The 130489-nt window shown below is 34.7% G+C and overlaps 3 protein-coding genes across 3 annotated transcripts; 2 read left to right on the top strand and 1 right to left on the bottom strand.

Moving 5' to 3' along the window:
* Window positions 1–12308: 12308 nt before the first annotated feature.
* On the bottom strand, window positions 12309–50090 carry LOC132551145 (sodium/hydrogen exchanger 7-like). The gene is given in 21 exon segments (XM_060215257.1): window positions 12309–13226; window positions 19762–19893; window positions 20295–20403; window positions 23075–23163; window positions 29538–29597; window positions 36341–36415; window positions 37218–37269; window positions 37929–38082; window positions 39025–39136; window positions 39521–39634; window positions 40636–40724; window positions 41145–41268; window positions 41676–41775; window positions 43124–43143; window positions 44603–44617; window positions 44657–44766; window positions 45935–46029; window positions 46605–46681; window positions 47646–47723; window positions 48319–48542; window positions 49878–50090. Coding segments are annotated over 21 exon segments (2103 nt in total). The 5' UTR covers window positions 50047–50090; the 3' UTR covers window positions 12309–13121.
* A 2285-nt stretch (window positions 50091–52375) lies between these two features.
* Window positions 52376–69609, top strand: LOC132551143 (elongation factor G, mitochondrial-like). Its single transcript, XM_060215254.1, has 19 exons — window positions 52376–52484; window positions 53306–53353; window positions 53664–53786; window positions 54713–55050; window positions 55735–55851; window positions 56448–56521; window positions 56898–56974; window positions 57442–57602; window positions 58074–58149; window positions 59114–59251; window positions 59343–59444; window positions 60193–60387; window positions 60850–60932; window positions 61981–62050; window positions 62944–63036; window positions 63297–63372; window positions 65046–65114; window positions 66417–66577; window positions 67487–69609. The coding sequence occupies exons 1-19, from the start codon at window positions 52410–52412 to the stop codon at window positions 67670–67672; spliced, it is 2262 nt and encodes a 753-aa protein (XP_060071237.1). The 5' UTR covers window positions 52376–52409; the 3' UTR covers window positions 67673–69609.
* Window positions 69610–76081: 6472 nt separating this feature from the next.
* LOC132551136 (protein unc-93 homolog A-like) lies at window positions 76082–126775 on the top strand. Its single transcript, XM_060215246.1, has 6 exons — window positions 76082–76426; window positions 76658–77462; window positions 100994–101127; window positions 114769–114882; window positions 126098–126113; window positions 126543–126775. The coding sequence occupies exons 1-6, from the start codon at window positions 76082–76084 to the stop codon at window positions 126773–126775; spliced, it is 1647 nt and encodes a 548-aa protein (XP_060071229.1).
* Window positions 126776–130489: the final 3714 nt, after the last annotated feature.

Here is a 130489-nt window from a genome sequence, read left to right as displayed (position 1 = left end):
CATTTGTGACACGGCATATATCACTATAACGGAGTTTGTCAGTACAGGTCGTCGAGACATGACAGAGGGAAAGGAACTTACGGTGAGTACAAAGAAAAAAGTAGAATATTAGTTGTAAATTTTCTTTAATACTTTGTAATTTCTTGACAATAACATCTTATTTTCTCGGTCAAAATGACTTATATTATCGTTAAAGAATCATTCACATGCTGAGGTGAAGTATGCCGCATAGTGAACGCCATTTTTTAAAAAATCAATAGCCTCACCTGTTTTGATGAAAACTATTTTGATGTCATGAGAGAGAGGGATGTATATTGTTAGTATGCGATATAGATTTTAAATGTTCAACAGATCTTGACCTTTTATTGACCACAATTTCTGTACATCATCGACATGTCAAAGCAATGCACATCGCTAGGGGTTAGTTGTACAGGTGTGAAGTTTCACCATTTCTTACAAATCTGTGAAATATTGTCTTATTTTCTTTAAAAAGTGGTATATCTCCACGAGGAAATGTGGTCGAATTGAGAAAGCAGGTGCGCACTGGGTCACGATATACGTTAGTTTCGGTGAAATTGACGAAACAGATTTATGTTAATTTTGAAAGCAAGGGACATAACTCCGCATGAAAAATGTTGGGAAGAAAAAAGGACACCCAGATGCGAAAACTTCGTGATATAGTCATGGTACCGTGTATGTTGGGATATCCCGAAAGTAGCGTTGAAATGAGAGCTGAGTGTCTGGGATTGAGTTCTTCTCACTAAACAAGGTCCAAAATTTGATAAAATTCTGGAGATATAAAAACATGGAGAACAGAAACCAAATTTTTCGTGAGTGAAGACGGTTGAACAAGCTATACTCCTTACTAAGGTGCGCTATCACGATCGGTTCATTGGAACCCGGATGTAAATTCGATTGGTTAAGCAAGTCCCCCTATTAAGTCTTGTCCGCTCAGTATATTTATATGTTCTGGTAAAGGGCATTATTGAGCCCTCTGGGGCCATTTATCTGAAGTATTCGTCATGCAATTGTTCCAGGAGGTCAGTGTAGAAGTGTAGAATATACAATCTTCTGTTCTCCCTAGTCAAAAGGTGCCTATATTTTAAGGAAATTACCATGCCAGGTATACAATGCTTAACTCTACCTTGTTAGATACTCGTCCGCAGAAAGGCCGAAATAGTGGGCGCAAAATGATAACTTGTTAATTCAGTATATATATATATAGATAGATAAATAATTTTGTGCATTTTGTAATAGTACACAATTCTGTTGAACGGTCTTTCCGTCTACCTGTAATAGTGGACGTAAAGGCCGTTACATGAACAAATAAATGTATAAATCTGCGCATGTTTACAAAAATATGTTGTGTATATTTACAAGAATATTTTCTCTACTTTAAAGTCAATGTGACAAGACTATTTACTGATTTATAGATCAATTCTCTGTAGAGGTCCAAGTTACACGAACTGTAGGCAAAAGTAGCCCTAAATACGTCATCGTGTTATAGATATGGCCTCAAGTGGATGACTCTCTTCAATACATTATATATATATAGAATAAGTTAGGATTTTTTTGGTTTATGCCTATACCCCTAATGTTTTTTGTTTTGTTTTCTGCTTCATAATGTCATAAAAAGAAAAAACAAACAAACAAACAAAAAACAAACTAAAAAAAACAAAACAAAACGAAAATAAAAACACACACAAAAAATAAAACATCTCATCACTTTATATTTCCATTCTACTATCATTTCCCCCTGTAACTATATGTTAACCAGATGGGAGTATATCTAACAGGCGCCATTCTATTTATCTTCCACCCGGATGGGATTCATATCCACTGTATATCCCATCTGGTAACAGTTTATTGTTTATATGTATCACAGCACTAAGCCAGTTTATACCAAAATGTGAGATATTTTCTTAAGTTTTGATCCTCTCATCATCATAGTTTACACTTTTCATCAGAACAGCATTCTAAATCAGAATCCTGTGATTTATAGATTACATTTACAGTGCTCCTATTCGCACTGACCAATCAGAACAAACAACACAAAAACAGTTCGTCAAACCTGATGTGAACAGAAACTCTGTTGCTTGCTTAAAACGTTGTAAAAAAAATAAATAAATAAAAAATGACAAACTCGGATTTTCATAACGATCTATATATGTTATCATTGGTCAATACAAATAAATGTTCATTTATATTTTGCAGGCACCAACCGGAAGCAGCAATGTTCAGGTTGGCGGTACAATGTCTCTTAATTCCAAAAATAGTGTTGGCATAAGCCAAACTACAAATAACACCTTCGAGAGTCCCGACAAACCACTCACATTCCACGAAAAAGTCCGTTTCATCTCTCTCCTCGTTTTCCTTAACGCCTCGTTTATTGCTGCGGTGATCCTGGCGGCTGTCTACAACATGTGATGTCACTTCCGGTTATTGATAAATGTCGTCATATACTTCTCTTAGCAGAAACATGTACATTGCAACATTTAAACAGAAAGTTATCATGCAAACTTATTCTATGCTTAGTGATGTTTCAGTCTTCTTTAAAAAAGATGGTGACACGGGTTCAAAGTTCAGCACGCTTCACCGATGTTGGTCAGACTACAGTTGACCTTAATGGCGAAAACACAGACAACGGTCAGTATATAACCTGATATTCGTCATATATTTCACAAATACTTTTTTCAACTTTCGGATTATTTTTGAAATCAACAGAGAAGATGATAGGAATAGAAAAAGTCATTGTGATGGAGGTCGGGAATGTAAAACAAGACCGCAACATTTGATCATTGAATATCCGGGACTTCATGTGTTGATGACGTCACAGTCTGATCCATTGTTATTCAGAGACAATGCACGTCTGAATTCTCGGTGATTTGAATAAACCGCCCTAATACATACATAGTATTCATGTTGTATCTAATGGAAATGAACTGAAGTATAAATACATAAATTGTATTATCTATTCAAATTGCAAAACTTTTCCATTTTAGTTAAAGTATTTAGATATCAAAAAACATAATTACATCGAATTGAGAGGGAATGCGATCCTTGTATTTGTTTTAATGTTACTTGCGAGGGTGCCTGGTTTAGCGAACACGTACATATAAAGACTAAATTTGTCAGCATTCAGTTGGCTTCCTTCCATGAGATATGTTGATCAAATTACACATACCTGTAAAAGACCACATTGTCTCGGATAAGTCGATTGTTACAGTTGTAGGGTCAAGGTTACCGATGCTATCTTTGACGGAATTGAACGAATTCGTACTCACAACTGTCAATCCTATTAGTTCATATCTTAAAGTAGTATTTAGAAAAGACTTAATACAATTGTGAAAACTTGTGTTTCAATCCAATTGGATATATTTAATGAAATATGATAAAAAATCATTTTAAGTCAAACGTACAGCGAAAAAATAAAAACTTAAACCACATTATGTAGTTTTGACTTTTACGCTCTTTTTAGGAGAGCATATAGTCGCCGCTTTGTTCGTCCGTCCGTTCGTCCTTCATAATTTTATCCGGAGCATTTGACAAAAACTATAAGTGGTACCAACATGAAACAGCATAGGTAGATAGATCTTGATCAGGAAAAGTGCAGTGAGACAGTGAGAGTAACTCTCTTTTGCGTAATTTAGTTAGAGTTATTGCCCTTTGTTATTTTTCATACCTTTCAATTTTGTCCTGAATATAATACGAAAACTATAAGAGGTACATATCAACATGAAACTTCTAGTGTTTATTCGGGAAACATCCATCAGTTCTACTGGGTCTTTAGTTGTGTATGGATGGTAACTTCCAATAAAACGTCTTTTTAAACAGCGTTCTTTCTGCGTCCTTTCATTATTAAACACAAGAGAGAGAAAAATGACGTTTATGTTTCTTCCTAAAAGGCAAATAAGATGTCAACCCGTGTGGTTGTGCTCGTCTGGATGTAGTAACCAAAATACGCCCTAAGCTTAAACCGTCAAGAACTCATATTTCTGTAGTTTACTTGAAACGGAAGTAAACAGAGCGTGACGTTATATACATTTACCTGTCCTGTACCTGTACAGGTAAACAAATTTATACCTCATCAAGGTAAAAAGCTGTCAACTACCCGTCGGTCTTAAAATGGCGACAACCAAACCAGAGGTAAGTGATTGAAATGAACATCTATTTAGAATACTGCGTGCATTTCTAATCTGTCCAAATAGATCGAGGAGCGAAGTTGTATTTAACAGTAATGTATACACCACACATACAAAACTGAGGGTTAGTAGTGTAAAGATATTCATGATCACGGCTAAGTATTGAGTCATAACTTCAAAACCATAATACATAGCACATTATATGTACTTGTAGCAGTGCTGACTTACATTGTAAATGTGTTACGGTAAACCAAGCCATGCATGTCATTTATGATTTGTATCAGTCTTTTAAGGTAGATGTATAAGAAAATGGACGTATAATACAGATATATATTATACGTCCCTGTGTTTTATTATCGTACTAAACATCCTTGCATAAATACGTGGAATACATCGTTAAATTTTAACGTAAAGACTAGATATGATATGCACTATGTGTTTATATCAATTCTGTTTTAATGGAAAAAGGTAGATGTAGTTGTTGGCACAGTTCTCAAAAGTCAGTTCCGGTTTATACGCCATCCTCTATCAGGTCGCTAGCGTTCGTTATACTTAAGTATTGTCAACTTATCTGACAGCACGGAAACGCCTGAAGCTTGTTCGGTATCAACTGGTTATTATATAAACTGTACCGAGGTCCGTGACAAAACACGCTGTAAACTTGCATAGTTAAACTTAAAATACATTCCCGTTTTACAGTCAATAAAAAACAGAATATCTACATATTTCACAAACGTGCATGTAAATCTGTTGGTATTGATGTTTCGCCATAGAACGAGTGGAGATCCTTATAAGATTAGTTAACAAATGAAACCACACAGGTAGAATCTTAAACAGAATCCAAAAGAAGGATACAGTTTGAATAAAAACGAATGCAACTGATTTGTACCCGTCTTCATAAAACAACACATTTCTTTTGTTAATTTCCGCTACAATTAAATTTTTATTAAACTTCCTTTCTGAAAAAAAAAAAAAAAATTTTTCATCTAAATATTTGCTGTAATCAAATCAGGTCTTGATCTGCATATTAGCATTTGTTGTCCTACCAAATTACAGTCTAAATCTTGGTCTCTCATCATCAGTAGAAACAGAATTACTGTCAGAAATGATGGACAAATAAAACACCACATGTCCTGGTCATTTCCGGCAGAGCATTCAAATTTGAAATAAAAAGCTTGTCTACTGATCAGAAATAGGAATATCTATGTGAAATCTGGCTTCATGACTCCTAAATAACACACCATATATAGGATTATGCAGATGATGCTGTGCAGTTGCTTTAGAATAGGGACATTGGTCAATTACAGAACAATTTTTTTTCTAGATTCAGACGCAGGTGGTGTTTACAGTGTCCAGAGACAGTGTCAGAGACTCCGTAGCCGTGGATAATGACCAGACTGCAGGCGTGTTCGGTTCCAACGTTAAAAAGCTGCACGACATTGAACCACTGACCACAAAGGAGAAGTTCAAGGCCGTTTTTCTCGTGGCTTTCCCAGTCGTCTTCTTCTTAATAGCCATCATTCTCACAGCAATTTATACTCCTTAGACAGTCATCTACCATCAACAATCAATGTCTTCCTTGTTATATACACCAAATAAACTGCTGACAGCATCATGATTTCTACATCTGCTCTAACAATGACGTCATCGCTAAGTGACATCATACAGGGCCAAACTTCGTTTCTGTTGGTGAAAAGTGGAATCTGTAGTCAAGCTGTGGAACAAATCATATGAAATCCATTATTTCTCTCACAAGAAGACAATATCAGTTGAATTTCTGAAGGAAGAGTGAAATGCAGAGAATGGCTGTGAACTGATTGTGCGCCAAAATCTTGGGTCATGTCATTTGATTTATAATGTTTTAACTCAATAACTCATCTCCAAACATTAAAAAAAATATATATGTTGTTTTTAAATAATAAAAAAGAAAATTCTTTTTCGTTTTTTTATCAGTTTATTAGCATTTCAGTATTTTCAACAAATGCATATGTAATACACGGCTATGCTGGTGAACATTCACATAATTCTATAAGTGATAGGAAAAAGACAGGCAAGAAATAAATAAGAGAGACTGGGAAGCCTAGTACGGGTAGGGAGTATTGAAGTGTTGGATGCATGCAAGATATAGTTGTAATGTTGCTGGGTTTTACAATGACAACTGACGGCAGTGTAAAGGCCTATAGGAAGTGTGACGTGTTTAGATCTCAACATAATCACTAAATTCATTGACATTTTTATTTTGTGCATAAGATCTAGATCTTAAAGGAGAGTGTGAAATAAATATTTGTAAAATTATCATGTATACCAGGAGTATAGCAGATTACAAACATTTATTTGTCAATATTATCAACCAATATCTACCTAACTGTTTCATTTGATATTGGTTGTTAGATTCCCACACTTTCGGCCCCTAGCATCAGTGAAGAATTCAAGACTTTCAAAAATATCCAGTATAGACAGTATAGTAATTAACACGTGAGTGCTCAATTTCATGACCTTTTACACTATCTTTGCTGTGATTCATTTAAACATCTCATTAAATTAGTATCTCTTCCCCTGAAATGAATCTTAAAAAAAACAACAACAAAAAAATACAAACATTTTATATATAAAGAAAAGTCCATTTAATGACATTACAGATAATAGTACTACAAAAACCCTCATTCTAATAAAACTATTAATAAATAAAATCTATAAAACTCCTTGTTACATAATTAAATCTATCATGACCTTCCAGAGTTACTTCCCTTTGTTTTCCTTGAACTTATGGTAAGTAGTAATATGCTTGGCAACCAAGAGTGTTTTGTCTAAGTTTAAACCTACCTTGTCAGCCCAGAAGACAAAAGAAATTACGATGGCACACAATATTATAAAACCCTGATCAAATATCCGTCAGAAGTGATTTCTATTCATAAATTAACTCCACAAACATTTCTCACTTCATCCAAATTATTACAGTTTCCATTTAAGTGATGTGCAGACTGATAGAAGTACAAAAAAAAGTTGTCAAAACTGGTGATAATAACATTTTAAATTAGTGCTCTGTTTTCAGAAACCAAACAATTAGTCTTGACTAATTAATGTGGAAGAAACAAATCTTTCAATTTGATCATAAAATAACTAAATTCATGTTATACTGCAAAGCCTTATTTGGACACATCCAAAATAAGATATAAATAAGATAAAATACCCGTCAAGATGCAAAAATTTGATTTAAGATTTATTTTTGATGAAATTTTGTCATCTACCTTCACTGCACAGCAAATACAAACAAAAGAGATAGATAAATGGTATACTATTATATTGAATATGTGTTGTCTGTCGGTAATATTGAGGTTGTCACTAGATATCATAATTAGGTTTTATACAACCTTGTAATTCATTTTCATGATTATAACCAACAGGTTCATAATATTAACATGGTGATTATCATGATAGACTTCTGACACCAAATCAACAACAAATAAGCATTTATTTAAGATTTTCTTTTTAAATGTTTGTTCTCGAAGGCATAAACAAATAGATTTACAAAAAAACAATAAACAAATTATTCAGTGACATACTCTCACAGTTTGTATTACAACTTAGAAAAAAAAATTAATAATATTTTTAAAATGTCTGGCATGAATGATTAATAATATATTTACAAAGAACTTATCCCTGTGATCTTCAGATCGATATTGAACCCCGAGTGCCACATTCTGGCTTCAGATGAGACCTGGGATAAAAGAAGGTAATACGTTCAAAAGCCTGTAAAATTAACAAAATTTAGTAGAGACTTCCAATATCTTCTAAATTTCATTTAAAAAGAAAAAAAAATTTCATTTTCCCAATTTCTGATAAAATAATTTAATAAGAAGGTCAACAGTACTCTCAGTTGAAATTAAAATTATTGAACTATAAAAAACACACAGATTTTACAACTAATATTCTTCTTTCTCTGAGACAGACACATGTTTTGTGATAGTTACTTACTATGTAGTCTAAAATCACTACAAATAGACCTTGATTGTACTGCTGATATTTTAAAAACAATTCAGAATTTAATCTTTCCTTTGTAACTACCTGCGTATAATGCGCACCCCCTTTTAGACACGACAGTTTTAGTTTGAAAAAGTGTGCACTATACGCGAAAATTTACTGTACATGTAAAGTTCTAGAGTTACATCTTTCGTGGTTTTCCAATATCTATATACTGGGTTTACTTGTGAATCTTCTGTTTAACCACACTGCTCCTAACTTTCACATGATGTTTTTCATCTGATCAATTAAAACGAGAGAAAAAAAAATAAAAAAAGGAATATGAGAAGGTTTTATTAAGAAATACCTGCATATACATACTACATTTATTTATCTCACAATGCTCCATGTTACTAATAAGCCAAATATCCATGCAACAAAAGTGCTAATGTTGGTTTTTTCATTGTCCTGCAATAAGCCCATCCATTACATACTGGGCTTATTTGATAACATATTACATTGAACTGGTATAAGTGTGTTGACATATACTTGTGATGGAACTTAAAAAAATATGAAATAACAGTTTATTTATTGTTGATACATAATAATACATAAGCAAAATTTCTCTTGTACATATATTTCCAGGAAGAAAAATATTGTTAAATCATATTTCATACACAAGTTCTTGTACCCCACGATTACTGACCTCAAAAAATTTGTGATTTATTCTACAAAGCTGAAAATAACTTACTTGAGACTTAAAGATCTGTACAGATACAAAATCGCAACAAGTTGGAATGAGAATGGGTGAGTCTCCAGCGGGAGAGATGATCGGCATGCTGTGTCATAAAAATCTTGTTTTTAAGTAGTAGTTCATCTTAAGGTACTGCTTTTTGATGGAGGGGAGACCTGAAGCACAACCCTTACACAATCTCCAAGGAATGTGAAAAATATATCACAAGTTCAACATGAAACACAAGATTGCTTACAGAATTTAAAGTGATCCATAGTTGATTATTTTAATCAGGTATTCCTGACTAAAACTTGGGATAATTTTAAATAGTTTTGATTAACTTCAATGACATGATCCATCAAAAAACATCCATTTACACATAGTATAACATAATTATGTAGATCTTGTGACCTAAAATTATCCCCCCCAAAAAATAAATAAATAAAAACTTGATTTCATTAAAGTCTAGATAATTTGATATTTTCTACTAAATATTTTATTTAGTACAGAATTTATGTTCTACTTATAGAAGTACACGTACAGTACTCAAGTAAAAAAAAATCCCTTCTTTATCAGTTGGAATAAATTATTCATATCAAATCTAGATCAAGTTGTTTTAAAAAAACATCCAAAATTTCTAACATCAATTAAAATGTTTTTAACAGTTTGATCTTCTCACTACAATCAACTTTCTTTATTTGGCACATTCTCATTCATGCAAATACTGAAAAATTGAGCCGGCAAAAAAAAAAAAAAAAAAAACGGAATATTTCAATATATGGCTTTAATATTACAACCATCACATAACAATAGATATTATGCATGAGTGATCTGATTACCACAGATATAGTAAATAAACAACCCAATAAATAAATAAACAATATGGCTTGTTTAGAAATAGGTAGGTTCGATTAAAACCATATCATGGTGAATGTAGAGCGGGTTTTAATCAGATTGTATCGACTAAGGATCAAAATTACAGAAACAGTACTGTTGTGTCAATATTACCTTCAACTATTAATGTATCATATGATTGCTATTTACCTAATATATGTCCATTTTGTGCTTGTCAGGATTTGATAATGATAATCCCAGAAAATGATAAAAAATTAGTTTCCGGTTCACTTATGAATTACGAAATCATAAAAAATATGTCTGTTTAGCTTTGACAACGACTCTCTCAAAGCAAAAATTCTTCACTCGTTTCATAAAAAACATACAAAATGGAAACTCGCGAAGCATCCCATATTAGAAAGCCATTATTGATGACATCATGTTGTTATACCATGAAGGCAACCATGAAATCCTAGTGAGGTAGCAAAACAAATTGTTAAGCGTCTAAAAATTTGTTATGAAAGCACTAATGCTTTTCTAACCAGAAGTATTTCCAGTTTTATCATTTCTCTGTATATTAAATCCCATCTAAATTGTGTATATTTATTTAATCTTGAGATAAAAATATTCTACAATTATACCTTAATTCAGATGTATATCAAATTTGTAGAAGTATTACATTTTCTAATTCAACAAGTTCACAAAAATTGCTGGCAGTGTGTTGTTTTATAACTGAAATAAAATAAAAAAGGAAAAATTAGAAGAATTGATTTGTCTAATATGGACCAAATGAATTACAAATGGCCAACTCTATCTATAAAGGAAAAGAAAACCCTTTTGTGTCCAATACATCATATCACTTTCATAATGCTATAGACCATATATATTCACCCCAGTCACTTCTCACACTGAAAAACAAATACACAGATTGAGTGTACTTTAACTACAATGTAGATAAAAGTGATTTGATCCCTCCAACATATGTAGCACTTGAAAATAAATGTATATATATCAGGCAGCTTTTAACAAAAGAGACTGCACATGTAAATATACTGTTAACAAACGATAAACAATTCACACGTATTCTTACAAAGAAATACTCACAAAACAAATTAATCGTAAATCATTTCATATTTAACTGATACACTTGTTTTCACTAGTTGCACACAAAGTAAGCAAATTGTACTTTCAAAAAAAAATGAAAACAAAAATTATGATTTAAAACCTTGAGTGTTGAGAACAGGGTCATTATTAAGTTTGGCTGAGGAGGATTTAAGTAGGAATTACCTCCCTTGAAAAGACGTATCATACAAACAGCTAGTAGATACAGATATATATACAAACACACATGTGACCTCCTTTTTATATAACATGGTTCCTATAACTAATCAAAATCAAAGTTTTGAACAGTTTGTGTGATTTGGAATTGCAAATGAATAGATAGTATATATATTTGATGGGTGGAGGGGGAGTGGTCTGGCTCAAGAAGCTGTAGAAATATCAACAATGTCAGATAAATATCAATTTGCTTCTGGATGTAGTATAACACAACACATACCTGTATCCCTATTCATTTGTATAGTCATTCTATCTTTTACATTATCCATGGTACAAAATATCAAGAAAATCCAAAAATTTCAATAACATTAGATATCCAGTGATTTTCACCTACATTTTGATAGATTTTTCAGCCAATACTTCCAATATTTTCATGCTAGAGGATGACAGCAAAGATACAAAAAATATTGTAACATCACTTATTTTCCAATTCAAAGACGTACAAAAGAAAAAAAATACATAAATACGTAAAGGATGTGGTCAATCATGACAAACTTAGGATCTTCAGTTTAATATCTATATTACTTATGTTTACTGATTTCACCCGAACATTTGAGCTTCTTCCTTTAAGTTTCTACTATTCTTCAATCACCCTGTATACCTTCTATACCTGGAGGTATCCAAGCGAGGGATTACCGAACCTACAATACCTTCACAAGAAAAATGATGTTCGCTCTACACCTCTAATTACGTTAATAATTTCAAATTAAGCAGCTGTGAAACTGTGACCAGCCAGGCTGTTATCCATCTCATCTGGCATATTTTTAATTGATATTTTTTATCAAGATATTTAAATAAAAATCAATTCATTGGAAAAATACTAGCAGTGATTTTAGTATTGATCTTTCGTAATACAACATTTAGAGAAATTATATGAAGAATGATTTTTCAAACCGAGGTGCTCGCTCACTAGGCCTAAATTCTTATTGAATATTCATGAATATTCATTAGTTTAAAGACATTTTGTAGCTTTTTTTTATTCTTGGCACTTAAGTTTTGAATTATATATTACATGAAATTCAGAAACTATAGATAAGGCAAATTGAGACAAACTCAAACAGATTAGCTGTATGTAATATACGTATTGTAAATAAAAACTTTGGGGTGGAAATTGCTTAATAAAAGAATGCTTTGACCTGGATATTTGAGTTCATGCTATAAGGAAATTTAAAGTTTACAATATACTATAATGATAGAATATATATACAAATCAGCTGAAAAGCTGAAAGTTTTCATTTCTCATCATCGTTGAAGTGCAAAAAAAAAAAAAAAAAATCAATAACATAGTTAGATTTGGTCTTTATAAATAGTGAAAGGTACCTGTTAAGAAATGACGATATTGTGTTATGACAAATAAAACAACTTAAATATCTAAAGATTTCTAATGAAACAAAGAGATAAATTTGTTCTACATGAGATTATATACATTCAATCACACTTTCAACACCTGTTTAGTCTTCATTACAACAGGCAGAAGCTCTTCAATCATCAGTTACACAATTAGTAAACAAACAAGCTCACTTTCTCATCATCACATTTGATTTAGCCACAGGGATTTACTCCCCGAGTCTTTCATTCAAATCCTGCCTTGGTAACAGATGAGTTCAAAGGTCATTGACATGTGCCTTGGGTGTTGTTCATCCTGTGTTCTTTCGATAGAATGGTTCTCTGGGATTGATAGATCACATGACACACATAACCTGCAGATTCAAGTGTTGCACATAAGTGTCCACATAACTTGAATGAAAATACACTTTGACTTTTCACCTATGACCTTTGCATTTTTAGGTCATGCTTTTTAGTTAAACCCACTTCTTGGTCAAATTCAACACATCTATGACAAATCTATCACTTCAACCATTCTATATACATATATATTTAGCTTCACAGTGTCTTTTAAATAACTTTCATGGTCACCTTGAAAGGTCAAAGGGTCACACTTTGTAACCTCAATTTCATGGTCACAATCATAAGTCAAAAGGTCACAATCAGAGGTTAAAGGGTCATATATATTATGAACCCTGATTCAAAATTTTACATCTCTCTTTTCACAGATTGATGCAAAAAATAAAGGCTAGGCTGAATGGCATGCTCTTGATCTTGAAGGTCAAAGTTCAGACTCTGTGCCCCTGTGGTCCTGGCAGGTTGACTCTCATGTTTAGATGATCCTCCCTTTGTCCCATACCTAGGTCACCGGATGTACAGTCTTCCTTGTAACCCTGAAGTACAGAAATAACTTCATATACAATTACCTAACATAAAGATAATCTTCATTCCATGGCCAAACTTTTCAACAAAGGAATACTTTATTGATTAAAAAGAATTATCTCTTATCTAATTTTCAAATATGTATGTATATTTACTGGTATCTATACATATTTTTGTAAACAAGAATTTTACTTAAAGAAAAAGTTCAACGTTTACAAGTTTTTGATACATTTCAGATACCCCAGTCAGAGATACCCATTATGAAAGATTGTAGTAAATATATGAAAAACAGGAAAACATATATTTATTCAAGAAAAGACTGAATTAAAATGCAGTTGACTAAAAGAATTCTAGACTATCGTGTTAAATGACAGTTTCCTTGACAATACTACATTTTGTGACGGTTAAATTTTCATGGTTTAATGAAAAGCTTGAAGCAAACTAGATACATCTTTCACACAAATCACAAAAGTGATTAAATGGTGTTCTCTATGAATTTGAAATTTTCTGGATTTTTCATTTATGTATCTATTTATCTTTAATGTTGCTAAATCCTTTTAAAAAAAAACTGAAAGTAAAACCCATAGACAATGACAACCATAAATGTAGTTTTGATATCTTTCCTGCAGAAAGCTTACAGCACCTACACAGAATTAGGCTACATTTATTAAATATGCAACACTGATAACTTTAAGATCTGTTTTTCAGAATGAAAAATAAACGCAAGAAACTGGATTTACAAAAATCCATAAACTTTGAAGGCTAATGTCTCAATACTTAGTACTCTTAGTCACAGGCTGGAATTTAAAATAAACATTAATTTGTGTTCGGAAAACAAATTTATAAAATGGAAAAAAAAAAAAAAAAAAAAAAAACTATAACTCAAATATCAAAAGATTTTAAAAGCTAGAAAATATAAAAAATATAATAAACAGCAGTTTTTGTAACCATGGGAACAAACTTTGAAACATGATGTCATTGGCTTAAAGACAAATATATGATACTGGTAACAGCATTAGTAGTAGCGGGAACAAATATTAACTGAGTAAAATTGTTTGGAATACTTAAGCAGAATGGGTAAAAATACTCTTCATTTCAACATTACCATAAAATTTCAGACCAATGGACAAGGGATGGAATTTCAGAAGTATTTTTCACAATAGCTGCCATTTTGGATTTCGGATTGACCCAAAAGTAACATTTGGTTAGATCCATCTCAGGATCATTTCAGGCAAGTTTCAGCTCTATTCCACTGGTGGAACTGGAGAGGAAGTTTAAAATATGTGGTATTGTTCAAGGAAACCATGATTATTAAAATTTGTTACAAAATTGCTTCCATGGCTGCAAAAGTGTATTTGACGAGGTAGAAAAAAAGAAACATTTTATTGACTTCTCTTCCCAGACATTCCTACCAATTTTCAGCTCAATGGCAACAGAAGGGCTTATGAAGAAGTTTAAAATGTCGTTTTCATGAAGGTGGCCATGACCATAATATATTTAGGACTGACAAATAATAACAATGTTTCGTCAAGGCCATCTCAGGATCATTTCAGGCAAGTTTAAGCTCAGTCGCACAGAACAGGAGAAGAAGTTTAAAATACTATAGGCCATCCAGACCCTATGGATGGATGACCTAATATGTTTATGCATGATGCACACCAACAGACGAAACACCATAGCTAAAATAATACCCATGATGCACCACATCAGCGGTTAGATATCAGATTTGCAAGTCTGGGATAAGTCTGGACAAAGATTTCTATGAATCACCTTGTAATGAGCCCATGTCTGGTAATAAGCCCACGTCTGATAATAAGCCCACCTATAAATAAACTGCTATTAATTAGAATCACTAACAAAAAGACATTGTCCTGTAATAAGTCCACCCCAAACTTTGATTCAAATTTAGGTGTAGCCTGTTAGGGCTTATTGCCAGTTAGTGCATAATTATTTCTAAAACTGCTAAAATCAGGCAAATGTTCTCTTCTTCTAGTTTTTATCATGGTGATCTGTTTATTAGACATAACCCTAACTCTATCCACAGTAAGCATGAAAATCCATGTTAGTAATTGACAGTATAGGTTATTAATATCAATGCCTCTGTGTACTGTGTTTTGTCACTCAATAAGCCCAGGAGGTCAAACTATTTGTAAGGGCTACCAGCAGTGGGCTTATTACATGGATCAAAGAAATAGCATTGGTTCATAATTTTACTTATCAATATTTCACTGGTTTTCCGTAACGTAAGCGGGCTTATTACAGGCAGGTAAACACAGAAACCAACAAACATGAAGAATGGAAAAAGGAAGAAAAGGAAATATTTGATTAACTAAATCACAAACAAAACAAGAGGCCCACAGGACCTGTACTTCTCACCTGGCTTTTTTGACTGAAATTGCTTCCTCTATACTAAAGGAAAAGTAATTCTATTTATTTATTATTTCTATTTCCCCATTAGGCACCACCCTTCTGCCCCTTCAGAGTCAGCCAAACCATTTATTCAATATTCTCCTTCACCTAAACATATTTCTGATGAAATTGAGACTCCTATGAAAGAAGAAGAACAATTTACTATATTTCTCCTATTGGGCTCTGCCCTACCTGCCCCTGGGGGCTGAGATCCACCATTTATACAAAATTTATTTGCTTTCATTCTCGGATGCTTCAGACCAAATTGGGACCAAATCAATAGATTTCTACAGAGGATGAAGGATTTTAAAAACATTTGCTCTATATCACCTATTAGGTCCTGTCCCTCTGGTCCAAATGGGGGTGTGGGGTGTCAGACCCACTGTTCATAAAAAAAAAAAAAAAAAAAAATTCAATCTCTTTCTCAAATTTTGGTCAAAATTTGTTCAGTGGTTCATGATTAGTAGCGTTTTGTGAAAAAGTTAATGACAGACGATGGACACCATGTTATGCCATAAACTCACGTCGCCCTTAAGGTCAGGTGAGCAAACGAACAAGCACTAACAGAAACAAACTAAAAGCAACCAATACATGTTACTGGTCAGTTTTAATAACCAAACAAATCAACCAATCACCAACAAACAAAACAGAAGTCACTGGCTAATCGGGTTGAATGTGAAGTCCCAGCCACCTTTTTTTTACCTCCTGTCTTGTGTGAGGGCGTACGTACTATCTCAGCCCTCAGTTTCAATAGCAACGTGTAATTCCAGACTCTACAGATACAACAGTGTAAAACTTAAGTCAGTTATAAGTATGGCTATATGTAAATGTCACTGTGAGTAATTCTTAACATTATTAACAAAATTACATGTCTCTTTCTAGTCTGCTTTCCTAAATTCCTATCTACAAAATCTATTAACGTTATATACACTGGCATTTCACTTGACAATTTAATCCTACAATAAGGAGCCAGTAGATGATTCTTGACTAATTGCATGGAATATCATTGCTTTGCTACACTTCTATAAAATCATGGGTGGGCTTATTACCTGGCACTGGTAAAATTGATATGGAAAGTCATTTCCAGCTATGTTCCTGATAAATTTTTCATTCAGTACTAGATCTGTGTGGGTACATACATCTAGCGGTATATTCTGACATAGTAACACAGCTGTTTGCATGCCCAGTCTTAGACTTTGTGTAGGTTTAGGAAACTCAAATTCCAAAGTGAACTGCTTTATATATTTGGTAAGTACTTAAATAGAAATTAAAACCAAATTCCAGTCTGTAAATATTGATTGCATCCAAAATAAAAATTAATGTATAAGTTAAACAAGGATGAGGGTCTTAGAATAAAGGCACTCAACTGAATAAAAAAGACTTCTTTTAAATTCTGAAAAGTAATTTCTCTTAATACATCGTTTATTACCTTTCTCATAATTATGATTTTGTTCATTTCAAAAAAAGTTTCTATCTGTCAGTATTTTTAGCCTCTGCAGACTGTTTCACAAGACATACACTGCAGTTAAAATTAGATTCAACCGAAAATTATACTATTACCTGATAAGTTCTGAATGTATTTTATATCATCTCTCTAATATTAATAGGCAAAATGTATTAATCAATTTTATTAGGTTTACCAATCTTAAGCACAGAGATGTAATTAACAAGCACACAGTTATATAAGATTTCATTTTGATAAAATTATATCAAAAAAGAAATGAAATTGGAAATCAACCATGAGAACACAAAAATCACAATCATAGAACTGTCACATAGTCACAAATTTTGTTTGATACCAGAACAAGGGACACTGTCATTGAGAACATGATACTAATAGTGACAATGGTGATAATATCTCAATAAGAGATAAGTTAAAACTTCCTGTAACATCAAATGGTAAAATTAACTAATAATGTAAAATTATCTGTGATTTGAAACAAAAATTATTTAATAAAACAATTTCCGAGTCTCATTTTTAATGGGCAGATTAATGAATTAAGAGTTTCCATTTGCTTAAAGGATTTGATGATTTAGAAAGATTTTCATATTAACATATCGACCGCTGACTGTATACAGGGAAACTTTAGCCCATTTTGTCTCTATATCAAATGAATATGAAAATAAAATTTTTGCATCAAAATTAAAGCTGAAATATAAGGCTTTATGTCTTTTAGAATGACTTGATGAACAGTGCTATGCCAGAGAATTAAAGTCCCAGAGAAAACTTCACACATGATACAGTAGCCAGCCAACTAAAATGAAGTAATGTTTTGTGCCATGTTATTGGATGGTAACACAAAATTACAGTTTCAATTATGACTGTTGTTTGATGTTGAGGATAAAGATGAAAATCTTATGACATCTGATATGTAATGTTAAAATCAAAGTCATTCCATTAACTGTGGTTAGTTATAGAAGCCTTCTTAAGCAGCAGATGTCAATCACAGAAAGCTGACACAAGTCAATATATTCTTGCAAGCAGGGCTAAGGTATACACAGACAATCCAAGTCAATAGGTGACCTTTCAACCCAGAAATCTCAACATCTGTCCATAAAATTCAATTAGCTTAGAACAAATACAATAGGACTGTCTGTAGAACTTACATATTAGGACTAGCTGTTGGGTATACATACTAGGACTGACTGTAGGGCATACACAATAGGACTGACTATTGGACATACACAATAGGACTGTCTGTAAGGCATACACAATATGACTGACTGTAGGAGATGCACAATAGGACTGTCTGCAGGGCATGTACAGTAGGACTGTCTGTAGGATGTACATACTAGGACTGTCTGTAAGGCATACACAGTAGGACTGACTGTAGGGCATACACAATAGGACTGACTGTAGGACATACACAATAGGACTGACTGTAGGACATGTACAGTAGGACTGTCTGTAGGATGTACATACTAGGACTGACTGTAGGACATGCACAGTAGGACTGTCTGTAGGGCATACACAATAGGACTGACTGTAGGACATACACAATAGGACTGACTGTAGGACATACACAATAGGTCTGACTGTAAGACATACACAATAGGTCTGTCTGAAGGATATAAACAGTCGGACTGGCTGTAGGATGTACATACTAGGACTGATTGTGGGATGTACACACTAGGACTGATTGTGGAAGTTTAGGGTATATAGTTCACGAGGACTCAGACTGTTGGACATACACACTAGGACTGGCTGTAGGACATACACACTAGGACTGGCTGTAGGACATACATACTAGGACTGGCTGTAGGACATACACAACTAGGACTGCCTATGTGAGGTACCTACACTACACAAACTTACACTTGAAAGGTGTCTATCACAGGTGAAAAGGATTCTAATGTCGGAGGTCATGAGGTCAGGGGGTCAAGGGAGGGTCATCTAGGGAGACTTGGGGTTGGGAATGAACCCATACATCCACCTCAAATAAAAGAAAAATAAAATCTTCAAATATCAAGCAGAATCAAACAAAATATATGGTTAATACAGAAAATGGCAGTCAGGCATATAAACAATCATCAGTTAGTATGGATACCTGTGTCAGTGTGGGCCAACAGGTAAACAATGATAGAGAAGTGTGATGACTGGTATTGTGACTAGGGGACAAAGGTTTCGTGATTGGTCCACACTGACAGGAGCATAAAGTGTGGTGACTGGTATTGTGACTAGGGGACAAAGGTTTTGTGATTGGTCCATAGTGACTGGTACAATGTGACTAGGGGACAAAAGTTTTGTGACTGGTTCATAGTGACTAGTGTATGTAGAGTTGTGACTTGGTACAATGTGACAAGGGGACAAGGTTTTGTGACTAGTGACAGGATGATGCTGTCCACCGAAGACTGGTAAGCAGTGTCACACCCTTCTGCTGTACAAACTGTAAATTAGTTATGTGCTGCGATTGTAATATTTTGTCACTGTTATTGACAAGGTTTACACAGTGACTCTGTAATACACAGTATAATGTTAATGTCACATATTTAGTGACTAGATGGGGGAGCGTGACTGTGACTAGAATTGGTGACAAATTTTCTGTGTGTGAGTGTAATGTGACTGTGATTGTGACTTGATTAGACTGTGACAAGACTAAATCCCATAGCGAGCCTGTGTTACCTTATGACACATACCTGTGACGTGGGTTCTGTGCTCGTATATGGTTGACTTTGTGAAACCGTACTAATTGTATCTTCGCCAATGGAGAGTTCTCGGTGGTCTATAATCATATCTATGTCGGAGTCGGTGTCCTTCGTGGGGTCACTCTGAATCCGAAAACAGAAAACTTATGAGTAATGTGAATAATGGAGAATACTATATCAGAAACTGCACAGACTTTCATCAATGTGTTTACTGTCCTTTTTACATTTTAGGAGTAAAATTTGGAAAAGCTTTAATTGATTCTCGACAAAATTCTAATCTAGCAGTATAAGTCAGGATTTGGACAATGTTTAATTAGTTCTCATCAAAATTTTAAGTCAATGTTAGATCAAACTTTAGTTTTGATAAAAAATTAGACACTATTTGATAAAATTTTCAGGAAAATATCTAAATAAACTTAATGACTGATGTAACACAATAACGTTACAGGGTGTTGAATGGATAGCACCGACTAAGTAAGATACAGAGAATCAGTAAGACTAGACACTTAGAAAATCAGCTGTACCCCCTGTAGCTGTTCGTCAGTGGTCAGTAGACGTGCCAACGGCATACAACAGGCTGGTGACGTCTCCATCAGTGTTGGGCGACAGTGAGTCAGAAACGGCTTCATAAATCTGTAAATCATATCATAGTTATCAATTCCTATAGCAACCATTTGTTCATTTGTTGGGATTATAGCTCTGTAAACAGCCAGGGTCATATATATATACAAAAGCATGCCATTCAGAGCAGTGAAGTTAAACTGTCAGGCTTAAGGATGAAACCAGATTAGCACAGACCAGTACAATTTGTATTAACATGTGTAATTTGTGGTCTTACAATTGTGGTATATTGTTAGAATATACTTTGTGACTTGTAGTATAATATCGGAATCATAAACCTTTTATATGACTAACACTGGCTACTGCTCTGTCTAATAACCACACAGGGTGTAAGCTACAATATACCACTCAGACAGAATGTAACCCTGGTAAATACTAGCTACAATATACCACTCAGAGAGAATGTAACCCTGGTAAATACTTGCCACAATATACCACTCAGAGAGAATGTAACCCTGGTAAATACTAGCCACAATATACCACTCAGAGAGAATGTAACCCTGGTAAATACTAGCTACAATATACCACTCAGAGAGAATGTAACCCTGGTAAATACCAGCCACAATATACCACTCAGAGAGAATGTAACCCTGGTAAATACTAGCTACAATATACCACTCAGAGAGAAAGTAACCCTGGTAAATACTAGCCACAATATACCACTCAGAGAGAATGTAACCCTGGTAAATACTAGCCACAATATATCACTCAGCTAGAGAGAATGTAACCCTGGTAAATACTAGCCACAATATACCACTCAGAGAGAATGTAACCCTGGTAAATACCAGCCACAATATACCACTCAGAGAGAATGTAACCCTGGTAAATACTAGCTACAATATACCACTCAGAGAGAAAGTAACCCTGGTAAATACTAGCCACAATATACCACTCAGCTAGAGAGAATGTAACCCTGGTAAATACTAGCCACAATATACCACTCAGCTAGAGAGAATGTAACCCTGGTAAATACTAGCCACAATATACCACTCAGCTAGAGAGAATGTAACCCTGGTAAATACTAGCCACAATATACCACTCAGAGAGAATGTAACCCTGGTAAATACTAGCCACAATATACCACTCAGAGAGAGAATGTAACCCTGGTAAATACTAGCTACAATATACCACTCAGAGAGAATGTAACCCTGGTAAATACTAGCTACAATATACCACTCAGAGAGAATGTAACCCTGGTAAATACTAGCTACAATATACCACTCAGAGAGAATGTAACCCTGGTAAATACTAGCTACAATATACCACTCAGAGAGAATGTAACCCTGGTAAATACTAGCCACAATATACCACTCAGAGAGAATGTAACCCTGGTAAATACTAGCCACAATATACCACTCAGAGAGAATGTAACCCTGGTAAATACTAGCTACAATATACCACTCAGAGAGAATGTAACCCTGGTAAATACTAGCTACAATATACCACTCAGAGAGAATGTAACTACAATATACCACTCAGAGAGAATGTAACCCTGGTAAATACTAGCTACAATATACCACTCAGAGAGAATGTAACCCTGGTAAATACCAGCCACAATATACCACTCAGAGAGAATGTAACCCTGGTAAATACTAGCCACAATATACCACTCAGAGAGAATGTAACCCTGGTAAATACTAGCTACAATATACCACTCAGAGAGAATGTAACCCTGGTAAATACTAGCTACAATATACCACTCAGATAGAGATGATGTAACCCTGGTAAATACTAGCCACAATATACCACTCATAGAGAATGTAACCCTGGTAAATACTAGCTACAATATACCACTCAGAGAGAATGTAACCCTGGTAAATACTAGCTACAATATACCACTCAGAGAGAATGTAACCCTGGTAAATACTAGCCACAATATACCACTCAGAGAGAATGTAACCCTGGTAAATACTAGCCACAATATACCACTCAGAGAGAAAGTAACCCTGGTAAATACTAGCCACAATATACCACTCAGAGAGAAAGTAACCCTGGTAAATACTAGCCACAATATACCACTCAGAGAGAAAGTAACCCTGGTAAATACTAGCCACAATATACCACTCAGCTAGAGAGAATGTAACCCTGGTAAATACCAGCCACAATATACCACTCAGAGAGAATGTAACCCTGGTAAATACCAGCTACAATATACCACTCAGAGATAATGTAACCCTGGTAAATACCAGCCACAATATACCACTCAGAGAGAATGTAACCCTGGTAAATACCAGCCACAATATACCACTCAGAGAGAATGTAACCCTGGTAAATACTAGCCACAATATACCACTCAGATAGAGAGAATGTAACCCTGGTAAATGCTAGCCACAATATAACACTCAGCTAGGGAATACACAACCCTGATTAATAAACCCTGGTAAATGCTAGCCAAAATATACCACTCAGCTAGATACAATACAACCCTGGTAAATGCTAGCCACAATATACCACTCAATTAGATAGAACACAACCCTTGTAGATACCAGCTACAATATATACATTAGTCTTATATTTTGCCAAAAAATGAAATAAAAAATAAAAAAAAAAAATCAACACACATGAAAACAATTATTTTCTATTTTGTAAAATAATTCAATTTTGCTAACCACTGTAGACCTGCCCAACCATTCATCCAAATTTGTACCAATCAAGGGCAGACAATCCATGACAAGAAACTTACCTGACATCAAAGCTATGCCACTGAGCCACCAACCAAGCTTTAGCATCACGTGGCTTCCTCAACTGACTGATCTCCACGGTGGATCCTCCCTAATCAACAAAAAAAGGTATTACTAAATTCATATTTAGCAATAAGCCTATGTTCAGTAATAAGCCCATCCACATCTATCATGTTACAAATACTAGGTACTGTAACAGCAGGATTTGTAATTAAAATATTCTGAGTCCGTCACCTAGCAAATATGAAGAAACCAGAACTGATCCGCTGATCCCAATCTAAATATATCCTGATATATATAAATAAATCTGTTGATATTAATTATCTACCTTTTTGTTAGTGCATCACAATTATATACATATCCAAACTGTTCTCAGATCTTGTCAGAGTAAGGAAATATACATCAGGTGGACAAAATTGTCATGAACAATATTCCTTCTATTTACATGAGGGGCAAAGCCCACTGTACATCTCTAAACCTGTCTTAATGTCAGGGACAAAGTCCATTGTAGATCTCTAAACCTGTCTTAAAGTCAGAAACAAAGCCAACTGTAGATCTCTAAACCTGTCTTAAAGTCAGACACAAAGCCCTTTGTACATCTCTAAACCTGTCTTAATGTCAGGGACAAAGCCCTTTGTAGATCTCTAAACCTGTCTTAAAGTCAGACACAAAGCCCACTGTAGATCTCTAAACTTGTCTTAAAGTCAGGGACAAAGCCCATTGTAGATCCCTAAACCTGTCTTAATGTCAGGGACAAAGCCCACTGTACATCTCTAAACCTGTCTTAAAGTCAGGGACAAAGCCCACTGTAGATCTCTCAACCTGTCTTAAAGTCAGGGACAAAGCCCACTGTACATCTCTAAACCTGTCTTAATGTCAGGGACAAAGCCCTTTGTAGATCTCTAAACCTGTCTGAAAGTCAGACACAAAGCCCACTGTAGATCTCTAAACTTGTCTTAAAGTCAGGGACAAAGCCCATTGTAGATCTCTAAACCTGTCTTAATGTCAGGGACAAAGCCCACTGTAGATCTCTAAACCTGTCTTAAAGTCAGGGACAAAGCCCACTGTAGATCTCTAAACCTGTCTTAAAGTCAGGGACAAAGCCCACTGTAGATCTCTCAACCTGTCTTAAAGTCAGGGACAAAGCCCACTGTACATCTCTAAACCTGTCTTAATGTCAGGGACAAAGCCCTTTGTAGATCTCTAAACCTGTCTTAAAGTCAGACACAAAGCCCACTGTAGATCTCTAAACTTGTCTTAAAGTCAGGGACAAAGCCCATTGTAGATCTCTAAACCTGTCTTAATGTCAGGGACAAAGCCCACTGTAGATCTCTAAACCTGTCTTAAAGTCAGGGACAAAGCCCACTGTAGATCTATAAACCTGTCTTAAAGTCAGAGACAAAGCCCATTGTAGATCTCTAAACCTGTCTTATAGATCCATTTTTCATCCTTTGTGAGGCACAAAATGTTTGAAGCATCACAAGTCATAAAGATTAATTGGTTCAACTGTCTACGTATTTGGAACAGAAAGTTAACATTTTCTCTAAACAGTCTGAGAGAATTATCCTACAAATGAGAAGAGGGCAGGGATAACAGCAGCTGGTTACAAAATACTTTTACACAATATTTAAAGTTCATTATTAACACTAATATCAAGTTCACATTAATAAGAAGGAAGTTGAAATCATCACAGATTAGATTAAATGATATACACATACAAAGATGTCAAGTCTATAGAAAATGTATGATTGATATACAGAATATACAGGACGAACTTCCAGTAATAAATTCAAATCAGTTGTTATGTCATGTATTAGTAACTATGGCGCATTCAGCTTAGTAATGTTAGTCATCAGTCCAAAGGCAAGTTAAAAGTGATCAAAAAGTAAAGTGGTTTCAATATCAGATATCGCAGGCGACGAAAAGTATTTCAAAGTAAAGTGGTTTCGACATGAGATGACACAGAAGACAAAATTTTTTGAAAAGTAAAGTGGTTTTGACATAAAATATACCAGAAGACATCATCTATTTAAAAATAAAGTGGTTTCGATATGAGATATTGCAGGAAATAAAAATTTATTTAAAACTAAAGTGGTTTGGACATAAGATGACACAAAAGACAAAATTTATTTAAAAATAAAGTGGTTTTGACATGAGATATCACAGGAAATAAGAATTTATTTAAAACCGAAAGTTTCAAAATGAAATGACATAGAAAAAAAATTATTTTAAAGACAACTCTGTTTTCCACAAACACAATGTAGGAAGACATATGTTATTTGTTTAAAAAAAAATGATAGAAACATTTAAACCAAATACACTACATAATTTTGACTTACAAGGACAATATTAAACTTAATTATTGATCCCGACTGAATGAAAAGATCATTACCAGAGATCATGGACAGTTAGCAAGTATTATCTTCGTGCATGAGATACTAAATGATGAGGAAAATTAAACAGAAAACAAATTTTGCTTCGGCTGCTGAAATGCAGAAAGGCCATAACAGTTGATTTCAGGCTGTTCAATAAATAAATAAATAAATAAATGAATAAATAAAAATGTTAGTATCAAGAAATCAAGGACATTTGAGAACTGTTTTATCAAAGATAAATGTTTACTTTTATAACAAAAATCAACACCTACAATACTGTGGTGAATACAGAGGATGTTTAAACAACAGCATCACAGTGGTTACTATAGACACTGATTTTTTTTACAGATCATCAGATGCAGCATTGAATCAGGTCCCCAACTTGAAAAAGCACAGGTAAGTCATCTCAGTAGAGGACAGATTAATTAATTAATCAATTAATTACCAATTAATTAAAATAATGTAATGAATTTGTAATCAGTGTAAGATTATAGCACAGTTTTGTTGTTAATACTATTAAATGAAATGGTGTTAGTAATTATAAAATATTGTCAGGTAAATAAATTTATGTTTAAAACAAAAAATTATTTATTGTCTTAACAAACACATCAGAATGAAAATTCAAATAAACCTCTAGATTTATCTGAATATAACTCTAAAGAGGTAAGATTTTTCTAATGTTTCAGTTCATGCTATACACTTTATTCACATTTAAATACAAACTTTGTTGCTTAAAGATAATTAAATATGGTCATATAAACAAAATTAATTAAATATCGTATTTTCCAGTTTATAAACCACAACGTTATATAATCCACAGGGCCAATTTTTAGCATTTTAGAAATTTAATCCACATATAAGCCCTACCTGAATATAAGCCTCACCCTTTTTTTACGACATGGTGACAACTATTTTTGACATTTGATAAACCAGAAACAGATAATAAGGGGCAGTTTATCAAGATCATCAGTGAAACATTTAATAAACTTTGCAAATGAATTATACATAAACAATCCTCTTCTTTATTTATGTATTTTAAAAAAAAATGTAAATAGCAATTATCAAACTTGTTTGGCGTGGGTGCCTTCACAGATTGTCTACACACAGATATAGGGCTTGTTAGAAATTAATGAAGGCCCTTGCATGCTGACCAAATTCTTATAATCCCAAATTATTTCTTCTTGTAAGTTACACAACGCCATTCACAACATAAACAGGCATGGTGGTCATTCTAGAATTTGACCTATAACCCGATGACCTATCAATCCCAGGATGCAAAATACAATTGTAAACTTCCGCTATGACTTCAATGTAACTGCAAAAGTGCAGAAGACATTATTGTGATTCATATTAAAAGGTATGATCAATTAAGTCCATGAGAATATTAATTTTATTTCAATCTTCAAATCCTCCTGTATATGATTGCAAATGAGAGTTCTAGACGATCTGTATCAGTCAAAAGCACATGAGTGGCAGGTACTCATAAAAAAACCGTCTCATACTGGTGTACAGCTAAGCTTCCTTATTTTTGTTTATAGTTCTTGAGTTTTCGGTGTAGCTTCAGAGACAGCTGTCAAAGTGGATACATAAAACAATAGCTTCAATTGTGGCTGAAATTATACGTAAATAATACATGAATTTATATTTTAAAATCTATCTTTACCATAATGCTTTTCTAAACTTTATATATGATAATCAGGATGAATAATGGAATAATAGAATAATGATAAAATGGTGGTCATCGAGATCAAGACTGAAAACTGTAGACCTTTATTCTTTTTTTTTTGAAGGTTCAATGTCAAAATGAGAAATGGACGTGGTGTTGACCTTACTTTAAAACACAAAACACTGTTAGACAATGATAAACAAAAATTAGCTACCATGATGTTTACGTGGAAACATTCTCCAAGCTGTGCTACAGAAGCTTTGTCAGACAAGGGACGGTCATACAAACACCTCGCTTTTATTTGAAACATTGGTTAGAAATTAAGTAATAGTTGAGGTACACACTTTCTGTAACCTTCACTTCAAAACAATATAGGTGACATGCTAAAAAAATAAGTTACTTAAGCAGGTTAAAAAAAAAAAACAAACAAATTTAAAAGGAATGGTATATGACAAGCCAAGTTTCAATAAAATGTTAGTTAGCCTATCAGAAAACATATGGTTTCAGATAATCTCATCTTCACATTTACATGTAAATGTTCCCAAAGTTATGGTTAAAAATAAAGGAAAGTTATCGAAATGAAAATCAACATGTAAAAAAGCAAAAAAAAAAAAAAGAAAAACAAACTTTTAAAATATTAACAAAATATCTAGAGTTATTAAGGAGTACATATATTTGTACTAGTCATAGATTTTAGACATCGGCAGTTAAATTGATGTTTCATTTCAAGCTATGTATGTTTTTGTTTGTTATTATTCTAAGTCAAATGGCATTATTTCGTTTGAACCTCAATTTAACATTTTATCTGGAGTTGAATTACATGTATTTGGAAAAGTTCAACAATATTAAGATGAGTAAAACATTCTCTGAAGTAAATGCTAATTCTTTATTACCAGTATATATTAGAAAAAATAACTATATAATATTTGGCTACTTTACTCCTTAAAACTAATATACCTTGATGGGAATATGGATAATATGCATGTTGATTGTCCACATCATTCTCGTTTTCCAACGGAAAAAAAAATTCACACTTTGTGAAACCCACCCTACAACAAAACTAATTGACAACTTCCCCACACAACACTGAAGATTATAAAATGGCTTGCACAATTGCTGCAATTTTAATTCTATAGTTTTTCAAAATTCGTAAGAACATTATCATGATTTAAAAAAAACTAAAGGAAAATAAGAAAATAATTTTTTTTACCTGAAATTCAGTCTAAAGTTTTGGTATATCAGAAATTGTGTTAAGTTCAATTGTGTCTCGTTGTGAAGTCCAATTCTATTATTAAGACAAAAAGATAATATAGGTCACTGTGACCTTTGTTTATTGTTGAGGAAATGTACATTTTACCCAAGTCAAAACCTAAAAATCTTTTTAAAAATCTCATTGACCTACATTTGATTCCTAAAAATAGAATGTTTCTAAATGTAAACTTTGACCCAATTATGTGCAAAAGCATGTTTCTGTGACCTATTTTATATTTGGTATGATTCCAAGTGGAATGTTTGATTCAAGTAGAAATTTTTAAAGAGAAAGTTCTTTGTCAGAGCTGTTGATGATTTAAGTTTGTTGACTGTATCTCAGTGTCAGCTCTACAAAGATTTACGGAAATTTAGGGTCAGATGGAAAAATTAAGATAAAGGTTTGAACGAGTCCTCTGCTATTCAACAGTGCCATACATAATACAAACAGGGATACAGCAACAAGCGTGTACATGGAAAATGCTTGCTCATGCAAGGCTACAATCCATGGTACCTACAGGTGTGAAGAAACATTCTCAATTTACAGGTAGAACTTTACTTGAATTAAGGTTACAATCTCTGGCAAAACGTTAAAGAATTAAGGCACAGCAAATTAGGTTATTTTCAACAAAACGCTTCAGCCTAGTACATGGGTAATATAAATTTCTATCCCCTGGAGGAAGAAAAAGTCCACAATCCCTCCAAAAGACAACAGCTTTTTTTTTCTAAAATTTCTCAAAAATAGAATATGTGATTTTTTTTTCTAAAATTTTTTATTTTTTTTTGGAATAAAGAAATGAGCACACTTAATCATGAAACAAAGAGAAAGATAAGAACTTTTTTCTCAATTACTTAAAAAAACTGAATATTTTTAAGATACATAATTCTGTATGTTTAATGGAATAAAAGTTGAAATTTATCTAAAGCTAAACATTTCTCTTTTTTCCTTATTGAAATGTTCAATGCAGCCAAACAAAACTATGATAATTATTCTTAGATGTTTTGAATGGATTTTAAAACATTAAAAAATTATTCAAAACATTACCCTAAGAAAGAAATGTTTCTAACCTTTTATCTATGGTTTAAATAATTTTGTTCAGAACAGCTTGCCTTATTCTTGAGAAACAACAAAAAAGGTGTTGAAGGAGAGCACCGAGACAGTAAAATACACTCTACCTCCAGTAACGGGGATTCTGGCTGTTCTGGCATGCTACTTTCATCTAAGTATTCCTGAGCCTGTTGAGAAATTAAAACAAAGTACATGACTTCACAGTCCATCATTTAGAACATTGAGCCATTCACCATTATATGTAAATGCAAATGATATTGCAATTGGAAAATACTGTGGTTTAGCTTCGCTGATAACTGTGGTAGGTTTTACCACTCCATTCCCATAACTGATGTAGATCTACCACTCCGTTCCCATAACAACTGTAGGTTTCACCACTCCATTTCCATAACTGATGAAGGTTTCACCACTCCATTCCCATAACTGATGTAGGTTTCACCACTCCATTCCTATAACTACTGTAGGTCTACAACTCCATTCCCATAACTGATGTAGATCTACAACTCCATTCCCATAACTGATGTAGGTTTCACCACTCCATTCCCATAACCGATGTAGGTTTCACCACTCCACTCCTATAACTGGTGTAGGTCTACCACTCCATTCCCATAACTACTGTAGGTTTCACCACTCCATTCCCATAACTGCTGTAGATCTACAACTCCATTCCCCTAACTGATGTAGGTTTCACCACTACATTCCCATAACCGATGTAGGTCTACCACTCCATTCCCATAACTGATGTAGGTTTCACTACTCCATTCCCATAACTGATTTAGGTCTACCACTCCATTCTCATAACTGATGTAGGTTTCACCACTCCATTCCCATAACTGATGTAGGTTTCACTACTCCATTCCTATAACTGATGTAGGTTTCACCACTCCATTCCCATAACTGATGTAGGTCTACCACTCCATTCCCATAACTGATGTAGGTTTCACCACTCCATTCCCATAACTGCTGTAGATCTACAACTCCATTCCCCTAACTGATGTAGGTTTCACCACTCCATTCCCATAACCGATGTAGGTCTACCACTCCATTCCCATAACTGATGTAGGTTTCACTACTCCATTCCCATAACTGATTTAGGTCTACCACTCCATTCTCATAACTGATGTAGGTTTCACCACTCCATTCCCATAACTGATGAAGGTTTCACTACTCCATTCCTATAACTGATGTAGGTTTCACCACTCCATTCTCATAACTGATGTAGGTTTCACCACTCCATTCCCATAACTGCTTTAGGTCTACCACTCCATTCCCATAACTGATGTAGGTTTCACCACTCCATTCCCATAACTGATGTAGGTTTCACCACTCCATTCCCATAACTGATGTAGGTTTTACCACTCCATTCCTATAACTGATGTAGGTTTCACCACTCCATTCCCATAACTGATGTAGGTCTACCACTCCATTCCCATAACTGATGTAGGTTTCACCACTCCATTCCCATAACTAATGTAGGTTTCACCACTCCATTCCCATAACTGATGTAGGTTTCACAAATCCATTCCCATAACTGATGTAGGTTTCACAACTCCATTCCCATAACTGATGTAGGTTTCACAACTCCATTCCCATAACTAATGTAGGTTTCACCACTCCATTCCTATAAATGCTGTAGATCTACCACTCCACTCCTGTAAGCGGTAGAGTTATCTACTCCTGATTGTATTATTTCTGTCCGTTTTGTACTGATTCTATCAATTGTTGTATTACTTCTGATTATATTTCATACTCTTTTTGATAATTTTGTACACTATTATATTTTGTACAATTTATATACCTTTTGTACTAATTCTATCATTTTTTGTACTGTTTTTCATAATTTTTGGCAATATTTCTGTTTTTTTATCCTCACTTTGTAGGAGACAGCGTTGTCTCCATCTTTTCAATTACGATGGGAGAAATTAAGTTGTACAAACAGTTGATCATAATCATGATTCCGACGCGTTTTCCATACAAATTAACAGTCCAATCAATCACAGCATATCAAATGTAAGACTATTAAGCTTCCAATAATTTTTGCGCAACATCTGTAAGCAAATCACAGCTCTACATTTAAAATAATATTTTAAGAAAACAGAAATAATCAGCTTGTAGAAAACGAAAAATAAACCTTCACCAATTTTTTTTTCTATTTTGAAATTAATTTTTTCCTATATTGCTTTTCAATATTGCAGTGATGTGATAATTTTAAATGACGATATTTTTGGGGTAAAATTGTGCAAAGCAGGTCTCAAAGCTATATTGTATTGAAAACATGTGTTGTAATATCAACTGTTACGTTTCAGTTTTATAGTATTTGGTATAAAGGTCAAACACAGTAAATAATTTTGATAGCTGGCATTTTGATTGTTACTTACCTTATAAAACAATTGTGATTAATGCTAAAGGTTATGACTTCATAGCTTATTGATTAAAAGTTAATTCAGAGAGAGGAGATATAATATCTTACAAATAAGATTTAAAATATATTGTTCCTCTAAGGTTTCAATTAAAGGTTTACTTTGGGAAATGAATTAATAATTTGTAATTGCTCTGTATAAGCCTTGAGGTTGTTTTCTCATCGAGCCAAGATGTAGCTATCATTTAGTGTGTATGTCATATCATTGATAATAATAGGTCAGGTGACGCAATGGTAACACACTTGTTTTTTCACCTAACTGTCCGGGGTTCGATTCTTGGAATGGATATGAAAAGGTAAGGGGTCACCTGCCCGACCACGTGGGTTTTTCCGGGGTAGTCTGGTGTCCTCCCACAATAAGACCCTTCGTGCACTTACATCCGGACCAACAAGAGTGATTAGTATAAGTTTTAATAACTTGTTTCACAATTTTTGTAAAATAAATAAAGTTTATATATATACTTTAATATTGTTGATGTATTCAATAGAGAGTATTGTTAAAAACAGTGTCTATTGATCATAATGTAGCCAAACAAAACTGACATAACAAACACTGATATAATTTCTGTCTTGTTGTGTAGCCATCAGAAAAGTTTTGTTTAAGAAAAATTATAGGAGGTTTTTTTTTGTTTATTAATACACATCTGATAGAATTATAAGAGAAATATCACTTTGTGTTTTTTCCATTAAATTTAATAATCTTTTTGATGTGTCTTTCAATTTTCAGATCTTATTACCAATAAAACAAGAGAATTTTATAAGGAAAAGAAACAATGCAGCACATGTAACAAACATGAACCATAACTAGGGACACAGGGAAACAGGGAAAAAAAGCAAAAGAAAATTCTATGAAATGCTTGATAACACAATTTTGATCACAATAGTTACAAGATACCAATATAACCCTTAACAGGACCCTGAGATGATATCTTAACTGAAAACAAGCAAATATACACAGTGCGATGTCTTATAATATACATGTTCTTAACGTAAAAAAACCCAAATAAACATGAAAACAAATTAAGAAATGATGGTTATCACAAGAGCTGGTTTAAGATCTCTTCCTTAAATAATTTTCAAACCATACAAGTTAACGGTTATACACCTACAAGTTAACAGTGATACATGTACAAGTTAACGGTTATACACGTACAAGTTAACAGTGATACATGTACAAGTTAACGGTTATACATGTACAAGTTAACGGTTATACACGTACAAGTTAAAAGTGATACATGTACAAATTAACAGTGATACATGTACAAGTTACCGGTTATACATGTACAAGTTAACAGTTATACACCTACAAGTTAACGGTTATACACATACAAGTTAACGGTGATACATGTACAAGTTAAAGGTTATACATGTACAAGTTAACAGTTATACATGTACAAGTTAACAGTTATACATGTACAAGTTAACGGTGATACATTTACAAGTTAACAGTTATACATGTACAAGTTAACAGTTACACATGTACAAGTTAACAGTTATACACCTACAAGTTAACGGTTATACATGTACAAGTTAACAGTGATACATGTACAAGTTAACAGTTATACTGTACAAGTTAACAGTGATACCTGTACAAGTTAATAATGATGTACAAGTTAACACTTATATATGTACAAGTTAACAGTTACACACGTACAAGTAAACATGTTTATAGTCTGCTTGATTCAGACATCAAAAAGACACTGGGAGGGTGTGACATGTTTATAGTGTCTTTGATTCCGACATCATAAAGACAGGGGAAGGTTGTCACATGTTTATAGTGTCTTTGATTCAGACATTATGAAGTCACCTAGCAGTGGATGTCTAGCTAGCATTGGTGAACTGCTCGTGAATATTGGTAGCATTGTGGTAGTGTTGCTAGGGTGTAATTCTCCGGTATCAAAGCTAACAAGTGTTCAGAGGTCAACAATGCATGGCATGGCACATTATTTCTGCATATGTAAAGTAGATATTTTCCCTTTTTTCCGTCATTAATGGATTTTTTTTTGCATATGTAAATAAAATGATATCAATATTTGTCTAACCATTATTTGAATTAACGATATAAATCTAAGTTAAAAATTATGTTACTGGCATACTGTTTTTAAAAGAAAAATTTTCATTGAAATTTTAAAATGAAAAATGTCTACATTACAATAAAAAAGCTGAGGGACATATCAAATCTGTTGCCTTTCCAAATGAACACAATCCACACAGACCCAGGTCAGGGCATGAAAATGTAGGTAAACTAGCCTGTAACGTAAAACCATCATGCAAATATAGTATATATCTTCTTAAACACTTACATACAAGACCTAACAATCAGAGTCACCAAAACTCTTTAACATCTGCGGATAACACAAATATGGTGGCAGCAGGTTTATATGATTTACAAATTACTGTGAAAATTTCAGAGGGATTCTATTTTTTACCATTTTCAAGGAAGGAATAAGATCTAAAAAAAAAAAAAAAAAACCTTGAATAGATTAACGTCATAAATGAATGTGGAATAATTTGTGAAAGGGAGATAACTCAAACATCTTTCAAAGGTATGAAATGCAGTGTATATAACTGAAACGGATAGAACTTGATCATGCCTTAAAGTGAGATGATATCATTTACATGTATGTATGTAACCTTGTGTATAACCTATTTAAGTTAACCCCTATCTTATAACACAGGTACAATATGCCAGGTAGCATACACCTTTAAGTTGAATTTCACATTTTCTCACATTACCAAATCATCCTCACATTAAATGTCTTTGTAAAGGTAGTTCCATGCCTTGTATATCACACAATATATGTGAGTTTTCAATCTTGATGAATTTGTGGGACTGATGGGATAAATAGGACAAAAAGGGACAAATGGGACAAAATGGGACAAATGGGAAAAACAGGCCAAAGAGGGCAAACAGGACAAATGGGTCAGACATGACAAACGGGACAAATGGGACAAAATGGACAAAATGGGACAAATAGGAAAAACAGGCCAAACAGGACAAATGGGTCATACATGACATACGGGACAAAAAGGACAAATTGGACAAATTGGACAAAATGGGAAAAACAGGCCAAACAGGACAAATGGGTCAAACATGACATACGGGACAATGCACCACTAAGGACAAAGGGGAATCTACATATGAAATCTGAGTAAGATCCATCAAGTGCTTCTCGTGAAATAATGGTAACAATCTCCTTATGTACAAATCTAAGATGGCCACCTGTCAGTCATTTGTTATTTTAACTAGTCTCTAAATGAGCAGTGCACAAATATGGACCGAGAGGAACATACATGCGGAATTTGAAAATTATCTACCCTGTAATCTGCAAAAAGAGAGCAAGAATAAGAATTGTGTAAGGACAGACAGATCACAGAAGAAAGGCTATTTGAACAGCCAGTTGTAACCATATAATGATAGTGAGCTAAAAATGTTTGATGAGGATAACAAAACAGTAATTTTCAAATAAAAATTCTATGAACATCGCACAACACATATACCAACATCATGCTTGCATATACAACATCCTGATGCGAGAAAGACAGACACATCCCAGTTCTACAGAAAATATGCTATTCAGGGCTGCCAGCTCTAACTAACTAGTGTCATTAACTCTATCAAAGAATTAGTCTAAATCTGACACCATTTTCTGAATTGGAAAATTTCTAAAAAGTATATATGCCTTTAACAAATTTACAACAAAACGAAACACAAATAGAGCTACTGAGACAAAAAATAAACTTTTTCTATTTTAAGTAACAGTGACCTTGACCTTTTGCTAAACAAGTCCTGAAACAAAATTTTGCTTCCCCATCATGGTAATTAACCTTCATAAGTTTCATTCTTGCCACCTTGGATTAAATACACCTAAAATCTTTTTGGAAGAAGAAACTCAAAGTCTAGATTACTGTGAGTAACCAACATGGTCCAAAATATGCCATCTTCAAATTAAATTTCAGGCTGCTTGGTGAAATGTCAAGTTGCTAACTGAACAGTTCACATGACCTCAATAAATTACATACCTTGGTACTTCTTTTTCAAATATCAGAATAAAAAGTTCAGTGGAATTCCCCATATATAATCCTCTATAAATTCAGTGTTGAAAATAAATTAAGTCTGATAAAATACCAATTATTATGAAGATTTCAAAGGAAATACATAATATAATATATCATTATAATAGATTATCTCCCCTTACTGTTATATTTGGTTCAACGCTGTAAAATTATATTCTTGTTTTGCTCAGATTCTGTGATTTAACAAAACATCTGCGTTTTTTTTACTCCAGAAATCTTCTAGCACTACAATCTATGTCAGTTTTGATCTGTTTGTCATTTCATGGTCACATGACTTTGTTTATAGCTAGATTTTGTTTCCACGCCAATTTTAATCTTTTGACCCTACTTTCACTGTCATTTTATTTCTGTACTGGCAGCCCTGTATACATGTATATAAACCACCCATGCAGAAACCACAACACCTCGACGCACCAGATCGTTGGAAAAAGTGGGCGTCTCCGCCACCGGACTTTCCATGGAGCTGTATTGACGCTGTCGCGAAGAAGCCTAGCATAGATGAATGTTTATCAGTTCAATCACACACTTACACACTGAATGTTGTTTAAATGTTTTTTCTAAGAAAATCCTATCAAACACATTTCGTCACAAAGATTGCTGCTATAAAGATTTCACCAAATCTACCATACATATATAAAATGACATGACGTTATAAAATCTTTTTGTTACACAACACTAGTGAATGTTGCTAGAAATTTCAAGAACGGTTACATTGAAAGTTTGGTTAACAATTATTATTTTTGTTCTAACTCTTTAATCTCATATATTATTGCCGTTATTGAGAATCGAACCACTGTCAATTCTCAATTCAAGTATCCAGTTAATATGTCAGCCCTTGTAAGTTTAAATCAATATGTTTTCAGTAACATGAATTATAAAGTTATCAATTTTCAGTTAAGTGTAATCAGTTAAAATTTATATTACAATTCTTGATTCAAGAAGATCAACTGATCCGTTCTTCATTCAAGTAAAGAATATACCAATATCAAATTTAATTAACTTTAAGAAATTTATTTCTTGGTTGTAACAGATCATTACTTTGAGTTAAAACCCTGATAACTGTACAATGTACACACAGCTTTTATTTAGATTCAAAGTTAGTCATCTCTACTGTCCTGAAGCTGAGAAGAAATACAGTTGATGTAAATATACGGTTATGTATTGGTAAGGTGATAGCTTACTGTAATAGATAATGATTTATTTCAATGAAGACTGAATGATCTTTTGTTAAAATATTGACTGACTTTTCGTAATGTTAAAACAATGATCAAATTTCCTATCAATAACTTACTGTTCTAATACTGGAACCATCTGTAGCCTCTTGGTCATCTTCAACACCAACCCTACAAATTAAATTTTGTCATTGTTAAATTTACCAAATGTATCATTTCAGCCAAAGATATATTTCAGGAAGCAACAACCTGATTTTGAAATGTCTAGTCCAAGGTTTTGCTTATAGTACAAGTTGTTTTTTCACTGGATTAAATTCTTGCAGTGTGAGTAAATTTGAAAATTTTGCTATAACTGCCTCACACTGTTACATATTTCACGTATGGTTCTTGTGAATTCCTATCTCAAAGGGGAAGTGAAAAAAACATTTTGTAAGTTATATTTTCAATTTTAGCTAAATTGGTAAATTTGTAATGTCAATCCCTTTCTTGGATGACTCCCAGAATTAGTATGTAGAGGGAGCTACAATGAAATAAATTTTCATTAGATCTTTATTGTAGGGTTGAAATACGACTGCAAAAACCGCAGAAATTAGAACCAAGCAAAAATGATAAACTTTTATAGTATCAATTTGTTTTGCTGGGTTTATCAGTCATTTGGTCACAGAGCAGGTGTTTCCTTGTAGGAACTGGTTGCTATGGCGCTGAAAATCATGTGGTCGCCAGAACCACAGGTTTTGGTTTCCCATTTCCTGCAGCCATTGTAAAATAGCTGTGGTGAATTCTCTGCAGACAAGAACGGTCACCAAAACCAGTTTTTGGTTTGGCCTTACCTGATCTGCAGCCACTGTAACATAGGTGTGGTAAATCCACCACAGATGACGACGGTCACCAGGACAACCATCATTGTTGAGGACACCATCAGTCGTCTAGCTTCTGAGGATGTGTTCCGGATGGAGAGGGCAAAAGCAATGGCCCCTCGGAGACCTGGATAAATTGTTGTTTTCATAAATTTACCACATCTGAAGTATTTTAACAATTATCCCTGACTAATCAAGGAGGGCTGGTTGGCATTAAATTGAATAACATTTATTGTTATTACTATTGAAACAGCTATAGATGTAGGAAGGTGTAATTATATTACAATCAGGTATTTATTGTCCAGTAAGTACAGTAAAAGTTAAAAATAACAACCCATCTATTGCTTCAATACATAACTCTCTAGTTTAATTACTACACAAACCACCACTGTGATTACTCCAGTACACAAATCCTCCAGTGTAATTACTCCAGTACACAACTCCTCCAGTGTAATTACTCCAATACACAACTCCTCGAGTGTAATAACTCAAATAAACCACTCCTCAGGTGTAATAATTTCACTACACAAACCTCAGATGTAATTCCTCCACTATGCACCCCCCAGTGTAATTACTTAAACAAAACCTTCAGTGAAGTTACTCAAATGCACAACCCCTTAAATGTAACTCAATTCACAATCCCTCAAGTGTAATCACTCATATACAAAACTCCTCTAGTGTAAATGTTCTAATACACAAACCTTAAAGTGTAATTGCTCAATACACAACACTTCCAGTGAAGTCAGTTGAATACACAACCCCTCCAGTGTAATTACCCCCATACACAAACCTCCAATGTAATTACCCCCATACACAAACCTCCAGTGTAATTACCCCCATACACAAACCTCCAGTGTAATTACCCCCATACACAAACCTCCAGTGTAATTACCCCCATACACAAACCTCCAGTGTAATTACCCCCATACACAAACCTCCAGTGTAATTACCCCCATACACAAACCTCCGGTATAATTACTCCAATATACATCCCCTCCAGTGTAATCACTCAAATACACTAATTTTTTTAACCATACATACAACACTAACCACAATGTTTAATACTTACCAGAAAACATCATCATGTTCATGAAGGAACTTTTGATTTTTTTCCGTCGACCAAGATTGAGCAACAAAGACAATGGATAGATATTGCAAAACCTTGCTGTTATAATGGCAAGCTGAATGGAGTTAAGGTCAAATATAGATACAACATTACACTCCATAGTTTTTTCTCTCTCTCTCCTGAATATGTTCTATAGACAGCAAGTTAAATATTGATTAATTCTGAACAAGGGATCCTACAGGGATTTTTGCACTCACCATGACTGATATTTATTTGTTCTTTAAAAGTTATATCTTTCACTTTTCTTTCACTTTTCAGGATGAAAATAAAAAAGTGCAAAAATAAAACCATTTAAAAAACTTGAACCAAAGGAAAAAAAAACTTTGTGATCCTTATTCTTTTTCTGAAATGATGTCACTGTGTTGAATTTTTTTGTCACTTTGTTGATTATTGACAATATGTTGTTTACCAACACACAAGGTGAAACAGATAAGGATACGAAGGTAGAGAGGATGAAGCCAGCATGCCACTTCTGTGCATGGAATGTGAATATAGACACACCCACATAGAGAAAGACAAAATTTTCTGCCAGGAAGTTTGTCAGCTCAAATAACTAAAACAGAAAAAACAGTATGTTAACATGTTAAAAACAAGGCTGTGTTGAAGATTTTCTATAAATAGTAACAGTGACCTTAATGTTGAACCTGGCACGTAGAGGCACAAACTCATTCAAGGTATTATGCAAAGTTTGATTATATTCTGTTGAGAAGTGAAACTGCTAGAGTGATGACAAAAAGTGACCATAGGTATGTATGTATGTACGAACTGAACACATTATCCTCTCTGAAGTCACTGTTATGGGATAATTAGCCCTATTGTCATTCCAGAGTAAGATAACATTGAAACATAAATAGTTTATAATGCAATTATTTCAACTTGGGCAAATTTTGCGATTTAATGTCCAAATCAGAAATCAAATTTTAGTGAAATCATATTTGATTCGCAGTTGAAGAGCTGGTGCTAAAAATATATTTAATTAAAAGTATTTCTTCCTTAATCAAAGTTTACCAGTATAATATTCCCAATACAATAGTAAATAGCAAAAATCAGACAGTAGCAAAATAAAATGCTGTAACAAAAAACTGGTTTTATATTACATGAATAATATACAATGTATGTGTTGATCTTGAAGCATATCAGTAACAAGGGTATCAGTAAAACTGATGACTGCTCCCCAAAAACAACTTTATTGGGCACAAAATTTTAACAAAGTGTAATAATTCTGTAATCTAGGGGTTGCAGGCCCTGAAAAGTTATGCTCCAAACACAATACTTTAACAAAGGGCAGTAACTCTGTAATTGAGGGGTCGAGAGACCTGAACTTGGTACACTGTACATTCAATTTGTCTTTGTATGATCAATGTATACACCAAGTTTCATAATCCTTACTTGATTTTGGACAAAGTTTATGGGAAGGATCAATAGTTACTCTACCAAAACCTTAAATGTTGATAACTTACGTCAATTTATTAATCAAATAAATAACATACAAAAGTATATCAAAGTTTATGTAAGAATACATTGTATATATTTGTGTTTGATAATTAAACTTACCTGTTTTGTCCTCTGTTTTGATTCAACTGATAAGTTGTTAAAGGTATAATGTGCCTGTGTGATCCCACAGAACAGCACTGCTACAATTCCTAAAATAGAAACAGTATATTGGTATAAATGGCTTGTGTGATCCTACAGTACAGCACTGCTACAATTCCTAAAATAGTAACAGTATAAAGGCATAAATGGCTTGTGTAATCCTATAGAATGGCACTGCTACAATTCCTAAAATAGTAACAGTATAAAGGCATAAATGGCTTGTGTGATCCTACAGAAGAGCACTGCTACAACTCCTAAAATAGTAACAGTATAACAGTATAAATGGCTTGTGTGATCCTATAGAATGGCGCTGCGACAATTCCTAAAATAGTAACAGTATAACAGTATAAATGGCTTGTGTGATCCTATAGAATGGCACTGCTATAGTAACAATGAAAGGTTTGATTTAGGCATTGAGTGACCTACACTTGATGCTTTGTTTATTACCTGTATAAAACAGAACAGTTTACCTGTGAGTCCTGCAGCCTCAGCAGCCTGGAATGTACTATATGACATGAGAAAGAACAAGGCCGTCTCCAGCAGGGGAAAGTCCCGGATCTTCGTGAATTTAGTAATGTGATTGGAGTTAAGTATCTAATTTGAATCAGATCAAAATTCTTTCACACTAATACCGTTATAACTTAGTTAACAAGACTTATCACTCAAAGCATCATAAATAGCATAAGATCCTTTAGATTGATGTGTAAACTGGTGATACATAATTACAATGTAATAAATAGAGGCCTTTTACAGTGATGTGTAAGCTGGAGATACAAAATTAAACCGTAATAAACAGAGGCCCTTTACAGCAATGTGTAAGCTGGTGATATAGTTTCTTTCTCTGTCAGTTTTTTAAAATCAGGACCAGTAATTAAGTAACAGTCTACAGTTAATGTACCACATCATCGCCAATAGAATGGATGGTCTACTTTCACTTTAGTAGTATATTACTGTATTACTTTCAGACATCAGAACCGTTACACAAGATTAAAGGATATGACAGCTGTCAGACAGCCAATAAAAGCACCAATGGCAAACGCTCCGGCAAATATCCCAACGAAGCTTCCGAGAGATTTGAAAAAAGCATTGGCACTAAAACCAGTGCTAGCGTACTGACCATAAGTCTCCACCGATCTGTGGAATATAGAAACACAATATAGTCCCTGAAACTACAACAGAAGTCTGTGACAATGATCTTCCTGACAAGAAAGATCAACATCTATCAAAAAACAATGCTAAATCTTCTAACATTCTGACTATATTTAAATAGTCATTGCAAAATTTGAAGAGAAAAAAAACCAGTTTTTAACAATTGCAAATAAATTGTTCCAATTTATATTTATCACAATTTTTGGCCTTGATGGAAGTGCCTGATGGGCCTTTCTTTGTGAGGGAACCAAAGTACCCCGGGAAAGACCTGTGAGGTCGTTTCCCTTAAGAAGCCACATTAGTGTCCAACTTTATCTGAACTGATATGTGTGATTGTTAAGTGTAACCATCCGTCCCCATCCTCCATACATCCATTCTTTTTTTTATTTTACTGGGAAAAAGGAAAGCTATATTTACTGTGTACATCCTTCAAAAAGCCCAGGGGCCAACACATTACGTCTGATCCATTGATATTTGGGGACCAAGAATAAGAATTGGTGTTTAATTCTTCCAAACAGTTAAAGTTATGGTCTGTAAAACTTTGATAATCAACCTTCCAAAGCTTTGCTTCCCACATCCAGCCATTAATATTATGGCTGAAATTAGTATAGTTTTCAAAGTTTTGTGACTCAATACATGGTTTGTTATTAATTTATACAAAACTTACTGATTATGTGCACAAATAAAGACTAGAAGCTGAATATATTTGGCAATTATGCCTTTGACAATAGATTTTAAATCAACAGTTATGAGAGTCACAGTTAGTATACAACCGTAATTTTGTTGTCATTTTTGTATCTTATAATCCAATTTTACATCACTTGCCCTTCCAGGAAAAATGATTTTTCATTTTTTTTTAATATTCTTCCTTTATTACTATCTTCCTTTTATTGTTTTAATAAGATTTAACTTTTTTAAAAAAAATCCATAACTGTAATGTATAATCAAAAGGAATTTGAATTAAATATCAATTGTACTTTTAAAAGCATGATACTGAACATTGCTATTTTATATCAAAAGAAAAACAGTCCCCAATCCTAAGGAAAAATATTGTTTAATGTTAATTTTAGTAAACAAAACACAAACTGCAATTCAATATGAAATTGACAAAATATAAAAAAAAATGTTTACTACAGGATGGCAGCAACTTGAGTTAAACAAAAACTATGAAACATGAACTTTCGTCAATCATTCTTGATGGCTCAGAGCTAGAGGGAGTCAACGTTTTTGAGAAAACAGGAGTGGTAGAGAAAACATTTGTGCTTTGGACAGATGATAATAACACTGTCTCTGTTATGATTGGGTATTCACGCCCTCCGGCTGTCACGATGAAAGATGAATTCACTGTTCTCATCACCATCCACTTGCCATAATCTGTCAGATTTAAGGCATTCATATGTTCCTTAACTCAGATTTACAAACTCAATATTGAAATAGTAATAAACAAAATGTTGTAGAAACAGGGGAATTCATACTGATAGATTTTTATTCTGCAAAATGAAACACTGTTTAAGCATGGCATTGACACATACAATTGTTATGTGATTGAAGACAGTAAATCTGGTTGATGGTAAAACACTGAACAAAAAAATGATGTGATATAACACAGCAAAACGAAGTGTGACACAGCAGTATTATCCTGTATACTTCAACAGATTTAGCTGTTATTTTAACACTAGTTGACAGACATGTATGTAGTCATATTACCCAAAGTTCAAGTATTGCAGAGATCTAGATCAAGAAATGTAGCATGATTTTAGTAATTCCATTTCCATTCAGCAAATTATAATGTTGTAATTTGTTTTCCACTCTTTTGTGAAAAGATGAAAGTTAAAAGAGAGTATTTTAATGGAAATCATGACATTGGTTATTGTTGTCTGTATTTTAATCATTTTCAAATTATCTGACTTTTAAATTTCTATACCACCCTCAAAAATAATGTTAAAACAAAAATCTTGAAAATAGTGAAAAAACTGAAACCTTTGAAAATAGCGAATGTATCAGTCATTATTGATATTTTTTTATAAAAGTTAAGCATACAATCTTATATGCATTTTAATTTCAATGTACAATATTTTTCTACAAAAGATACATTCAGTATCTCATAATGTATGATTTTGTGAATATGACAGGCAGTAATGTGTTCCTGCTTTTTCTCAAATGATTTTCACCAACATGATTGATTAAAATCCATGAAATGTGATGTTTATAGACATTTGAACAAGCCGCAAAGGATTGTGAGGACAATTTAGTCATGCATGTCTATAATGGAACAGAAAAAAGATGTCTTATTTAGCAATTGGCCTCTATAAGGAGGTTCAGCTACTAATAATTCTTTTACAATGGTGCCGAAACTATTGACCTCTATAGACAGGTATTTGTTATTTACAGGTAGTCTTTAAAGAGAGGTATTTGCAATATACAGGTAAATTTTGAAGCAAGTCTGACTGTAAAGTAAGGCAGGATAGACATTTAGACTTAAAATTGACATAAAATATTACGTATCTGTAGTTTCTGTCACAGGGCTCTTGATCTGCCAGATTTCGGGCCAAATTCCCATTGCAAATTAGTATCTTTTTTTCCCAATTTAGACCCCAAGTTTTCCCAATTCTAAGGAAAATGCCACTATTTTTCCCAATTCTAAGGGCCCCAATCCCAAAATGGGTTGTGAGAGCCCTGTGTCAGCTTCTTGGCAAACATCATAGAAAATGATTGACAGACAGCTTTGAAATCAATAGTTAAGATATTTTAAGAAATGAATAAATGCTGAAAATCGGACCTGATACTTCTTAAGCTAAAATTTAATCTTTAAACAATGTAGACAAATGTTTACTTACTCAGACAATACAATAGCTACAGCGTCATTGAGAACACTCTCTCCAAACACAAAGGCAAACAAATCCACATCTACCTTCAGATCACTAAATATAGCCAGCACTGTCACTGTGGTGAAAATAAGACAAACAAAATATATCTACATATATGTATTAGCTACATATGCCCAGCGCTGTCACTGTGGCAAAAATAGGACAAACAAATAATATGTATTATCTGAATATAGCCTGCACTCTCTCTGTTGCAAAAATAAAACAAACAAAAAATATATACATATACGTATTATCTAAATATGCCCAGCACCGTCACTGTGGCAAAAATAGGACAAACAAATAATATATATTATCTAAATATGCCCAGCACCATCACTGTGGCAAAAATAGGACAAACAAATAATATATATTATCTAAATATGCCCAGCACCGTCACTGTGGCAAAAATAGGACAAACAAATAATATATATTATCTAAATATGCCCAGCACCGTCACTGTGGCAAAAATAGGACAAACAAATAATATATATTATCTAAATATGCCCAGCACCGTCACTGTGGCAAAAATAGGACAAACAAATAATATATATTATCTAAATATGCCCAGCACCATCACTGTGGCAAAAATAGGACAAACAAATAATATATATTATCTAAATATGGCCAGCACTCTCTCTGTGACAAAAACAAGACATACACAAAATATCTACTATAATACAGCAGAAAAGTTTTATATGCAAGTGAAATCAATTTTCATCAAGATATTGACACAAAGATTATCAGTCCATGAAAAGATAATATCATCAGCTTATCTCAGAGTCCGACCTTAGTGTTTGGCACAATGTCTGATCAACTATATTAAAAACATCAATGATGAAGATTTACAGGATATGTTGTACAGGTGTAGTAGAATGTGCTACTGATTCAACAAGCTCTCAACTGGGGCCAAAGACCGATATCAATCAATCTCAAACAGATATGTGTAATACTTTTTTTATTGTACAAAGTTTTCTCAAATTTCATAACAACTTTTTCAATTATTCACATTTCAAATTCATTCTATTCCTTCCATTTTGGGTTCTATGTCTGAATGACAAATGGATACGACATCATCTTAATTATAAAGTTACCATGTAATGGTTTCTACACACAGAATGTACCAGACATGTACAGAAAACGTAACACTTGGAAGACAGGTTTCTTGTCTGGTGTGTACATTTAGGGACAGAGATATTCTCTATATACTTTATTAAATATTTCAAACCTGAAATTAGTTTACATACCTGGATCTGTAGCCGAGATTATTGCTCCAAAGAAAAAACAATCATTTAAACTAAAAGTGATATCCATCAACCTCGTGAGTCCATACATTATCCCTCTGTAAGTAAATCATATCAATTTGTAGAAATCAATAAAGGTGCAAGAGTATGGCACATCAAAGGCTTGACCAAAACAAAAACAAGTGGACATGTGTATATCATCTTACCGTAGCACTTTCACAATAACACTATAGAGATGTATTTATATATACCTTTACTTACTCTACACCTACCAAACAACACCCCACCCTCACCATGGTGTCTTTATTATAGTGTATGTATCTATATATACACCTTTACTTACCCTATACCTACCACACAACATCCCCACCCTCACCATGGTGTCTTTATTATAGTGTATGTATCTATATATACACCTTTACTTACCCTATACCTACCACACAACATCCCCACCCTCACCATGGCATCTTTACACCAACACTATACAGTATATATCTATATATACCTTTACTTACCCTATACCTACCACACAACACCCCCACCCTTACCATGGTGTCATTATCATAGTGTCTGTATCTATTTATACCTTCACTTACTCTATACCTACCACACAAAACCCCCTACCCTTACCATCACACCTTATAGACTATACTGTAGTGAACATAATACTTACCCTACCACACAACAAGATATAGTTGTTCCAATGAAAGCATATGTCATTATGGCTCCAAAATTTCGGAAAAAATGTCTCTGAAATAAAGAAATTTAGCATGTTGTCTGAGAAGTAAAGGAATTCCAAAGGAGGGAGAGGGGGATTCTTGGAGGACAATAAAACAGCATTTTTTAGCATTTTTGTTATGGATGGGCTTATTACCAGACATGGGCTTATTGCCAGCTAAGTGGAGACAACATCAAAATCAATTTAAACATTTTTATCAATGCCTTCAGCATCCAGTAGTACCAGAATGCATGTAACAGAAATTGATTTTCTGTTCTGCATGAAAGCAGGAACATCATAAAATACTTTTCATGATTTTTTAAAAAATGTTAATAAAAAAATTTAGCATTACTAAGTTTCGATCAATATTTTCAGGACTCTTCAACAGCAGGATATAAAAGAGCGAAAGCCTGAAAACTTATTCGATGAAAATATCATTCTTTAATGATAGATAATACTATTGACTTTTTGATTTAATGCTAGTTCTGGGACATTTCACAGAGAAATGACACATTACACCAAAAAGCTAATTCATCACTCAGGCTTCAGCTCAAAACAAATACATGCACTGTAATGATACTTTATGAACCAACCAAACATACAATTCAAAATCATTGATTTTTTTTTCTAATTTTTAAAAGAAACCATGGCGAGATTATTTTTAAACTTAATTCTTAAAATCTGATATATGTTTTTACTTAGCAAGAAAATAAAAACACAAATTGTAAAAAAAAACCTTCACACCATTGAGATGTGTAGTTTGTGTAAGAACATCAACAATGAAGATTTTTCAACCACACCCCCAATGAGTTTCCACAGAATATCTAGTGTTTTTAATATTATTTGCACTTGGCAATGAAACAGTTTCTCGGTTAGATTGTAATAATTATATTTTATTGGTAAAGAACTTTCACATGGCTTCATCATCTGTGAGCACTGCCTTCAAAATAACTTTATAACAAACAAATCTATAACTAATATCTTGTCAATACTTACCCGTTTCATACTGTAACCGGCCTCAAATATAATGAAAGGCAGCATGATGTTGAAAAAGAATTCTGGGTCAAAAGTTACCTACAAAATAAGAATCAGTGATAAAGAATCAATCAAGGAATTAAATTTTGAAATCCTTTCCCTGTTGCTGATTTATAACTGTCATGCATTTTAAGAAGTAATTGTTTGAATTAAAAGAACAATAAACTTTTCAAGAACAATCTCAGTATAAATCAAGTAAGATATTCATACCATAAAAAAAGTTAAATTAGCAAACTGCGAGTGAATTTGTGTCTGTTTAACAGCTTCAAGAAAATTATATAAATATGTAGATATATGCATAGAATAAAAACTAATTCCTGTGTGAAGAAATAAATAGGATTAAATAACAAAAATCAAAAAGCCTTTATTCCTTCTTTAGCTTCTTCTGAAAAAGCTACAGAAGGTAGGACTCCTGAAGAAGCCAAGTTAATTTTAAAAGTACATGTTTAGGGCAAATTTCAAACAGCTTGGCAAAATTGTGTAATTCTGATTTTATAAAAATATTCTTTTAAAATAATACAAGAGCACAAAAACCCCGGACAGTTTTTTTCGTTGTATACAGTAAACTGGGTGTGATTCTCAATTAATATTGCTACTTGTAACAGTAAAATCTGATCATAATAAGTATATTTACCGCACGAACAATGGGAGCCATTTCCGCATTCTCGTTGACCATTCCCCAGAGATTGTACTTAAGAGAATGAGCTTTGTTTGTATCATTTTCTTCAGATTTCAAATTGAGGATTAGAGATGATGGTGGCTGAAATGCGTAGAATGTATCATTTCCACTAAGCATCACTTCTGGTGTCTCCGTGCTGGCTGAACTCCCATAGCGGATGACCATACCCACAATCATACCTGCAACGCAAGCAGGAAAAGAATCATTCACATGTAATCTTAAATGAATCAACTTCTCTTAAATTCTGCATCCTGGAAGAAAGAAAAATCATTTATAGGGAAGCTGAAAGGCCCTAAGTGACAAGAACTTTAAAAAATGACTTATTTATTTAAAATTTATTTAAAAATGCTATATTACATTGAAAAATATTGAAATTGTTACTATATGAAATATTTTTGGGCTTAATAGTTACAGTCATGTCACTATAGTAACAATCTAATGTTTTTCGATATAATATAGTGTTTTTTAAAGAGATTTTTTTGTTTTTTTTGTTTTCAACTGATGACCTATTTGGTAGTGATGATCCAATTTATCAACTTTGTCTCGTATAGGTTGGTTACATCAATAAACTAATTAATTGACTACAATCATTCATGATTGATTGTCAGTAAATGAAAGAGTAACATTTGTGTTTTCCTATCTTCAGCAGAAAAAAATCTTGAATCTCAATCTTGCCAAAGTGATTAATCATCTTGTTGATTAACATCTCCACAAAAGTGCTTGATAAACATTATTTTTCAATGTGCATGGAACAAACCTAATCAAAATGCATGGTGGAGATCATTCTTCATGACTTTCCAAGCAAGAAAGTGTGAAGTACAAAACACTTTTAAATTCTTCTTCATTAATGTACGATATTATCAATTTATCACTTTAAAAAATGAGATGTATGTCCTTCCCATTGATTATCAATCAATCATCGATCTGTTCAGATGATCAATAGTAACATTGCAACCATTTCTCAACACTGCAGTTTGGGTGCTGCAAAGTAATTTGTGTCAGGCAAGCATAACAAAGCTAACAATGCAAAATGTTGTAAAATATATAGTAGAAAATAATTTGTGATTTTGTCAATACAACTATTCAATACAATTTTTCTTCACTCAGCATATTTGTATTTATTTTTGCAAACGATTAAACAATTTGTAACGTCATTTAGCCTTAGAAATGGAAACGTGACTCATTCTCATATGCACCTAAGTATCTCTTATGGATAATATATATTCAACCATTAGTAATTTAATTATTAGCTTTAAATGCATATCAGGTTTATTCGGAGTAAAAGGAATGAAAATTGTGCTTCCAGTCCCGTCTCTTGCCTTTCAGTTACTGAATATTTATCCTAAATATAATATATGCTCACACGAGGTACTAGTACTACTGTCTCGATCTTCAGCTGTTCAATCTCTTGTCAACCAACGTCAGTTTAATAATGTCCTCAAGAAACGAACCATCAATAGTTATCGATAATATGCAACCATTGATCCAACCAGTCAACATGGTGATTGACTTACCGTAGATCATGGACAGACCAGATTCATGCACGAATCGAAGCCGGCGGTGTTTGAAGAGCCAGATCGTCAGAATCGTTAGTAGAAGGATTCCAAGAAGGATGAGGATAGTTGCACTATCTGTCTTATGCACGGTGAGCACCTGCTCCTCTTCCTCCAATGCAACCGACATCTTTGTTTTTAATGTTTCTACAGCTTCACAAATCTTACGAGATCAACTAGCATATCGACATTTCCAAAACACGAATACACGTCATGTTGACATTGGGCTCAGGCCGCCATGTTGGAAACTCCCCATACAAATTATACGCTCTTAGTTTCGCAATTTATTGGTTATTTCACAATTCCTTTGTAGTCTACTAATTAACTTAAATCACAAATTACTTACTAAATAACAAGACTGAAATAATTCTGCACTTGTCATTATTGTCCCCGAAACTTCATAATCACAATACATTTAATCTGATACGAAACTGTGTGCATTCTGCTTTACGTTGCGTGGAGATCTGATCATAAGTTTAGGGAAGTTTTATAGTCCAGGAAATTCATAATTTATCAGAATATCTAAATGTCAGTACTTAGATTGAGGTTACGAAAGCGGAAAAAAATTCATATCCGGCTTGTGTTTGGAGAAAAACGCGAACTAATAATGACTTGTACATAATATTATATGAACAAAATAACCACCAGTCAGTAAAAGCAGGGACGTATATAACAGTATTATAAGTCCCTGGTAAGAGATTAACATAAATAAGGTTTATTTTTTTATGTTTATTTTTTTATATTAAAAAAATGATATTGTTTAAAAACCAAACAAGTTATGTTTTTCCTTTCCTAGCGAACACTCTTTTTTCCATTAATAATTATTTCAGACCTGAGGGGATCAGAATATGCATAGATCAGTTCTTCAACTATGAATAGCCATCTTGCAACCGTTGATAGACGAAAGAAATATGACAATGTCCATTTTAAGTTGGTAATAGTATATTGTCGTTATATTGATTTTGATCATATGCAATTCATCACCAGTAATTGTATAGTATCTATTATAAATGAAACGTTCACTTAAAGTTTTGCTAAAGGGCTGTAACTCCAGATTACACGTACTTCGACAAATAAACCGGCTTTTATAATGTCCATAAGTTTTAAGATAATCTAATTTAGTTAAGATATAATCAGTCAACTTGTTGTATAGTGGTTACGATCATTAAAATTATCATTAGTTTTATATAAATACTTATTTAAGTATTCCTTATTTTCCAAGTTTTGTTTGAAGCTCGCTCACGACGTTGGGCTTTGTGCATGTCTGGTGGCCCAGTTTTTAACCTCGTTTTTATTTGTCATTACTTACTTGTATTGAACAAGATTTACATTGTAGGTATCGTCGTAAAGCAGGGCTGCTTCTGCATAACGCTTACCCTTCAGAAACACCTGGTCTTATTATTGTATTTTATATGGGAGGGAAAACGGGATGGTTCCATGTCATCTAGTCGGGATTAGTGATATTCTGTCGAATTTTCTTTTATCGGTCTGGATGCATCTCAAAGCGATGTGATAAAAGTCGGATTAAACGTCTTCATCGTTTCGTTCAGTTTTTGGCCAAGTTGCATCGAAATGGATCAAGCTTGAATTAAGATTCTGTTGACTTGTCGATACTTTTGTTCACTTTATCCACCAAATCAACATTAACTGCTATCTATGGTGTTAATCCATGCAAAATTGTGTAGAATTCTGCCAAAAACGTCCAGAGTTGTGCTAAGAGAAATACGGGAAAATGTTGAAACTGTTTGGCTACACATACGATCACAGCATCAACTATATGGAAGTAAGTCATAAAGTATATAGGCCAAAATCTACAGAACATCTTGTTAAGCTTTCCAAAATGGCGCAATGTCGCCATAGTGATCTCATTGAGAACTATTCTATTTCTTTGAAGCTGGACGTATTTGATGCTCATTAGTTAGTCGTTATTGTATGTCTTGTTCTCATTTAAGAACGTGAAATGGCTTACTTGGATTGACCAAGGTTTACATGACGGGTTTCGCCAATGAAGCAGAAGACGCTTACTCTTCAGGAACACCTGATCTTATTCTCCTTGTAGTTATTCAGGAGTCTTCGTATAGATGTCTTTTCTCGATCTTTTTGCCTCAGCGTTTTATTGGGTTTTTTTGTCATAGTGGTTTTGTTGAATTTGAATTATGATTATGTTGTCATGTTGCTTTTTTTCTTTTCTTTTTTTTTTTTTTTTTTATCTTTATTTTTGTTCATATCCTGAAATATTTAGATCACTTATGTAAAAGAAGCTAGATGAAAAAATAGTTCATGGTGTATTACCTTCTTTCTGAGATGTTTGTTTTCTATTTGTAGTCCAGGTATCATTAATTTTTGGAATCGCGTCCGGGAGCGGTGTACAAGATTTCACCTTAACATTCTTAATGTCAGAGACTTGCGCGTGCGCATTATTTGCTAGATAACTTCCTGTGCACATGGTACTGTTACGGAATCAATGTCATCGTAAACGTTATCTAACTACCTATGAAAATGAAGTTGTTGAGTGTAGCCAACGCACGTTCATGTTTACGTATAGGTAAATGTACCAGACTGCCAAAGGTAAGACGTCTCAAGACAGTGATACATATTGAAAGCTGCTTAAAGCTGAAATGCATCACGTTCACCGCATCGATCGGCAACTGTCAGACGGTGCAAAGCTAGTGCTCGAGGCTGAATGGTAGCAAAACAAAAACGAAGATAATATTCTCATTCACTCAGTTCGCTTATCTCTGATTTCGAAATGGAAACTTTATGTATCTGGAACACCTTTCATTGAAGTTTAAAAAATAGGCCTTTGATATAAGTGTATCAATTATAGTTATATAAACACAAGTAAGTCTTGTCATTGATGAAAGTGAAACATTAAGTTAAAAACAAAAAAAACCCAGAAACATCTATTATTTATTATTTATTTCAATGCTACCGCTAGGGATCGAACCCTCGACCTCTGACTAATTAGTCTGACGCTCAACTAATCGAGTTAAAGAGAAGCCGATTGGTATATTGTGACTAGTATTTACCAGGGTTACACATTGTTTGTGATGGGACAGTTTTGCCCAATTTTGTGAAGAATGTTGGTGAAATGAGAAGGAAAATTTTAAGGAGTAGATTGCAAGTTTTGAGAATTTTGCATTCATTTGTTATAATGTCATGGTTGTCCATTGGATTACACTATGCAATGTATGGCTGATTGAATTGTAAGCAAATTAGACTATTTATTATGCTGGTGGAAAATATGTATATTCTGTCATACAGGTGAATTATACCTGCTATTGAACGGCTGGAAACCATGAAATACCCATGTTATGCTGTATTAAGCCCATCTGTACAGATGTAGATCTATCCTGTCTAATTCTTATTTTTGTCCTTTTTATTTGCAGGGCTATTATGTACCAGCAGCATCTTATGCAGGAGGTAGAACATTTGGAGTAAGTTGCTTATGTTATTGCAATGATAATCTTAGAGGAGGCCAATAGGCATGAGTTCCTAAAAACTTAAAAATTTTTCCATTTTCTTTTTTTCCTTTAATTCTACTGTAAAATGGTTAACCTTGTTTTCAGTTTGGTTGATTTGTACATTTGGGTCATGCATTACACTCATGTTCAAAAATAGTAAAACTGTGTGAAATTTCAAAAGTTTCTTTCTTTACAAACAGATATTTGTGTAATTGATCTACCTACAGTAATCTTGTTGAATTTGCCAGACATTTACAATGGTCATTTGCTTAAATGATTTCAGGATGTCATGGAAGATGTTTCGAAAATTCGAAACATTGGAATCTCCGCTCACATTGATTCAGGAAAAACGACACTGACAGAGCGACTCCTCTTCTATACAGGAAAACTGGCAGAAATGCATGAGGTATAAAATGGAATAAAGTCTTATTTACGATCTTTGTGTGCCCTGTTAGTATTCTGTTAGTGGGGGGTATCAAAATGGAGTCCTTGTCTCCTCATAAGTAAAGAGGTCATGTACTGACGGTCTCTGGCCATTAAAATAGTAATTTTTGAAGGATTCAAATTTCAAGAAAAAAAAATAATAAAAATTTGGTACATTTGAATGAAATCGATACTGAGACTAAAGTCCATTTTAATCATATCTGTGAAAATAACATTCTCTCTTTAAAAGTTGAAATTTTTGACAAATTACAAAATTTCAACTGTCAAAAACCACCAACATTTACATTACTTGTGAAGTACAGGGAATACTTTACATCAATTTTGCCAGTGAAAGCAGGAGACTGTGAATGTGAAATCTTAGAATCAGATATGTTCCCAGTTGGGTACATAGCTCATGCTAATTTCAGTTATTGTGATGAGATGCCTGTTAGCTATCCTGGAATCAAATTGTAGAATTTTCGTATCGCTTATCCTAAGACTTGTAAATACCTCACAGCATATTTAGGGAATTTACATGCTGGGTGGTGAATCAATTTTTATCCTGTAAACAATAAGTAAACACTCTAGTGTTAAGGTATTTGTCCAATAACATATAGGGTGAAGGGCTTTCCAGTTTCTTTAATAAATGACATTGACCCACTTTTGAGGTCACTAGAGTTAAATGTATTGAACTCTTCATATGACCCCTAAGCCCATCCCATCTCATCTCATTCTGAATAAAGATCATAGCTTGATAATCTGTGAACAAATTTGGTTCATATTAACTCTGTAGTATCATAACATCAAGTTCTACATGTTATCAGATTCTGGTTGGAACGGGAGTTGAGGTATTCACATTCTTCAGAGATGTTTACAAAGTTAATACAATTTCATCTGATTTTCTTCTAGGTAAAAGGCAAAGATGCTGTTGGAGCTAAGATGGATTTCATGGAACTGGAACGACAACGTGGTATCACTATACAGTCTGCAGCTACATATGTGCTTTGGCAGGGCCATAACATCAACATCATTGACACACCAGGCCATATAGACTTTACTGTTGAAGTAGAAAGAGCACTGCGAGTCCTTGATGGTGCTGTTCTTGTCTTGTGTGGGGTTGGAGGTGTCCAGTCCCAGACGCTCACAGTAAACAGACAGATGAAACGATATAATATTCCTTGTCTGGCCTTTGTCAACAAGCTGGACAGGGGTGGAGCCAACCCTTACAGAGTGTTGAATCAACTCAGGTAAGAAATCCAGTGTATTCCACATCCAGGTGTGTGATTGTTTGCTGTATTGAGGTGTCATACTGGCTTTTCAGGAATATGTACTGCATGTTTAAAAGTCTAAAGCTACATACTGAACAAAAGTGACAGTAAGGGAGTTCTGTATGGTCAAACCACTCCAAATATGTAAGACCACTTTTGTCCCATCCCCACAATGTCTGAATAGTGATACTTCACCCTACTATCATATGTGGGCTATAAAACTGTCTTTAATCTTAAGTCCTACAGGAAGCAAATAAATTGCTGTCCTTGAAATTTTAGGTTTTCACTCTTGTGTTCCTGTCGTGATGGCTCATGGATCGTAGGGAGGGCGGGATTGTTTCGAATCTTTTGTTGTTGGGATACAAAGATGGGTGTTGGTACTGTATTAGCATACTAAAGTTATGGTAATTATTACTGAAATGAAATTGATGTTTGTGGTATATCTACAGTCATTGAGGAAATGCATTAATTACTGTGCTTGGCATGTGTGATATGTCTACAGTAATTCCAGAAGTGAATGAATTGCTGTCTTCAGAATCTGATATTTGTCATGTGTCTACTTTTGGGTAGAAAATGACATTTGTTGTATATCTGTAGTCTTTCAGGTATAAGTTTCTGTTCTAAAATTAGGCATTTGTTTACTGATACATTTTAATTTTTCAGATCAAAACTGAAGCACAATGCTGCTCTATTGCATCTGCCAGTAGGATTAGAGAAGGAACATGAGGGAATTATCGATGTGATTGAGAGAAAAGCTGTCTTTTTTGATGGGCCAATGGGGTAAGTTTGATTTTGCTGAGATTCTCACTGCTACGAAGGGATGGAAGCTTAGTTAAGATGATCACATGTCAGCTGATATCAAATTAAATTTTGTTTGTGTTAATTTTTTCCGATATTTCACTGCAGAAAACTCATGTTTGGTTGAGACAGTTGACCATCATAACTTTATTGGCATATTAGTACAAAGATGAATTGTGTATCTACAAACACTGCTGTAGATAGAACAGTTAGTGGATTACTTTTCATCAGGAAACCACGGAAATAAGATTACCTCAAAAACATATGTGTTTAGGGTGTTGTAATCTGTTGCCTGTGTTGTATTTAATTGTGGTATAGAATCTTATCTGTTTACCTGATATTTGTCTATATAATTGTTCCATGCTTGTTGGATATATCAAAATAGTGAAAATAAAAAATGAAAGAGCTGTACAGATGAGAATTTTACTGCTGTTGATATGACACTTAAATTTTGATTGAAATAAAAGCAAAATTCTTGTTTGCTTACTGTCAGAAAATTATGCTTGTGGTAATACTCGGTTTCTGTCTGGTGAGGCACATTGACCTCTTGTTTTATCTTTTTTTTTATTTGATTTTAGTCTCAATGTTGTTGAAGAAGAAATTCCACCGGACATGAGAGCACAGACTGAAGATACTAGACAAGAGCTGATTGGTTAGTAAAATTATAAAAAGGAGCTGATTGGTCAGTAAAATTACAAAAGGAATTGATTGGTCAGTAAGATACTAAACAGGAGCTGATTGGACAGTAAGACAAGCATTCTTGGTAGGAGCTGATTGGTTAGTACAATTATTAACAGCTGATTGGTTACTAAAGATAAAGACACTTGACATCTAATTGGTTTGTAAGTTACTAAGACAAACATACTAGATAGGAGGTGATTGATTAGTAAGATTATAAACAAGAGCTGATTGGTCTGTAAGAACCAGGACCTGATTGGTCAGTAGAAAGGAGATGATTCATTATTAACATATACCATACATGAAGTACTTACTTGCAAGTACTAAAAGATGTAACTCTGTCATTGCAGAAAGGGTGGCAGATGCTGATGAGAGTTTAGCAGACTTATTCCTGGAAGAGAAAACACCAACAGAAAAAGAAATTCATGTTTGTATATTTTAAGTTTTTCCTTCCATTTGATAACGTTGAATGAAGATAAATAACATATACCTATGTATTGCTAATTCCATTGTAGTAAAAAGGATATCAGAAATTTTAAAAGAATGTATATTGAATTTTATCTTTAGATAAATTCCTGTTTAAAGCCTTCAACGATGGATTGTTAAACTTGCTGAAGGCCGAATACAATCTCGCTGAAGTCCTGCATTTTGCAGATTAATTTAGAATATGTTATAGCAGCTGTGAAAACCACCAATTTTTATTGTATCTTGAAGGAAAGGTCTTGAGTTCTTGAATACTGAAGAAAATTAGAACTGCATGCTCATCATATATATATAAATATGCAGAGAAAGGACATAGTTACCTCCCTTCACCTTTATATATCATATGTATGTTCACGTATGAAACAACAAGTAATGGATTTATAATAGCCCCAATGAATTTCAATCTTTTAGGATGCCATTAGAAGAACATGTTTGAAACGTACTTTTACCCCAGTCATGCTGGGATCTGCCCTCAAGAACAAAGGTGTGCAGCCACTGTTAGATGCTGTGGTGCGGTATCTTCCCAACCCCACAGAAGTAGAAAACTTTTGTATTGACAACAGTGTTGAGGGGTAAGTAACATAAGGTCAAAAGAAAGCAGTATAAACACTGCAGTCATGTAGTATGAAAGACTACCAGTTATCTATGGACACCATTTTCGATATGGAAAATATTTTTGTAGGTTTGATTTAGTGTTTAATTGCTGCTGTATAGTCGGCTATATTTGTGGGGGTTTAATTTTGCTATAGTTGTGGTCATTATAGATAGCACGATCTTTGAAGGTAATAATGTATAGACATGGGCAAAATGTAATACACATGAATTCACTCATACTTTGACATCCACAAATTATTAGCCTTGCAAAATTAAACAACATTGTATGTTCCTTAAAGCGTCTGACTTAAAAAATTTGAAGTAAGTGCCAACAGCTATCTTTCTCTATTCTCTCCTTTGGCTCTATGCAGTTACCTCCCTTTTTATGTTATTTAGAAAGTGACATGTGTTTAGTAGGTGTAGTAATCGATGTTTACTCTCTTGTTCAGGAAGGAAGAAAAAGTTGTGATGAATCCAGCGAGGACAAGTGACAATCCATTCATTGGTCTTGCTTTTAAGTTGGAAGTAAGTGTGTTTTCTCTAGAGAAAAGGAATTATATATTGCAGAAACAAATATTTCTTGTTCAAAAATTTAACAGAGGTTTAAGAGAAATAAGTGTCATCTGTTCAAACAATATCTCTACTGACATTGAATAAGTTGATAACGTTTTCCTGTTGTCATAAGTCTGTAAAGGATTGATATGTATAGTGTCTTCAAAAAGCTGGGAGACTTGACCTGCTGACCTACATGTTTATTAGTGCTGTGAGATATTATCGAAATACCGGTGTACCTCAATGTACAGAGGTCGATACAATATACCGGTATGCAATCCCTAAAATCCGGTATATCGCAATGGTTTATTCATGTTTATCAGTAATCACAATTTTCACAATATTTGTTAACACAAATAACGTAAATTGTTTAAATGTGAAACAAACATACAAGATTGTCATATTGTTGCTACGTGGTCTTTGAAACGCTTGATCGCCATGTTAAAATCATGCATTTTCGTTATTGTAATTCTTGACATACTTATTCACAGCATCGGTGCTACTAAACACAGAATTCTTTCGAAATTTGCACATGAGGTTCATATATAAGATTATCTAAAATCACATAAAACAAGATATTAAACCTTAATCATTTTGTAATAATATATTGACATGATCGTAATCAACTGACATACATAGCTTCAAGTTTCTTGTTTCAGTGATTGTAAGTATAGGAATGAGTACTCACTTAAGCTTCTCCAGAAACGATGATATTGTTCGGCTTCAAGTTTGCAATGCATGTGACGCAATAAATCATTCAGAAGTCACCGCTTTATGCACCTCACCAAAACGGGTACAATAGGCATTTCATATTCATGTAACTAAAGTCAATATATTGCAATACATACCACAATATCTTGTTGGATATTGCAATACATTGCAATATGGTTTTGTCCGCAATACACAGCACTAATGTTTATCACATTTTCTGTTGTAGGCTGGGAGATTTGGCCAGTTGACCTACATGAGGTGTTACCAAGGTGCCCTGAACAGAGGAGATACCATCTTCAACACAAGGACAGGCAAGAAGGTTCGGGTACCCCGTCTTGGGCGTATGAATGCTGATGAATTGGAGGTAAATATTTCATAACCTAAATGCTGCTGTTACTGAATGTTGATTTTTGAAGAAATTTTCCAAATTTAAGACTGTTTTATTTTCATTTTAGGATCTAAGTATGACATATGCAGGCGATATCTCGGCTTTATTTGGGATAGACTGTGCCAGTGGAGATACTTTCGTCACCAAGGGCAATACCCATTTGTCAATGGTAAGTAATTACTGATTTTAGTTTTGGATGTTGGTGGTCCATTTGTCCATCTGTCTTTTCATTTGGGTGTCTGCTCATCTTCTTATATACCAAAATTTTACAGATGACATCATCAGTTCCCCATGTGTGTCTGTCTGTCCCCTTCCAATGTATTCTTTCATGTCCTGAACTGATTTTCTGTATATGTCTTGAAGCAGTATCATTACCTTAGCACCTCAATCTCTAACGGAATTTAGATAAAACTGTCTGCCAAAGCCAACCACTGTGTACAGGGAAACTTCAGCTGGAGTTTGATCTTCGCTTTCTTCACCGTTGGGTGAAGAGAGAAAAAATGAAGTGTAGGCAAATGCTAAAATTAATATTTGACTGTTTTGGGAGAAAATTTATCACTGAATGCAATTAATCAGTTCTAAGTGAAAGCATAAGAAACCACAACCAAATGTTTCCTGGTTTACAACATTGTGATTTTACACCGAGGGAGTTCTAAAAATACAGGTTACTGAGGCTGAATTTGACCTTTATTTCATGCAGCAGTTACAAACTAGTTTGTATTTTGATATGAAGTATTGTGTTCTCCATTTCTGGAAAACCAAGTACTACAATGTGTATACTAAGCTGCCTTTGTGATAGGAATATATAGACATAGGGTTGTGGCGATACAACTTTGTACTGTTCTAATCATAAAGAGATAAACATTATCAGCTGTGGGATCTCTATAATACTATAATGTGATAATCGTTTGTTCCAGGAAAGTATGCATGTGCCAGAACCTGTTATATCCATGTCTATTAAGCCAGTTGACAAAAAGTCAAATGAGAATTTCTCAAAAGGTATAAGTCGATTCACAAAGGAAGACCCAACCTTCCGTGTTTATTGGGATGAGGAGAATAAGGAAACTATTGCATCAGGAATGGGCGAGTTACATTTAGACATATATGCTCAGGTGAGTCAAGTAAGGAAATAGAGTACTAACTCCATATATGGTATTATTATACATTAGTAGTAATGTAGAGTCTGTTATTTTGAAGGGGATAATATTTTTCACCATTTCCATCGTTTTATTTTCAAAAACTGATATTTCATAGATGCTTGATATCGTGGATAAATGAAAACCCAATAAATCCACTTGTACTAATTCAATGGGTCATTCACAAATAAATTCTTGGATGAAAAGTACACACAAACTCCACAAAGATAAACCCAACATGAAAATGAATGATTTTTCAATAAAATTTCCATTTCAACTGATCAGTGTTCTTTCTGAAATGAAATAAAAAGGTTTTTACCCAAAAGAGTAGAAAAAACCCTGTCTTTCCTAAAACTTAATATGTAAACATGATATTTGATATTTGAATATTTTCCTTGTCAGTTTATTTACTCAGCTGCTGTTTTTGGTATTTTACAGAGATTAGAACGGGAATTTAATGCCAAGTGCATCCTGGGAAAACCAAGGGTCGCATTTATAGAAACACTAACCAATAAAGTGGAGTAAGTAAATATTTTTTTACATCAGCTGTCACGTACATCCTGAAATCATCTAACAATTGTCTTATTTATCAGAATAATTTTTATACGCGGCCAGAGGCGGTCGTATATTGGTGTTATCTTCTCTGTCTGTCCATCCGTACGTCCATTTGTTGTGAACGCAACTCCTCCTAAACTAATCATCAGATTTTCATGAAACTTGCTCAATGTCACTACTACAATGGGTAGATATGCATGAATAATTAAAAGGACCAATCTTGATCTTTATGTTTTGTGGCGGCGTATATTGTGTCCACGGCAATCTTGTTACTTATGCAGTATTCTGTGACATTTTTGCCCTGAATATGTCTGCAATATTCTGTGACATATTTGCTATGACTCTGTACATTGGACTGTGTAGTTTGTAGGGTATATAATTTTCCATTATTTACAGCAATTAGATTTAAAGGATAATCAAATACCCAGGAAACATTTGCGCATAACAGTGAATTAAAATCGCTGAAAATATCTGTTATACTTGTATACATTACTGCAAATTATAGACAGTAACAAATGGACGATCCTAACGTTAGCCATCTTTTATATCTGATTAAATATAAGCTAGTGATTTTCCAAAAATATAACTGTCATTAATTATAGAATAACATGGTTAATCACAGCTCTAGGAGAATTATGACGTCACAGTGTTTTATCTCCATAATGTCTCCGTGTTGACCTAACAACTGCTGCCATATTGAGAGGTGAAATTGTATTTCATGGCTTAGGGAAGTTGTTTAAATTATCTTGAGGAAGGCCGCATAGCATACATAAGATGTCGACATAGTAAATTACTACAAACGTCCTTAGAGTGTATAGATTCCTCTGTTCTATCTTTATAAATTATAGACATTTGGAAACATGTGGATTAGTCCAAACCAGACGGCCGCTATGATAAATATGTCCAATTAACAACTCTACATTATAATAGTGAAGAACAGCTGGTGCAATTGTATTAACTCTCTCTGCTTTGTGATATTGGCTTAGCACAACGATATATTTTTAATATTTTCAGATTTGAACATTTGCACAAGAAACAGACTGGAGGACGAGGAGAATATGCTAAGGTCATAGGATCTGTAGAGGTGAGGCAGATTGTAATTTATATTGTATAGAAATGATAGTTGTAGGATCTGTAGAGGTGAGGCAGCTTGTAATTTATATTGTATAGAATTGATAGTTGTAGGATCTGTAGAGGTGAGACAGCTTGTAATTTATAGTGTTTAGAATTGATAGTTGTAGGATCTGTAGAGGTGAGGCAGAATGTAATTTATATTTATTAGAAAAGATTGCATTCGTATGATCTGTCAACAATGTATGAAATGTATATGAATTGGTGTCAAAGTCAAATAATTATATCATCGATGAATCAATCATTCACCTTTGTAAACATAAAAAAGTTTGAAATAATGAGGAAATTGATACATTTATTGTAAAGCTAAGATTGATATGAATATAATATTGTAGTCTTGAGTCCAGCTGTGCATATGAGTTTCACAGAATAGCACTTCTATGTATAAGATAAATAATATGAAAATATAAAAAAGTGTAACAAATATTACTGTACAACCTACTTGTTTGTATGAAAATTGTAATCATTTTTACAGCTCTAACATTTGCTAAATTGAGCATTCTGACACATTTTGATAGGTTAGTGACCTTGTTTTATATCTGGGTTTTTAAAAACATAATTTAAGGGTCAAAAAATGAGAAATAGTGTCCCAATAGTCACTGGATACTTGCAATGATATCACAATAGTAATTTTTACTACCGTAATACTAACTGATATATATTTTATTGCCTCAATAGTCACCCCTTATGAGTATGTTGTTAGTTTTTGATTATGTCACTCTTTATTGAAGGCTAGGGCCTTGTTGAGCTATGTAATCTTCAGTTAGTCACGGTTTGTAGGAGTTACTGCCCCTTTTTTTCATTTGGTTTAATCGTTAATCATGACCTGAATTTTCCTTATTTCAGCCTCTTCCACCTCAAGAAAACACCAAGATTATATTTCAGGATGAAACTATGGGAACAGCTATACCAAAAAATTACATAGCGGCTATTGAAAAGGTAAGTCTTTAGAAGCAAGAGCTCGATGAGATGTGTTATACAATATGTGTGAAATTATCTTGTACTAAGTACATTATAAGGCTGAAAGGTGATGCTCTTTGTTGGTAACTTGTAATCTAAACAAGTTGTACTTTTAAATAATCACATTTATAATGTTTGAATATCATTTTTAATTGGACTTTTATTTCTGAAAATTCAAGATCAAATTCAGCACATCATTGAACATTTGATGAAAAAGTATTTTAAACTATTATTTTCAGGGATTCAGAGAGGCTTGTTTGAAGGGGGAATTGAGTGGTTTCAAAGCATCAGGAGTTATGATCCGATTAACAGATGGTAAGTTTCTAAAAGCTGGTCAGCTACACAAAATGATCAGGAAAAATTACATGAGAACATATAGTTAATACAATAAACTTAAAAAAGAAAACAAATGAAGCAAAAGCACAAGGGTGTATTGTTTTTGACTAACATACTGTAAAAGACAAGTCAGGTTATGTCAAGGTGCAGAATCAAGTACTAATAACTTTTCCTACATAAGAGCTGAATGACCCTTTATATTTCACACTTGATTCTCAATTCAAATCACCCTGTGTCTGTGGTCCGCTGTCTGTGGTCCGTCATCTGTCCATCTGTCCGTAAGCAATTCTTGTCATTGCTATTTATTGAGAAGCACTAGATGGATCTTCTCAATTTCATATGTAGGTTCCCCTTTGTTCCTAGTCGAACATGGTCTTATTTATCGACAGATTAGAAAAACAACATGGCCGACAGTCAGCCATCATGGATTTTTATTGTAATAGATTGTTATCTCTATTTCTGGAGAAGTGCTGGTTGGATCTTTTCAAATTTCATCAGTAGATATCCGTTTGATCCTTAGTGGTAAACTTTTGAATAGCTGACAGACAGCCATCTTTGATTATGACTAAGAAAGTTTGTAATTCTATTTCCTCAGAAATCCTTAATAGATCTTTCTTAGATGGCCCACCAGGTTGATTCTAGAGACTGGGATTTCCTTTGTTATATGTTAACCTTTCTCACTACAGGTATGGCCCACCAGGCAGATTCTAGTGACTGGGCTTTCCTTTGTAATATTTCAACCTTTCTCGCTACAGGTATGGCCCACCAGGTTGATTCTAGTGACTGGGCTTTCCTTTGTAATATTTCAACCTTTCTCGCTACAGGTATGGCCCACCAGGTTGATTCTAGTGACTGGGCTTTCCTTTGTAATATTTCAACCTTTCTCGCTACAGGTATGGCCCACCAGGTTGATTCTAGTGACTGGGCTTTCCTTTGTAATATTTCAACCTTTCTCGCTACAGGTATGGCCCACCAGGTTGATTCTAGTGACTGGGCTTTCCTTTGTAATATTTCAACCTTTCTCACCACAGGTATGACCCACCAGGTTGATTCTAGTGACTGGGCTTTCCTTTGTAATATAACAACCTTTAAAACCACAGGTATGACCCACCAGGTTGATTCTATGACTGGGCTTTCCTTTGTAATATTTCAACCTTTCTCACCACAGGTATGACCCACCAGGTTGATTCTAGTGACTGGGCTTTCCTTTGTAATATTTCAACCTTTCTCACCACAGGTATGACCCACCAGGTTGATTCTAGTGACTGGGCTTTCCTTTGTAATATTTCAACCTTTCTCGCTACAGGTATGGCCCACCAGGTTGATTCTAGTGACTGGGCTTTCCTTTGTAATATTTCAACCTTTCTCGCTACAGGTATGGCCCACCAGGTTGATTCTAGTGACTGGGCTTTCCTTTGTAATATTTCAACCTTTCTCGCTACAGGTATGGCCCACCAGGTTGATTCTAGTGACTGGGCTTTCCTTTGTAATATTTCAACCTTTCTCACCACAGGTATGACCCACCAGGTTGATTCTAGTGACTGGGCTTTCCTTTGTAATATTTCAACCTTTCTCACCACAGGTATGACCCACCAGGTTGATTCTAGTGACTGGGCTTTCTTGTGTTATATTTTAACCTTTCTCACTCACAGGTATGGCCCACCAGGTTGATTCTAGTGACTGGGCTTTCCAACAGGCAGGAGAAGCAGCCATGAGGAAAGGTAATAATTAGCTTCCTCCTCCGATGAATTCTCTTACATAACATCACATATTTGCCTTTAATCTATTGTCTTAGCTTTCCTTTTAGAAACCTTGTCATTAAAATTTTGACGGCAGATTCTATAAACATTTTAGATATTAGTTATCACTTTGTCCATGTACTTACTTACAAAACACAAAATTTGTGTACATATCTTGAACTCTTTAGATTTAGTTCACATTCACACCATATTATCACACCATGTAGTTTTACACCAGACTGGATTCTGGTGGTTATCATTCAACATTACAGAGTCACAAGTCTGGCATGCAAAATTGACACGAAAAGGACAAGATTGATAAATAAGATAATTACTGTATATATTATGCAAATTGTCTGAGTCAGTATCAAGCAAAATCAGGATGAAGGGCTTAAAATGTGATAGCAGCTAGCAAGTCAGAAAACTAACAAACAGCAATGACAGTGCCCTGTTTTGGACATTGAAAAATATGTCAATTATAATATGATTATCTTTTTAAAAACTTGCATGTTCAACTGTTAAGAAACTGACAGGTTTCATTTATTCTGCTTCACATCTGATATCACGATAAACCAGAAGCCATGAGCACATGTCTGTTTTCATGTGTATTAGCGAAAGTTAGCGTTGACATATTAGTATTCGGAGTATGGCTTGAGTCTTATCAGGCTATGGATTTAAATCATCATCTATATTAGTCTTATGGATGTAAGGTATCTTTTAATGCTCACTCCAAAGCTTCACAGTATCATAGTTCTCCATATAATTGGATTTTAATTGTGAATAGTCAATGTTTAATAGTCCAAAACCACACCTGACCAGTCCTTTAATAAAAAGATCAGGGGATTGGGGGGTACGTCTAAAATCTTTTCACTTTTAATTGTGAAAAAGTATATTTGCAACTGTTTAAAACAGGACATGCTGGGACCAGGATGCTCATACTAGCCACAATATCATACATTAAAGTAGCTTTTCTTCCTGCAGTATTTTCTTTTTATAATATATGTTTGATACAGTTTCTGTCACTCAACTGACAGAGCTTGTTTCTCAGTTGGTATAGAATGGTAGATAACCACACTGGAGACCTGGGTTCGATTCAGATAGATGAGTTTTAGTCTGTACTCAATAGTACACTTGTATACAGGAGCAATTTGCCTTTTTACTTCATCTCTTAATTGGTAAACAATTAATTATGATTGTATGTCAGCTGACCAATTGGGTCAATTTCTTCAAGTAAAAAGCTAAGATTACATCATGTATGTGTACTTTTCATTGTTTGTTTTACAGTGATGGAAGACGGTCTGTGGCAAATGTTAGAGCCGGTAATGGATGTAGAGGTGAACTTTCCTGCTGAGTTTCAAGGGGAAGTTCTTGCCAGTCTCAATAAACGGGACTCCATCATGATGGGACAAGATGCTAACGATGAATTTGTATCACTTTTTGCACAGGTACGTCTTTACAGCAGTATATTGTTGTGGACGGGTTACACCATAAATATATTGGCCATCAAACACTGATTTTAAACAATTATTCCTATATAAAAAGCCACTGCCTTGATAATGTTTAGCTCATCTATTCTTTGAACTGTTTTTCACTCGGTACTGGATTACCACTGTTAGGGAGGGGGTGTGGTGTGGCTATTACTTATCCAAATAAACAATATACTTGCCAGCCAGTTCCAGTTGCAATGACGTTTTTTATACGCCCGTCCGGCATCCGTCGTAAACTTTTATTTGTCCGGAGATCTCCTCCTACATTTTTCAGCCGATCTTTATGAAGCTTGGTAGGCTTAATCACCATGATATGAAGTTGTGTTTTCCTGAACAGGGTTTTGATTAGACGATTTGAATAAGAGTTATGCCCCTTTGCTGTTTTGGGATATTCACAGGCTTATTTTGTTCCGCTTTGCGGTGCTCTTGTTTAGACTTTGTGGTGTTGAGATTCATTATGTTTCCCGGGAATGAAATGTGTTATAGTTGTTGTTGATATTAAAGTCAAAGGTTAAATAAGTGAAGAATTTTCAGCAGAATCTTGATATCCATGCTGTCAGATTTGAACCCTAAGTAAAAGTGAAATTTCTACTGTGCCTATATCATCCAATAGGCAGTGTGCTTTTCCTAGCAACTATGTTATTGTGATCTTCAGCCTTGAGGTAAATGTTCAGAGCAGTCTTGTCTTGTTGATAATTATAGGCATGTAAGGTGAAATATATATTTAATTGAGAAAACAAATCTCTAGTTTTCACTACGCATTTGATAGTAGAATTATTACCCTTGTCGGTTATGATGGATATTAATGGTTTTGTACAGATTTAGTATCCGAGACGCTTTATCCAAACACAATACCATTCATTTCAGACACCTTTAAACCAAATGTTTGGCTACATGACTGAGCTTCGAGCTAAGACCCAGGGAAGAGGAGAATTTACTATGGAGTACAGTCGATACTGCCCAATGAAGCCGGAGATAGAAGAACAGCTGATAGAGGCTCACAGACGGGAACAGGAGCAACAGAACAAAAATCTCAAACGCAAGAAAAACTGATGTTGGTCAAACATAGAGTTATGTCCCTTACAAACCATTAATTTATTCAAATATCTGTGAATGCTTGTAGTGTCTTCAGACTATTTACCAGATAACAAGGAAATCTATTGGTAATAAATCAGAAGTTTATAAGGATCAGAAAGGAATGCCATATCGCCGGTTATTTTTGCCGGATACTTTTTTTTGCTATTTTGCTATTTTGAAGTATGTTATAAATGACCACGAAAATTTCATCCATGAAATAATGATGTATAAGATGTCCTTTTACATCCAGACAGCGAAATTTTAATTTGTTTAAACATAATTGAATCATTTTAGAACAAAATTGTGAAAATTAAGAATTTTGACACATGAAACTCACCCGCTATCCAGTACTGTGACAAAAGGAAAATAGAATTAAAATGGCTGCCATGAAATTGATTCAAATTTGAATGAATTATCAGTTTTCCTTATCCTGTGAGACATGGATATATTACGGGTATATGTCCACATTCTGTTGTAAAGAAGTATGTGTAGGTTACATATTATATGTAGTTGCGAAGATTGGTTAAATCTTAATTATTAAATATACACTGCCAGAAAACAGGGCATTCTACTGAGGGTTTTGAGGGACTGAATATAAGGGCCCCATTCACAGTAGAATTTATTTCCAAATATGGTCGAATTCCCAAAATGTATTCATGAAGTTTACTCCTGTAAAATTCCTCCCCAATTGATAAAATTTTGTCCCAAAATGTGATAAACAGGCTTTAAAAAGAAAAACCCTGGTACTGTAGGATGAGGGATTTTATTTCATCAATGTTTTCCAGAATTAAATACAATTGCGACAGACAGGTATTTCGAAAATGGGAAAAATTACATGGCCATTGTGCCAAATACATCCTGTTTGCAGTACTACGTGTTCTATCTGTAAAATAACTGCAGTGATAAAGTTTTTGTACTTTTATTTTCATGGTTGATTAAATTCCATGACATAGTGAAGATCAAATATTCCCATTATATACATATGTATACATTGTCTTAAAGGGAAAATATTCCTAAAATGGTACATTTGTGTTGTCCAACTCTTTAAAAATTATAGTTTAAATATAGATTTACCAGGAATTAAAACTGTGACTGAAAATCATAATTTTTGATCAATTACTTCAGACACTGTTTTACAGGCATCCCTGGTTAAAATTTGTCGTCCTTATTCCAGTCCTAAGTATACAGCTTTCAGTATGCTACTGCATCCATCTGTCCATCTATTAACTTGATTTTCAAAATACTTCTAACCCACATTGCCAGACTGGATTTTTATCTATTTTGATTTGAAGTCTTTTAAAATGGAAAATCTTTCAAACTGTTCTTCTTTTCTGATTCTGTTTAGATCAGGGATTTTGATGAGAATTGGTCTTGATCATCCCCAGATAGACTGAAGAGTTATCAGTTTTGTATAAATAAAGGGTCTGACCCCAACTGGGGATGAAGTTTTTAAATTTTACTTCAAATTAAGCGATTTTTAAATCTAATTTGAATCATATTCGAGTGATATGGAATAGCTTTTATATGAACTGTTACTCTCAGACCCCATGTTAAAAGGTGGGGCCAAATGAGAAAATTGCCAAAGTTGTTCATATCTTACTTAAATCTGTACTTCCATCAAGGTTTACTTTACATTTAGTCCTGAAAATCACACTCCAAGTCGATCAGACAGACTTTGAATCCTGAAAGTTATTTACCAAATATACTGTATATTTTGATGTACAGATCCAATATACAAAGTTATCATGCATGACATGAGTGTGATTTATATGTATTTTTTGAAATAAAAATATAGTGAACTGTGGGTTGCCTCCCTTGAATTTGGTGTCCTAGATTCCAAAATATTTGTAAAACCTGTTAAACTTTCTCTTATCAAATGGTCTAGTATTCTTGTTACAAATGAAAACAACATTGGAGGCTTGTATTTTTTTTTTTTATTTTTTTTGTCTAATTTTTTTTATCTTTTTTTATTCTTTTAACTCTTTCATCTTAATTTATGAATTAAAATTTGTAAAAATGAAATGAAATAAAAATAGATAAACATAAATTATTATCTATATTTCTGTTATCAGCAATATGTCCTCGTGAAACTGTGATTGGCTGACACCCCAACCCACAACAAAACAATATTTTTCTAGCTACTTGTATAACACTTTGTCATCTCTCTTGAAACTTTGGAATTACTTCAACGAATTTCAGAGAGAGAATGCTTACAGAATCCAAAATGTTTTTTATTTGTTTATTTTTTTTCCAACAAATTCACACATACAGAAGAATCAATATAGTAATAACAGTCTGTATACCACCCTCCTCTATCCTCCTCTTTTTTATTTATTTTTACTCAATTGATCTTTATCAATGTTGTTTGATAATAATTAAATGTATCTTAGCATTCGTGATGATAATATGCATTAACGTATGAATCTGTGTGTGTCTGTACATTGGTGTTTGAACTTTGTGACTGTTGAGTATGAATCTGTGTGTATCTGTACATTGGTGTTTGAACTTTGTGACTGTTGAGTATGAATCTGTGTGTATCTGTACATTGGTGTTTGAACTTTGTGACTGTTGAGTATGAATCTGTGAATTTCATGAACTGATACTGTGTGCCGGTTGGGAATGAGTCCTTGAGAGTTTGTTGAGCGGATACTGTATGATAATGTATATGATGTTTTTTGTTCCAATGTGTATGGCATCATGTTTTGTAATGATTGATAAATGTGCAAATGAAAAATTAAAAAGAAATAAAAAAAAATACAAACATACGTCAATTGGTTATGATATTTTGAATTATATGTGAAGGGAAATATCGTACCTGAAATGCTGAGTTATAAAGGTTCCTGGTATAAATAGCCTTGACTTGGCCAGTAGGTACCTGAAATGCTGTGTTATAAAGGTTCCTGGTATAAATAGCCTTGACTTGGTCAGTAGGTACCTGAAATGTTATGTTATCAAGGTTCCTGGTATAAATAGCCTTGACTTGGTCAGTAGGTACCTGAAATGGTGTGTTATCAAGGTTCCTGGTATAAATAGCCTTGACTTGGTCAGTAGGTACCTGAAATGGTGTGTTATCAAGGTTCCTGGTAGAAATAGCCTTGACTTGGTCAGTAGGTACATGAAATGCTGTGTTATAAAGTTTCCTGGTATAAATAGCCTTGACGTGGCCAGTAGGTACCTGATATAGGTGTTATAAAATTTCCTGGTATAAATAGCCTTGACTTGGCCAGTAGGTACCTGAAATGGTGTGTTATAAAGGTTCCTGGTATAAATAGCCTTGACTTGGTCAGTAGGTACCTGAAATGGTGTGTTATAAAGGTTCCTGGTATAAATAGCCTTGACTTGGCCAGTAGGTATCTGAAATGCTGAGTTATAAAGGTTCCTGGTATAAATAGCCTTTATTTGGCCAGTGGGTACCTGAAATGCTGAGTTATAAAGGTTCCTGGTATAAATAGCCTTGACTTGGCCAGTAGGTACCTGAAATGCTGTGTTATAAAGTTTCCTGGTATAAATAGCCTTGACTTGGCCAGTAGGTACCTGAAATGGTGTGTTATGAAGGTTCCTGGTATAAATAGCCTTGACTTGGCCAGTAGGTACCTGAAATGGTGTGTTATAAAGGTTCCTGGTATAAATAGCCTTGACTTGGCCAGTAGGTACCTGAAATGGTGTGTTATAAAGTTTACTGGTATAAATAGACTTGACTTGATCAGTAGGTACCTGAAAGGCTGTGTTATAAAGTTTACTGGTATAAATGGCCTTGATTTGGTCAGTAGGTACCTGAAAGGCTGTGTTATAAAGTTTACTGGTATAAATGGCCTTGATTTGGTCAGTAGGTACCTGAAATGGTGTTCTGTAAAGTTTCCTGATGTCAATGTAAGAAAAAATCAAAGCAGATGTTGAGCTATTGAAACCACCCTGGATCATCATTAAACAATTCATTTTATGGCTATTAAATGTGAAATACTGGATACATTTTTCTCAGATTTCATATATGGACAATTCTAAAACTGATCAGGAAAACTAAGTGGCTGAAAGGCAGCAATCTTGTGTACTGATAAAATTGGAACTTTGTAGGTTTGTCACTGTTTCTTGAGAAGGACTGGAAAGCTCTTCCTCAAACTTCAAATGTAGGTTCTTCTCTGCCCCCTAGTAATGCATGCCTTTTCAATTTTGTGATTGATCATAAAAAAGGAAAATGTTTATAAATGGCAATTTTGGATTTCTAGATGAACTCAATTTCACATAGCGATTGGTACCCTTTTAATTTGTGATGGATTAGAAAAAATAAAAGTGGCTGACAAGTACTATGCCATAGTGAAATTAAGTGATAGACACAGTGACATTGCTATAGTGACATTAAATGATAGATATGGTGACATTGTTTCAGTGATATTAAATGATAGACAGGGTAACATTGGCATATTGACATGTGATAGGCAGGGTAACATTGGCATATTGACATGTGATAGGGTAACATTGTTATAGTGACATTGTGTGATAGACAGGGTAACATTGTTATAGTGACATTGTGTGATAGGGTAACATTGTTATAGTTAAATTGTGTGATAGACAGGGTAACATTGTTATAGTGACATTGTGATAGACAGGGTAACATTGTTATCGTGGCATTGTGTGATAGGGTAACATTGTTATAGTGACATTGTGATAGACAGGGTAACATTGTTATAGTGACATTGTGTGATAGACAGGGTAACATTGTTATAGTGACATTGTGTGATAGGGCAACATTGTTATAGTTAAATTGTGTGTTAGACAGGGTAACATTGTGTTAGTGACATTGTGTGATAGACAGGGTAACATTGTTATAGTGACATTGTGATAGGGTAACATTGTTAAAGTGACATTGTGTGATAGACACAGTGACATTGTTATAGTGACATTGTGTGATAGACTGGGTTACATTGTCATAGTGACATTAAATGAGAGAGGGTTACATTGTCATAGTGACATTAAGTGAAAGACAGGGTTACATTGCTTTTGTGTTATTTAGTGACATATATAATAGAGTCATAATAGAAATACAGAAATTGTCCCATAATTGATATCTTCCTGTGATATAAACCGGGCGCATTGATTTAGATGTCACTACTCTGAAATGGCAGTAAGAGACCTACATTATAGGATGTTTCGACATAGATACGATGTTGAAATAAAGACCGATTTTATCGTTAAACACCGTGTCCTGTTGAAATTTTCTATTTTTATTGAAATGCTGATTCTGAATCACAGTATCAATGACGAATTAGTGTATTCCTTTTCTGATAATTCCTCTTAACTGCTGTTCACTTTATTTTCATAAATCGATTACCCCCAACTCCCACAACACCAGTGAGTTCCTGACAACAAAGTGATTCATTTTAAATCTATTATCAAGTTCTCGCCCACACAGTTGTCACTGTGTTGTGTTCTAATTGATACGGAGTCGTAATACAGTACAAAACAAAATGTAAACACATTCCTAAAACGATCTTAGATTAAAACAATATTAACATGAGATTTGTATTACTGGTGGTGTGTCCTTGTCCGCTCGTTATTTGAAGTCGGGTCACGACTCTGGAGGTAATTTTGGGGCACGATTCGTACTAAATTCGACCTGCTGTGTCGACTGTCTCGACAAGTAGACATAAATTAGCCCAAAACGTTTATTAAAAACGGCTTGTCTCACGAATTTTTGTGAAAAGTAAGAAAAAACCAAGTTACCATCGGAAGTTTGGCATGCAATCTATGCTAGTGGGCTGTATATATAAGGATTAGTTTGAAGGTTTTCGATAGTAGATAGTTTTAACAATGGTGTCTGTCGTCCGAATCTGGTTAGACTACATGTCACCCATATATATTGTTTTTATTTATTTATTTATTTATTGATGTTTACTTGCCAGTTTTGATATATATATATATGTAATTGTAACCCCAACCACCCACATCCCCTCTCTCGATGTATATGTATATATGATACACCGTATTTAGCGCTGCACCAAACAAAGGATGTGCTCTGTTTGTAACCTGGGTTATACTTATTCTAAATACACAAAACCAGACTCTGATTGAAATTGAAATATGCCATTTATTAAAAATAACAAATGACGACAGAAAATATGACAATTACAATTTCCTGTTCATTAACAGTACAGTAATCAACTGTACTTAATATTATCCAATCAGAGATATCCTAAAAAATATACCCAGGACTACAAAGATGGGGATCAAATTATATATATATATATATATATGCTACACCGTATTTACCTGTCCATCTTGTTCATATTCATATTGTTAAATATTATCGGCAAATGCATTAATACAAGTTTGATAACTTCTTCTATAATCCCATCATATATATTTAATGCAATTCTTTTAGAATGTTTTGAATTTCACGTGTATGTCTTTAGTATCTAAATAATGTTTGTTACCACAAAAACCACCCGGGATTAAATTTTGTCAGGGGGAAATTTTCATTGTTTTTTTTTCGTGAAAGTCTTCATATTGAATTTACATAAAAGTCATTTGTTAACCCCATAGTGTATTTCTATATGTTTGTTCTCTTGCAGTGGAAATCCTGAACCCAAAACGAAATTGAAGGCACAAGCAAATATATTGGAGCCATTTGACAGCGCTTGGAAGGAAAATCTCAGGTCTGAAGCTTTTATGACAAAATCCCGGATTAGGTAATGGGAGAATACAAGGAATGTCGAGAGCACAGCAACAGAAAGGTTTTTATACACAGAAATTGTAATTGGAAATTGTTTAAGCTTACAGCGTGCTTCACAGTGCTTTGAATCAAAAGAAAAACCTTAAAATGAAATATTTTCATACAAATCAAACCATTTACAACTGGAATATCTAAATTATCGGCTAATACCTTAAGAAGACATACACGTCCTTAATACAAAAATCCTAGCATTATATTCAGTCAATTGTTTAAAAAAATATACACACACATAATTTATCTATCATAAGCAAATTAAATAGTTATTGTAATTTGTCGTTAAATCAAAGCAAATCCAAACTTAATTACAACGAAAAAAATTACATCTGTTTTATCTATTTTATGTCTGTAAATAACTAAATATGTATGTATGGCCATCAGATCTGAAAACCCCACACTAACACCAAGGACACTGCTACAGTAAACATACATCTGTATTCCCGTTTATTTTGCCATGGGACAAGACGTTAGCAAACCTAGTCACTTTGCGGAGAGAAGCAAGCGCGGCCGAGCAGGCTTTCACTATATAATATCTCCGTCTGTAAGACGTAATGTTTTTTTTTTCTGTACGCCATTATCCAGCTCGTGTGTTGATCAAGCCAGTGATGGTGTGCATGGACGTATCACAGACAAAGCAAGCTAATGTAGAAGACTCGACTCTGATGTGGATATATAGGGGCGGAATCTCGTTAAATTCCATTGGTATTTGAACATGGTTTGGTTATATAAACCGACTGGCTTCAGTATGATAGGTTGTATATGCGAGGAAGAGAGCTTGCTTCATCGATTGTGTTTGGTTCAGCATATGTGTAGGGGAGGTTGGTAGTTTTCTCTTCTAGGAATGGTGGCATACACACTTTGTAATCGTCGAAGACTGTAGGCTGGATGTGACATTGATATTACACCGAACTGAGCAACAAGAGAATAACCTCCATTTTGTTTATGTGTGCAAGTGTGTTTATGGCAGCCTGTTTATGGACAACCGTTTTTTTATAGTTCCGTTTGCTTAGAGTGTAAGGCCAACTGGAGCTGGGCTTGCTTGCTGTTGCTCAAAGTCTGCCGAGTGTGTTGTGTATCTGTACGTTGTTGTACTCGGCTTGTGAGATAACAAGCTGTTAGTTAAATACAACGGCGAAGCAACCTTGCCAAGCCTAACGCCGGACATACTGTAAACACGAAGCAAGTTGGCGTAAAGGTTAATTAAAGCCGTGTATGAACTGATCATTATGTGTATTGATCTAGGCGTGATCGGATTACCGTACAGACTGGCATATGTACAGCTGTATTTTGTTTCTTCATAACCAAATTCCCAAACGATGACTTAAATGGCGCGGAGATACGGACATTAAAACCGCCATATTAACATTGCCATATATAATCAAGACCAGAAACGGTCATAATGTTCGCCCTGTCTTCCGATGATGAGTGAGTCACCTTGCTACGGCGCTATTTCCTTGATATATTCGGATGCGTTAGATTTGAGGGATACACATGGTGGAATGTGTTTCAGCAAACCAGAACGGACTTAGGTTTAACGAGTGGTTTTGTCTTTTTCTCGTACACCATGACAACTTCGTTATAATCAGATTCATTTACAATACAGCGGCTTATGTAAATCGTCTACCTTATATGGTGGCGGAAAACATTGTTTTAAAAACGAAATGTCGGCATCGTCGTCAACACTATCCCCATTTGACATGAGTGGTCTTGGGGCCGGTTTCGGCCTCTATAGGCCTCGCCGACCGAGTTATACATATGCTACACAGGCAAACAGACAAAGAACTGAAAGCTACAGGTACGCCGTCAAGAAAAGCGCCGCCGATGTGGAGGAGCAGACGGATTTCATAGAAGGTTATCTTACCAAAAGAGGACGGAAGGAAAGTTATGTGAGAGCAACACGAAGAGGAGATGACGCCTTCGAATTAAGATCAGTTCTTGACAATTGCTCATCCACAAAACCTTCAAAACCTACCAAAAATAATATAATGATGACGTCAGCCTCGCATGTAGAAGACAATATAAAAAACGATGAAAAACAACAGCAGCAGCAGCAACAACAACAACAACAACAACAACAACAGCAGCAACATCAACAACAACTTAGAATGAACCATACACCAAATAACCGGATGACTGTAAGTCTTACTACTTCCGGTGGTGGTGGTGGTACCCCGGATCATATTGACGAACTAAAGACGGCAATCGCTTGTAGGTCTAAAATTATAAAACCTAAACAGTCAGTGTACAAACTTAACGAGGATCTAAATACTCAGAGTCCTAGTTACAACAAAGGAGGAGGAAGCAAAAAACTTCCAATAGCCGGCGAAAATCACATAATGTGTCAAGATAATACGAAAGAAAATGTCGGGACACCATGCTCTGAATTAAGTAGTACTGTGCCATCTATAATTGTTTTTACATTCAAGAAAAATTTAGTGTTTTTATGTATTAGTTTTATTACACTGTTTTCCTCCTTCAGGGCTATACAGAACCTCCAAAGTTCAATCAACGACAAAGGAAATCTAGGGATTATTGCCATGGGGGTTGTGCACGGGGCTATGTTCTTAACCTGTTTGTGGGCCCCTTCAATCATCAACAAATTATCTGCTAAATGGGCTCTAGTGATTGGAATGTTCAGCTTTCTTACATGGATTGGAGCGAACTTTTATCCAACATTTTACACACTAATACCAACTGCTATATTTTCAGGGTGTGGACAAGGAATTTTATGGACAGCTGAAATCTCCTACATTTTAAAACTAGCATTTGATTCTTCTCGTGTCAGTAGGGGCAACATAGATAAAGAGGTCCTTCGTTTCCATGGCATATTTCTAGCGTGCTTCCAAACGACACATATATGGGGAAATCTCATATCTTCGTTTGTGTTGAATTTCTACAAAGAAGAACCGAAATCATTTTATATGCCCTCTAACATGTCTGGCGCGCCTATACCGAGTGAAGATATGGGTGAGGACGCTGGAGTATTAAATAATTGTGGCGTTCTACACCCATGTGGAATTCCGGATTACAGTAAAACTACAGGTAATTATCTGCCCCCATTATATCATGATTTTTTTTCTTTGTACGTACATTTGCATCAATATTGACACAATTTGCATGATCATGTATTTCAAATGTAGTTCAACTTAAAATGGAGCGACAAATATCACAAAAAAACAATCTGGTACATTTTTGAAACAACTATATATAAAATATATAAATAAACCATAACCATATTAACAATGCATTCAGCAACTGTCGTCACTATAGATATATTTTGTGTGGGTGCTGTCTATATCAACACGGTATGTATTGTCTATATCAACACCAAAATGGTATGTACTGTCTATATCAACACGGTATGTACTGTATATATCAACACGGTATGTACTGTCGATATCAACACGATATGTACTGTCTATATCAACACCAACACGGTCTGTACTGTCTATATCAACACGGAATGTACTGTCTATATCAACACCATATGTACTGTCTATATCAACACGGTATGTACTGTCTATATCAACATGTGCTGTGTATATCCACATGTACTCTCTCTATCAATATGGTATGTACTGTCTATATCTGCACGGTATGTACTGTCTATATCAACACGGTATGTACTGTCTATATCAACATGTACTGTCTATATCAACACGGTATGTACTGTCTATATCAACACGTACTGTCTATATCAACATGTACTGTCTATATCAACACGGTATGTACTATCTCTATCAACATGTACTGCCTATATCAATACGGTGTGTACTGTCTTTTTCAACATGTACTGTCTATATCATCACGTACAGTCTATATCAACACGGTATGTAGTGTCTATATCAACACGGTATGTACTGTCTATATCAACACGTACTGTCAATACCAACACGGTGTGTACTATCTATATGAACACGTACTGTCTATATCAACATGTACTGTCTATATCAACAGGGTATGTACTGTCTATATCAACATGTACTGTCTATATCAACACGGTATGTACTGTCTATATCAACATGTACTGTCTATATCTACACATACTGTCTATATCAACACGATCTGTACTGTCTATATCAACACGGTATGTACTGTCTATATCAACACGTCCTGTCTATATCAACACGGTATGTACTGTCTATATCAACATGTACTGTCTATATCAACACGGTATCTACTGTCTATATCAACACGTACTGTCTATATCAACATGTACCGTTTATATCAACACGTACTTTATATATCAACACGGTATTTACTGTCTATATCACCATGTACTGTTGATATCAAAATGTAATGTCTATATCAACATCTACTGTCAACTACTGTCTATATCAACATGTACATTCTATATCAACATGTACTGTTTATATCAACACGTACTGTCTATATCAACACGGTATGTACTGTCTATATCAACACGGTATGTACTGTCTATATCAACATGCACTGTCTATATCAACACGTACTGTCTATATCAACATGTACTGTCTATATCAACACGGTATGTACTGTCTATATCAACACGTACTGTCTATATCAACATGTACTGTCTATATCAACACAGTATGTACTGTCTATATCAACACGTACTGTCTATATCAACATGTACTGTCTATATCAACACAGTATGTACTGTCTATATCAACACGTGCTGTTTATATCAACACGTACTGTCTATATCAACACGGTATGTACTATCTGTATCAACATGTACTGTCTATATCAACACGGTATGTACTGTCTATATCAACACGGTATGTACTGTCTATATCAACATGTACTGTTTATATCAACACGTACTGTCTATATCAACATGTACTGTCTATATCAACACGGTATGTATTGTCTATATCAACACGGTATGTACTGTCTATATCAACACGGTATGTATATTTTTTGTACTGTCTATATCAACATGTACTGTCTATATCAACCCGGTATGTACTGTCTATATCAACACGTACGGACTATATCAACATGTACTGTCTATATCAACACATATTGTCTATATCAACATGTACTGTCTATATCAACACGGTATGAACACGTACTGTCTATATCAACATGTACTGTCTATATCAACATGTACTGTCTATATCAACCCGGTATGTACTGTCTATATCAACACGTACTGTCTATATCAACATGTATATATCAACACGTACTGTCTATATCAACATGTACTATATCAACACGTACTGTACTGTCTATATCAACACGTGTACTGTCTATATCAACATGTACTGTCTATATCAACACGTACTGTCTATATCAACATGTACTGTCTATATCAACACGTACTGTCTATATCAACATGTACTGTCTATATCAACACGGTATGTACTGTCTATATCAACACGGTATGTACTGTCTATATCAACACGTACTGTCTATATCAACATGTACTGTCTATATCAACACGGTATGTACTGTCTATATCAACACGGTATGTACTGTCTATATCAACACGGTATGTAGTGTCTATATCAACACATATTGTCTATATCAACATGTACTGTTTATATGAACACGTACTGTCTATATCAACATGTACTGTCTATATCAACCCGGTATGTACTGTCTATATCAACACGTACTGTCTATATCAACATGTACTGTCTATATCAACACGGTATGTACTGTCTATATCAACACGTACTGTCTATATCAAGACATTCTGTCTATAGCAACATCTACTGTCTATATGAACACGTACTGTCTATATCAACACGTACTGTCTATATCAACATGTACTGTCTATAACAACACGGTCTGTACTGTTTATATCAACACGGTCTGTACTGTTTATATCAACACGGTCTGTACTGTCTATATCAACATGTACTGTCTATATCAACACGTACTGTCTATATCAACACGGTATGGACTGTCTATATCTACACGGTATGTGCTGTCTATATCAAAACATACTGTCTATATCAACACGTAATGTCTATATCAACACGTATTGTCTATATCAACACGTACTGTCTATATCAACACGTACTGTCTATATCAACACGTACTGTCCTTCTCAACACTATATGTACTGTTAATATCAACTTGTAATGTCTATATCAACATGTACTGTCTATATCAAGACGTACTGTCTATATAACTGTCTATATCAACACGGTATGTATTTTCTATATCAACACGTAGTGTATATATCAACATGTACTGTCTATATCAACAGGTAATGTCTATATCAACATGTACTGTCTATATCAACATCTACAGTCTATATCAAGACGTACTGTCTATAGCAACATATACTGTCTATCTCAACAGGTACTGTCTATATCAACACAGTATGGACTGTCTATATCTACACGGTATGTGCTGTCTATATCTACACGGTATGTGCTGTTTATATCAAAACATACTGTCTATATCAACACGTAATGTCTATATCAACACCGTCTGTACTGTCTATATAAACACGGTTTGTACTGTCTGTATCAACATGTTCTGTTGATATCAACACGTGTACTATATCAACACGGTATGTACTGTCTATATCAACATGTACTGTCTATATCAACACATCCTATCTATATCAACAGGGTATATACTGTCTATATCAACATGTACTGTCTATATCAACATGTACTGTTTATATGAACACGTACTGTCTATATCAACATGTACTGTCTATATCAACACGGTATGTACTGTCTATATCAACACGTACTGTCTATATCAACATGTACTGTCTATATCAACACGGTATGTATTGTCTATATCAACACATATTGTCTATATCAACATGTACTGTCTATATCAACACGTACTGTCTATATCAACACGGTATGTACTGTCTATATCAACACGTACTGTCTATATCAACATGTACTGTCTATATCAACACGGTATGTACTGTCTATATCAACACGTTGTTTACTGTCTATATGAACACGTACTGTCTATATCAACATGTACTGTTTATATCAACCCGGTATGTACTGTCTATATCAACACGTACTGTCTATATCAACATATACTGTGTATATCAACATGTACTGTCTATATCAACACGTACTGGACTTTTCAACACTATATGTACTGTTAATATCGACATGTACTGTCTATATCAACATGTACTGTCCTTCTCAACACTATATGTACTCTTAATATCAACATGTAATGTCTATATCAACATGTACTGTCTATATCAAGACGTACTGTCTATATCAACACGTACTGTCTATATCAACATGTACTGTCTATATCAACACGTTATGTACTGTCTATATCAACATGTACTGTCTATATCAACATGTACTGTCTATATCAACACGTACTGTCCTTTTCAACACTATATGTACTGTTAATATGGACATGTACTGACTATATCATCACATACAGTCTATATCAACACGTACTGTCTATATCAACACGGTATTTACTGTCTATATCAAAATGTACTGTATATATCAACACGATATGTACTGTCAATATCAACACGTACTGTCTATATCAACATGTACTGTCTATATCAACACGTACTGTCTATATCAACATGTACTGTCTATATCAAGACGTACTGTCTATAGCAACATCTTCTGTCTATATCAACACGTACTGTCTATATCAGCATGTACTGTCTATATCAAGACGTACTGTCTATAGCAACATCTACTGTCTATATGAACACGTACTTTCTATATCAACAGGGTATGTACTGTCTATATCAACACTTACTGTCTATCTCAACAGGTACTGTCCTTTTCAACACTATATGTACTGTTAATATCGACATGTACTGACTATATCATCACGTACAGTCTATATCAACACGTACTGTCTATATCAACACGGTATGTACTGTCTATATCAACACGTACTGTCTATATCAACACGTACTGTTTATATCAACACGAACTGTCTATATCAACACGTACTGTCTATTTCAACACGTTATGTACTATCTATATCAACATGTACTGTCTATATCAACCAGGTATGTACGGTCTATATCATCAGAAGATGTACTGTCTATATCAACCCGGTAGGTACTGTCTATATCAACACGTACTGTCTATATCAACATGTACTGTCTATATCAACACGGTATGTACTGTCTATATCAACACGGTCTGTACTGTCTATATCAACACGTACTGTCCTTTTCAACACTATATGTACTGTTGATATCAACATGTACTGTCTATATCAACATCTACAGTCTATATCAACATGGTATGTACTGTTTATATCGATATGAACTGTCTATATCAACACGGTATGTACTGTCTATATCAACATGTGCTGTGTATATCCACATGTACTGTCTATATCAACACGTACGGACTATATCAACATGTACTGTCTATATCAACACATATTGTCTATATCAACATGTACTGTCTATATCAACACGTACTGTCCTTTTCAACACTATATGTACTGTTGATATCAACATGTACTGTCTATATCAACATCTACAGTCTATATCAAGACGTACTGTCTATAGCAACATATACTGTCTATCTCAACAGGTACTGTCTATATCAACAGGTACTGTATATACCATAACTGTGTGTACTGTCTATATCAACATCTACAGTCTATATCAACACGTACTGTCTATATCAATACGTACTGTCTATATCAACACGTACTGTCTATATTAACATGTACTGTCTATATTAACCAGGTATGTACGGTCTATATCAACACGGTATGTACTGTCTATATCAACATGTACTGTCTATATCAACACGTACTGTCTATATCAACACAGTATGTACTTCTATATCACACCTCATGTCTATATCAACACGTACTGTCCATATCAACATGTACTGTCTATATCAACACGGTATGTACTGTCTATATCAACACGTAATGTCAATATCAACACGGTGTGTACTGTCTATATGAACACGCACTATCTATATCAACATGTACTGTCTATATGAACACGGTAGGTACTGTCTATATCAACACGTACTGTCTATATCAACATGTACTGTCTATATCAACATGTACTGTCTATATCAACACGTACTGTCTATATCAACACGTACTGTCTTTATCAAAACGGTATGTGCTTTCTATATCAACATGTAATGTCTATATCAACACGTACTGTCTATATTAACATGTACTGTCTATATCAACACGGTATGTACTATCTATATCAACAGAAGATGTACTGTCTATATCAACACGGTAGGTACTGTCTATATCAACACGGAATGTAGTGTCTATATCAACTTGTATTGTCTATATCAACACGTACTGTCTATATCAACATGTACTGTCTATATCAACCCGGTATGTACTCTCTATATCAACACGTACTGTTTATATCAACACGAACTGTCTATATCAACACGTACTGTCTATTTCAACACGTTATGTACTATCTATATCAACATGTACTGTCTATATCAACACGGTATGGACTGTCTATATCAACACGGTATGTACTGTCTATATCAACACGTACTGTCTATATCATCACGATATGTGCTGTCTATATCAACACTTACTGTCTATATCAACATGTACTGTGTATATCAACACCGTCTGTACTGTCTATATCAACATCTACTGTCTATATCAAGATGGCATGTACTGTCTGTATCAACATGTACTGTCTATATCAACCCGGTATGTACTGTCTATATCAACAGGTACTGTCTATATCAACATATACTGTGTATATCAACACGGTATGGACTGTCTATATCTACACGGTATGTGCTGTCTATATCTACACATACTGTCTATATCAACACGATCTGTACTGTCTATATCAACACGGTCTGTACTTTCTATATCAACATGTACTGTCTATATCAACACATACTGTCTATATCAACATGTACATTCTATATCAACATGTACTGTTTATATCAATATGTACTGTCTATATCAACACGGTATGTACTGTCTATATCAACACGTACTGTCTATATCAACATGTACTGTCTATATCAACACGGTATGTACTGTCTATATCAACACGATATGTACTGTCTATATCAACACGTAATGTCAATATCAACACGGTGTGTACTGTCTATATGAACACGCACTATCTATATCAACATGTACTGTCTATATGAACATGTACTGTCTATATCAACACGGTATGTACTGTCTATATCAACACGTACGGACTATATCAACATGTACTGTCTATATCAACACATATTGTCTATATCAACATGTACTGTCTATATCAACACGTACTGTCTATATCAAAATGTAATGTCTATATCAACACGTACTGTCTATATCAAGACGGTATGTGCTGTCTATATCAACACGTACTGTCTATATCAACACGTACTGTCTATATCAACACGGTATGTACTGTCTATATCAACACGTACTGTCTATATCAACATGTACTGTCTATATCAAGACGTACTGTCTATAGCAACATATACTGTCGATATGAACACGTACCGTCTATATCAACACGGTCTGTACTGTCTATATCAACACGTACTGTCTATATCAAAACGGTATGTGCTTTCTATATCAACACGTACTGTCTATATCAACACGGTCTGTACTGTCTATATCAACACGTACGGTCTATATCAACACGTACTGTCTATATCTACATGGACTGTCTATATCAACACGTACTGTCTATATCAACACGTACGGACTATATCAACATGTACTGTCTATATCAACACATATTGTCCATATCAACATGTACTGTCTATATCAACACGTACTGTCTATATCAACATGTACTGTCTATATCAACACGGTATGTACTGTCTATATCAACACGGTATGTACTGTCTATATCAACACGTACTGTCTATATCAACATGTATTTTCTATATCAACACAGTATGTGCTGTCTATATCAACACGTACTGTCTATATCAACACGTACTGTCTATATCAACATGTACTGTCTATATCAAAACGTACTGTCTATATCAACACGTACTGTCTATATCAACATGGACTGTCTATATCAACACGTACTGTCTATATCAACACGTACTGTCTATATCAGCATGTACTGTCTATATCAACACGGTAGGTACTGTCTATATCAACACCTACTGTCTATATCAACATGTACTGTCTATATGAACACGTACTGTATATATCATGTACTCTCTATATCAACAGGGTATGTACTGTCTATATCAACACATACTGTCTATATCAACATGTACTGTTTATATCAACATGTACTGTTCTATTCCAACACTATATGTACTTTCTATATCATCGACAGTATGTACTGTCTATATCAACACGTACTGTCTATATCAACATGTACTGTCTATATCAACACGTACTGTCTATATCAACACGTACTGTCTATATCAACATGTACTGTCTATATCAACACGTACTGTCTATATCAACACGTACTGTCTATATCAACACGTACTGTCTATATCAACATGTACTGTCTATATCAAGATGTACTGTCTATATCAACCCGGTATGTACTGTCTATATCAACACGTACGGACTATATCAACATGTACTGTCTATATCAACACATATTGTCTATATCAACACTGTCTATGTACTATGTACTATATCAACATGTACTGTCTATATGAACGTCTGTACTGTCTATATCAACACGTAATGTCTATATCAACACGTACTGTCTATATCAACATGGACCGTCTATATCAACACGTACTGTCTATATCAACACGTACTGTCTATATCAGCATGTACTGTCTATATCAACACGGTATGTATTTTCTATATCAACACGTAGTGTCTATATCAACAAGTACCGTCTATATCAACATGTACTGTCTATATCAACACGTACTGTCTATATCAACAGGTACTGTCTATATCAACACGTAATGTCTATATCAACATGTACTGTCTATATCAACACGGTTTGTACTGTCTATATCAACACGTACTGTCTATATCAACACCGTCTGTACTGTCTATATAAACACGTATGTACTGTTGATATCGACATGTACTGACTATATCAACATGTACTGTCTATATCAACACGTACTGTCTATATCAACATGTACATTCTATATCAACATGTACTGTTTATATCAATATGTACTGTCTATATCAACACGGTATGTAGTGTCTATATCAACACATATTGTCTATATCAACATGTACTGTCTATATCAACATATCAACACGTACTGTCTTTATCAACACTTTATGTACTGTTAATATCAACATGTATTGTCTATATCAACATGTACTGTCTATATCAAGACGTACTGTCTATAGCAACATCTACTGTCTATATGAACACGTACTGTCTATATCAACAGGGTATGTATTGTCTATATCAACACATACTTTCTATATCAACATGTACTATCTGTATCAACACGTACTGTCTATATCAACATGTGCTTTCTATATCAACATGTAATGTCTATATCAACACGTACTGTCTATATCAAGATGTACTGTCTATATCAACACAGTATGTACTGTCTATATCAACACGTACTGTCTATATCAACACGTACTGTACTGTCTATATCAACATGTACTGTTTATATGAACACGTACTGTCTATATCAACATGTACTGTCTATATCAACATGTACTGTCTATATCAACCCGGTATGTACTGTCTATATCAACACGTACTGTCTATATCAACATGTACTGTCTATATCAACACGGTATGTACTGTCTATATCAACACGGTATGTACTGTCTATATCAACACGGTATGTACTGTCTATATCAACACGTACTGTCTATATCAACACGTACTGTCTATATGAACACGTACTGTCTATATCAACATGTACTGTCTATATCAACCCGGTATGTACTGTCTATATCAACACGTACTGTCTATATCAACCAGGTATGTACGGTCTATATCATCAGAAGATGTACTGTCTATATCAACCCGGTATGTACTATCTATACCAACACGTACTGTCTTCATCAACACGATATGTTCTGTTGATATGAACACGTACCGTCTATATCAACACGGTCTGTACTGTCTATATCAACACGTACTGTCTATATCAAAACGGTATGTGCTTTCTATATCAACATGTAATGTCTATATCAACACGTACTGTCTATATCAACATGTACTGTCTATATCAACACGTACTGTCCTTTTCAACACTATATGTACTGTTAATATCAACATGTACTGTCTATATCAACATGTACTGTCTATATGAACACGGTATGTACTGCCTTTATGAACACGTAATGTATATATCATGTACTGTTTATATCAACAGGGTATGTACTGTCTATATCAACACGTACTGTCTATATCAACATGTACTGTCTATATCAACACGTACTGTCTATATCAACATGTACTGTCTATATCAACACGTACTGTCTATATCAACACGTACTGTCAACACTATATCAATATCGACATGTACTGTCTATATCAACACTTACTGTCGATCTCAACAGGTGCTGTCTATATCAAAACGGTATGTGCTTTCTATATCAACATGTAATGTCTATATCAACACGGTATGTACTGTCTATATCAACACGTACTGTCTATATCAACATGTACTGTCTATATCAACACAGTATGTACTGTCTATATCAACACGTACTGTCTATATCAACACGGTATGTACTGTCTATATCAACACGGTATGTAGTGTCTATATCAACACATATTGTCTATATCAACACGTACTGTTTATATGAACACGTACTGTCTATATCAACATGTACTGTCTATATCAACATGTACTGTCTATATCAACATCTACAGTCTATATCAAGACGTACTGTCTATATCAACATGTACTCTCTATTTCAACACGGTATGTACTGTCTATATCAACACGTACTATATCAACACTACTCTCTATATCAACATGTACTGTCTATATCAACACGTACTGTCTTTATCAACACTTTATGTACTGTCTATATCAACACGTACTGTCTATATCAACATGTATTTTCTATATCAACATGTAATGTCTATATCAACACGTACTGTTTATATCAACATGTACTGTCTATATCAACACGGTATGTACTGTCTATATCAACATGTACTGTCTATATCAACATGTAATGTCTATATCAACACGTACTGTCTATATCAACACGTACTGTTTATATCAACACGGTATGTACTGTCTATATCAACATGTACTGTCTATATCAACACGTACTGTCTATATCAACACGTACTGTCTATATCAACACGGTATGTCTATATCAACATGTACATTCTATATCAACATGTACTGTTTATATCAATATGTACTGTCTATATCAACACGGTATGTATTGTCTATATCAACACGGTCTGTACTGTCTATATCAACACGTACTGTCTATATCAAAACGGTATGTGCTTTCTATATCAACATGTAATGTCTATATCAACACGTACTGTCTATATCAAAACGGTATGTGCTTTCTATATCAACATGTAATGTCTATATCAACACGTACTGTCTATATCAACATGTACTGTCTATATCAACACGGTATGTACTGTCTATATCAACACGTACTGTCTATATCAACACGTACTGTCTATATCAACACGGTATGTACTGTCTATATCAACACTTACTGTCTATCTCAACAGGTACTGTCTATAACAACACGGTCTGTACTGTTGATATCAACACGGTCTGTACTGTCTATATCAACACGTACTGTCTTTATCAATATGTACTGCCTATATCAACACGGTGTGTACTGTCTTTTTCAACATGTACTGTCAATATCATCACGTACTGTCTATTCTATATCAACATGTACTGTTTATATCAATATGTACTGTCTACATCAACACGGTATGTACTGTCTATATCAACACGTACTGTCTATATCAACATGTACTGTCTATATCAACACGGTCTATATCAACACGGTACTGTCTATATCAACACGTATGTGTGTTATATCAACATGTACTGTCTATATCAAGAGAGTAGGTACTGTCTATATCAACACATACTGTTTATATCAACATGTACTGTCTATATCAAGACGGTATGTACTGTCTACATTAACACGGTATGTACTGTCTATATCAACACGTACTGTCTATATCAACACGGTATGTATTGTCTATATCAACACGGTATGTACTGTCTATATCAACACGGTATGTACTGTCTATATCAACACGGTATGTAGTGGCTATATCAACACATATTGTCTATATCAACATGTACTGTGTATATGAACAGGTACTGTCTATATCAACATGTACTGTCTATATCAACCCGGTATGTACTGTCTATATCAACACGTACGGACTATATCAACATGTACTGTCTATATCAACACATATTGTCTATATCAACACGGTATTTACTATCTATATCAACATGTACTGTCTATATCAACACGGTATGTACTGTCTATATCAACACGTACTGTCAATATCAACATGTACTCTCTATATCAACACGGTATGTACTGTCTATATCAACACGTACTGTCTATATCAACACTGTATGTACTGCCTCTATCAACACGTAGTGTCTATATCAACCTGGTATGTACTTATATCAACACGTACTGTCTATATCAACACGTACTGTCTATATCAGCATGTACTGTCTATATCAACACGGTAGGTACTGTCTATATCAACACGGAATTTAGTGTCTATATCAACTTGTATTGTCTATATCAACGCGTACTGTCTATATCAACACGTACTGTCTATATCAACATGTACTGTCTATATCAACACGGTCTGTACTGTCTATATCAACACGTACTGTCTATATCAACACGTACTGTCCTTCTCAACACTATATGTACTATTAATATCAACTTGTAATGTCTATATCAACATGTACTGTCTATATCAAGATGTACTGTCTATAGCAACATATACTGTCGATATGAACACGTACCGTCTATATCAACACAGTCTGTACTGTCTATATCAACACGTACTGTCTTTATCAATATGTACTGCCTATATCAACACGGTGTGTACTGTCTATATCAACATGTACTGTCTATATCAACACGGTATTGTCTATATCAACATGTACTGTCTATATCAACACGGTATGTACTGTCTATATCAACATGTACTGTCTATATCAACACGGTATGTACTGTCTATATCAACATGTACTGTCTATATCAACACGGTATGTACTGTCTATATCAACATGTACTGTCTATATCAACACGTACTGTCTATACACGTACTGTCTATATCAACACGGTATGTACTGTCTATATCAAAATGTACTGTATATATCAACACGATATGTACTGTCAATATCAACACCTACTTTCAATATCAACATGTACTGTTTATATCAACACGTTATGTACTGTCTATATGAACACGTACTGTCTATATCAACATGTACTGTCTATATCAACATGGTATGTACTGTCTATATCACCATGTACTGTCTATATCAACAGGGTATGTACTGTCTATATCAACAGGGTATGTACTGTCTATATCAACAGGGTATGTACTGTCTATATCAACAGGGTATGTACTGTCTATATCAACATGGTATGTACTGTCTATATCAACAGGGTATGTACTGTCTATATCAACACGGTATGTCTGTCTATATCAACACGGTATGTACTGTTTATATCAACATGGTATGTACTGTCTATATCAACACGTACTGTTTATATCAACATGGTATGTACTGTTTATATCAACATGGTATGTACTGTTTATATCAACACGGTATGTACTGTTTATATCAACACGAGATTCGTTTTGAATATTTTTTTCTAATTGTAGTGAGGGATATAGATTAACTGTTCTGAAATGTATTTTGTCAATTACAAGTAAATCATTATGGTTGATTTGTATCAACACACTTTAACTACCAAGGAAAAAGTAAGTTAGGAAAATGTCAAAAGGCAGTAAATAAATGAGTTTTCTGTCTCCCTGTTGTTTGTACTTTTCCATTTTAGTATGAAATACTAATTAAAAAAAACAAAGTAGGTTTGTCTCATATGGCTACAAGTAATTACAGTTTTACTGTAGTTGATATTGTTCTTGAAGTGTCAAGCCCGCGTGTGGACGAATTTTAAAAGAAAAAATTCTTTGAAGGCAAATTACATTCTTAGGACCACGGATGTTTTTAAAGAGATGTCTTTTTTTTAATAATAAAAAAAAAACCTTACGCGTTCTGACGGAGATATGGGGGCGTCATTGAAGGATTTTTAAAAAGACAGACAACAATCCTTGACATCCAAATAAATTTATAACAAAATACATCTATTTCCTATCAGGATTTTATTTTCTAGATTTATTTCCGATACGGAACTTAAAGAAGAAACTGTTAATAGCTCTTTATCGAAAAGATAAAGTTGAGACCACTTTTAAAATGTATAGTTAGTTTAATTTAAAAAAGAAAAGGGGGGGGGGAGGATTTTTAACTGCAGATGTTTTTATTTTCTAAATACGAAATATACACGGTAGTATTCATAAATATACATGTAAGCTTCTAAACATACATGGTTATTGACATGTTTTTCCAGCTTTTATTTCTGTTTATTTATAGTTTGATATTTTTGTAAGCAACCGCTATATATATATATATATATATATATATATATATGATTTTTGACAAAAGAAGAAAGACGTTACATTTTGCACTAGCGCTTTCACTGTATTGTATTCACTGTAAAAGAATACAGTGAAAGCGCTAGTGCAAAATGTAACGTCTTTCTTCTTTTGTCAAAAATCATTTTTATTTATAATTTACTCGCATTTCGTCAAATCAAGTTTTTTCTATATATATAGAAACACTTGAATACTGTCAGACATAACAGATATACGGCATTTTTCTTAACCCGACAAAAGGACGTGTAGAAATGAGTATTGAGGAGTTAAAACGTTAATGAAACTGGGGAATTGAAATTTTTACTATAGTGACAGGAATGGAGGAGGTTTCGAATAACTTTAAAAAGAAAAGCGCCGTAAAATATCGACGAGTTTTATACTTAATATACACAATCAGTGCTTGAATGAACCTTTGGATGGCTGTGCCTCACAATACAAACAGAATCAATATCTCATAAGAGACTTCATCCAACTACAGGCCTCGTCAATACTATAATTTGTTTTATTTAACTATTTTTAAATTTTGGTTTTAATACACCTCCACATCCTTCTTTTTTATCATAATTTGTCTAAGTCAGCTCTCAGGTTAAAAAAAATGTAGCTCTTAGAATCACTAATGAGACCTAGAAAGACTTCACGAGAAGCCGAGAAAGCATTATGGGGCTATACAGCAATATTGTTTAGAAATGCGCTATCCCCCTCCTCCCCAGCCCACTCTCATATTTCAGAGGACGAAATATTGAGCTGGAGCTTACACAGTGTTATATTCATTGCCTTCGTACCAATCGGCATAATGTACAAGTTTCTTAACCACTTAACGACAGCGCGCCTTGACAAGCATACTTTAGGAAAATGATCCATTCAGTATATATATAAAAGTAGTTCTCACTTACATCCCCGCGTCATGTACATTAATCCATATATCTTTGAAATAACAACATTGATATGTAGAGCTTAGGGATACCGGAAACGGTACAGAGCACATTGGAACTATCAAACGGTCAGTGCTGAGTGTATTAAAATATATGCCGTGATTTAGCGAGGATGTAGAAAGACAAAAATGGCGAGCCCTTGACCATATATTCTATTTATCCAGTAACATTTATTGAACATTCAGATTATCGAAACTTCAATAATTTTTTGTTCAATTTTTGTTTACATAGATAATATTGACGTCAGCTGAACATTGCCTGATGACGTATGACAAAATGATTGCTCCGCGCAGAAATATAGTTCCAAACTAACAAGAACTCCATGAAGTTTCTTTACAAAAATGCGTTATCATTATGACAGATAAAATCTCTTATTTAAACGGTTATTGATATTTTGAATGTAATATGTAAGAAAGTCAAAAAGTAATTCTGCCGAATTAATGGGTGTGTTAAAAGTAAGCTATTTCCGTCAGTACTGAATACAGCTAAATCATACTTATATGGCAGGTATATTCCGATAATGGCAGCGTTTGTTGAATGTCTGTATTTGTTTATAGTAACAGTGTATTTACTGGCACATAATTGTCACGTTTAAAACACAGCAGTAAAAATGACATAAACTTCTCGGGATAGCGTTACAGTTGTAGTAACAAATATCCGCCAATAAATCAGACATTGCTCTGTCTCTGTCTCTCTGTCACATTCTTTCTGTCTGTCTCTCTGTCTCAATGTCTGTCTCTGTCTGTCACTGTCTTTGTTTGTCTCTGCCTGTCTCTCTGTCTGTCTGTCTCGCTCTCTGGTTCTCTGTATATCTCTCTATCTCTGTCTGTCTATCTCTTTCTCTTTGTCTGTCTCTTTGTCTCGCTTTGTCTCTGCCTGTCTCTCTGTCTGTCTGTCTCGCTCTCTGGTTCTCTGTATATCTCTCTATATCTCTGTCTGTCTGTCTATCTCTTTCTCTTTGTCTGTCTCTTTGTCTCGCTTTGTCTCTGTCTGCCTGCCTGTCTGTCTGTCTGTCTGTCTGTCTGTCTGTCTGTCTCTCTCCATCTCTCTCTCTCTCTCTCTCTCTCTCCCTCTCTCCCTCTCTCTCTCTCTCTCTCTCTCTCTCTCTCTCTCTCTCTCTCTCATTCTCTCATCAGTTGCTGTATCATTGTTAATAAAGTATAAAACATTTATTTAGTACAAGTGGAAAAGATATTCAATTATATCTAATAAATTTCAAGTTTTGTGATTCCTGTAGAGCCATCATTCATGAATCCTAGTGAGATATGATTTTTGTCTGTCATCACATAGAATAAAAGATGGTCTACATGTGGCGCCAAAGGAGGCGCTCGGAAACATTACTTAATCTATGTCCCATTAGCATCGTTGTAACCTATGAAAACTCGAAGACGAGTTTTCTGCTGGAGGGGAAGTATATAACTATATATAACTAAATACTAGCCTCAATCTATACCGCTCGACTAGAGAAAACTTCTATCAAGTTTGACCGGTTGAGCACCAGACTATTAAGTTTGAGGTTCCAGGTTCGAATCCCAGCGGAGGCATTGAATTAAATAATGACCTCAGTTACATTGGCGCCTGTGTAGTTGGCGCTATTTTTGCAAACATCGCTGTAACACCTGGAAATTTCTAGAAATTGTCATTCATATTTGATATCATGAGGAACAACAACTATCTCATAAAAACCGGACTGTAGCGAATGAAATTGAATAACTGCTCTTGCTGAAAAACAACATTCGTCCACGGAAGAGTTCATAAACAACGGACGAATGATTTTCTTTTTCAAGATTTGCGTGTCTCACCGACACACGTGTATTGATTTTAAACACTTAATAAGGAGAAATGAAATGATTTAAAATGGTTTACTGGTTATATCGCGTGGAATTCCTTTGACCTATTATCTTTATGGCAGATCTAATATCTGAGACACGTAAGTCTATTTCGACCCGTGGATTTCAAATGCAGCTATCCATATTTTGAGGATGAATAATGGCTTCAGAAATATTTCATTGCTCAATTTCTTGTATCGTCTCCCGTCACAGGTCAAATGATATACCGTCTAGCCTTACAAACCAAGTAATGTACCGTCTCCCCTGACAGGTGAGGTAATGTATTGTCTCCCCTGACAGGTGAGGAAATGTACTGTCTCCCCTGACAGGCAAGGTAATGTAATGTCTCCCCTGACAGGTGATGTAATGTACCATCTCCCCTGACAGGTGAGGTATTATACCGTCTCCCTTGACAGGTGAGGTAATGTACCGTCTCTCTTGACAGGTAAGGTAATGTACCGTCTCCCCTGACAGGTAAGCTAATGTACCGTCTCCCCTGACAGGTGAGGTAATGTACCGTCTCCATTTAAAGGTCAGGTAATATATCGTCTCCCTTTATAGGCCAGGTAATGTGCCGACCGTCTCCCCTTAAAGGTCAAGTGAATTATTGTCTCCAATTACAGGTCAAGTACCATACCGTCTCCCCATGAAGTGTGTGCCTAAAATCACCTTACAATTGTTTAAAATCAAACACGAATAAAGAGAAAGAACTAATGCTGACCAGACCACTAAATGATAATTGATGACCATTGGTCACTGTGTTTTACGATCTTCTACATTGTACAAGCTGTATGATTCATCACTACAATAGCGATTTTTTTTAGTTTTCAGAACTCCAGCGCGGATTTGATTCGTATTTTAGAATGCTTTAAACCATTTCGTTCCATTAAATATGGATAACTACACTGCCACCAGCGGCCTATCCCTGTATGTTAGGTTCATATATTGTCATTATCTGTTATATTTAACCTGGTGTGTCAGCCTCGCCGTTTGACTCATGTTTAACTAAAAAACAATGCCTCTATTATTCACAGTATTGTAGGAATACTGGAATAACACATAGATAATAGTACAAAAGAACACAGAAATCGGATAGAGTGAAAAAATGAATTAAATTGCATCGTACAGCTGTTTCGTCCTTCTAGGACTAGTCAGTGAGGCTAACATCCCTAAGTGTTGAAACCTGGGAGACGACTAAGGAAATCGAAATTGGTCGAAAGAAATGTAAAAATATAGGTGAATAAGCCCCGAAATAAAATAAATCATAAGATTTATTTATCGCATGATTTCAAAAAAATGACCGAAAGAGTTTTTTGGTTTCATCAATTGCTGTTTTTTATCTAAAATTATTTCTGTGAACATATCTACTCATGACATTTAGAAAATTGTTGCGATAGTTGATTGGTAAAAATTATGAATATAGCTAGCTTGATCGATTTACATACCAGCGAGCTTTCATGTCATTCGGTATCTATGTATATATTGTTGTATCTAAGCAGTACTGTAAGTCATTTAGATTTCGCGATTAGTTTATGTCGCGGACTTACATTGTACCTCTACATTTATATTTGTGAATATATAATTTCGCAATTGCTGATCTAGAAATGATTTAAATTCGCGAATGGTGAACTATTACAGAACTGAATTTTGAAGGACGCCGAATCAACATGGATGCAAACCAGGAGTTAATTTCACACAAATAATTGCGAGGGATTTGAATTCGCGATCGACTCTTTCCGGGTATCAACGCGAAAATAAATCCCACGCAAAATATAAAGGATTTACAGTATATGTTTATGATAAATCAAACGAGAGAAATGGGTCTTTTTCAAGTGTATTTATTGTGTCACTGTTGATTCCTTACACGTACAGAACATGCTGAAGTTTGCCGCTTGTCCGAAATATCCTTTAAAGTATAGCGACAGAGACCTAAGTTTTCTCTATGTAGGTAACTGGTAAACGTAAAGGGAAAAAATATACAGTAGTGTTATATAATCTATATGTATATAAATGAACACAGTCTATACATTATGAACGACAAAAACAGGGGGGATCACACACCTAACGAAGGACACAGCAAACCCTGCTGTACGGGACAACTATGTCACGTGCCTGTACACAGAGTCTTGTTTCATTCCATATGACTCACTTTTCTATAACGGGACACCAAGTCAGTTGTCATGGTTACGCTACCTTACATCTATTCGACTGTAGTAATTGAATATTTAATAAGTTGCAGTGCTGAAAACGTGTGAAATGTTGAACGGAGCCATACTCGCTCCCTTTACTCCTAATTAAATTGTCAACGTGGCTTGTTCTGATTGAGTCGAGATCGCATTCCTTCACCGGAACAAGCTGGGGATGGTAGCTGAGTGTTTTAAACACGTGATCTGCACCAGGTGACTCACTAACAAATGTACATATTTATATTTATTCATTTTTGTGGTCATCGGCAAAGGTTAAAAGTCAAACGCCACACTTCACAGTTTTTGGCGTAAAATGCTCATTTCTAAATTCAACGAGTTCATTGTGGTCAAAGTTAAAAGGTCAGAGGTCATGTTAATTTAAAGAATTATTAGGCGTGGAAACCAAGGATACGACAGGCCCTTCTACACCAGCCGTTTATCCTATTATTTGCCTGCAAGGAAACCACCAGGGACAGCTTTCCACCAAGCTGTATGATAAACGTGACGATTTTAGTGAATTACCTCTGCTCCCCATTCTACAGTGAATACAGTTCACAGTTAATTCTATCTCCTAGCAACTGTTCATAATATCAGGATTTCCGTGGAAACAACTGACTGATTAACTCACAACACAGGGTTTCAAACGATATAGGTTGATAATGTGTTGTGGTAGTTATAATGACCTCACAAAGATATATTCTGTCTCTTTGTACGATATGAAGCTGGACGTGTTTGATGCTCGTTAGTATGTCTTGTCTGGTGGTTCCGTTGTCCGATATGAAGCTGGGCGTGTTTGATGCTCGTTAGTATGTCTGGTGGTTCCGTTGTCCGATATGAAGCTGGGCGTGTTTGATGCTCGTTAGTATGTCTGGTGGTTCCGTTGTCCGATATGAAGCTGGGCGTGTTTGATGCTCGTTAGTATGTCTTGTCTGGTGGTTCCGTTGTCCGATATGAAGCTGGACGTGTTTGATGCTCGTTAGTATGTCTTGTTTAGTGGTTCCGTTGTCCGATATGAAGCTGGACGTGTTTGATGCTCGTTAGTATCTTTTGTCTGGTGGTTCCGTTGTACGATATGAAGCTGGACGTGTTTGATGTTCGTTAGTATGTTTTGTCTGGTGGTTCCGTTGTCCGATATGAAGCTGGGCGTGTTTGATGTTCGTTAGTATGTCTTGTCTGGTGGCTCCGTTGTCCGATATGAAGCTGGGCGTGTTTGATGTTCGTTAGTATGTCTTGTCTGGTGGTTCCGTTGTCCGATATGAAGCTGGGCGTGTTTGATGTTCGTTAGTATGTCTTGTCTGGTGGCTCCGTTGTCCGATATGAAGCTGGGCGTGTTTGATGTTCGTTAGTATGTCTTGTCTGGTGGTTCCGTTGTCCGATATGAAGCTGGGCGTGTTTGATGTTCGTTAGTATGTCTTGTCTGGTGGCTCCGTTGTCCGATATGAAGCTGGGCGTGTTTGATGTTCGTTAGTATTTCTGGTGGTTCCGTTGTATAATATGAAGCTGGACGTAATACTTATAATATTTCAAGTTTATTTTTTTCCTGAGTTTAACTTTAAGGGTATTGTCATGTTTCTTAAGCGTATCGCGCCCGCCTTTGTAAGATATATCAAGATAGTGGGAGCTATTACGATAGAGGTTTACAAAGACGTCCGTCGAGATAAACAACAGTAGGTTTCATGAACAGACGTCGTGTCGAGATAAGCAATAGTGGGTTTTATTAGCAAACTTCGTGTTGCGATAAACAATAGTGGGTTTTATTGACAGACGTCGTGTCGAGATAAGCAATAGTGGGTTTTATTAGCAGACATCGTGTCGAGATAAACAACAGTGGGTTTATTGACGGACGTCGTGTCAAGATAAACAATAGTGGGTTTTATTGACAGACGTCGTGTCGAGATAAGCAATAGTGGGTTTTAGTGACAGACGTCGTGTCGAGATAAACAATAGTGGGTTTTATTGACAGACGTCGTGTTAGGAACAATAGTGGGTTTATTGACGGACGTCGTGTCAAGATAAACAACAGTGGTTTTACTGATAGACGTCGTGTCGAGATAAACAATGGTGGTTTTACTGTCAGACGTCGTTTCGAGATAAACAACACTGGTTTTACTGACAGACGTCGTTTCGAGATAAACAATGATGGTTTTACTGACAGACGTCGTTTCGAGATAAACAACATTGGTTTTACTGACAGACATCGTTTCGAAATAAACAGCAGTAATTTTACTGACAAACAAACAATAGGAAGGTTACTGAACTTTTCAACTTTTTTTTTTGCATTATGAATGAAGATCCAGTATATGGTGTTTGGGGATATGACGCCTTTGCTTCCAACGACGTCACTAAGAAAGCAAACTTTATGGGGTTACAAAAATATATCACACGTTTAGAAAAGATACAAAGGCCCAAAACTAACTAGAAATCATAGTCATTACAACAGTGGATATTCATATAATCTGTTGATTCCGTTGAAATATTACGTTAGATACACTTTCCTACCCGAGTCCTGTTTTCTGGTCTTTTTTCACTCCTTTTGGATAAGAAATACTGCATCACTGTCCTATTGTCTATATCACAAGATTGCTGAATCTTATTTTGGCTAGAAAACGAAAATATGATATTCTACAGTACCTAGGTTCCATTCTACTATACTTACTGTATACACTTATGTAATTATTTCTTGGAATACGAGGGGACAGGTGAACCCATAAATTCTGGTACTCTGCTATCCTTAGTGTATAGTATAGGTCTATTACTTATCGTAACATAGGACAGTTGAGACAACTAAATTCATTCCAAAACACTTTGAATCCCCCACAGTCCCGGCAAGTGGGTGGCAATGCCAAATAATTGCTTTGATGAATGTTGGTCTGTATCTAGGATCACCGAGGTAATATTTAAGTCATATACAGGAGGTGATTGTGTGTGAAACGAAAACGGATCTTCACTACTCTTAATTTTCTCCTTACAAAACTACCATGTCATAAAATTATTATTTTTATAATTATGAAACTTCAATTAGAAGATGGCGTATTGAATTTCAATCTGTTCTTCGTTCTTTCTTTTTTTTCGTGGAAAATGTATTTATCATTAATGAAACTTTACATGGGAAATAATTGTCCACTCTAGATTTGAAAAAATAACTTTAATGACGTCATCCAGTATGGCTACTATTTCCTAGCTTTCATTAGCTGAAAATCTGCTTGGCTATATAACCTTTGTTTTAATTTGCAATATTAACTTGGTCGTTTGTTAGTTGAGTTTACCTCTCCGTGATATGTTGAGGCGATGTCTCCTTGTGGTTACCTCACTGAACAACAAACGGAAGGCCCGTCGCGTGCTTTCCAGAGCAATTTGGGTTTGTGTCACAGCCACGTCAGTACAGACCGGTCCGTTTCTCAGCTTCGTGAGAAACACAAGTTACCGCCGATGTGGAACGTTCATCCACATACCTCGTACAGTATACTTACTTATGGTTGTGTAGACCAACTTTCTGGCTGCGCTCTCGCAACCGTCAAACTTTGACGGAAAGAATATCTATTTGACTTACTATAAGACGGTAAAAAGCAGCGTATCATATCCTGATTGGTCGAAATTCAGGTACTCTCTGATGTTGATCAAATTTGATACGTCGGTGTATTTTTCGACACTGAAAAGTGTTAATTCGTTTTTTTTGTGATTGGAAAAAAATACCGTCATAGAGAAGCGAGCAGTGTACCGAATGACCGTTATAATGATGCGATGAATGTGTTATTGACCGTTATAGTGAGGCGACAGATGTATTAAGTGGCCGTTATAGTGAGGCAACTGATGTGTTAAATGGCCGTTATAGTGAGGCAATTATTGTATTAAACTACGGACAATGCAGCTAATTCAACCTTCAATAGTCCCGGGCATTCTTGTAACGGTCCGCGTTACATTCATAACTAGTTGATGTTTAAAATAAACCATTTTGAAGGTTCAACTTGATAGTCATGTATGGAAGCCTCTGTGTGCTTATTGATGTTTCAGTATTGGACAATCACAATGATGTATGGAACCTTATGTGTGTCAATCTATGTTTCAGGGGTGGACAATCTCAATGTTGTATGGAAGCTCATGTGTGCCTACATGGTATTGGGATTTATCGGATTCTGCCTTATTTTCTTCTGCTTGGACAGAATTGGTGCCAAAGTGGATCCAGAGAAAACAAGCCTCAGTGTAAGTATAGACAATTGCTTTCCTTCTACTTACTGTTAAGATGAAACTATTTAGACAAAATTTTATTATTATCAATCTTTAGGAAATAGGACCTAATTTTGTTTAAATGTTCAGTTCTGGCTGGACGATTCGAGGAAAATTTTGCATTAAAAAAGACTTCTTCCGTAGGAATGGCTGGATGTTTTTGCAAACGTTGGCAGACTTATCCTTGGGGGATGGATATTCAAGTTTGTAAAAAAATGGTTTTGACCTCTTGCGGGACAGAGGGTTGGAGTCAAATAGAGGAAACGTTTTATATCCTTCCTTTTCTTCTGTTGGGTTTAAAACATTATGTCAAACTTTGATTTTTAGCATCCAATGTAAACTCATTTTTGCATAAATCGTGAGTGTGACCAACGTTTTGCAAAGAGGTGGGCTTAGTCGTTGAAATAGGGCAAACGCTTTAAAATTACTCCTCTTCTGTTGTATTTGGGTCATTTTGGGGACAGAGAGAGAGAGAGGGAACCTAATCAAGAGAATAGCGGTGCACCTTTGTGTTGTGTTCTCTGGAAGAAATGTATTGGTGTGATTCCTGAGGATTATTTCGGATAGAAATACGGGCCCTATTGGCCTCTTGTTATACTAAACACTATGACACTATGACTTTTATCTTCAACTTCAAGAAGAGAGTTATGCATTACAGTCTATAGTAATGTTGATGTCACGTGTCCGTTCTTGTCTGAATATAGATATCTTCACACAATTTCTACACCAAATCGTGGACCTGACTTTAGCTAGGCAGGTCTTGATTGAAAAGGTAGAACTTTTGGAACCGTTTACTTTCGTGGAGTTTCCGAGTGAACAAGTTAATTTGTGTACTTGATTTGTATTAGCTTTTTATTGCTTGTTTTATAGGAACAAAGCACTTGAGCAAATTAATCCGGCGACTAGGATCAGGAATATGGTGAATACAAATAGATTTTGTTCGAACATGGAAACAATTTTCAGAATACCATGTAAACAGGGGACTGATTTGTAAGCATTATCCTTGATAAGGCCAGGGGAACGCACGCGCGATTCAATGTAAACTTCGATAAAGAGGGAAATTGTATATATCTTTTATGTATCTTTTATCTATTTGTTATAAATTCCATCCAAAATTGTTGATATTTACTACAAATTCTATCCATACGCTAGTGAAACATATCTTATATGTTCATCATAAATTCGCTTCTATGGTAACTAGGAAGTTTCCCGCTGATGTTTATATATAATTGGATTCCATTTTCCTCACGATACAACAGTATATTTGATACCAAGTAGATTTGGGCTGTATCATCCACGTTATAATTTATATAAAAAAAAAAGAATCCTATGCTGGCATTGGATTTTCCATTAGCAGTTGTGACCATTTGGTGCAACAAGAAGACATTTTTTCCCCTATTTTATTCTGATTTGTCGAAAAGTGAGAATGGATAGGAAGATTGATTTAGTTATTGGCCGGAAATTGACACTACGCGCAAGGCAAATGACGATAGCTTTTGTCATAAAAATTGATTATATGAATTCTGAAAAAGTTATGTTTTATCATCATAACACCCTTTTCCAGTAGACATTTGCATTTTGGTAGAATGGAAATGTAATATTGGTCGGTCCGTTCCTGTAATGTCACACGTGACTATGGTGAAAGCGTGCTGAAGAAACGCCATTAGCTGGTATTACTGTTTACAACGAGACTGCCATCTATCACAGTGCTCCCTAAATACGTTAGTATGAAATTTCATGCGCCTCCGCTAGAATAACAATACAACATCCATGGCGGATCCTTTCATCATAATTTTATATGGAAATGAAGTTATTTTAGGAGAAATTCTAGACATTTGCGTCTATTATAACGTAACTCAAACATCATGTTTGACAGCCGACTTATGGCATATTTTGAAAAGTAATGTATTGATTAGCCATTGGAAGCAAGCGTGCCTGTATCCCGACACAGAAGCCCTCGACTGTTCAAAGGCAGCTTCTAATACATGTAGTTATCTCGCGTGGGATAATCAGTTAGACTGTCTACATAGAAATGTTTGTAGACATTGATCAATTGTTTGTATATACAAAGTGTGTAGACATTGACCACTTTATCTACACATACATATACATATATTGTACACTTACTCTCGATACACACCGAGTTTAAACATTAACACATTGTCTACATTTACATTGTGTTAACATTTAACATATTGTCTACATATACACTGTGTTAACATTGAACACATAGTCTACATATACACTATAAACATTGAACACATTGTCTACATATACACTGTGTTAACATTGAACACATTGTCTACATATACACTGTGTAAACATTGAACACATTGTCTACATCTACACTGTGTAAACATTGAACTGTCTACATCTACACTGTGTAAACATTGAACACATTGTCTACATATACACTATGTAAACAGTGAGCACATTGTCTACATGTACACTGTGTTAACATTGAACACATTGTCTACATATACACTGTGTAAACATTGAACACATTGTCTACATATACACTGTGTAAACATTGAACACGTTGTCTACATATACACTGTGTAAACATTGAACACATTGTCTACATCTACACTGTGTAAACATTGAACACATTGTCTATATGTACACTGTGTAAACATTGAACACATTGTCTACATCTACACTGTGTAAACATTGAACACATTGTCTACATATACACTGTGTAAACATTGAACACGTTGTCTACATATACACTGTGTAAACATTGAACACATTGTCTACATGTACACTGTGTAAAAATTGAACACATTGTCTACATATACACAGTAAACATTGAACACATTGTCTTCATATACACGGTGTAAACATTGAACACATTGTCTACTTTTACACTGTGTTAACATTGAACACATTGTCTACATATACACTGTGTAAACATTGAACACATTGTCTACATATACACAGTAAACATTGAACACATTGTCTTCATATACACGGTGTAAACATTGAACACATTGTCTACTTTTACACTGTGTTAACATTGAACACATTGTCTACATATACACTGTGTAAACATTGAACACATTGTCTTCATGTACACTGTTTAAACATTGAACACATTGTCTACATGTACACTGTTTAAACATTGAACACATTGTCTACATATACACTATAAACATTGAACACATTGTCTACATATACACTGTGTAAACATTGAACACATTGTCTACATATACACTGTGTAAACATTGAACACCTCATCTACATACACACTGTGTAAACGTTGAACACCTTGTCTACATATACACTGTGTATACATTGAACACTTTTTCTACATATACACTATAAACATTGAACACATTGTCTACATACACAGTGTGTAAACATTGAACACATTGTCTACATTTACACTGTGTAAACATTGAACACATTGTCTACATTTACACTGTGTAAACATTGAACACATTGTCTACATATACACTGTGTAAACATTGAACACATTGTCTACATATACACTGTGTTAACATTGAACACATTGTCTACATATACACTGTGTAAACATTGAACACATTGTCTACATATACACTGTGTCAACATTGAACACATTATCTACATGTACACTGTTTAAACATTGAACACATTGTCTACATGTACACTGTTTAAACATTGAACACATTGTCTACATATACACTATAAACATTGAACACATTGTCTACATGTACACTGTGTAAACATTGAACACATTTTCTACATATACACTGTGTAAACATTGAACACATCGTCTACATATACACTGTGTAAACATTGAACACATTGTCTACATGTACACTGTTTAAACATTGAACACATTGTCTACATTTACACTGTTAACATTGAACACATTGTCTACACATACACTGTGTTAACATTGAACACATTGTCTACATGTACACTGTGTAAACATTGAACACATAGTCTACATGTACACTGTCTTAACATTGAACACATTGTCTACATATACACTATAAACATTGAACACATTGTCTACATCTACACTGTGTAAACATTGAATACATTTTCTACATATACACTGTGTTAACATTGAACACATTGTCTACATATACACTGAGTAAACATTGAACACATTGTCTACATATGCACTGTGTTAACATTGAACACATTGTCTACATATACACTGTGTAAACATTGAACACATTGTCTACATATACACTGTGTAAACATTGAACACATTGTCTACATATACACTGTGTAAACATTGAACACATCATCTACATCTACACTGTGTTAACATTGAACACATCGTGTACATATACACGGTGTAAACATTGAACATATTGTCTACATGTACACTGTGTTAACATTGAACACATTGTCTACATATACACTGTGTAAACATTGAAGACATTGTCTACATGTACATTGTGTAAACATTGAACACATTTTCTACATATACACTGTGTAAACATTGAACACATTGTCTACATGTACACTGTGTAAACATTGAACACATTTTCTACATACGCTATAAACATTGAACACATTTTCTACATATACACTGTGTAAACGTTGAACACATTGTCTACATATACACTGTGTAAACATTGAAAACATTGTCTACATATACACGGTGTTAACATTGAACACATTGTCTACATATACACTGTTAACATTGAACACATTGTCTACATATACACTGTGTAAACATTGAACACATCGTCTACATATACACTGTGTAAACATTGAACACATTGTCTGCATCTATAATGTTAACATTGAACACATTGTCTACATATACACTGTGTAAACATTGAACACATCGTCTACATTTACACTGTTAACATTGAACACATTGCCTACATATACACTGTGTTAACATTGAACACATTGTCTACATGTACACTGTGTAAACATTGAACACATTGTCTACATGTACACTGTGTTAACATTGAACACATCGTCTACATGTACACTGTGTAAACATTGAACACATCGTCTACTTATACACTATAAACATTGAACACATTGTCTACATATACACTGTGTTAACATTGAACACATCGTCTACATATACACTGTTTAAACATTGAACACATTGTCTACATATACACTATAAACATTGAACACATTGTCTACATCTACACTGTGTAAACATTGAACACATTGTCTACATATACACTGTGTAAACATTGAACACGTTGTCTACATATACACTGTGTAAACATTGAACACATTGTCTACATGTACACTGTGTAAAAATTGAACACATTGTCTACATATACACAGTAAACATTGAACACATTGTCTTCATATACACGGTGTAAACATTGAACACATTGTCTACTTTTACACTGTGTTAACATTGAACACATTGTCTACATATACACTGTGTAAACATTGAACACATTGTCTACATATACAAAGTAAACATTGAACACATTGTCTTCATATACACGGTGTAAACATTGAACACATTGTCTACATATACACTATAAACATTGAACACATTGTCTACATACACAGTGTGTAAACATTGAACACATTTTCTACATATACACTGTGTAAACATTGAACACATCGTCTACATATACACTGTGTAAACATTGAACACATTGTCTACATGTACACTGTTTAAACATTGAACACATTGTCTACATATACACTATAAACATTGAACACATTGTCTACATATACGCTGTGTAAACATTGAACACATTGTCTACATATACACTGTGTTAACATTGAACACATTGTCTACATATACACTGTGTAAACATTGAACACATTGTCTACATATACACTGTGTAAACATTGAACACATTGTCTACATATACACTGTGTTAACATTGAACACATTGTCTACATATACACTGTGTAAACATTGAACACATTGTCTACATATACACTGTGTCAACATTGAACACATTATCTACATGTACACTGTTTAAACATTGAACACATTGTCTACATGTACACTGTTTAAACATTGAACACATTGTCTACATATACACTATAAACATTGAACACATTGTCTACATGTACACTGTGTAAACATTGAACACATTTTCTACATATACACTGTGTAAACATTGAACACATCGTCTACATATACACTGTGTAAACATTGAACACATTGTCTACATGTACACTGTTTAAACATTGAACACATTGTCTACATTTACACTGTTAACATTGAACACATTGTCTACACATACACTGTGTTAACATTGAACACATTGTCTACATGTACACTGTGTAAACATTGAACACATAGTCTACATGTACACTGTCTTAACATTGAACACATTGTCTACATATACACTATAAACATTGAACACATTGTCTACATCTACACTGTGTAAACATTGAACACATTTTCTACATATACACTGTGTTAACATTGAACACATTGTCTACATATACACTGAGTAAACATTGAACACATTGTCTACATATACACTGTGTTAACATTGAACACATTGTCTACATATACACTGTGTTAACATTGAACACATTGTCTACATATACACTGTGTAAACATTGAACACATTGTCTACATATACACTGTGTAAACATTGAACACATCATCTACATCTACACTGTGTTAACATTGAACACATCGTGTACATATACACGGTGTAAACATTGAACATATTGTCTACATGTACACTGTGTTAACATTGAACACATTGTCTACATATACACTGTGTAAACATTGAAGACATTGTCTACATGTACATTGTGTAAACATTGAACACATTTTCTACATATACACTGTGTAAACATTGAACACATTGTCTACATGTACACTGTGTAAACATTGAACACATTTTCTACATACGCTATAAACATTGAACACATTTTCTACATATACACTGTGTAAACGTTGAACACATTGTCTACATATACACTGTGTAAACATTGAAAACATTGTCTACATATACACGGTGTTAACATTGAACACATTGTCTACATATACACTGTTAACATTGAACACATTGTCTACATATACACTGTGTAAACATTGAACACATCGTCTACATATACACTGTGTAAACATTGAACACATTGTCTGCATCTATACTGTTAACATTGAACACATTGTCTACATATACACTGTGTAAACATTGAACACATCGTCTACATTTACACTGTTAACATTGAACACATTGCCTACATATACACTGTGTTAACATTGAACACATTGTCTACATGTACACTGTGTAAACATTGAACACATTGTCTACATGTACACTGTGTTAACATTGAACACATCGTCTACATGTACACTGTGTAAACATTGAACACATCGTCTACTTATACACTATAAACATTGAACACATTGTCTACATATACACTGTGTTAACATTGAACACATCGTCTACATATACACTGTGTAAACATTGAACACATTTTCTACATATACACTGTTAACATTGAACACATTGTCTGCATTTACACTGTGTAAACATTGAACACATTGTCTGCATCTATACTGTGTAAATATTTATACGTCGTCTCCATAAACACTGTGTAAACAATGAACACATCGTCTACATTTACACTTTGTAAACATTGAACACATTGTCTACATACCCACTGTAAACATTGAACACAATTGTCTACATATATACTTAATGAACATTGACAACATTGTCAACATATACATTATATAAACTCTTTTGCGTAAACATTGAATTATAATAAGATAACAATGCAGATTTACATTTAAAACCAACTTGTTATCTGCTCAGTCATCCTATACCATAGATAGTTGTCTTGGGGTAGTCTCCACTATAACGACTTAGTACAATGTAGGTTTAGGTTTCATTATAGAGCCAATCGATAAAGCAATGAGTTTATCCCTCCTGTCACAGGGAATTAAGTCAACAACTTGGAAGGGGAGACAATCCACGATATCCTGTAATTCACCTAGATAAGGGAGATGACTCCTCCTGACAGAGGGAGCAGGGTAAAAACATAGCAGGGTAGACAATTCACGTTAAACTGTTCTACACCTAGACAAGGGAGACAACAAATTAATTCCACCTGACATAGGGAGAGGGGTAAACAACTTGGTAGGGGAGACAATCCACATTAAACTGGTGTACACCTAGACAAGAGAGACAACAAATTGATTCCATCTGACAGAGGGAGAGGGGTAAACAATCTGGTAGGGGAGACAATCCACGTTATACTGATCTACCCCTAGATAAGGGAGACAGAAGAAAAAGAAGAGACTGGAATTGGCAGGGTTTTTTTTTAATTTTCATGTATACCGTAAAACTTTTCATTTCAGGGATTTACTTCGTGTTATGATTAATCTAAGAATTCATATGTCTAGAAGAACCACGAAATTAGAGTCCCACGAAAACGTGAAATTTTACTGTACATTACATACATGGAGATCACTTAGCTGGAGAACAAACGAAAGAAAAAAGACACATTCATCTATTTATTTTTTTTAACATGGTATTGATTGAACAAGTAATTTGTAGGCAGAATCCTACAAAGTACGTTACGCAGAGCAAAATAAGAGTTAAAAGACGGGAGATGCATCCAACTCTGTCTGTGTTAAAATAGCTGTCCAGAGTTTTAGAATGACAGAAAGAAATGGCACATCAGAGTGCGACATTTTTGAATATCGATTTAATTTGCATACACTCTTTCTCACTTCCGAATACTAAAAGCTGTTTGCAAGATCTTTATGACACGTGACAACAATAAAAACCGACCGACTTTATGTAACTTTGTTTACCTTTACTTCTTTTTGAATTCTTCATTTATACCGGATGCCTTGAGATGCTCTCTACAGAAGTTTAAATGTTGACTGCTGTAGACGTGGTGGTATGTCGGTCAAGAAGATTGTAAGTGAAGTCGTTTGAAATCGAGGTGAAATGTAGGCGAAGGTTATGTAGACGATGTAGTCTGTATGTTTATGGGATGGAAAAGAGATAGTATGTAGGCTATGTGGTCATGAAGCGAGGTAGTCTGTAGGCGAAGTGTTCTGAAGGCAAAGTGTTCTGTAGGCGAAGTGTTCTGTAGGCAAGGTAGTCTGTAGGCGAAGTGTGCTGTAGGTAAGGTAGTCTGTAGGTGAAGTGTGCTGTAGGCAAGGTGGTCTGCAGGCGAAGTGTTCTGTAGGCGAGGTAGTCTGTAGGCGAAGTGTGATGTAGGCAAGGTAGCCTGTAGGCAAAGTATTCTGTAGGCGAATTGTTCTGTAGACATTGTAGTCTGTAGGCGAAGTGTGTTGTAAGCAAGGTAGTCTGTAGGCGAAGTGTGCTGGAGGCGAGGTAGTTTTGAGGCTATAAGGGATGGAAGCGAGGTGTTCTATAGGGAAAGTAGTGTTTAGGCGAGGTAGTATGTAGGCGAAGTATGATGTAGGCAAGGTAGTCTGTAGGCGAAGTGTGCTGGAGGCGAGGTAGTTTTGAGGCTATAAGGGATGGAAGCGAGGTGTTCTGTAGGGAAAGTAGTGTGTAGGTGAGGTAGCATGTAGGCGAAATATGATGTAGGCAAGGTAGTCTGTAGGCGAAGTGTGCTGGAGGCGAGGTAGTTTTGAGGCTATAAGGGATGGAAGCGAGGTGTTCTGTAGGGAAAGTAGTGTGTAGGTGAGGTAGCATGTAGGCGAAGTATGATGTAGGCAAGGTAGTCTGTAGGCGAAGTGTGCTGGAGGCGAGGTAGTTTTGAGGCTATAAGGGATGGAAGCGAGGTGTTCTGTAGGGAAAGTAGTGTGTAGGCGAGGTAGTATGTAGGCGAAGTATGATGTAGGCAAGGTAGTCTGTAGGCGAAGTGTGCTGGAGGCGAGGTAGTTTTGAGGCTATAAGGGATGGAAGCGAGGTGTTCTGTAGGGAAAGTAGTGTGTAGGCGAGGTAGCATGTAGGCGAAGTATGATGTAGGCAAGGTAGTCTGTAGGCGAAGTGTGCTGGAGGCGAGGTAGTTTTGAGGCTATAAGGGATGGAAGCGAGGTGTTCTGTAGGGAAAGTAGTGTGTAGGCGAGGTAGTATGTAGGCGAAGTATGATGTAGGCAAGGTAGTCTGTAGGCGAAGTGTGCTGGAGGCGAGGTAGTTTTGAGGCTATAAGGGATGGAAGCGAGGTGTTCTGTAGGGAAAGTAGTGTGTAGGCGAGGTAGCATGTAGGCGAAGTATGATGTAGGCAAGGTAGTCTGTAGGCGAAGTGTGCTGGAGGCGAGGTAGTTTTGAGGCTATAAGGGATGGAAGCGAGGTGTTCTGTAGGGAAAGTAGTGTGTAGGCGAGGTAGCATGTAGGCGAAGTATGATGTAGGCAAGGTAGTCTGTAGGCGAAGTGTGCTGGAGGCGAGGTAGTTTTGAGGCTATAAGGGATGGAAGCGAGGTGTTCTGTAGGGAAAGTAGTGTGTAGGTGAGGTAGTATGTAGGCGAAGTATGATGTAGGCAAGGTAGTCTGTAGGCGAAGTGTGCTGGAGGCGAGGTAGGTTTGAGGCTATAAGGGATGGAAGCGAGGTGTTCTGTAGGGAAAGTAGTGTGTAGGCGAGGTAGCATGTAGGCGAAGTATGATGTAGGCAAGGTAGTCTGTAGGCGAAGTGTGCTGGAGGCGAGGTAGTTTTGAGGCTATAAGGGATGGAAGCGAGGTGTTCTGTAGGGAAAGTAGTGTGTAGGCGAGGTAGCATGTAGGCGAAGTATGATGTAGGCAAGGTAGTCTGTAGGCGAAGTGTGCTGGAGGCGAGGTAGTTTTGAGGCTATAAGGGATGGAAGCGAGGTGTTCTGTAGGGAAAGTAGTGTGTAGGCGAGGTAGTATGTAGGCGAAGTATGATGTAGGCAAGGTAGTCTGTAGGCGAAGTGTGCTGGAGGCGAGGTAGTTTTGAGGCTATAAGGGATGGAAGCGAGGTGTTCTGTAGGGAAAGTAGTGTGTAGGCGAGGTAGCATGTAGGCGAAGTATGATGTAGGCAAGGTAGTCTGTAGGCGAAGTGTGCTGGAGGCGAGGTAGTTTTGAGGCTATAAGGGATGGAAGCGAGGTGTTCTGTAGGGAAAGTAGTGTGTAGGTGAGGTAGTATGTAGGCGAAGTATGATGTAGGCAAGGTAGTCTGTAGGCGAAGTGTGCTGGAGGCGAGGTAGGTTTGAGGCTATAAGGGATGGAAGCGAGGTGTTCTGTAGGGAAAGTAGTGTGTAGGCGAGGTAGCATGTAGGCGAAGTATGATGTAGGCAAGGTAGTCTGTAGGCGAAGTGTGCTGGAGGCGAGGTAGTTTTGAGGCTATAAGGGATGGAAGCGAGGTGTTCTGTAGGGAAAGTAGTATGTAGGCGAGGTAGTCCGTTGTAAATCTGAAGGGATTTGTACAAAGTTGCTCTCGATAAATGTCGCTTTCCACTTTTTCCACAATTTTCTTGTTGAGATGCTGGTCAATAGATAATCTAGACAAACAAGACTAGTTTCTCTTCGCCTACCAGTGAAAAAGAAACCCGCTACACTTGTAGAATATTTTCTATATATTTTGGCTAATTATCTTGTAGATCTTATAAAATCTACCACCAAAATTATAAATAAAACATGACACCCTTCAACAAAGATCTCTTTTGACCATAATTTCATTATTCATCATATACTCGTTATGGGGTAAAGCGAAAATAAAAATTCCAAAAATATATATATATATAATGTAGATCAAATACCCTTGCCTTATTCAGGTTTTGAACTTAGGAACTCGATTATTTCGCAACACTTAATGTCATAATGTCTTATTCAATAAAACTAGTAGAAAATATGCTCAAAAGATTTGACAATCTTGGACAAGTAATGCCATTTTCACAAGTTCAGAAAGTCTGTTGGAAGATATTGTCAATAGAAACTCGGTCATTATGATTTCCTTTTCTGTATTCTTTTTTAGTATCAGTTCACAATCGTATATTTGCACCGATGTTCATCCTTTTTTGGGCAATAAAGCTCTCATTACCTGAGAACGAAGGGGTTCTTTCAATTCGTTCATAATTAATTAAACTCGTAAATACATTAAAGTGTCGATACATATCAATGTTTTATGGTTTAAGTTTTTTAAAGCCGGCAGACTTAAGACATGTATACCAAAAATTTGTAAGAGAAAAATCTCCGATGAATGGCGTCTCAGGTCCCTGTATAATCACCATATGTAGAGAAAATGATACTTCTATTTGTGAAGCATAACTTAAATAACGTTTACAAATCTTCACCGGCGACAAGCGTTTCCCAGACGATGAGTAAAGATTAAAATGCCATTGTACAAACGACTATGCTGAGACAAACTGATTTCTTTTTTCCAACACAGATTTTTGCTCAAGGCATTACAAATTAGACTGGCCTACGCTCCATTCAGGACTGTGAACTTGTACACACAGACGTTCGTCTGTTCTTGGAGAAGAACGTAATTTGGAATGGAGCATGGTATTGTGCACAACATCAAAGTCTGATATTGTATTTTTGCCCCAGGGTCGGATGTTCAAGATTGATAAGACTCATTCGACTTTACAAAGCATTATCATCATTTCTGGAGTAACCAGGGTTATTGGTGTCACTTATTCCACTTCAAGGGTATACAGGGTTATTGGTGTCACCTATTCTACTTCAAGGGTATACAGGGTTACTGGTTCACCTATTCCACTTCAAGGGTAAACAGGGTTATTGGTGTCACACAATCCACTTCAACGTAAACAGGGTTATTGGTGTCACTTATTCCACTTCAAGTGTATACAGGGTTATTGGTGTCACAAAATCCTCTTCAAGGGTAAACAGGGTTATTGTTTGTCACTTATTCCATTTCAACATATGCAGGGTTATTGGTTTCATTTATTCCGCTTCAAGGGTATACAGGGTTATTGATTTCACTTATTCCGCTTCAAGGGTATACAGGGTTATTACTGTCACTTATTCCACTTGAAGAGTATATGGGGTAATTGGCCACCATTCCATTTCCGGTGACACTAATGCCACATCTAGAGTGTGCGGGGTTATTGGCCCCCGGTGACAGTAATGTCACGTCTAGAGTGTGCGGGGTTATGGGCCCCCGGTGACTAATGCCACGTCTTGAGTGTGCGGGGTTATTGGCCCCCGGTGACACCAATTCAACGTCTAGAGTGTGCGGGGTTATTGGCTTCCGGTGACACAGACTCCTGACCTGGAATATATATGACTATCAGTGTTTCTATTTTTTTTTCTTGGGTAAACAATGCTATCATTGTCATCACAAAAAACCCTGACTCATTTAGTGTCAGGAATACAATTTAATACAACGAAGCAAACTTAAGCCTGAATCTATTAGTTGTCTTTGTTTGGATCGTATTTGTGTTGCCTGTGTTGTAAAACTATTCTGTTTGTTTGTAATTTTATCGTCCATTAAACAACCAGGATAACTTTGAAGCATGGGTCTTCTTATAGTTTATTATAGTGACTGGTGAATACTTTACTGAACATCATCTGGGAGGCCCATCTCACGTTATCAGTATCAATGTAAAATGGACATAACCATATACCAGTACATGACGGTTGTGATCTCATCTACCGGAAAAACACCATGCCCACGTTGGGATCGAACCACATACCTGGTGACCGCTGACATCAAAATAGTGATGGAATAAACAAATTGATCTCACAAGACATGTTGCAAATATATATAAATTATTTGTGATGTTTTTTATTGTTGTTTTAGATTGTTGGCCAGCACCTGACCCTCCTTATCTCCCACAAGACCTTTCCGCTCCTGATTCCCCTGTTGATATTCAGCGGGCTTCAGCAAGGTTTCATATTCGCCGATTTCACAAAGGTAAGTCATTTTAGTAATATTATTAATTACTTTGTTTATAATATCTGATACTATTACCTCAACAGATCAAATAATAGGAAGGCAATATTATACCATTCTGGTACAATGGTAGTTTCCTTCTATTGTTCTGTACAAATTTCTCAGTAACATGTAAACTTGTCGGTTGTTTATTTAAATAAACGACAAACCTCTAATTTATGTTACTTGGATGAAAGTCTGAACACACTGGACGGAGTTTTCTCATTGGTCGGTTTTATACATTAAACGGAGCATTCTCATTGGTCGGTTATAAACATTGAACGGAACCTTCACACTGGTTAGTTACAAATATTGAACGGAGCCTTCTCATTGGTCGGTTAGAAATATTGAACGGAGCCTTCTCATTGGCCGGTATATAAATTAACGCAAGAGTCTCTTTGTTCTGGTTATAGAAATTATATCCAATCTTGTGATGACTTTTTCTGGTGTTTTTTTTTTTCATTTTACAAATGAAGTAAATTGTATAGTATGTTAAGCATATGTTATCAATGTTATTCTCTACTATATTTAGGCAACATATCCTGTATTATCTTTCCTAATTATCGTATCCTCTGATATCTTTCCTAATTATCGTATCCTCTATTATCTTTCCTAATTATCGTATCCTCTATTATCTTTCCTAATTATCGTATCCTCTGATATCTTTCCAAATTATCGTATCCTCTGATATCTCTCCAAATTATCGTATCCTGTATTATCTTTCCTAATTATCGTATCCTCTATTATCTTTCCTAATTATCGTATCCTCTATTATCTTTCCTAATTATCGTATCCTCTGATATCTTTCCAAATTATCGTATCCTCTGATATCTCTCCTAATTATCGTATCCTCTATTATCTTTCCTAATTATCGTATCCTCTGATATCTCTCCTAATTATCGTATCCTCTCTTTCCTAATTATCGTATCCTCTGATATCTTTCCTAATTATTGTATCCTCTGATATCTTTCCTAATTATCGTATCCCTTTTTATCTTTCCTAATTATCGTATCCCTTTTTATCTTTCCTAATTATCGTATCCTCTGATATCTGTCCTAATTATCGTATCCTCTGATATCTTTCCTAATTATCGTATCCTGTATTATCTTTCCTAATTATCGTATCCTCTTTTATCTTTCCTAATTATTGTATCCTCTGATATCTTTCCTAATTATCGTGTCCTCTTTTATCTTTCCTAATTATCGTATCCTCTGATATCTGTCCTAATTATCGTATCCTCTGATATCTTCCTAATTATCGTATCCTCTATTATCTTTCCTAATTATCGTATCCTCTTTTATCTTTCCTAATTATCGTATCCTCTGATATCTTTCCTAATTATCGTATCCTCTGATATCTCTCCTAATTATCGTATCCTCTGATATCTCTCCTAATTATCGTATCCTCTGATATATCTCCTAATTATCGTATCCTCTATTATCTTTCCTAATTATCGTATCCTCTGATATCTCTCCTAATTATCGTATCCTCTATTATGTTCCTAATTATCGTATCCTGATATCTCTCCTAATTATCGTATCCTCTATTATCTTTCCTAATTATCGTATCCTCTGATATCTCTCCTAATTATCGTATCCTCTATTATGTTCCTAATTATCGTATCCTCTATTATGTTCCTAATTATCGTATCCCTTTTTATCTTTCCTAATTATCGTATCCCTTTTTATCTTTCCTAATTATCGTATCCTCTGATATCTGTCCTAATTATCGTATCCTCAGATATCTTTCCTAATTATCGTATCCTCTGATATCTCTCCTAATTATCGTATCCTCTGATATCTGTCCTAATTATCGTATCCTCTGATATCTTTCCTAATTATCGTATCCTCTGATATATCTCCTAATTATCGTATCCTCTGATATATCTCCTAATTATCGTATCCTCTATTATCTTTCCTAATTATCGTATCCTCAGATATCTTTCCTAATTATCGTGTCCTCTGATATCTGTCCTAATTATCGTATCCTCTGATATCTCTCCTAATTATCGTATCCTCTTTTATCTTTCCTAATTATCGTATCCTCTGATATCTCTCCTAATTATCGTATCCTCTTTTATCTTTCCTAATTATCGTATCCTCTGATATCTTTCCTAATTATCGTGTCCTCTGATATCTGTCCTAATTATCGTATCCTCTTTTATCTTTCCTAATTATTGTATCCTCTGATATCTGTCCTAATTATCGTATCCTCTGATATCTCTCCTAATTATCGTATCCTCTTTTATCTTTCTTTTATCTTTCCTAATTATCGTATCCTCTGATATCTCTCCTAATTATCGTATCCTCTTTGATCTTTCCTTATTATCGTATCCTCTGATATCTTTCCTAATTATCGTGTCCTCTGATATCTGTCCTAATTATCGTATCCTCTTTTATCTTTCCTAATTATTGTATCCTCTGATATCTTTCCTAATTATCGTATCCTCTGATATCTTTCCTAATTATCGTATCCTCTGATATCTTTCCTAATTATCGTATCCTCTTTTATCTTTCCTAATTATCGTATCGTATCTGTTTTATCTTTCCTAATTATCGTATCTCTTTTATCTTTCCTAATTATTGTATCCTCTGATATCTTTCCTAATTATCGTGTCCTCTTTTATCTTTCCTAATTATCGTATCCTCTGATATCTGTCCTAATTATCGTATCCTCTATTATCTTTCCTAATTATCGTATCCTCTGATATCTTTCCTAATTATCGTATCCTCTTTTATCTTTCCTAATTATCGTATCCTCTATTATCTTTCCTAATTATTGTATCCTCTGATATCTTTCCTAATTATCGTATCCTCTGATATCTTTCCTAATTATCGTATCCTCTTTTATCTTTCCTAATTATTGTATCCTCTGATATCTTTCCTAATTATCGTATCCTCTATTATCTTTCCTAATTATCGTGTCCTCTTTTATCTTTCCTAATTATCGTATCCTCAGATATCTTTCCTAATTATCGTATCCTCTGATATTTTTCCTAATTATCGTATCCTCTGATATCTGTCCTAATTATCGTATCCTCTGATATCTGTCCTAATTATCGTATCCTCAGATATCTTTCCTAATTATCGTATCCTGTATTATCTTTCCTAATTATCGTATCCTCTATTATCTTTCCTAATTATCGTATCCTCTGATATCTCTCCTAATTATCGTATCCTCAGATATCTTTCCTAATTATCGTATCCTGTATTATCTTTCCTAATTATCGTATCCTCTGATATCTTTCCTAATTATCGTATCCTCTGATATCTCTCCTAATTATCGTATCCTCTGATATCTGTCCTAATTATCGTATCCTCAGATATCTTTCCTAATTATCGTATCCTGTATTATCTTTCCTAATTATCGTATCCTCTGATATCTTTCCTAATTATCGTATCCTGTATTATCTTTCCTAATTATCGTATCCTCTATTATCTCTCCTAATTATCGTATCCTCTGATATCTCTCCTAATTATCGTATCCTCTGATATCTCTCCTAATTATCGTATCCTCTGATATCTCTCCTAATTATCGTATCCTCTATTATCTTTCCTAATTATCGTATCCTCTGATATCTTTCCTAATTATCGTATCCTCTGATATCTCTCCTAATTATCGTATCCTCTATTATCTTTCCTAATTATCGTATCCTCTGATATCTTTCCTAATTATCGTATCCTCTGATATCTCTCCTAATTATCGTATCCTCTGATATCTCTCCTAATTATCGTATCCTCTATTATCTTTCCTAATTATCGTATCCTCTGATATCTTCCTAATTATCGTATCCTCTGATATCTTTCCTAATTATCGTATCCTCTGATATCTCTCCTAATTATCGTATTCTCTGATATCTCTCCTAATTATCGTATCCTCTGATATCTTTCCTAATTATTGTATCCTCTGATATCTTTCTTATTATCGTATCCTCTGATATCTTTCCTAATTATCGTATCCTCTTTTATCTTTCCTAATTATCGTATCCTCTAATATCTTTCCTAATTATAGTATCCTCTGATATCTTTCCTAATTATCGTATCCTCTGATATCTTTCCTAATTATCGTATCCTCTTTTATCTTTCCTAATTATTGTATCCTCTGATATCTTTCCTAATTATCGTATCCTCTATTATCTTTCCTAATTATCGTGTCCTCTTTTATCTTTCCTAATTATCGTATCCTCAGATATCTTTCCTAATTATCGTATCCTCTGATATTTTTCCTAATTATCGTATCCTCTGATATCTGTCCTAATTATCGTATCCTCTGATATCTGTCCTAATTATCGTATCCTCAGATATCTTTCCTAATTATCGTATCCTGTATTATCTTTCCTAATTATCGTATCCTCTATTATCTTTCCTAATTATCGTATCCTCTGATATCTGTCCTAATTATCGTATCCTCAGATATCTTTCCTAATTATCGTATCCTGTATTATCTTTCCTAATTATCGTATCCTCTGATATCTTTCCTAATTATCGTATCCTCTGATATCTCTCCTAATTATCGTATCCTCTGATATCTGTCCTAATTATCGTATCCTCAGATATCTTTCCTAATTATCGTATCCTGTATTATCTTTCCTAATTATCGTATCCTCTGATATCTTTCCTAATTATCGTATCCTGTATTATCTTTCCTAATTATCGTATCCTCTATTATCTCTCCTAATTATCGTATCCTCTATTATCTTTCCTAATTATCGTATCCTCTATTATCTTTCCTAATTATCGTATCCTCTGATATCTTTCCTAATTATCGTATCCTCTGATATCTCTCCTAATTATCGTATCCTCTGATATCTCTCCTAATTATCGTATCCTCTATTATCTTTCCTAATTATCGTATCCTCTGATATCTTCCTAATTATCGTATCCTCTGATATCTTTCCTAATTATCGTATCCTCTGATATCTCTCCTAATTATCGTATTCTCTGATATCTCTCCTAATTATCGTATCCTCTGATATCTTTCCTAATTATTGTATCCTCTGATATCTTTCTTATTATCGTATCCTCTGATATCTTTCCTAATTATCGTATCCTCTGATATCTCTCCTAATTATCGTATCCTCTGATATCTGTCCTAATTATCGTATCCTCAGATATCTTTCCTAATTATCGTATCCTGTATTATCTTTCCTAATTATCGTATCCTCTGATATCTGTCCTAATTATCGTATCCTAATATATTTATACCTAATTATCTATTATTATCTTTCCTAATTATCGTATCCTCTATTATCTTTCCTAATTATCGTATCCTCTGATATCTCTCCTAATTATCGTATCCTCAGATATCTTTCCTAATTATCGTATCCTGTATTATCTTTCCTAATTATCGTATCCTCAGATACCTTTCCTAATTATCGTATCCTCTGATATCTCTCCTAATTATCGTATCCTCTGATATCTGTCCTAATTATCGTATCCTCAACTAATATCTTTCCTAATTATCGTATCCTGTATTATCTTTCCTAATTATCGTATCCTCTGATATCTTTCCTAATTATCGTATCCTGTATTATCTTTCCTAATTATCGTATCCTCTATTATCTTCCTAATTATCGTATCCTCTGATATCTTTCCTAATTATCGTATCCTCTGATATCTCTCCTAATTATCGTATCCTCTGATATCTGCTCCTAATTATCGTATCCTCTATTATCTTTCCTAATTATCGTATCCTCTGATATCTTTCCTAATTAATCGTATATCCTCTGATATCTCTCCTAATTATTTATCCTCTATTATCTTTCCTAATTATGTAAGCTCCTCTGGTATCTATTCCTAATTAAAGATAGTATCCTCTGATATCTTTCCTAATTATGTCCTCTGAAAGCGCGGGAAATATCGTATCCTCTATTATCTTTCCTAATTATCGTATCCTAATATCTTCCTAATAATCGATCCTGATATCTTTCCTAATTATGGATATCTTTTATTATCGTATCCTCTGATACTTTATTATCGTATCTCTTTTATCTTTCCTAATTATCGTTCCTGGGTTATCTTTCCAATTATTGTATCTGTCTGATATCTTTCCTAATTATCGTATCCTCTGATATCTTTCTATCGTATCCTCTTTTATCTTTCCTAATTATTGTTTCTGATATCTTTCCTAATTATCGTATCCTCTATTATCTTTGGCTAATTATCGTAAATTACTCTTTATCTTTCCTAATTATCTTCCTGTTTCCTAATTATCGTATTTTTTTTCCTAATTATGTATCCTCTGATTCTTTCCTAATTATCGTATCCTCTGATATCTGTCTAATTATCGTATCCTCAGATATCTTATCCTAATTATTTATCCTGTATTATCTTCCTAATTATCGTATCCTCTATTATCTTTCCTAATTATCGTATCCTCTGATATCTACCTAATTATCTGTTTCAGATATCTTTTTATCTATTAATTATCTTTAATTTCGTATCCTCTGATATCTTTCCTAATTAACACGTATCCTCTGATATCTTACAATTATCGTATCCTCTGATTCTGTCCTAATTATCGTATCCTCAAGATATCTTTAAAATTAATATTTGTATTATCTTTCCTAATTATCGTATCCTCTGATATCTTTCCTAATTATCGTATCCTGTATTATCTTTTTGTAGTTTTTTTCTTTAAAACTGTGTACATGTATTTAAGTCTGTATGTTCTATTATTAATATCAACACTGTACTGTGTCCTGTATTACCACTGTCTTGTATTAACACTGTACTGTGTCCTGTATTAACACTGTCCTGTATTAACACTGTACTGTGTCCTGTATTATAACTGTACTGTGTCTTGTATTAACAATGTACTGTGTACTGTATTAACACTGTACTGTGTCCTGTATTAACACTGTACTGTATTAACAATGTCCTGTGTCCTGTATTTACACTGTACTGTGTCCTGTATTAACACTGTACTGTGTCCTGTATTAACACTGTACTGTGTCTTGTATTAACCATTTACTATGTACTGTATTAACACAATACTGTGTTCTGTATTTACACTGTACTGTGTCCTGTATTAACACTATACTGTGTCCTGTATTAACGCTGTACTGTGTCTTGTATTAACCATTTACTATGTACTGTATTAACACAATACTGTGTTCTGTATTAACACTGTACTGTGTCCTGTACTAACAACATACTGTGTCCTGTATTAACACTGTACTGTGTACTGTATTAACACTGTACTGTATTAACATTGTAATGTGTCATGTATTAACACTGTACCTTTTACTGTATTAACACTGTACTGTGTTAACACTGTACTGTGTCTTGTATTGACAATGTACTCTCTCTTGTATTAACACTGTACTGTGTGCTGTATTAACACTGTACTGTTTTTACACTGTACTGTATTAACACTGTACTGTGTCCTGTATTAACACTGCACTGTATTAACATTGTACTGTGTCATGTATTAACACTGTACCTTTTACTGTATTAACACTGTACTGTGTTAACACTGTACTGTGTCTTGTATTGACAATGTACTCTCTCTTGTATTAACACTGTACTGTGTGCTGTATTAACACTGTACTGTTTTTACACTGTACTGTATTAACACTGTACTGTGTCCTGTATTAACACTGTACTGTATTAACACTGTACTGTGTCCTGTTTTATCACTCAAATGTATTAACACTGTACTGTGTCCTGTATTAACACTGTACTGTGTCCTGTATTACCACTGTACTGTGTCTTGTGTTAACACTGTACTGTGTCTTGTATTAACACTCTACTGTGTCCTGTATTGCCACTGCACTGTATGAACACTGTACTGTGTGCTGTATTAACATTGTACTGTGTAATGTATTAACACTGTACTTTTTAATGTATTTACGCTGTACTGTGTCCTGTATAAACACTGTACTGTGTTAACACTGTACTGTGTCTTGTATTAACACTGTACTGTGTGCTGTATTAACACTGTACTGTATTTACACTCTACTGTATTAACACTGTACTGTGTCCTGTATTAACACTGTACTGTATTAACACTGTACTGCGTCCTGTTTTATCACTCAAATGTATTAACACTGTACTGTGTCCTGTATTAACACTGTACTGTGTCATGTATTAACACTGTACTGTGGTAACACTGTACTGTGTCCTGTGTTAACACTGTACTGTGTCCTGTATTAACACTGTGTCATGATTAACACTGTACTGTGTCCTATATTGCTACTGTACTGTATGAACATTGTACTGTGTCCTGTATTACCACTGTACTGTGTCTTGTGTTAACACTGTACTGTGTCTTGTATTAACACTGTACTGTGTCCCGTATTGCCACTGTACTGTATGAACACTGTACTGTGTCTTGTACTAACACTGTACTGTGTCCTGTATTAACAATATACTGAATTAACACTGTACTGTATTGCCACTGTACTGTGTCCTGTATTCACACTGTACTGTATCAACACTGTAATGTTTCCTGTATTCACACTGTACTGTGTCATGTATCAACACTGTACTGTGGTAACACTGTACTGTGTCCTGTGTTAACACTGTACTGTGCCTTGTATTAACACTGTGTCATGATTAACTCTGTACTGTGTCCTATATTGCCACTGTACTGTATGAACATTGTACTGTGTCCTGTATTAACACTGTACTGTGTCCTGTATTAACACTGTCCTGTGTCCTGTATTACCACTGTACTGTTTCTTGTGTTAACACTGTACTGTGTCTTGTATTAACACTGTACTGTGTTCCGTATTGCCACTGTACTGTATGAACACTGTACTGTGTCTTGTAATAACATTGTACTGTGTCTAGTATTAACAATATACTGAATTAATACTGTACTGTGTCCTGTATTCACACTGTACTGTATCCTGTATTTACACTGAACTGTATCCTGTATTAACACTGTACTTTGTACTGTATTAACATTGTACTGTGCCTTGTACCAACACTGTTCTGTGTCCTGTATTAACACTGTAGTGTGTCCTGTATAACGACTGTATTGTGTCCTGTATTAACACTGTCCTGTATTAACACTGTATTGTGTCCTGTATTAACACTGTCCTGTATTAACACTGTACTGTGTCCTGTATTAACGCTGTAGTGTATTAACACTGTATTGTGTCCTGTATTAACACTGTCCTGTATTAACACTGTATTGTGTCCTGTATTAACACTGTCCTGTATTAACACTGTCCTGTATTAACACTGTCCTGTATTAACACTGTACTGTGTCCTGTATTAACGCTGTACTGTATTAACACTGTATTGTGTCCTATATTAACACTGTCCTGTATTAACACTGTATTGTGTCCTGTATTAACACTCTACTTTATACTGTATTAACAATGTACTGCATTACCACTGTACTTTGTACTGTATTAACACTGTACTGTGTCATGTATTACACTGTACTGTGTACTGTATTAACTATGTACTATATTAAAACTGTACTGTATTAACATTGTACTGTGTCCTGTTTTATCACTGTACTGTATTAATTGTCTCCTGTATTTACACTGTACTTTGTCCTGTATTACACTGTACTGTGTACTGTATTTACTATGTACTATATTAACACTGTACTGTATTTACACTGTACTGTGTCCTGTATTAACACTGTACTGTGTCCTGTATTAACACTGTACTGTATTAACACTGTACTGTGTACTGTATTACACTGTACTGTGTCCTGTATCAACAATGTACTGTGACCTGTATTTACACTGTACTGTGTCCTGTATTAACGTTGTACTCTGTACTGTATTAACTGTGTCCTGTATTAACACTGTTCTATGTTCTATATCAACACTATATTTTTTTCTATTTCTCATCGTTGTTGTTGTCCATGCTGTAATGTCTGTCTGTCCTCGCCCTAACACTGTTGTTTTTCCCAGTATTAAGCTGTTTATTTTCGTTTGCCCTATTCCTCTTCCATTAAAACGTCTGGTTACGCTCATCTGTGGTCTGTATGAAAGGCGAATACAAGTGTAACTGTCTGAGAAAAAATAGTGTAATTAGTTCTTATTTTCTGTCCTTACCGAGGAAAGTCAATGTTCTCGGTTTCTGTATCCTAAACGTTTGTGTGACTTCGATCAATACTTCTTTAAACGTTTGTATGACTCGGATCGATACGTCTGATGAAATTGATAGGTGTTAGGCCCAGACTGTTCAGTGATAGCGTCACTAACACATTACTGTTCACGGGGGATGTATTAAAATCTACACTGGTTTTCCAGGCTTACCCTCTTGATAACTGTATATAACTCCATCATCATGAACGACATCGAAAAATCGTGTTTCTCTATTTGTCTTCTGCAAACATAAATTGTAAATGCCAGTGTAGTTTACGCTTGAAGTATGATGAATAACATTCCTATATATTATTTGTCTATGGTGTAGAAAAATGGATATTATTTCTCGTACATCAATGGCAAGAAAATAGTGAAAATCATATAGACGGTTTATATGTACCTTCAGTTATTGTTAAACTATTACTCGCCATCATCAAGTTCTGATTTCCTGCCATGTCTTATATATATACATTTTATCTTTTGAATTCTATCTATTTCAACATTGATTACGGTAGCCAACAGCAGTTTCTCGCAAATATCTTGAATGATTTAAGGAAGCATAATTTGTTCTTGAAAATGTATTTACCCCAGTTCTCAGTTTGAGAAGCTTTTATTGATTAAATTGTACATTGAATCTCACGGCCATGTTTTCTGTGAAGAAGATGGCTCTGTCTTTGTGTAATTTTGTCTCTTCCTAGTTTAGCCCCCGTAATAGCAAATCATATTAAAAAAAGTAGGTCACTCTGACCTATATTTTGACCTTTGACCTTCATCAGAGAAAATGTATTTCCGGGCTCTATCTCCTACACTATTAGTTTCACTGCAACTTTCTTCATGGGACATTGGTAACCATAGGTGAGGTGATCTTGTATGTGCCAAAAGTATGTCACCCTGATCTACATTTTGACCTTTGACCTACATCAAAGGAAAATCTGCTTCACTTTTTGTCATTTGAACGAACGTGGCATAGAGCCTGTCAGCAGACGTGATTTAATAGTAATACAGCATTACTTACCATTATACATTCACCATTTGTATTTACAATAGCAACATCAACACTTTTTATTTTTGAATATGGTGATCCGTCAGTTAGTGATTAGTACTAGGTCTGAACAAATCCGTTGTCTGCATTCTTGACAGTGGTTTTTCTCATTCGGTGGGTGACTTTAACTCGCCGATTTTTTTTTATTCCGATTGGAAATACATGTAACTTAAACTTGGTTAGAGTTATTAATATAAGATGGTTGTATGCTGGTATGTACATGCTGACTCTGGCTGACACTCAGGGGTTGATGAGCTGTGCCAAAAGGGGCCAGATTGATCAATTTCAAAAATGTTCTTCTCAAGACCCAGATGTGATTTGACCAAATTATCTTTCCGAGGATGCTGAAGGTGCTTTACCAAAATTATGGATTTGAAAAGTCAAGAATCTCACATTTTGAATTTTATAAATAAAGTTAATTTAATTTTTTTATTTGAATTTGTTTGTAAGTAATGACTTTTGAAATATTATGTCATAACAATCCATGCACTAGGTTTCTATTGTTTTATATTCTATAAATAATGTATGTATCACTTTTTACAGCCCTGATATGTGTCACGTGCCCGGAGGACGCAGATATAGCATTTGCGAACTACCGACTGCTGCAAAGTTTCGGTCTGGCTTTCTCCTTCATCAGTGGAACGTTCGTGTGTGTATCTGGCAAGTTGTATATCCTTATCATTATGCTGGTAGTGTCTGTTATGTTCTACGTGTTAGCGGAGTATAAAGTACGGCAAGTGGACAACGACGTGTTCGAGGAACCCACGCAAAACTGACTGATGGAAATATATACTTGTATACATGTGAAATTTATTGTAAAGAGATTTCATGTGAACACTCCATTTACCAATTCTCAGCGGGTGATTATGCAATATATCTAGTATATGATATGGTACTCACGTTGTTGATATTTCAATTAACAAACGACGTTTTAATTAGAATGCATTGTTGTAACATAGAACAAAATGTATATTAATAGGTATAAGTATTTTGTTTTGCAACAGGTAAGGTTGATATTATTTTAGTATATCATGAGGAGTAGATTTTTTGTGGTATCCTATCAATACTTTATGTCATCGATGTATTGTAATATTTTACACGAAAAAGTACATTTTAAGGACGTATTTTCAAATAAAAATATGAATGTTAAATAGAAGTTCTAATATCCCAACCGATAAGAAAATAATATATGTCATTTCGATGGCTACATTTGCCTCCTTCATCAGTTCAAGTGCCAGTGTGAAGTGTATTAAATTAACAGGACATTTCGACAGTGGTATAATATTATGTACCCTGAGATGGAAAGTGTCGTGACGAGATGGCAAAAAAGAGTTAAGTGAAAACAGGTCGAATCGGCGATCTCCCGCAAGGCCATTAGTCGGTAACAATGTACTATGCCGTGCATGTCGATTCGGCTTAGCTACACTTGATTTTCGATCTGGTTGTTATTTAAGAACTTCTATTCAAAATACGTTACAAACCTAAAGAAAATGTTTCAAAAGAAGATAGATGATCTAGACAGAAACATTGGGTCAATTTACAGAGATAAGGTACCGTTTGTCGTGACCCGGTAGGCCTGAGTTATTTGTTGTAAATTACTGACCAATCTTGACTTCACTTGCTTTCTAGCGAGCCTTGATTTTCAAGGACATGGGAATTCTTGGAGGGATATCTCAAGCATGATACTGGTCCCTTCATATTTCCATTTTATTTCAATTTTACATAGAATAGCCCTTCATAATTCTTGTATTGTCAAAAAAATTGTTGAAAATGACCCATTGTTCTCAGCTCTCAGGATTTTCACTGAAGGCCTGTATAAACAGATTAAGGTCTGTTACATACATACCAGTAGCTGGGTTGTCCTACCTAAATCGTTTGATACGTACTTAAACATCGTGTATCACAATAAAAAAATGGCGAACAATGGACAATTCGAGCTAAAACGGTTTCTTGGAGGTTTAGGCACAAAGTCGTCTTTAATTCCGGACTAAAGTCAGAATTTCGTTTTCACCAAAATGAATTCATGTCTTATTATTATTAATGTTCTAACTTTTTCGTGGGCACATAATTTCGTAGAAAAAAATAGATTAATCTGCTTATATCTATTTCAGCGGTTTGTGGAGAAAAATTCGTCAAAATACCCACAAAATCACCGGAAATAAATTTCCCTCGAAAATGATTGATTTTACAGGAAAAAAACGTATATGTGATAGGAACTAATCCAAATTAAATAAGGTAACGTCCTCTGTTCGCCGTAGTTAACACTAGGGTATATGATACGTATCACACGACATTAGGTTGAACCCCTAATAAGGAGAGACATGGTCAGAAATCATGTAATGATGATAAATTTTCAGATAACATGTTTTATTTTGGCGGATTTCTGTAGATCGTTTCGGTTAATAACTTTTTGGGAGGTTGACATAACCATAAGGTTCACCTCAACAGTAGTATATATACATAGTTGGTTATATTAATTATCTATTCATGAAATGATGACTTGTGAAAAATTTATAAAGGAAAAAAAAAAAAAAAAAATCACGTTTCTTCCCCATTTCTCTAACTACCTTACGTTTTTGAGACACTGGAATTTGTCCAGTTATGAGATGTCGTTTACTGTCTATTTCTGGTAAAATATTATCGTTATGTAGTCCTATTGTGAACAAATTTGTTGTGAAAGGTGAAATATATGGAATTCATGTTTTTACACGTAAACTGTAGATCGTTTTATGTCGACATGACGTTGACTTAATTATCACAATATCAAAATACGTCACTGAATTCATGCAAATAAATATATAATTGTTGTAAATATACATTGATAGCTGTCACCGTTAAAACACCATGATATGTATCATTCTTAACTATAGATATATATATATATATACCCTTCAATTGACACCAGTGACCATTTAAAAGCAAATTATTTTAAATGTTAAAAAATTGAGTTGTTGTTTTGCTTAGTATATTCCCATTTAAGAACCTTCAGCATTATTCTATAAGTATACTCGGAGAGTGGCCCTGTTTTAGCCTTGAATACCACAAACTTATACAAAACACGAAACTACATATATGTATCAATCACGTGACCCGTAGTTACCTTGATTTTTTTTATTTCTATATTTATACACTAATTAAGGATCAATGTTATGCAAACGCAATTAGATACCGTAAACATGGCGGACATTGATTTAAACAAATCAGTGACTTTTCACGACTATCGTGGTCAGTCCATGTTCAGTGTGATTTAATGCTAAATATAGAAACAGCAATTTTACACCACTGAAAACCACGTTGGACAAAAATAAGATGGTTTTACACTTTAAGAAACCAGATGTTTAGTTTAATCTTGCGTTTCAAAGTAACTTTGACCATATACAAGGCATTATCTGTTTAGCATTATTTTTAAATTCTCCCAATATAAGTACTCTCAACACCCAACACGCCACTCCCCATTCCGACCCCACAATACAACTGGTTTCCTCTTAATAGACTCTGTTCTACAAAAATGGTAAGTGAAGACACTAGTTGTGTTTTTGTGAGATAGAAAAAGAAAGTTTCGTCACAAATGGTCTGTTTAATGTATTTTCTCATTCCTGGTTGCAGACACTGGATAAGTATGCACAATTTCTGTATTGTATTAATATATGTCTTTACACCGATATGAAGTGAAACCATTGCAGGCTCCGAAATGGATTTGCCAAATAATGTGTTTTGTTCTTGTTCGGGGATAAACTTTGTAGTAGTTTACAACAATTATGAAGTAACTCATGCCAATTAAATTACCGTTGTAAGATATATAACAAGTTTCTTTTACCAGTATGGATTTGTAACATTAACTAGTATTATCTCAATATTGTACTGTCAATTTATTGAATTAATTAACACAAATGAAATTGTAAACATTTTAACGATAGACACAGGCGGAAAAAAAACAAACGCTTAGTTGACTTCCTGACTACTTGGATTTACGGAAAGTGAAAAGATATATTTGGTCAGCTTCCCTCTTATTTACAATCAAATGGGACTCTTTGTTACTCACGTGTCACTGGAGATTGAGTTTCAAATTTCAATCCACGGAAGACTACATTACTCATGTGTCAAGTATTGAGTTATGAATTACAATACACTGGACTCAAATTCATTCACCTGTCATCGGATTATGTTACGTATTGAACAATGATGGACTCAACATCACATATGTGTCGCTATATTGAGTTTTAAAATTACAACCTGCTTGACTCTACATCATTAAGGCGTCACTAGTTTTAGTCACTGGATGCGGTAAGAAATATCACGTGTCAGTGTATTGAGTCTCATAAAACTATCTACACGCGTGCCGCAGACTGAGTTACAAATGGCAATGCACTTGAGTCACTCACGTGTCACTGGATTGAGTTAAAATTATGAACTTTGGACTTCACCGTTCTCATGACTCGCTGGATTGAGTTCTAAATTAAAATATTCTGGACTCTACGTCACTCAGCTTC

The sequence above is a fragment of the Ylistrum balloti genome, unplaced genomic scaffold (genome assembly GCF_031769215.1).
Source record: "Ylistrum balloti isolate Yb309-2 unplaced genomic scaffold, AGI_CSIRO_Ybal_v1 Utg370180, whole genome shotgun sequence".
NCBI classification, from domain to species: Eukaryota; Metazoa; Mollusca; class Bivalvia; order Pectinida; family Pectinidae; genus Ylistrum; species Ylistrum balloti.
This window is presented reverse-complemented; position numbering and strand designations above follow the sequence as displayed.

Coding starts and splice junctions, on each gene's coding strand:
- LOC132551143 (XM_060215254.1), top strand. CDS start 52,410: ATGAAAATGAAGTTGTTGAGTGTAGCCAACGCACGTTCATGTTTACGT. Junction 52,485..53,305: donor AATGTACCAGACTGCCAAAG/GTAAGACGTCTC, acceptor TTTTATTTGCAG/GGCTATTATGTACCAGCAGC. Junction 55,051..55,734: donor AGAGTGTTGAATCAACTCAG/GTAAGAAATCCA, acceptor TTAATTTTTCAG/ATCAAAACTGAAGCACAATG.
- LOC132551136 (XM_060215246.1), top strand. CDS start 76,082: ATGTCGGCATCGTCGTCAACACTATCCCCATTTGACATGAGTGGTCTT. Junction 76,427..76,657: donor TGATGACGTCAGCCTCGCAT/GTAGAAGACAAT, acceptor AAACCTAAACAG/TCAGTGTACAAACTTAACGA. Junction 101,128..114,768: donor CAGAGAAAACAAGCCTCAGT/GTAAGTATAGAC, acceptor TTGTTGTTTTAG/ATTGTTGGCCAGCACCTGAC.